The sequence below is a fragment of the Muscardinus avellanarius genome (assembly GCF_963383645.1).
Source record: "Muscardinus avellanarius genome assembly, chromosome: 1".
Classification (NCBI taxonomy): Eukaryota; Metazoa; Chordata; class Mammalia; order Rodentia; family Gliridae; genus Muscardinus; species Muscardinus avellanarius.
In genome coordinates, this window is record NC_137786.1 from 145,265,143 (window position 1) to 145,380,281 (window position 115,139).

The following is a 115,139-nucleotide window of genomic DNA, read 5'->3' on the forward strand; positions in this document are numbered from 1 at the left end:
TCTCAGGCCTTTATTTGAGTGTTGTTCTCCTTTTAATCTAACACTGATTTTGTCCCCATCACTGCCTTTGATCACAGGGAAGTAGCTGCTTCTTATTTTGACTTCTGCCCTTTGACTCTGGATGCTCAAGACCCTCAGATACTGGCAGTCTTTTTGGCCTTCACATCCATGTCCAGACCACTTTTCAAGCCACCTTTCTTCAGCATCCTCTTCTTCTAAGGTCCTCTCCTCAACATTCTCATTAGCATCCCATTCTGTGTCATCTGTAAAGCAGGGACTCACTTACAGAAAAAGTGGGTTGGGATTAGACCTTCCCCGAATCAAATATTTTCTGAGTTCTAACTTCAGTAATAATAGACATAAAATAAATCCAGAAAATACCAAGACGTGGGTAGGGTAACTAGGGAAGGAGAAATTGAAAGTGAAACATGTGTTCTTAGTAAAAATGTCTAGCCATTCCTTCCATTAGACATAGAAAAATGTTATTCAACTTCTTACCTTCAAAAATCAAAATTGACTACAATCAGAATATCTTGTCTGATATGGACCACTAGATACATCTCTTAATGTGTATTTACTTACAGATAATAGCCTGTTACGCTTCCCCAACATCATTCCAGAATCCCAGACATCTTTTCTCTCCCAATCTCTGAAATCTGCACTTGCTCCTCCTTGAAGCAGCCTTTCCTTCCTCTGGGTCAATCCATCAGGAAGCCATGCTGCTTATGGTTGTTAGATGGTGATTAGGAACTGTTCTCCACCCGCAGGTGGAGACCTACTTGTTGCAGCATTCAGAGTCCTGTGAAGCAAACAGGCCATCACAGAACAGTTTGTCTTGCAAATGTTTACAGCTCCTTTGGTTAAATGCCATCCTGCTGTGCTAAACCCAAGCTTCATGCACTGAGGTTAAATGTGGTAATCCCTAGAATACTGGGGTGAGAATGGGTAGGTTTACAATTTTATGAACAAGAACAAAAACAGTTAAGTATAATTTTTAAAATTTTTATTGGGATGATAGTCACATACATATAATTAATAATTTTATTATTTATTTATTTATTTATTTTGGTGGTACTGGGATTCCTGGAAACCCTTCTGCCTCCCAACTATACTCCCAGACCTATTTTATATTTTTATTTGGAAACAGGTTCTCTTAAGCCAGCAAGACTGGCTTCGAACCTGCGCGATCCTCCTATCTGCCTCCCAAGCACGGGGATTACAAGTGTGCACCACCATGCCCGGCTAGAATTAATCATTTTAAAGTGAAAATTTTAGTGACATTTTATTCACTCAAAATGTCACATAAGCCGGGTGTGGCGGTGCATGCTTGTAATCCCTGCACTTGGGAGACTGAGACAGGAGGATCACCTAGGTTCGAAGACAACCTCAGCTACTTAGTGAGGCTTTCAGCAACTTAATGAGACCCTGTTTCCCAATAAAATATAAAATAGGTCTGGGAGTATAGCCCAGAGGTAGAAAAACCCCTGGATTCCACCCCCAGTACCACCAAAAAAAAAAAAAAGTCATATAAATACCACCTCTATCTAGCCCTTGAACATTTTCAGTACCTTCAAAGGAAACACTATATTCTATACATAGAAGTTCACTTTTAAATGTCCTTTGTAATTTATATAGAGTTTACATAGTATTTACAGTAAGTTCTGGGATTCTATTTTTCTTTCTTGTACTACTGATCTCACATAACCCACTTGAAAATAAAGACAGCTTTATTGAAGTGTGAACCAGGAAGGACAGTGAGTTACACAGGAGAAAACCCTCTGGCCCAGGTAATTTGTATTTCTATAAAATTGCTAAGTAGCATAAATTTCTACAGAAGACACTCTTGAAAAAGAGAAGTATAGAAAATAAGAGCAAATAACTGGTTAAAACAATCAGGCTCCGGGCGTGGTGGCACACGCTTGTAATCCTTGCGCTTGGGAGGTAGAGACAGAATCGCGCAGGTTCGAAGCCAGCCTTGCTGGCTTAAGAGACCCTATTTCCAAATAAAAATATAAAAATAGGTCTGGGAGTGTAGCCAGGAGGTAGAAGGGTTTCCAGGAATCCCAGTACCACAAAATAAATAAATAAATAAATAAATAAATAAATAAATAGCAATCGGGGCAGGAAATTAAACTTAATAAATAATTAGAATTGAGAAGGAAAGAACAACCCTAAAATGGCCCCTGGCACATAGAAGGCACCCAAGAGATATTTGTTGAATGGAAGCATGAACAAAGATAACTAAGTAACCCCAAATTAAAGATGAACAGCTGCATTGAAAATGGATGTAGGATGCAAGGAATAGGGTTTCAGAGAGCCACCAGGGGTAACAGGTTAAATGGTTACTGAATCACTGCAGATGGACCACCCTTAAAAACAAACAGAGGAGAAATGGAAAGAATCTATCATTTCTGGGCTAGGGTAGCTCAGAGGTAGAGTACTGGCCTAGTGTGCCCAAGATCCGAGGTCAATCCCCAACACTGTGAAAAAAATTCATCATTTCATATTCAAATATTCATATCAAAGAAAAAAAAGATCAAAGTTTCCATAGATTTGCTATTTATCACAAGACTTCAGATTATAAAAATACAGCTTTCAAGAAAAAAAAAGTTAAATAAATAAATGTCAATATGTAAGCTTTTAACAAGAAAGCCGAAGGTAGAAGGGCTTCTGTTATCATAGATCTTGTTGTTTATAAGCTTGGATTATAGCTGGTGTGATTGTAAACTTATGTGACGATTTCTTAGTCAGTCTTGGGTATACTATTCCTCCTTTGTATTTCTTAATGTGTTGAGTGCATTTTCTCCCCAATGACTATTAGTTGAATTATGCTACTAATTTTAAAAGTTTGCCTATTTAGTCAGCCTCTGGACCAGAAGAATGTCTGGTATGATACATACCGTCATGTAACTATTGGTATTATAAGGTTAATTAAAGCGCTGGCATATTTTCATCAACCCAATAATTAGTTTAATAGTATCTAGCAAGACCTAGAAGTTACTCTATTCCAAGAGAGTAGTCATTTCTGCTTAATGACTTCTCAAACTAGGCGTTCTAACTTAGGGACAGCAACCATAGATGACATATTTTCCCCTTCAGCAGGAATATTCTATGCCTTCTGTTGAAAGCTCTTGCAGATCTACAGGCTCAGCTACAGGACTCAGCACGCTTGTCTGAGCACTGCAACTTTGTATGTTCTTCCAAGCACCCTGATGTAGAAGCTTATATATCATGATGAATGGCAATGGAGAACATCTTTTTTTTTTTTCATCAAATGACAATCAACTCCTAACCATGTTTAGCAACAAATATAACCAGGGAAAACACTCGTGTGCCAGAGAACAGATGATGGCTAGAACCCTGGTATTTGTGCTTCTCAATATGAAGCATGCTTGAGCCGGGTGTGGTGGCGCATGCTTGTAATCCCCGCGCTTGGGAGGCAGAGACAGGAGGATCGCGCAGGTTCGAAGCCAGCCGCGCGCGCTGGCTTAGGAGAACCTGTTTCCAAATAAAAATGTAAAAACAGGTCTGGGAGTGTAGCCTGGAGGTAGAAGGGCTTCCAGGAACCCCAGAACCACCAAAAAAAAAAAAAAAAAAAAAAAAAAAATGAAGCATGCCTCATATTGAGAGTAAAAGGAAAACTAAGGTCCAAAAAGGACCATACTTAGAATCAAGTTATAGGGTTTAATGGGGGGGGGCATTGATTAGTAAGTCCTGCATAAAGTCTTCAGACAAGACACCAGCTTGGTCCTGATTATGAATTTAGAAACAAGAAATAAAATTGTCAAATTCTATTTAATGGCAATTTTTTCCTTAAGCCACAAGTTTTGAAGAACTACAATTTAATGTCTTAGTCATATTAAAGAGATAAAAATCTTATCTAGTTTTAAAACCCAGGCTTTTGAATCATAATGAGGAAAAATTCACATACATTAATAAACTCTTCTTAAAAGGTACAAAGGGAGTAAAAACTTTCCAGTTTAGTCTGAGCCACCATTGGATTAGATATAAGTGGCACAGTAATTAATTAAAATGATCCAGATAATTAGAGGTTGCAAAGAAGCTGCTGCGCATCAGCGTTAAGGCGGTGGACGGGGAAAGGAAAACGTAACTTTCGGTCTCACTTCTATTCTGAGTGTTTCTTTGATGCATGGGAGAAGCTGAGCTCAGTCGCTGATATCAGAATTTTCTGTCACTCCTGTCCACTTTCCTCCACCTCTCCATGCAATATTGAATATTTTTCACATATTTATTGGCCAATTATATGTCTTCTTTTGAGAAGTGTCTGTTCAGTTCAATTGCCCATTTTTGAGGGGTCTATTTGTTTTTTAGAGTTAAGTGGGGTTTTTTTGTTGTTTGTTTGTTTGGGGTGTGTGTGTGTGTGTGTGTGTGTGTGTGTGTGTGCGTGTGATACTGGAGATTGGACCCAGAGGCATTCTACCTCCAAGCTACAACCCCAGTCCTATTTTATGCTTTATTTTGAAACAAGGTCTCACTAAGTTTCAGAGGGCCTCAAAGTTGCTGAAGCTGGCCATGAACTTGTGATCCTCCTATTTCAACCTCCCAAGTACTAGGATTACAAGTGTGTGCCACCAGGCCTGGTTAGAGTTAAGTTTTGTTTTTTTGTTTTTGTTTTTGGTGGTACTGGGGTTCCTGGGAGCCCTTCTACCTCTGGGCTATACTCCCAGACCTATTTTATATTTTTTTGGGGGGGAAACATGGTCTCTTAAGCCAGTGAGGCTGGCTCTGAATGAGCGCGATCCTCCTGTCTCCACCTCCCAAGCGTGGGGATTACATGTGTACGCCACCACACCCCGCTAGAGTTAAGTTTTTTTTTTTAGTTCTTCATGTATTCTAGTTGATTAATTACAATATTGGTTTCGTCTGGGACAGACTATTCTTTATCATGCCAAGGAAATCTCCTTCTAATTCTAGTTTACTAAGGATGTTAAATTTACTTTTCTATAGTTTAGTACTAACACAAAGACATGATGGATTTTATTAGAGAAGCTTTTTTCTTTTTGGTACTGGAGATTGAACCCAGGGGCATTCTACTGCCAAGTTTTATCCCTCACCCTTTTCAGTTTTTATTTGATACAAGATCTTGCTAAGTTGCCATGGGTCATACTGAATTGCTGAAGCTGGCCTTGAACCTGCAATCCCTCTGTCTCAACCTCTCAAGTGCTAGGATTACAAGCAGATGCCACCATGCCTGACTATATCAAAGAACTCTTGATCATATGATTTTCCTCCTTTCACCTCCTAAGAAAGTACTGCTATAAGGACAGCAATAGAGTCATATGACACCTGGAAATGGTTTCCTTTTCTCTGAGTTTTGAACAGTCTTGGGCATTTGTAAAAATTGGAGTCTCCTGCCTACCTTCATTCTTTAAGTGGAAGGAGAACATTGACAACCCAGTGCAGTGGAGCATGCCTGTAATCCCAGTACTTGGGAGACTGAGACAGAAGGACTTCAGGTTCAAGGTCAGACTCACAATTTAGTAAGACCCTCCTTCAAAACTTAAAAGTAAGGGGAGAGCATGGACTGGGAGTACAGTTTATATGTAGAATGCCCCTGAGTGTAACCCCTAGTACAAAAAAAAAAAAAAAAACCTCCCATTATACTGAGGATGTGGGAGTCAGTAGAATTGAATGTTTAGCACTATGATGAGTAATAAGTGTACGCTAAATAGTGTTGAGTTTTGTCAGATTTTTGTTTATGTGTGTGTGCATGAGTGTGCGTGGTGTGTGTGTGTGTGTGTGTGTGTGTGTGTGTGTGTGTGTGAGGTAGGTCTTGAGATCTAGACATCAGATTTGTTGGATTGCAACATGGAAGAGCAAGAGGTCCTGGTGTCTGTGTCTCTTCTGATACTGGAGGTTTCAGAGTCATACACTCTGTTGCCTACCACGCAGGGCTCCGTGTCCCGCTGAAACGCTCCAGAAGCCTTCATGAATCTGGCATAATGTTCCTGTCACTCAAGAGTCCATGATGCTTCATTACCCTGAGGAAATCTATGCAGCCACATAAAGGGATATTATAGAAGACTCTTTAATAGACTGCCATTGCTATTTTTAATTAAATAAATATATATGGAAATAGACATGGACATAAACAAAATATAAACTAATAAAACACCAATAATTCACAATACATTAGTGCATAAACAATAGGGCTATTAAATAAGTAAAATATTAGTAGTTTCTGTTATTTTTCATATTCGTGTATGTGTGTGTGTGTGTGTGTGTGTGTGTGTGTGTGTGTGTTACTAGGGATTAAACCCAGAGGCATTCTACCTCTGAGCTATCCCCCCAGCCCTATTTTATTTTCATTTATTTTGTTTTTAAGGTCTCACTAAGTTGCTGAGGGCCCAGCTAAATTGCTGAGGCTGTTCTTGAACCTACCGTTCTCCTGTCTTAACCTCCCATTACAGGGGTGATAGGCATGCACCACCATGCCTGGCTTCTTTTGCATATTCTTACAGTTATATGTGATGAATATTATTAGGGGGAATAACCATTTCTTCACTTTTCTGAGGGAACTTCTTCAACTGGAGAAACTTCCAGCCTTTCTTCCTGACCCTTACTTACTTCTTCTTAGAATAGGTGGAGGTGTATATCACCTGACTGGAGGGTGGTAAGGGTATAAAGTTCCTTGAGCTAGGCATTTTGAAAGAGTGATACTAATCCACTAGAAAGCTTCTCTGCGCGGCCTGCCTATCACAGATAATGTCTCTTCCCCAAATCCAAGTCTCCCTCTAGTGCTCTGCCTCAGGGCTAGATTTGGAAGGGCCGGCACTATTGAGCCCACTTAGCTGCAGAACTAAGCCACATTCTTCCATTAAAGTTTTGCCAGTAATAAACCTGAGATTTTGGTCTCCATCAGTCTGATTCATAAGTTATATTTTTCTAATTTTCCTCAACCCAATAAATAGGTATTACTTTCTGGGTGAAAAATAATAATAATAACTTAACAATTATAGGCTGTTCCATGCGCAAATAATTTTACTAATAGGTGACATTTATTGATCGCTGACTGTGATAAACCTATTAAAGGCTTTATTTCCTTCATTTCATTCAATTTTTACAATAATCTTATAAGGCTGGTTGGTTCATTTTTGGTTTAGATGCTAAAAACAAAACAAAAACCTAAGGTTCAGGAATTTTTGAGCCGCTATTTTTATGGGATCTTTATTCCATAATTGTGGCGTAACGGACTGAAGCATAAGGGGAACTAAAAAGTTAGTTTTATATCTATATTCGCAAAGCTATCAGTTGAAGAGTTAGAAAAGCAAAAACTGAAATGAACAAAGGTGCAAACTTCCTTCTCAAAGTTTTACATCTTTTGTTTACTAATAAAAGGCCTGTTACCATGCCGTAACTTGTACTCACTTGTTTAACTAAAAGCTACCACCAAACACACCCCGTGACCCACTATCAGAGGATAAGACATTTGGATTGCCCAGGGAGAAAAGTCAAAATATTGCCAGAAAGATACTTCTATATTTAAAAAAAAAAAAAACAAAAAAAAAAAAACAAAAAACTATTCCTAATCTCTACAGAGTTCTTCCTATTAGCCTGCTGTGGTCAGGGGTGGCTTCAGATGGCAAAAGTTCATTGTTGGCTGGTTATAAGAGAAGAAAACATAAGCAAAAACCCAAGCCCTCTGCTGGGGATTTGGCCAACAACAGACCAGAGATGACAGGTCTATGGGAGATTGCTGAAGATTGCTTTCTATCCAGCTGCAGTTATTAAAAACCAAACTGAAGCTGAGCGAGATGGCGTGTGCTTGTAATCACAATCATTGGGAAGCTGAATCAGGAGGATTATAGGTTTGCAGCCAGCCCTAGCAATTTAGTGAGACCCGGTTTCAAAGTAAAGAATAAAATAGGGCTAGAGGAATAAGCTGAGAGGTAGAAGGCCCCTGGGTTCAATGCCCAGTACTGAAATAAATAAACAAATATCAGACTGATAAGTTCTCTTTAGCTGAGAGCCTGAGCAAAAGGTTGTCAGGGTTTCCAGATACTAAGATTGAAAATGGCTGCTTGCGGTTGGCTGAATAAGCCCCATAAAACACACCTTCGAGAATTATTTTTACTTTAACAGCACTGTGTTTATAACCCCAATGAAACTATTCCGTATGGTTTCCAGGGCAACCCCAATGCCTTGTAAATTTCTCGGTATAAAACACCAGTATAAAAGTGTCTCAACTGCATGCCGCATTGTGCCATAACCCAGGCGGAGGCATGACTCAGCGCTGATAGCTGATGGGTTGGTCCTTCAAAGTTCTGACCTCATGCTCCCTGGTCACCCTCTGCAGCACCATCCTATCTAGTCTCAGCGTTCTGGCAATCATATTTAAACAGATGACTTCCAAATCTCCTTCTCCATGCCCACTTCAAGAATTCTAGTCGCCTCTTAGAACTTTTGCTGGGTATCGCCAGGAGAATTAATTACAGGCACCCCAAATTCCTTATTCTAAAACCGAACACCTGATCTTTGCCCAAACTTTATGTTTCTAGTACCATCAAGTCAACTAGTCTCGTTTTGGACACTTCTCATGAAATCTCACATCATCTTTAGAATCTTTCTTAACCCCTCACATCAAATGAGTTACCAAGTCTAGTTTATCTCTTTGTAAAATATTTCTCTTACAAGGTCCCACAAAGTCATAAAATGAAGCTGCAGGACAAACAGAAGGGCAAGTGTGAGCGTATGAAAGTTTTATTTTAAGTCAAGGAAAACAGAGAAGAGAAAAAGAAAATAGTTCCCATACCAGCAGAGAGGGCTCCTGAGTAAGTAGCCAATGCTAGTTACCATTTGAGGGCTAAGATCCTCTTTTGTGACTCCTGCATTTGTTCCCCATGATTGGTCATTTTTCCCTCTCCCCTGGCTCCCTCCTTCCCAGGATCTCTCCCCATTCCCCTCTTTCCCTCCTTGCTGGTGTGTCTTGAGAAGAGCCCATAGCTGCACTGTTCAAGGTCAGTCTCAGGAGCCATGACTGTAATCTGTACCACACCACACCATTCACGTTACTCAGGGCCGGTCTGATTCTCCTCTCTTGCTCTCATTCTTATTAACCCTGTGTCTCCTGGGGTCCTCAGTTCCTCAGCAGCTCCTCACTTGGGCTCCGGCCCTCCTTCCCGCTCTTGCCTCCATTTCCTCTCACTGGTGCATTGTAGCCTCATATCATAAGAATTCAGAGTAATCATGATTGTACATGTACACAGCACTTGACGAGCTCCCGCCCTATACATGATACTGAGATTGGCATTGATCATTTGACATAAGTACCTAACATCAATAGAAGTGTTTCCTTAATTAACATCCCCCAACACACACACCATCCTCCCCTACATCATAGGAGAGAAAACACATGGCCCTTCACTTTCTGTGCCTGGATACTTTCACTTAACATAATGTTCTCCAGGTCCATCCATTTTTCTGCAAATGACATAATTTTGTTCTTCTTTACTGCTGAGCAGAATTCCACTGTGTGCATATCTCATAATTTTGTAATCCATTCATCTGTTGGTGAACACCTAGGTTAGTCCCATAATTGGGCTGTTGTGAGTTGAGCTGCTATGAACATGGGTCTGTCAGGAGGTGACTGGCCCATTCCTCACCTCAGGAACTCAAGACCTTGGAAGGCTAAAATTCTTTTCTGCCTTCCATGGCAGAAAAGAATTTCAGCACATCTCAGTCAAAGACAAAGACAAAGACAGAGGTTTATTTGGAAAAGTGAGAAATACACATTCAAGGATGAATGGCGGGCCATCGGAAGAGGGAAAGAGCGACTTTGAGGTCTTTACAGTTGTTTTTATAGGAGATCCCATGAGTAGTGGGTGGGTAGGGGTGTGTGGCAGGGATGGGGGGGGTTTGGTTCCTTTTTTTTTTATCCTCAGGTTCTCGCCATTTTATTGGTGGATGCTGGGTGATGCCTAGACTCGATTAATGGTCACACTTTTTTTTGAGGGGGGATCCTTGGTTTATCAAGCATCTCAGGAATTTCAGGTGGGACATTTTCAGGTGGGACATTATGATTAAAAAGTGTAGGCCTGTTGAGAACCTTATGATTGGACCTTATGAGGATCTTATGAGGCCATATGATTAAAAGTATGGCCTATTGCCAGATGTGGTGGCGCATGCTTGTAATACCTGTGGTTGGGAGGCGAGACAGGAGGATCACGCAGGTCCGAAGCCAGCCGTGCTGGCATAAGAGACCCTGTTTAAAAAAAAAAAAGTATAAAATAGGTCTGGGAGTGTAGCCCAGAGGTAGAAGGGCTTCCAGGAACCCCAGTACCACACACACACACACACACACACACACACACACACACACACACACAAAAGCATGGCCTATTAAGGGATTTTGCCTAAGAAAGAGCAGATTCTGTAGGGTAAAGATAATGAAGTTTCTAGATTTTAAAACTATATTTGTTTCTCCTTCTTTTCCAATTTAACTCCTTTTTACCTACTATTTATATTCTTCCTATCCTGTTTCAGGTATACCTGTGTCACTACAATATTCTAATTTCAGTCCCATTGGAAAAATACCCAACTGTGGTATATTGGATCAAATGGTGGATCTATTCCCAATTTTCTGAGGAATCTCCACACTGATCTCCTTAGCAGCTTCACTAATTTGCAATCCCACCAACATTGGAGAAGAGTTTCTATTTCCCTACATCCTTGTCAGCATTTATTATTCTTCGATTTATTGATGATTGGGGTTCTAACTGGGGTTAAATGGAATCTCAGTGTATTTTTTATTTGCATCTCTGTGATTGCTAATGATACTGAGCATTTCTCATGTATTTATTGGCCATTTGTATATCTTCTTTTGTGAAGCGTCTGTTTAGTTCAAGTGCCCATTTCTTTATTTTTTAAAGTGTTATGTCTGTTATTTGTAAATTCTAGATATTAGACCTCTAACAGAGCAGAATCTAGCAAATATCTTCCATTCTGTAGGCTCTCTCTTTAGACTCTTAATAGTTTCCTTTGCTGAACAGAAACTTTTTAGTTTAATGCTATCCCTTTTATTATTTCTTGTTTTAATTTCATGATCTTTGGGGATCTTATTGAGGAAGTTTCTACCTTTGCCTCTTGGAACTATGCCCTCCTCAGTAGCTTCAAAGTCTCTGGTCTTTGATCCATCTTGAGTTGACTCTTGTACAAGATGAGAGGTTACCATTTTTTCTACAAATGGATAACCAGTTTTCCCAACACCATTGGTTGAAAAGACTGTCTTTTCTCTAATGTAAGTTTTTGGCCCCTTTGTCAAAAATCAATTGGTTATAAGTGTGTGGCTTTTTTTTTTAATCTTCTATTCTGTTCCATTGGTCAATATGTCTGTTTTTATGCCAATATCATGCTGTTTTTATTACTGTAGCTCTGTAGTATAATTTAAAGTCAGGTATGATGCCTCCTGCATGGTTCTTATTGCTGAGAATTGCTTTGGCTATTCTGGGCCTTTGGTTTTCCATATAAAATTTAGGACTGATTGCGTGTGTGTGTGTGTGTGTGTGTGTGTGTGTGTGTGTGTGTGTTACTGGTATTGAATCTGAGGGCATTTTACCTCTGAGCTACATCTCCAGCCCTATTTTATTTTTATTTTGAAACAAGGTCTTACTATATTGATGAGAGTTTCACTGTTTTCTGAGGCTGTCCTCAAATGTACAATCCATCTATTCTCAGCCTCCCACGTACTAGGATTACAGGCATGCATCACCATGCCCAGCTCTGATTTTTCCAGCTCTGAAAAATTACATTGGTATAGTAATAGGAATAGCATTGATTCTGTAGATCACTTTTGATAAAATGACTATTTTGATAATATTTATTCTGTCTATCCAAGAGCATGGGAGAGCTTCTTCTAGGATCTTCAATCTCTTTCTTTAATGTTTTAAAATTTTCACTATAGAGATCTTTTACCTCCTTGGTTAGATTTACTCCTAGGTATTTTATTGTTTTTGAAGTTACTGGAAATGGAATTGTCTTCCAGACTTCTTTTTTATGAATTCATGGTTGGCTTACAGAAAGGCTACTGGTTTTTATAGATTGATTCTGTCCTGCTAGTTTGCTGAGTTTGTTAATCAGCTCTAGAAGACTTTTGGTCAAGGTTTTTTGGTGTTCTAAGTATGGGATTATGTCATCTGCAAACAGAGATAATTTCAGTTTGTTTCCTATTTATATTCCATTAATTTCCTTTTTTTTTTTGCCTTATTGCTCTGGCAAAAGCCTCGAGTACTATATTGAAAAGGAGTGGTGATAGTAGGCATCCTTGTTTTGTTCCTAATTTTAATGGGAATTCTCTCAGTTTTTCTCCATTTGATATGATATTGGCTTTGAGTTTATCACATAGTGCTTTTATGATGTTGAGATAAACTCTCAAGGATCCTTCTTAAATGTTTTACATTAGCCAGGTGTAGTGGTGCATGCTTGTAATCCCAGCATTTGGGAGGCTGAGACTGGAGGATTGCGGTTCGCGAACAGCCTCAGCTACTTAGTGAGGTCCTCTGCAACTCAGTGAGACCTGGTTTCAAAATAAAGAATAAAAAATAGTGCAGGGGGTGTAGCTCGGATGTTGAATGACCCTGGGTTCCATCCCCAGACCTGGGAAAAAAATGTTTTACGTGAAATGTTAATGCCACAAATATACTATGTATCTGTCTGGCATTATATGTGTATCTGTGATTTATATATAAAATTTTGCCCCTATTGAGAATGTATACTCTAACCAAAACAGATCACTTACCAATCCCTCAAATTTGTGTTCACTCTGGCCCTTAATCAGAGGAGCTGAAGGAGTAGGAGAAAGATTCCTAGACTGAATCCAGTACATCATCTCACTTGCCTAGAATAAACTCACACATCTCCTCCCACCACCCTCTATTTTCTCCTGTTGGAATCTGGTCCTTCATGTTGCAACCTAACTACCAGATCCTCTCCCCTGACCCACTTAGCTGGAATTCATTTCCTTTCTATACTCTTATGGAATTTTCCTTATTAGGTAGTGATTTTTATGTTCATGTGGTCTTCACCCCTGGCTACAAGCTTCCTAAAGACAAGGACTATGTTGTTCATAGTGTAGAATGCCTTTTTCATATAACAGGCACTAGAATATACATATATACATTATGCATACATATATATATACATATATATACATATATATGTGTATATATATATATATATATATATATATATATATATATATAATCAGCACTGATATACTGGGAAAGGGATAAAACCCCACCAGTTCCCACATTAAAAGGTTCCATGTAAGGAGGGCTTGGTGGTGCACACTTGTAACCCCAGCATTTGGGAGGCTGAGACAGGAGGATCGCGATTCGTGGACAGCCTCAGCTACTTAGTGAGACCCTTTGCAACTCAGTGAGACCCTGTTTCAAATAAAGAATAAAAAATAGGGCCGGGGTATAGCTCGGAGGTAGAATGCCCCTGGATTCCATTCCCAGTAGCACAAAAAAAGGTCCCATGTTATGCCCAATAAATGAGCAAACTAGAAAAAATGCACACTATGTATGCTCCCAAACCACCACCATAAATACAGACAAAATTTATAAGGAAATTCTGGTCATTTTGACCAGAATTGGTTCCTACTCATCCAGAAAACAGATACCCATAGAAAGTCATTTGAAAGGCTAGATACCAGACATGTCTTAAATAATAATCAAGGTGAGTAGAAGGCCTAGGAACCAAAACATCGTGTGTGTGTGTGTGTGTGTGTGTGTGTGTGTGTGTGTGTGTGTTACTGGGGGTGGAACCCAGGGCCCAGGGGCTTTTCTACCTCCAGGCTATCCTCCCAGACCTATTTTATACTTTATTTGGAAACAGGGTTTCACGAAGTTGCTGAGAGCCTCACTAAGCAGCCGAGGCTGGCTTTCAGCCTGTGTGATCCTCCTGTCTCAGCCTCCCAAGCCCTGGGATTACAAGTGTGCACCACCACGCCCGGCTAAACATCACGTTTTTGATGTTCATGTTTTTGTTAAATATACAAAATCATTTTTTATCCTTCTGTGAAAGTGTGTGTGCTGGCGGGGGGGCGGGGGGTGGTACTAGGGATTGAACCCAAGGCTGCCCTACCACTGCACTGCATTCCCAAACCTTTTTATTTTTTATTTTGAGGCAAGGTCTTGCCTAAGTTGCCCAGGCCAGCCTCAAACCTGCAATCCTCCTGCTTCAGCCTCTCTAGGTGTGCACGGCCATGCCTGGCTCCTATAAAAATCTTTATTGAGTTTATTTACCGTGAAAAGGAATGATGCATGTGGAAATATATTTTAAGTGTTAGTGATCATCACCACCACTTGCAAAGTGACCAAATTAGGCTACGGGGGAGGAAAGTCCATCTGCTAATGTTATTTTTGTGTATAAAGTGTAGCCAAGAGAAAGACAGGTTTTCTGAAAAACCCTTGCTGGCTTTTCAAATTTATATACTTTTATGTCTTTGAAAATCTCCATCATTTTCATTACATCAGAATAATTGACTTTCTAGGAAAAGCTTTTTCTGTGACTTCATATGATTGTATTTTGCTTTAGTCAGAGATTTCTGATCCTTTGCCCCAGGGCTGTCTTCTAAAATACCATAAAGTGGGGTGATTTGTTGTTGTTGTTGTTGTTGTTTTTGCTTTTTGTCTTTTGCAGGACAGTGAAGTGGCAGCGTGGGGTATGAGAGATGGGAAGTCTAGCAAATCATTCATTTCCAAGGATACATTTAATTTCAGCCCTTCTGCCAGGCCTGTCCACAAACGGCTGTGTAATGAGTTTGGCCCTTCCTGGTCTTTCAAATTAGGGTAACCTTTCCACGGGCTCTGAAGCTCCTGGCTGCAGTTTTATTTCCTCTGCGTTCTTAATTATTGAAAGAGAGGATTAGTTATGAATCTCCTTCCTTTTCACTCCGTCCACTAGTCAAGCTCAAGTTCTTAGAGCAAACAGCAACCGCCAAAGCAAATACTTTGGGGCCAGCACTTAAGCCCGGGCCTCACTTCGAGGCAGAATTATGTAGGGTTGTTTGTTTAACAAGTCAGATAGGAGGTGGGGAGGGGGAAGGGCGGGAAGAGGCCGGGCCCGCCCGCCCGCCTCCACCTGGGATTGGTCCCTTCTCTCCCTTTAGACGTTTCTTTTGCATCTGGGTTGGACAGGTTGAGAGAAACATGTCATTAAGGTGTTGTCAAAATGAGCCCCTGTTTGTGTAGGCCGTTCCCAAGTTTGTGGTTTTAGATTTTCAAAGGGACGGGCTTATTATTGGCTGTGGGCTCACGTTCAGGAAACTAGTCTTCTGTATCCTGAAAAAAAAAAAAAAATGCCATCGTAACAGGAGGCGCCAGGGAGCTTAAGTGCATTATTCACACTTAGTAGCGAAAAATGACGAAAGTTCCTCGGGGGTTCGATGTCAGTTTCTTAAACGAGGAAGAAGCCAGGAAGATCCTTCAGGTGCTGGAAAGAAATGAGGAACTTCGGAGGGCAGAGAAGGACAGGATCAGGTACGCAGCAGGCTCCTTCCTCCTCTCCGGGGAGCAGGGCTGGGGAGCCGGGTTGCAGGGCACCTGCGGGGCCGGGCGAGGGGGCGGCTGAGGGCCCCCGCCTGTCCCCGAAGGGCTCCGGGGAGCCGGGCTGGCCGCGCCCGGGGTCCCGCGGGGCGCGTGGGCCCGGGCACGAGTGTCTCCTCGCCCTCCGGGGAGGAGGCTCCTTCCCGGCAGGTGCGATGGGCGCGGCCCCCCCACAGCTGGGTCCTGGGCGCTGCGGGGCGACGGCGGGGCCGCGGCCTCCCCCTGGGCGGTCTGCAGCGGGGGGTCTCCCTGTGTGTGGTGTTGCAGGCTGGGAGTTTGTACGAATTTCACCACTGACCTTACCACAGTTCTGCAGGTGAGGGATTAGTACCGGCGGCGAATGAAAACCCAAGCGCGATTACTTGGGATGGAAATTAACCAGTGTTTTTTTTTTTTTTTTTTTTCCTCTTCTTTTTTCTTTTTTTCTGCTGGAAGTGTGGGGTAAGTCCTGGAATGAGTTAAAGCCCGCGCAGGCGAGCTCTGCTCACCCAGGAATAGACCCATCCAAGCCCTTCCCTAGGGGACGGCACAAGGGAATCCAGGGTGTGGCATCGATTGGAATTCAGAAAGCTGTTTTGTTTGTAACCAAGGGCTTGGTGACAAGAGTTCTGGAATCCCAGTTCTGTCTAGGCGTCCTAGCCTGCCTGTCGCTCCAAACCCCTCTTCCCACCCTCTCCACCCACTCTTTAATCTTTGTAGAAGGGATGAGAACATACTGAGCCCAAAGCCCTGTCTTCTCTCCACTGAACAGGACTCTTGAGGGAAGAATGAAATTTAAAGTTAGAGGATGTAGATTTCACACCACAATGCTCTGCCTTTAAAAAACGGCCTCATCAATTCCCCAGACAGTGTAAAAAGTGTGTCCTGCTGCCGGGGCGTGGTGGCACAGGCCTGTAATCCCAGCATTCCAGAGGCTGACACCTGAGGGTCGGAGGATCACCGTTCGCAGATGTCCTCAGCTACTTAGGCCCTCTGCAACTTAGTGAGACCCTGTTTCAAAATAAAGAATAAAAAATAGGGCAAAGGGTGTAGCTGGGAGGTCAAATGCCCCTGGGTTACATCCCCAGACCTGCAAAAAAAAAAAAAAAAAGTGTGTCCTACTGAGGACAGTGTGGCCACACCCATGTACACCTGCACTGCACACATGCGAAGTCTGGGAAGAACTTTAGAACTATGTAGACTTTAAGTTTAGCACCTATGTATTTCCAAAGCACCAAGAAACTGTGGCCGTACTCAAGAGGATGGGACTTCTTAAGTAACTCACAGTATATTTGGGGAAATGGAGGGGAGAGTAGGAAATCAGAGGGAGGGAAGATATCCTTTAAGATGTCATCAGCTTGGCTTCTCATAGTCTTAGAAGTAGTGATCTAATTTATTTTACTTCTCATTCAAGGGAATTTGACTTTTTATAGTTAACCCCATGCTTGCCTTGTGTTTTCTCTATAGCAGCTCATGGTGCCCACTTCAGTTGCCTTTAGAAGCAACTGGCTCTACACATAAATGGCAGAGGCCACTGGGATAGGTGTTAAAAGGAAGGCCGAGACAGGTTTTCTATTTCATGTTGTTTACGTCCTAAATGGAGCATTGATTGGAAAACCACTGTGCTCAAGGCAAAATCAGTATTGTAACTATTAAATTATTAAAATAGTTATTCTAATAGTTTGATAAATGTCACCATTAAAATACAAAAATAACAAAGAATGCAGATGGTTGGACCAAATGCCAGAAGCAATGATTTCTGATACTTTCTTTTCCCACAGTTTATCCTGGCTTCCATTATAAATTACACACATCTGGAGGCCATTCTCCAAGGGAATGGTCTACTTACCTGCTTCAGGCTCGCACGCATGGGCCCTAAGAGCAGATCCTGGCACGCACAAAGGGCCTGAGATAACATGTCAACTTGGCTGCCACCTCTGCTTGTTCTCTTGATAAATATGATCATCAGATTTTCCAAATCAGGACAGATGACTTATAATTCAAAAGTAAGTTGAGCTGGGTGTGGTGGTGCACGCCTATAATCCCAGTACTTAAGAGGCTGCGACAGGAGGTTCCCAGGTTTGGGGCCAGATTCAGCGATTTAGTGAGACTGTCCTCAACCTTTTGAGATTCTGTTTCAAACAAAATAAATCATTCACACTAGAAGATAGCCAAATAGTAAAAAAAAAAAAAAAAAAATTAATCCAGAAGGGGAAATGTTCATTCTCAACAGTAATAAATGATCTAGGTGTGGAGTCACTTGCCTGTAATCCAAGTTCTTTGGAGGCTAAGGCAGGAAGATCGGATTCAAGAACAGCCTCAGGAACTTAGTGAGGCCCTTAGCAATTTCACAAGACCCTGCTTCAAAGTAAATAAAATAGTACTGGGAGTATAGTTCAGAGGTAGAGCTCTCTGGAGTTCAATTCTCAGTAACACACACACACACACACACACACACACACACACACAAATAATCTTGAATTCTTGAGATACCATGGTATTTAAAAAATAACAGAAAAGACTGTTGGTGATAATTGGAGTGAAATTAATACATTCTGTATGTTGTCAAACATAAGTTGACTACAAGCCTTTTAATGAACAGTATAATATCATCTGGGCGTGATGGCATGCACACTTGTAATCCCAGCATTCCAGAGGCTGAGACCGGAGGATCGTGGTTCGTGGACAACCTCAGACACTTAGTGAGGCCCTCTGCAACTCAGTGAGACCTGGTTTCAAAATAAAGAATAAAAAATAAACCCGGGAGTGGTGGTGCACGCTTGTAATCTCCGAGCTTGGGAGGCAAGACAGGAGGATTGTACAGGTTCGAAGCCAGCCGCGCTGGCTTAAGAGACCCTGTTTCCAAAAAAAAAGTATAAAATAGGTCTGGGAGTGTAGCCCAGAGGTAGAAGGGTTTCCAGGAACCCAAGTATCACCAAAATAAATAAATAAATAAATAAATAAATAAATAAATAAATAGGACAGGGGGTGTAGCCCAGAGGTCAAATGCCCCTGGGTTCCATCCCCAGACCTGCAAAAAACAAACAAACAAACAAACTAGTATAATAAAGGTATGTATTGTCCGTGACCCAGTTGTCAAAATTTTGGATAGTTCTCCTTAGTAGGAGATTGAGGTAAAAGAGAGGCTGCTCTGAAATTTATTAAGTGCTGCCTTTTTGTATAATAATAGTAATTATTGTGGTAATAATAACAGCTAACATTTATTGGACCCTTACTGTATCCTGGGTACTATACTAAACATGTTATACAAATTTAATTAATCCTACCAATAAGCTTATTGGGTACACCCTTTAATTCCCATTTAGCAGAGAAGGGAACAGCTTACTTACAAAGATCCTGTCTTTTGTCAAGTTAAATAGTAGAACCAGAATTTTACCCATCAGCCTTGAAGAATACTGACAATCGTTTGTTGGCATGAGTATTATTAATGGATTTTTATGGAAGAGAGTGGTATTTCACACGACTAAGGAACTCGCCCAGAGTCACACAGTTCACAAATAGAGCCAGAATTTGAGCTGAAGTCTATCTGGCTCCAAAACCTGCATTTTCCCATATATACATGTGTGTATATGGAAATGCATATATATAATATATGCATTTATATAAATACATATATGTATATAAATACATATATGCACATCTTCATATAACACATATACATGTCATATATGATTACATATACATATGCATATATATATATATATATAATCTGAAAAGCACCTTACTCTTTTATTGGTACATTGTAATCATACATTTTTTAAAGCTTTTATTGGTGCATTGCAATTATACATCACAGTGAGGTTCAATGCAATACGAACATTCCTTCTACATCCCACCCTGTTTGCCCCTCCTCCCCATTAAATTGATAGTAATAAAGCCGGGCTTGGTGGTGCATACTTGTAATCCCAGTACTTGGGAGGCTGAAACAGGAGGATTGCAGGTTCATTGCCAGTCACAGATACTTAGTGAGGCCCTCTGTGACTTAGTGAGACCCTGTTTCAAAATAAAGAATAAAAATTAGGGCTGGAGATATAGTTCAGAGGTAAAATGCCCCTGGGTTCCATTGCCAGTATCACAAAAAAAATGATAGTAATAATGATTGTGTTTGTGAAATTGATAGTAATACCTTCATATATTGCCTTGGTATTATTTGAACTGATTCCTTCCTCAGAACTCTTTTTTAAATTTTATTATTGGTCACTGTAGTCATGCATCTTAATTGGGTACAAGATGGTGGAGGCATACGTGCACACATCACTCATTTAGCCCTTCCCCAATTCCCACCCCATTCCCTCCCTCTCCCTCCTTCTCATGTTTGGCTCAGTGATTGACTTTGGTATGTATGTACATCTTGTACATTGTGGAATTTCCCTCTCCCCTCCTTCCACCTCCCTCAGTTGAGTTGCCTTATTTGCCCATTTATAGTATCTCCTTCTTTGTCTAGAGTTCCTCCTATGCTTCCGCTTATTAGGGAAAGCATTTGATTTTTTACTTTTTGTGACTGACTAAACTCACTTAGCATAATGTTCTCCAATTCCATCCATTTCCCTGCAAGTGAAATAATTCTGTTCTTTATATTTGAGTAAAATTCCATTGTGTACCTATCCCATAGTTTTGTAGTCCATTCATCTGTTGATAGACGTCTTGGCTGGTTACATAGTTTGGCAATTGTGAATTGTGCGGCTATGAACATAAATAACCATGCATTAGTTTGGTACGTTTGGTTTTTATTCTTATGCGTAGATACCCAGAAGTGGTATTGCTGGATCATATGGGAGATTTGTTAGCATCTTACTTTTTGCAAGTCACTGAAAACCATAATTATATATCTCTCCTTCACACCTCCACCACTGGGTCTCATGAATGGAACTCTGAGAGTATCAAAAAAAGGTTGTATCACCTCATCAGCTCACAGAATAGATATCAATAAATAAAAAATATTTAGTTTTACTATTGCAGAAAACTTGTAAAAGTACAAATCATTACAGTGTCAGGTGTCATCAAGTTGAAAAATGGCATGTCTAGATTTAGATTATCTATCCTGGGTGATAAAATTACAGCCCAGGAACGTTTTCCAGAATGTATCCATTCAGTTTCCGATTGATTTAAATGAATGTCCTTGAGCCTAGGCACAGTTCTGAAGGGGGCCCGTGTACATGTAAATCCTAAAGTGGTCAGAGCCTGGGGAAGCCCCAGCATCCCGCAGAGATTAATAGCCTGGTGTGTATGCCTCCTGTCTCTCCCAGGCTTTCTGCCTGCCTTTTTTTCCCAGCCTGTGAAATGTACCTCTAAGAGACTGAGTTTCAGGAGACACTGGGTGTCTGTTTACCAGCATCTACTATTTGCAGGACTCTGTGTTGCCCTGAGAATAGAGCAGAGAATAAAACCAGATCCTGCTCTAAACAGTCTGCACGTTTTACATTGGTAATAGAACCTGTTGGATGATGTGTCTACATAAATGTCACCCATCCTTAAGCAGCCCTGTGTAGCATGGAAAAGGAACCCCAAGAACAGTGCCTGCAAGTCGTAGGTGTTCATGAAGGGCTTGAGTGTTCTGATACCAAATGAGGTATCAGATTAATACCACTGATTTCCAGGGTTTCTATACTTTCCAACCACATTCAAGTAGTTAACTCTTTTAAACTGCAGGGAGACGTTTCTCACAGATAGTTACTCCTGTGGATTGTTCTCTGTGGGTAATACACATAGAACTGCTACAATAACACAGTCTTACTCCAACATGAGGGAATAGTAGCCTTTTTAGGTTTAGTGAGATTATAATTCCTGTAGCTTTGTTTTTCTTTTTCTTCCTTTTTTTTTTTTTTTTTTTTTTTGATGCTGGGGATTACACCCATGGGCATTCTACCTCTAAGCTACGCCGCCAACCCTTTAACAATTTTTTTTTTTTCCCATTTGGAAACAGGGTCTCACTAGGTTGCTGAAAGCCTCACTAAATTGCCAAGGCTGGCTTCAAAGCTGCAATCCTCCTGTCTCAACCTCCCAAGTACTGATATTACAAGGGTGTGCCGCCATGCCTGGCGTCCTTTAGCTTTTATTTAATTATGTACTTATTTTGTTTCATTTATTTATTTATTTATTTTGCAGTACTGGGGATTGAACCCAGAAGCATTCTACCTCCAAGCTATACCCCCAGCCTTCTTTTTTCTTTTTTTTTTATTTTGAAACAGGGTCTCACTAAGTTGCAGAGGGCCTCACAAGTTGCTGAGACTGGCCATGCACCTGTGATCCTCTTGTCTCAGCCTCCCAAGTACTGGGATTACAAGCAAGCGCCACCACACCCAGCTTCCTTTAGTATTTATTTATTTATTTATTTATTTATTTATTTATTTATTTTTGTGGTACTGAGGGTGGAACCCAGGGGCTTTTCTACCTCCGGGCTATACTCTCATACCTATTTTTATACTTTATTTGGAAACAGGGTCTCATTAAGTTGCTAAGAGCCTCACTAAGTAGCTGAGGCTGGCTTCGAACCCATGCGATCTTCCTGTCTCAGCCTCCCAAGTGCAGGGATTATAAATGAGCGCCACCACGCCCGACTTCCTTTAGCTTTTAAAGTCTTTCAGAGCTGTTTGTTTTTATCCTCATCCTAAATCTGAGAAAACAAGAAAACTTTTCTCTTTTTCAGAAGGTAACGATAACTGTAACAAAGGCTAAGGCTGTGCTAGGTTCTTTGTGTGCATTATCTCATTTAATTCTCACAACCACCTACCAGTTAAGGGATGCCTGCTATCTCCATTCTGCAGAGGAAGCTTAGAGAGGACAGGCAGCTCGCTTGAGATGACACTAGCGTGCTAGGAAGTGTGGGCGCACAAGTGCACAGAGTTACTGCATCACTGCATAGCAGTGCCTCCTATGGCTCAGAGAAGTGGGAGTGACTTCCTTCATGTTGCCCATCTAGCTGGTAACAAGACTGTCACTGAAGTGGGGTTTTTTTTTTTTTTTTTTTGGTTGTGGGTTTTTTGTTTTGTTTTGTTTTGTTTGTTTTGTATTTTTTTTGCTTTAAAACTTGGTATTTCCTCCATCCATGAAAACAGAGAATACACAATTCTAGGTGGTCAGCGGGGCGAGGTGGCTCGTGCCTGGAATCCCAATACTGGCTGGTTCACAGGTTCCAGCCAGGGGGCAGAAATGTAGTGAGATCCTGTTTCAAAATAAATAGGGCTGGAGGTATAGCTCACAGGTAGAATTTCTCCAGGTTCAACCCTCCCATTACACCCCCAAAACAAACAACAATTTTGAGTCCTCATGTATTCAAATGCATTTGGAAATGTTATTACTAAAGAAAATAGCATAATTATATTAAGGAACAATTTCTAGTACCTGCCTATACAGGGGAAATTGTTGGCCATCATTAATATTTTAAAAATATATCAGCCAGGTATGATGGCACATGCTTGGAATCCCAGTACTTGGGAGGCTGAGACAGGAAGATCACAGGTTTGAGGACAGCCTCAGGGAGTAGTGAAACTCTCATCAACTTTGTGAGATCCTGTTTAAAAAAATAAAAATAAAATAGAACTGGAGGTGTAGCTCAGAGGTAAAATGCCCCTGGGGGCCAATCTTCAAACACACACACACACACACACACACACACACACACACACACACATTTTGTAAGGATGTCCCCCAAACTGTTAAAATGGTTATCTCTCTCATCCCCCCCCCTCCACCCCTTTGTGGTACTATGGATTGAAACCAGAGTATTCTAACACACCCAGCCCTATTTTATTTTTTATTTTGAAACAGGATCTCACTGGGTTGCAGAGGGCCTTTACGTTGCTGAAAAAAGTAGTGATGACTGTTTATTTTGATGATAAATAAGTGCAGAATGTTTGACCATCTTTACCTTCATAAATATGCCTTTTAAAAGAATTTCTTTGGCCGGGCGTGGTGGCGCACGCTTGCAATCCCTGCGCTTGGGAGGCAGAGACAGGAGGATCACGCAGGTTCGAAGCCAGCCATGCTGGCTTAAGAGACCCTGTTTCTAAATAAAAATATAAAATAGGTCTGGGAGTGTAGCCCGGAGGTAGAAGGGCTTCCAGGAACCCCAGTACCATTAAAAAAAAAAAAAAAGAATTTCTCTAAAAATATGTCTAAATGTTTTTCTGCCTTGTCTTTTCTTCATAACATTAATGTATACTTGGGAAAGTTGTGCAACCCCGATCCTCAGTGGCGAAGGCCCCTGTCAGGGGAGAGCCGCGCACACTTGGCAGGCGCTGCCGCCTGGGTCCAGGTGAGCCCCACTGACTCACTGCAAGCGACTACAGTAAGGGAAGGAGAGAGCTGGGGAAATCACGTGAAGGACAAAAGAAGGTCAGGTTGAGATTAGTCAGAGGATACTTTACTCCTTCATCAGCACAGATGGTCTTAAAACTCAGAACCACGTGAAGGTCAAAGGGAGGTCAGGTCAAGGTTAGTAGGAAAATATTTTCCTTCCCCAGTAGCACATGTGAGCTAAAGAGCAGGTGGCTGAGAGCACTTGGGTGAGCGCTCTGCTCCATTCTGGTCTATTCTTCTGCAGTTATGTACTGCAGTCAGCGGTGATATTTGAGAACTGGAAGCTCTCTTCCCTCTCCTCAGGAATGTTTCTTGATGGATACTGCCAATGGCCCTATTAAAAGGCTAGACTTCAAATATTAACTTGGCACACCACAGAACCCAGCTTCCTCATTGCACTGCGTGTTAACTTTCTACTGATGAAGGAAGGAGTTGGGGGTTGCAATGATCAAATGCCCCACCTCCAAGAAGAGGTTGTGAGTTTTTTACATTTTTTTTTTAGCACTTTGCCTTAGTTTCTGTTTTAAAACAACACACTTAACAGCAGTTAAAGGAAGAAGAGGTGTGGGAGAGAGTAATAGGGAGAGAGACCTACCCTGGTTACCATTATTTTGTTCTCCATCACTATAAGTTTTTTTTTTTTTTTTTTTTTTTTTTTTTGTGTGTGTGTGTGTGTGTGTGTGTGCATGTGTGTGTGATACTGGGGGTGAAACTCAGGGGGCATTCTACCTCCAAGCTACACCCCTAGCCCTATTTTTTATTCTTTATTTTATTATGATGATGATGATGATTATGGTTGTACTGGGGTACCTGGAAACCCTTCTACCTATGGGCTACACTCCCAGACCTATTTTATACTTTTTTATTTGGAAACAGGGTCTCTTAAGCCAGCGCGGCTGGCTTTGAGCCTGCGTGATCCTCCTGTCTCATCTCCCAAGTGCGGGGATTACAAGCGTGCGCCACCACGCCCAGCATTATTCTTTATTTTGAAGCAGGGCCTCACTTAGTTGCAAAGGGCCTAAGTACCTGAAGCTGTCTGTGAACTGAGATCCTCCTGTCTCAGCCTCCCAAATGCTGGGTTTACAAGCGTGCGCCACCACACCAGCTTAGTTTTAATTTTTAAAGCATGTTGTATAAATAGAAACTCAGAATACAGAACCTTGAGACTGACTTCCTTCGTTAGGCAAAGAACTCTTGAGATTTGCACAAGTTGTATGTATCACTAATTCATTCCTCTGTACTGCTGAGTAATAGTCCATTATGGGCCACATACCATTGTGTGTCCATTAATCCATCCCCTAAAGGACATTTGTATTGTCTCCAGGTTTGGGTGACATTCAATAGGGTGACTACAAACAGCTCTTTTTCTTCTTTAGTACTGGAGATTGAACCCAGGGTCTTGCACATGCTAAGTGTTCTGCCACTGAACTACATACCCATCACCCTTTTTATGTTTATTTTTTCATTTTGAGACAGGGTCATTCTGACTTGCCCAGCTGGCCTTCAACTTATGATTCTCCTTCCTCAGCTTCTTGAGTAGCTAAAATTATAGGTGTTTGTCACCACACCTGGCCATATTCTTGAATATATACATATACATATATATATATATATATATATATATATATATATATATATATGTGTGTGTGTGTGTGTGTATGTATGTATGTATTTGGTACTGGGAGTTGAACCCAGAAGTATTCTACTTCCAAGCCAAACCCCCAGTTCTTTTTATTTTTTTTATTTTTTAACAAAGCCTATAAAAGAACTGCCACACTATTTTCACTAATGGCCATAACATTTTGTATTCCTTCGAGCAGTATATGAGAGTTCCAGTCTTCCCCTTGGTTGTTTGGACTGGTATAATAAGATACCTTAGGCTGGGTGATTTTTAAACAATGGAAGTGTGTTGCTCACATCTGGAGCCTGGGAGGTCCAAGGTCAAGGTGCTGGAATATTTGGTGTCTGGGGAGGGCCGGTTCCTCATAGTTGGCACCTTCTGTTTGTCCCACATGATGGAAGGAGACAAAGGACTACCTCCGAGTAAAGGCATTCTCCCTCTGAGCTACACCCCCAACCCCATTTTATTATTTTTATTTTGAAACATGGTCTCGGGAAATTACCAGGTTCGTACTGGCCTCAAACCTGCAACCCTCCTGTCTCAGGAGGTAAACCTCCCAAGTACTGGGGTTATAGGCATGAGCCACTGTGCCCATCCGCTTATTTTTCTTTAGACTGTTAATATAGAGGTTTATGGTAACAATTTTAAAATTATCAATGTTTTCATGGCTTGAACTATGTTTTCTCTCTGCCCCCAATATGGTGGCATCCCAATCCCCAGTACTGCAGAATGTGACCTTATTAACAGTAGAGTTAAAATGAAATCATTAATGTCCTGTTCTAATATGACCCACATCCTTATTAAAGAAAAAAGGAGATAATTATTTATTATTATTATTATTATTATTATTATTATTATTATTATTAGTGGTGGTGGTGCTGGGGGTGGAACTAGAATCTTTCTACCTCTGGGCTATACTCCCAGGCCTATTTTATATTTTATTTGGAAACAGGGTCTCACTAAGTGGCTGAGGCTGGCTTCGAACCTGTGCCATCCTCCTGTCTCAGCCTCCCAAGTGTGGGGATTGCAAGGGTGTGACACCACACCTGGCCTAAAAAAGGAGATAATTTAGACAAAGAGACAAGACAGGCACAAGAGAGAAAGCCATGTACAGATTGGAGTCATGCCACCATGAGCCAAGGAACTACCAGGAGCTGGGAGAGGGGCCTGGCGCCTTCAGAGGGAGCAGGGCCACTTTGCTCTCCAGGCTCCAGACTGTGGGGCAGTTTGTTCAGTCACTTGACTATGATGCTTTCTTACCATCGTGGACCTACAAACAAATCCATTCACCGTCTCAGAATAAAGCCCACCTGATTGTGGTGCATTGCTACTGTAGCTTTGTACTCCATTGCTAATACTTTCTTGAGAATTTTTGTTTCTGGATTCATGAGGGATGCAGAGACACAGGTTGGAGGTTCTTTTATACTACTTTAGTCTGGTTTGGGTGTCAGGTATTGAAGCCTTGTTAAATGAGTTCTGAAGTGTTTTCGTATGCTTTCTGGGAGAGAGTGTGTAGCATTAGTGTTGCTTCTTCCTTCAACATTTGGTAAAATTCATTGGGAAATCATCTGAGACTGGAGGTGTCTTTTATTCTTCTTTTTTGAGATTTTTAACTATAAAATCAATTTCTTTGATCATACAGGGCTTCGGGCTTTTTCATTATGGAATGAATTTAGGAAATTTGGGTTTCTGGAAAATGTATCTATTATACCTATGTTTTCAAATTTATGTGCAGAAAGTTGTTATAGTGCATTTCTGGTAAGACTTCCAGGTCATTTTTTGCTTTTTAGTCATTCTGACAATTTCTACCTTTATACTACTGTGAGCATTTGTATTTAATGTAATTACTCATATATTTGAAGTTATCTACCATTTTGTTTTCTGTTTGTTCCCTCTTTTTTCATTCCTCTGCTTCTCTCTGGCCTTTTTTTTTTTTTTTGGTGCACTGTATTCATACATCATAGTGGGATACAAACTTTTGTAGACATACATGCACACATCGCCCAGTCAGCCCCCACCCGATCCCCACCCCATTCTCTCCCCATCCCTCCCTCCCATCCTTGGCTTAGTGGTTGACATCTAGTATTATAGCAATTTATCCAAAATTAAAAATGATAATTCACATAACAGTTTCATTTGTCTGATACCAAGCTTTTGATGACTTAAAGATAACATTTCAATATTTCTTTTTACTTTCTTTCTTACCAGAGAATATTTTTTTTCTATTTTTTTAGGTGAAACTATCATATATTTATATATTTATTTTTCAGAAAAAAAAATCTATCCTAATATGGAAAATGGACTCTAGATACCCAAAACGATCTTGAAAAAGAACAAAGCTAGAAGATATATATTTTCTGATTTCAAACCATATAAAGCTACAATAATTGAAACAGTGTAGTATTGTTCTAAATGCAGATATATAAACCATTGGAGTTAAATACAAGCCTAGAGCTAAATTCTTCCCTATATTGTCAAGTTATTTTTGACAAGGTTTCCACGAACATTTGGTGGTGGAAATAATAATCTTTTAACTAAATATTGTTGAAACATAATAATTACATGGAAAAGAATAAAGTTGGACCCTTACCTAATCCCATATACAAGTATTAACTCAAAATAGATAAAAGACCTAAATATAAATCTTAAGACTATAAACTTTTAGGAGAAAATCTGGGTCATAAAACCTCACAACATTGAACTTGGCAGTGATTTCTTGGATATGATTTCAATGGCACAGGCAACAGAGGAGTATACAAACTCCCTAAAAAAAAAATATTGTATATCCAAAGACAATGTAAACATAGTTAACAGTTACTAATAGAATGGGATAAAATATTTCTAAATGCTATATCTGAAGGTATATTAATATTCCAACTAGAAATCCTAAAAATTAACAACAATAAAGGCAAACAATACCATTTAGAGATAGGTATAAGACTAACATAAATAATGAATCTCCACAGATAACCAATCTTAGTTGTCTGTTGGATGGAGAATCTTGTTTCTCTAGTTCTGGTGTGTGTTACCTATTTCTTCTTTGTAGTTAATCTCTTTGAGTATTTTCTCTAGTGCTAGTTTTGAAGACATAAATTCCTTCAGTTTCTGTTTGTCATGGAAGCTTCTTATTTCTCCATCTAATTTGATAGAAAGTTTTGCTGGGTAGGATATTTTTGGCTGGAAGTTGTTTTCTTTCAGAATTGGGAATATGTTACTCCAAGCCCTTCTGGCTCTCATGACTTGGTTTGGGAAGTCTGGAGTGATTCTAATTGGTTTGCCTCTGAATGTCACTTGGCCCTTTGTTTTTGTTGCCTTTAAGATTCTCTGCTTGGCTTCCACATTGGTCATTTTGACAATTATGTGGTGTGGGGATCCTCTTCTCCAATCCTGTCTAAAGGGAGTTCTATAAGTTTCCTGGATCTGTGTATCAACCTCTTGCTCTATGTTTGGAAAATTTTCTGCTATTACTTCCTTGAAGAGATTGTTGATCCCTTTGGTTTCACTTTCTTTTCCCTCCTCTATTCCAATTATTCTTAGGTTAGCTCTCTTAAAATGGGCCCATATTTCTTCAATATCAGATTCCTGCTGTCGGATATTTTTTCCTAGATTAGAAACTATGCGTCCATTTTTGGAATGATCATCTTCTAAGAGCGAGATTCTGTTCTCTATGTGGTCTAATCGGTTGTTTGTGCTTTGAATTGAGGCCTTTACTTCATTAATTGCATCCTTTATCTCTTTTTGGCTCTCTCTGAGTTCTTTTTGAAGCACCTCTATTATTTCTACAGTTATTTTCCTGATTTGATCTTCTAGAAATCTCTGATTTTCTGTTTTATTGGGTTCTGATGTTGTGGGGTTGTAGGCATTCATTGCTCCAGTGTTATTCCTCTTTCCCATGATTACGGAAGTTTGTGCCTTCTCTGGGTTCTTCCCTTGGGTCACTATGACTTCACTTAAGGTGTTCTGGATCTCGAGTCTGTAGTATCTCAGACCCCACTACTCCTTTACTGGGTTGTATCACAGAGTCTCAGACCCAGAGAGTCGATAGAGGCTGCTTTAGACTGTGGGGGGGTGCCAGGTTGCACGTTCTCCTATGGTGTGATATCTCTGCCACCGCCCCTCCCCCACTGGGTCAAGTCCCAGGGAGTACAGTACTGGGATTTCTCCTCTGTGGCCCGCAATTTGACTCACTGTTCTTGAGTACGCAGATGTAGCTGTACTGGATTCGGTGAATTCTCTGCTGCTGCCGCCGGTGGCAATATGGCGCCGCTGCTATGCCCTCAGCCGTGAGGCTGGCATATTTCTTCTTGGTTTTGATTTCCACTCTGAATCCCTGCAGCGTGTGCTGAGCTCAGCCACTGGGAGCTTTAGGTTTTACCTGCGGCGAGAAATCCTGCCTGGCTGTTCCGCAGCGGCTCACCTCGGCTTGCTGTAGCCGTCCGGTGAAGTCGCTGCTGCCGCCGGCAGTATGGTGCTGCTGCCGCGTCCTCGGGCGTGAGGCCGGTGTATCTCCTCTGTGGCTCTAAGCTCTGTTCTCAGTCTGCTTTCTCTCTGGAGCCTGGTGATTTTTTTGTTTCTCTGGTGATGGTGTTTTCTGGCTATGAAAGGCGCTGAATTTGTGGTAATGGAGATTAGTTGTTAGCGGGGCTCTTAAGCCCCGTTTTTCTCGGTCGCCATCTTCCCGGAAGTCTCTCCGGCTTTTTTTTTTTTTTAATTTGCAACATTTTAAACATTTCTTTTTAATTTGTTGATTGTAATTTTTACTATATATCTTTTTGTGAGCATGTAGTGCTGGGAATTGAACTCCTGGAGATTCTCCCTCTCAGCTACATCCTCAGCCCTTTTTATTTTTGGTTTTGAAGCAGGATCTTGTTTTGTTGCTTAGGCTGGTCTTAAGCCTGTGACCTTCCTGTCTCAGCCTCCCAAAGTACTGGGAATATGGGCGTGTGCCACCACACCTGGCAATTTTTGCTCTATGCTTATCTTTGTATAATTGTTTAGTGGTAATATAGGTATACTCTGAGTATACCTATGTAATTTTTCACAGTCTACTTAGAATCACTATTTTACCATTTTCAGTGAAATATAGAAAGAAACCTTACCTCATGTAGGTTGCTTAAGTCCCTCCTGCTTTATGTTGAAGTTGTTTGTTGAAAATCCCATCAAATAATGTTACATATACATATGTATTATATGTATTTGCAGATTAATCTATATATTGGTACTGGGGATTGAAGCTAGGGGCATTTCTAGCTCTAAGCTAGGCCTAGTTGCCTCTGAGCCCTATTTTATCTTTTTTTTTTTCTTTTTTTCTTTTTTTTTTTTTTGCTCCTAGAAGCCCTTCTACCTCCGGGCTACACTCCCAGACCTATTTTTATATTTTTATTTGGAAACAGGGTCTCTTAAGCCAGTGCGGCCGGCTTCGAACCTGCGTGATCCTCCTGTCTCCGCTTCCCAAGCATGGGGATTACAAGTGTGCGCCACCACACCTGGCTATTTTATCTTTTAATTTGAAACAGAATCTTGCTAAGTTGCTGATGCTGGTTTTTTGTTTTTGTGTGTGTTTTGGGTTTGGGGTGTGTGTGTGTGTGTGTGTGTGTGTGTGTGTGTGTATGGTGCTGGGGATGAAATCCAGAGGCTTTCTACCTCCAGGCTATACTCCCAGATATCTTTTATATTTTATTTGGAACAGGTTCTCACTAAGTTTCTGAGAACCTCACTAAGTAGCTGAGGCTGGCTTCGAACCTGTGTGATCCTCCTGTCTCAGCTTCCCAAGCGCGGGGATTACAAGTGTGAGCCACCACGCCCAGCTTGCTGATGCTGGTTTTGAACCTGCAAGCCTCCTGTCTCATCCTCCCAAGTTCTGGAGTTACAGGCATGTGCCACCCACCTGGCTAACCATCAACTATATTTTAAAGAACTGAATAGGAGAAGATTCTATCACTTAGTCTCTAGATCTGTGATTTCTACATCCGTGGATTCAACAAACATAGGATCAAACACATATATGAATCAAATATATATAGTATTTATTTGGATTTTTATGAATATATATGTTTTCCAGTGCTAGGTATTTAACCCATGAATATACATGTTAGTAGGGACACAGTCTATCTCTGAGCTACACCCCCAGCCCATGGATCAAAAATATTTGAAAAAAAATCGCATGTGTACTGAACATGTACAGACTTTTTGCCAAGATTCCATAAAAAATATAGCATAAACCCTATTTATTTATATTTTTCATTGTATTGGGTATTATAAGTAATCTAAAGATGATTTAAAGTATGAGAGGATTGTGTAAGTTATATGCCAATACTATGCCATTTTGTAGAAAGACTTGAGCACCTACAGATTTTGGTATTCCAAGGGACCCAGGAACCATCCCCTCCAACACCCCCCCACACACACCACCTTGGCTACAAAGGACACTATGTTTAGGATACTGTTTCCATAGCTCTTCCAAGTCTCCTTCTGGTACATTTGCCTTCCATCTGAAGAGCTTCCTTTAGCAACTCCTTTACATCCTCAATTCTGAAGGATAGTTTCGCTGGCTATAGAATTGAGGGCGGATGGCTGACTTCCCTTGGCACTTTATGGGGTGGCTTTCATGGGTTTCTCTCTCTCTCTCTCTCTCTCTCTCTCTCTCTTTCTCTCTCTCTCTCTCCACCATCTTTGTAGTACCTTCTAGTTCCCTGGGACACCCTTTTCAGTCCTCTGCCTCTAGAGGGGATACAGAAAGAGAAAAAAAGCAAAGGATGTTTGTCACCTCCTCTTGGGGCCACACCCAGCTCCTTTCATGTTAAACAATCTTCCCTCAGAGTTAGCGCTGGGGCCCCTGTAGCCACAGCCCTGGGGTCAGGAGACCCTTTTTCTACTCCTCCAGCCCAAAGAAGGGGCCTGGCCCTGGACTACCTGCCTTCACACCACAGCCGCCCCAGAAGTGGGAGAGAGGAAGATGTAACTCATTCTGGTTCTGAGGCACTTGTACACTTTTAGTTTGCATATTGCTTTTCAGTTAGAGCCTTCAGCTAACTGCTGTGTGTCTTCTGTCCTGGTTTTATGGTCTTATTCAACAGGAAAGACGGGATGAAAAGCGTTTTTCTCTACCTGGCCTGGAACCAGAACTTTCCACCTTTAGTGTTTTTTGCTTTGTTTGGAGATTTTTTTGCTTGTTGTTTGTGGTACTGGGGATTGAACCCAGGGGCACTCTACCACAGAGCAACATCTCTAAACCCTTTTATTTTATTTTGAGAAAGGATCTCACCAATTTATCCAAGCTGGCCTCAAACTTGAAATCCTCCTGCCTCAGCCTCCTGGGTAGGTGAGATTACAGGTGGGCACCACCCAGCTCTCATTTGATTGTTTTGGTTTTGGGTGGTACTAGGGATTGAACCCAGGGGACTTCTATCACTGAGCTACACTCCCAGCCCTATTTAATATTTTGTTTTGGAACAAGGTCTTGCTAAGTTGATGAGGGTCTTGCTAAATTGCTGGTGATGGCCTTGAACCTGTGAGCTTCTTATTTCAACCTTCCAAGTACTAAGATTACACATAAAGCCGGGCGTGGTGGCACACGCTTGTATTCCCTGCGCTTGGGAGGCTGAGACAGGAGGATCGCACAAGTTCGAAGCCAGCCTCAGTTACTGAGTGAGGCTCTTAGCACCTTAGTGAGACCCTATTTCCAAATAAAATATAAAATAGGTCTGGGAGTATAGCCCGGAAGTAGAAGGCCTCTGGGTTCCACCCCCAGTACCACCAAAAATAAATAAATAAAAAATAAAAAAAATAAGATTGCACATAACCAGCTCACATTTCTTTCTTTCTTTCTTTACTTATTTACTAGGGATGGAACCCAGGGACATTCTACCTACAAGCTACACCCCCAGCCCTCTTTTTTTTTTTTTTTTTTTTTTTTTTGGTGGTGGTACTAGGGTTCCTGGAAACCCTTCTACCTCCGCGCTACATTTCCAGACCCATGTTTTTGAAACAGGGTCTCTTAAACCAGCACGGCTGGCTTCGAACCTGCACGATCCTCCTGTCTCCACCTCCCAAGCGCAGGGATTACAAGCGTGCGCCACCACACCCGGCTATTCTTTATTTTGAAATAGGGTCTCACTGAGTTGCAAAAGGCCTCACTAAGTAGCTGAGGCTGTCTTCGAATCATGATCCTCCTGTCTCATAATCCCAAAGGCTGGGATTACAAGCATGTGCCACCACACCCGGCTTTACATTTAGTTTTAAATTTTTTATTTTGTATTAACATAAAATCCATAGAACACAAAATTATTCATTTAGAGTAAACAACTCATTAGCATTTAGTACAATCACAATGTTTTGCAATCACCAATTCTGATACCAAAGCCTTTTAGTTACCCCCAAATAGAACCCATTGCGTATTCACTCTCCTAGCCCACTCCTCCCCGCTGCGGGCAGTCACCGGTCTCCTCTGTCTCTGTGTACTTTCTAGTATTTCATATGAATGAAACCATAGGAACGGTGATCTTTTGTATCTGGCTTAGTTAGCTTGTTTTTAAAGTTCCTCCATCTTCTGGCACAGATCAGTACTTTGTTCCTTTTACAGCTGAGTAATATTTTATGTACATATCACAGTTTTTAATCCAATCATTCACTGATTTATTTGGGCTGCTCACTTTTGGGTTAATCATGTGGTAGGAACATTTGTCTGTAAGTGTTAGAGAACCTGTTCTTAGTTCTTTTGGGAATATGCCCAAAAAGAGAATTCCTGGGACATATGCTCACACTGTGTTAACTGTGTGTTTTTATAGAAACTGTGAAATTGTTTTACCTACATTCACATCCAGACAGTTGTGTTTATACAGTGTGTATGTTTGTTTGTTGTTTATATAACATTGTAACATAAAAATAGCCCCTTCAAATTACACTCTTAGTCAACATTACTTTTATGGTGGCATAGCTTTCTACTGTAAATATTTTTATAATTTAGTTAACTATTCCAGGATTTTAGCCACTTTGACTTTTTTCTTACTCTTTGTTTCTTGTTGCTACGTTAAAGAACCCTGTAGCAAACATTTGTGCTTCCATCCTTAGTTCAATGTAAATTGTCTCCTTAAACTTTAACATGTAGAACATTACTTTAAATAATAGAAAAATATTTTCTAAATCCCGTTACATGTTACCAGATTGCTTTCCCAAATGTTCTACCAAATTGTACCTTGACTGGCAGTGTCCATAGACCCCTGTTTTACCATACCATCCCCAGCACTGGATGGTATTATTATTTTTTAAATATCTTTGTTAATTTTATAGAAAACAATTTCCTATGCTTCACTTAATTCTAATGTCGTAGTTAGAGTGAACTTGAACATTTTTGATATGTTTACTACTCATTCACATTTTTATTTATTAATTATTACTCATATTTCTGCCTATTTAATGTGTCCAGGTCTGTATCTAGAATGCTTCTAGTCACAATTAGCAGAAAAACCTAGCTATAGCTCTAACAAATTGGGGTAAATTTTTTTTTTTTTTTTTTTTTTTTTTGTACTGGGGTTGGAACCCAGAAGCTTTCTACTTCCGGGCTATACTCCCAGACCTACTTTCTATTTTATTTAGAAACAGGGTCTCACTAAGTTGCTGAGAGCCTCACCAAGTAGCTGAGGCTGGCTTCGAACCTGTGCAATCCTCCTGTCTCAGCCTCCCAAGCGCGGGGATTACAAGCGTGCGCCACCACGCCCGGCTGAGGTAAATTTTTTTGACATACCAAAATATATGGCATGAAGTAGGCAGCTGTAGCTGGCCTAGTGGCTCAAGGATGACAGGATGGTGTCTGCAATCCAGAACGGCAACAGCTGCTCCAGACACTGCACGCATGCTCAGAGAAGGAGGGTGTCGTGATGCAACTGCACCTTCTGGGTTCAGACCCAGAAGTGGACGTGTTCCTTTTATCATGGAAATAAGAGCTTTTCCAGATACTCTCCCAGCAGATTTTTCCCTTTCTGCCTCACTGACCAGAATCGGGCCATATGCTCAAATTTTGCCATAAAGGAATTGAGAAAGCAAGGAACAGGAATGAAATACTGTAGTCGGTTTAGCCCAGTCATGATCCATCCGCCGGCAGGGAACACTTGCAGCTCACAAACCAAAGAACTGAAAGACATTCTAGAAGGCAACCAGCATTGTCTGAGACAGACAGGTGTATGTGTGTGTGTGTGTGTGTGTGTGTGTGTGTGTGTGTGTGTGTGTGTGTGTGACTGGGATTGAACCCAGGGGTAATCTACCTCTGAGCTATACCCCAGCTCGTTTGAATTTTTGTTGTGAAACAGGGTCTCACTAGGTTACTGAGAGTCCAGCTACACTGCTGAGACCGGAGGCTGTAATCCCACCTTGGGAGGCTGTGATCCAGGCTGAGCGATCACAACCGCAGATGGCTCATCTTGAAGTCTCCATCAAGTAAACCCCATTGTCATTTACATCTGATTCGTGTGTGCGCATGTGTGTGTGTGTGTGTTTACTGAGGACTGAGCCCAAGGGTCTTCTACCTCTGAGCAACATCCTCAGCCTTTTGATTTTGTATTTTCAAATAGGATCTTGCGAAGTTACTGTGTGCTGGCCTTGAACCTGCGAGCCTCCTGTCTCAGCCTCCTAAATTCTGGGATTACAGGCATGTGCCACTGCACCTGGCTTTACATCTGGTTCCTTTGCTTGAGCAAAACCAATGCTCTAATAGGACAGTGTGATACACGCACATTTGTAGTTTGCTTCCATCCATAGTTCCTGGCTCATAATCCCCTCCCCAAGGCAGCCCGTAGAAAGAATTTCTCTTCCTCAAGGCAGGTCACAGGAACCCTAGTCCAGGCCCCCCCCCCTCCTCCCTGCCCTGGAGCTGCTGACCGTCAAAGAGATTCTCTTTGCCTGATACTAGATGAAGAAGTGGTCCTGCCCTGCACCCACAGGGAGAGATGCTGAAGAATCTGAACAGACAGGCCTTGCTGGGTGTCCCTGCCCAGCCCACTAGCATGAGATCAGATCCTTCCTGACCAATTGTGTGTCAGTGCGGTTGTCCTGCTTTGATCAAGCCTGGACAACAAAGTCTCCATAAAAACCCAGAGGACGGGGGTCAGAGCTCCAGATAGCTGAGCCCCGGGAGGATTCTGGAGAGTGGCGCCCTTCCTACGCTCGTCCTCTGTGTCTTTCCATCCATACCCTTGGCCCTTTAGAATAAAGGAGTAAACGTAAGTAGGCATTTTCTCTGGGTCCAGTGAGCCGCCGGAGCAAATTAATCAAACACAAGAATGAGTTTGTAGGAGCCCTGACGAATAGCTAGTAGGGCTAAAGCAAATGAAACAACTTGGGACTTGCAACTGGCATCATTAGTGCCAGGGCTGGGGGGATTACAGAAGGCTGAGACAGGAGGGTGTAGGTTTGAGGCGAGCCTCGGCAACATAGTAAGACCTGTATCTATCTATTTATCTATTTATTTATTTATGTATTTATGTATTTATAGCAGTACTGGGGATTGAATCCATAGGCATTCTAGCTACACCCCCAAGCTACACCCCCAGCCCGATTTTTTATTCTTTATTTTGAAACAGAGTCTCACTAAGTTGTGGAGGGCCTCACTAAGTAGCTGCAGCTGGCCGTGAACCTGGATCCTCCTGTCTCAGCCTCCCAAGTACTGGGATTACAAGTGTGCACCACCACACCCGGCTTAGACCCTGTTTTTAAATTAAAAAAAAAAAAAACATAGGGCTGTAGCTCAGTGGTAAAACACCCCAGAGTTCTATCCCCTAGTTAAAAAAAATAATAAATAAATAAGGAGGAGGAGGAGGAGGAGGAGGAGATTGAGAAGGAAATAAAGTGGAAGGAGGCCAGGCATGATGACATATGGCTGTAACCTCAGTACTTGGAGGCTGAGATAAAAGGATTGAGGGTTCAAGACAGCCTCTACAATTTAACTAACTCTCAGTAACTTAGCAAGACCCTATTTCAAAAATAAAAATAATAAACCGGGCATGGTGGCGCATGCTTGTAATCCCAGTTGGTGAATGCTTGTAATGCTGAGATAAGAGAATCACAGGTTCACAGCTAGCCTCAGCTACTTAGCAAGGCCCTCTGCAGCTTTTTTAGATCCCGTTTCAAAATAAAGAATAAAAAATAGGGCTGGGGGTGTGGTTCAGGGGTAGATTGCCTATGGGTTTAAAACCCAGTACAATAAATAAATAAATAAATAAATAAATAAATAAATAAATAAGGCTGGGAAGAGCCTAGCTCAGAAGTAGAATGCCCCTAAGTTCAATCTCTAGTACCAAAAATAAAATAGAGTTTTAGCAAGGGAAGTCTTGGAATGACATAATTTTATTCCTTCTGGCTAAGTAGAATTCCATCGTGAATATAGACCATATATTTGTTAGCCATTCATCTGTCGACAGACACTTTAGTCAGTTCCATAATTTGGCTGTTGTGAATTGTGCTTGTTATGAGTATGGATATGCATGCATCATTATAGATTCTGACTTTCATTCTTTAGGAAAGATGCCCAGGAGGGGTATATCTGAATCATATGGAAGTCTCCGCACAATTTCTGATCACAGAAGTTCTATGTAGGTGGCTGGGGTGTGAGAGCAGAGGGAAAGTAGTTTCTCTTTCCAACAGAAATAGAAGAAATGTTTAGCTCATAACAAATTTAATCATAAGCTAGGCAGTGGTGCACTCCTGTAATTCCAGACTTGGGAGGTTGAGACAGGAGGATCACAGGTTCAATGCCAAAGCATAGTAACTTAGCAAGACCCTGTTCTAAAATAAAGAATAGCCAGGCGTGGTGGCGCACGCTTGTAATCCCAGCATTTGGGAGGCTGAGACCGGAGGATCGTGGTTCGCGGACAGCCTCAGCTACTTAGGCCCTCTGCAACTTAGTGAGACCCAGTTTCAAAATAAAGAATAAAAAAATAGGGCAGGAGGTGTAGCTTGGAGGTTGAATGCCCCTGGATTCCATCCCCAGACCCACAAAATATAATAAAATAAAATAAAGGATAAAGTAGGCCTGGGGGTGCAGCTCAGAGATAGAATGCCCCTGGATTTGATTCCTAGAACCACAAAACGAAAACAAAAAACTACTTAATCATAAAGATAAGCAATGGCTGGGCATGATGGCACACATTTGTAATCCCAGTATTTGGGAGGCTGAGACAGGAGGATTGCAGGTTCGTGGCCAACCTCAGCTACTTAGTGAGGCCCTTCACAACTTAGTGAAACCATGTTTCAAAATAGAAAATAAATAGGGCTGGGGGTGTAACTCAAAGGTAGAATGTCCCTGAGTTCCATTCCTAGTACGGCAAATAAATAAGTAAATAAATACCATTCCTAGTACTATAAATAAATAAATAAATAAATAAATAAATAAATAATAAATACAAGTAGTGGATAGGATGGCTACACAAGCAGGCAAACAAAGACTGCACATGGTGTAGATTTAATGCTTCCTGCTCGCAAAGAGCTGGGAAATCTCTTTAGAAGATCCCTGCTGGCGGCACACACCTGTAATCCCAGTACTTAGGAGGCTGAATCGGGAGGATCACAGGCTCGATGCCAGCCTCGGCAATTCAGCGAGAGTCTCAGCAACTTAGCAAGACTCCATTTCAAAATAAATAAAAAATAACAAGCTGGACATGGTTGCACATCCTTGTGATCTCAGTACCTGGAAGACTGAGGCAAGAGGATCACACAGCAACTTAGTGAGGCCCTCTGCAGCTTAGACCCTGTTTCAAAATAAAAGAACAAAATGGGGCTGAGGGAGTATCTCAAAGGTAAAATACCCCTGGGTTCAGTACAAGAAAGAAGAGAGAGAGAGAGAGAGAGAGAGAGAGAGAGAGAGAGAGAGAAGAAAGAAAGAAAGAAAGAAAGAAAGAAAGAAAGAAAAAGAAAGAAAGAAAGAGAAAGAAAGAAAGAAAGAAAGAAAGAAAGAAAGAAAGAAAGAAAGAAAGAAAGATGATGTAGCTTGAAGGAATAATGCATCTGAGAGAGAGGGAAGGGGACGGGGAGGAGGAGGAGGAGGAGGAGGAGGGATCTGGATATATCAGTTAGGGTCTAACCAGGAAAACAGAAACTGCCCTGTATTTCAAATGGAATGTAGTGAAGTTAATTGGCTCCATGTTGACAAAAAGAAGCAGAGGAAAAAAAAAAAAAAATCGGGACTCTGAGGCCAAGCAGAAACTGGCAGCAGCAGGATCCTGTGCCACTTCTAGTCCGGGAGCAGTGTCCTGCTGGTAACTGGCTCTCCTCTGGGAGGAGAAGCCTGATTTATTGCTGCCCAGTTTCAAAACTAGCAAGTTCAATAACCAACTTGCAAAAGTCCTGACTATTTACCAAGTACTGCTACCCTTTGTGGGCCAGTACTAGCCAGTTTCAGCACAGCACCGCTGGAGGGACAGGCGGTGTTATTAAAGCCCCCTGGCTAGAGTACCCAAGAGAACCCAGGACCACGCAGATGTGAGGGGCCTTGGAGGTGTGGGAGCGAGAGTCACTTCCAGAAGTTTTGCGTGAGGCGGAGGAGGAGGATAAACAGGGCGTTCCCCTCTCACTCTCATCTCCAGCTAGTTCCTGGCAGAATGGGAGCCTCGGAAGCAGAGGAGCAGGTGGAGAGTCTGGAGCATAAGGCCCGCAGGGGTCAAAGCGGAGCAGGAGGAGGACATCTTGCGTTCCCTCTCCATCTCCCTTGTTCTCTTCCGTCCTCCTTTGGAATCTGCATTTTCTCATGCCCATTCATAGTGGCTTCCTGGTCTGAAGATCCCTTCCCGCTATCCCAGTGCCCACGCCCATTCTTCGCTCCTTTGCAGGTTCTCTCCGGCTTCGGCACCTTCAGGAGTTGTCCTGTTCTGCTCTGGCTTCTCTGTGTTGCTGCTTCTCCCTGCTTTGCTCTCTGCCTGATGTTCTTCTGAGAAAGGCGCCGTGATCAGGCTCCATCACGCATGTGGGAGTCAAGGTCTTTGCGTGGAGAGGAAGAAAGTCTTATTGGGGCTTTGCAGATAGGCTACACCTGGCCTGAAACTGGAATTTGAAGGACTTGGGGAACCAAGACACCTCCAGGAACAGCCGCGAGCTCTGCTGGCCTCTTGAGGGCCCTCCTCCCAGGATGCCCTCCTCACAGGTGTCTTGGATTCCTTTGCATGGTGCCGCTGCAACCTGCAGTCAGCTGGCTCTCCCTGCTCCAGCCCCAGATGGCCTCGTGCCAGGTCACTTGCTGCATGTCTAGCCAGCCTGTGGATGGGCGCCCCAGCCCCATGTGTCCAGTCTGCAAGCCCTGCTGGGGTGGCTGAGGGGAGCGCTGAGCTTTCTGAGCAGGGGCTGTAGTCTGTTCAGTTCTCCCACAGTGCAATGCTGGTGTGGCAGGTGCCCGGATACAGCTGTAGGGAGGGAGTGGTGCACGCACTCTCTCTGTGTACCCACCTGTGCACTCAGGGTACTGGCACATCTGATGTGTCTGCCTGGTCCGAGGCCCTGGAAGACTGACTCTCAAGCTTGGCTGAAATTACAACCACCTGGGGAACTCTCGAAGCTACGAATGGGCCAGACATGGTGCCGCGTGCCCATAATCTCAGTGTTTGGGAGGCTGAGACAGGAGGATGGCAGTTTTGAGGCCAGCTTCAGCAACTTAGGGCAGCACTGTTTCTAAACATAAAGAAACTCCCAGTACTTGAGAAGCTGAGACAGGAAGAACACAGGTTTGAAGCCAGCCTCCACAACTTAGTGAGGCTATCGGCAACTGAGTGAGACCCTGACTCCAAATAAAAAATAAAATAGGGCTGGGGCTGCAGCTAGGTGGTAGAATGGACCTGGGTTCAATCCCCAGAAAAACACACACACACACACACACACACACACACACACATAGAGTTAGGGGTATAGCTCAGAGGTAGAATACCACTGGATTCAATCCCCAGTACCATACATGCACACCACACACACCACACACACACACACACACACACACACACACACACACACCGCACACACACACACACAGCTACCAGTGCCAGCCTCCCACTTCTGTCTTAGTTGCTCTGGGACCAGGCTGGTATGATATTTTTAAAGCTTTCCAGATGACTCGACTGTGCACTAAGGTATCCCAGCCCTGCTACCTGGGCCCTTGGGTCACGGACCTCACCTGTTCTCTCTCTCCTACATCCATTCCTTTTGCGTGAGTTGCTGATCTTTCAGGAAACCCTGCTGCCGGGGAGGGGAAAGCCTAGGGTCCTAGAAAGCCCAGTCAACAGGGCCGCAGCACTTTCCCATTTTAAAAGCACTTGCCAGCCTCGAAGGACCTCCTGCTCCTGGAGCTGTTTAGTCTGGAAGCTGGAAGGATCGCTTTTTATTTTTGCTGTTTTTGTTTTCTTTTCCATCCTACTGGCTGTGTGGGGGGTTATGGTAAACTCAAATGCTGCAATGGCCGCCAGCATTTAAATTCGCTCTCAGCCTTCTGAACCTGCTTCCTTGAATCTCCCTGGAGTCTGAGATTCTCCGCGTTGGCTGTGGGTATGTTCGATGCCTATTTTTAAAATTGCTGTCGGAATTGTACGTGAGGTTCTCTTCCCTCAGAAGCCATAAGGGCACGCAGGAATGAATGGCGGACGAGTGTGCCTGTCTGAGGGTCGCTCCAACTTGCTGGCAAATGACAGCCCTTGCACTTGAGCACTTTGAAGCTCCCTGTGCGATCGCCAGAGGCCAAGTAAGAGCTCTGCTCACCCAAAGTTGTCCACTACATAGTGGCTGTAGGTGTTTCACTCCTCGGTGTAGAAAAAGTACTATTCAGCCGGGCGTGGTGGCGCACGCTTGTAATCCCCGCGCTTGGGAGGCAGAGACAGGAGGATCGCGCCGGTTCGAAGCCAGCCGCGCGCTGGCTTAGGAGACCCTGTTTCCAAGTAAAAATGTAAAAATAGGTCTGGGAGTGTAGCCCGGAGGTAGAAGGGCTTCCAGGAACCCCAGTACCAGCAAAAAAAAAAAAAAAGAAAGAAAGAAAAAAGAAAAGAAAAAGTACTATTCAGAAGATTCTGACGATGGCCTCTACTTCTCTGGGGAGAAGTAAGGGAGAGTAGGGCCCCCTCCACTCTGGTACCTCTCCCTCCTTAAGGGCGTCAGCTCTCCCTCTCCGTGGCAATCCCCCTTCCCACCCACCAAAGCTCATCTTACCTGTAGGTCTCAGAACAGTACTGACTCCAGAGAAGGCAACTGCAAAGGCCAATAAATTAGGTCATGTCTATCCACGGCTGTTTAATTGCTTTGCCACTGCCCATCCAGGCAAAAGTCTTAAAAGAGGTTTACGAGTAACGTACTCCCTGCAGGGTATCTGCCTGCACCTTCAAAGCCGCGCCAGACCCCACCCTCGTTCAGTTCCACTCCCTGGCTTGCCTTCCTCCACCTCCCTCACAGGTCAGCTTTTAACACTTCATTGTGGGCCTCTCAGAGCCTTAAGGAGCGTTTGCAGGAATAAAACAATCTGTGCATGTAAATTCTTGGTAAAAAAAAAAAAAAAAACTACTTGCATATGTCTAAAAATCAACTCAAACAGGCAGATGCCATAATTTCCAAACATTGCCCCCAAACAACAGCGCTGGCTTTATCATTCTAGTGCTACAAAGGCTTCTGCATTCAGGGCTTACTGGAGCTCCTTCTGGGGCAGCGCAGGCGCTCACAGATGGAAGAGGCCGCACCACTGGGGATGGAGTCATTTTAGAAGATGAGCCAGATCTGACCTTCCTTCCTGGAAGACAAGTAGCCATCAGGCATTTTCTTTGTTTGGCACTGGACACTGAACCCAGAGACAGTCTACCTCTGAACTACACCTCCAGCCCTTTCTATTTTTGTTTTGAAACAGGGTCTCACTAAGTTGCTCAGGGTCTTGGTAAGTTGCTGAGGCTGGCCTCGAAACTGTGATCCTCCTGTCTCAGCTTCCAAATACTGGGATTACAAGCATGTCACCACACCTAGCTTATCAGATGTTTTTGACTCTGAGTCTGCCAACCATCAAAATTAGGTTGCACGCCGGGCGTGGCGGCGCACACTTGTAATCTCCGCACTTGGGAGGCGGAGACAGGAGGATTGCGCAGGTCTGAAGCCAGCCGCGCTGGCGTAAGAGACCCTGTTTCAAAAATATAAAAAAAATATATAGGTCTGGGAGTGTAGCCAGGAGGTAGAAGGGCTTCCAGGAACAGAGATCGAGCACCCCCGTGTTCCTCTTTACAATGAGACCACTGTTAGGTAGACTTTATTTTTCCTGTATCAGTGATTCAATGACACTTCCGTTTAGCAGCCAACACTCATTTATTTAGCAGATATTTTTGAGCTAAGTATATTTGAATGCCTACTGCGCACCTTATACTATTACAATCTTTCAATGTAGTGAAGGAGAGAGACTTAAAAATAGTACAGTTTATCCTGCAGTGTCCATAGGGGATTGGGTCCAGGATGCCTCTCAGGTACCAGAATCTTCAGATGCTCAGGTTCCTTTTATAAGACAACATAGTATTTGTAGATGACATATGCACATCCTCCCATACAGTGTGTGTGTGTGTGTGTGTGTGTGTGTGTGTGTGTGTGTGTGTGTTACTGGGGATTGAGCCCAGGGATATTTTACTTCTGAGCCACACAAAAAGATCTTTATTTTGGAACAGGATCTCACTAAGTTGCTGGGGTTCTCACTAAGGTGCTGAGGCTGGCCCCAAATCTGCAGCCCTCCTGTCACAGCCTCCCAAGTGCTGGGATTACAGACATAAACTACCACACCCAACCCCTGCCATGTATACTAAGTCATCCTTAGATCACTTACACTACTTAATACAGCATAAACACTATGTAAATAGTTGTTATACCGTACTGTTTAGAGAATGACGAGAAAAAGTGAACATATTGCGTACAGATGTATTTTTCTTCTAGTATTTTCATCTGTGGTAGGTTGAGTCCACAAAGGAGGGACCTGGGAATACGGAGGACTAACTGGATATTCGCTGCAATGTGCTGAATGTTAAGATAGTGTCCAGCAGCACAGAGGAGGTCGTTTAGGCCCCAGCTGGAGGAGAGGATGCCTGAACTTAGACTTGAGGGAGGGAGAATCCAGGCGGGAAGGGCCCCCATGAGCAGCTGCGACGTTGGGCGAGGCACAGAGGTGTGACTGATGGGGTGAGACGCAGACACCATCCTCAGCAGGCACCTCTAGGCAGAGCGGGAGGCGGTGATAGAGAGGAGCGTGAACCAGTGGGTGTGGAGGTGGGCTGGTGGAAGGGCCGTGCACCGTGCCGAGCACTTCACCTTCACAACGCTGGGGGCGAGAAGAGCCCTGGAAATACTTGGAGCAGCCGAGTGACAGTCAAGTTTTCTTCCCAGGTGGGCGGCTGTAAATGAATCTGGATTACTCTGGAGGAAACTTACCCCAGTGCAACAGTGTCGGGAGGTGGGGCCTACAAAGGGCTGACTTGGTCATGAGGGCTCTGCCCCCATGAGCGGATTGATGTCATCACAGGAGTGGGCCTGTCACAAAAGCGTGTTTAAGCCCTTGCCTTTCCTGCTTGCTCTCGCATGCCCTCCTGCCCGTCTGCCCTCGGCCATGGGGCGACACAGCACCTCCAGATTGTTGACACCAGGCTCTTGGACTTCCCAGTCTCCAAAGCCATGAGAAATACATTTTTTTCTTTATAAATGATCCATCCTGTGGTATTCTGTTATAGCAACACAAAGTAGACTAATACAGGAGCCTTGACTAGGGATGAGAAGACAAGAGATTCGATAAAAATTTTGGAAAGTGGAATGACCAGAATTGGCTGGGGGAGGGGGGGAGAAAGGAGACTTCGTATGAACTGAGGTTTCTGGCTTTGATGAGCTTTGGGTATTTCACTTACTGTTTACACGGAAGCTACAGGATCCAAATGGACTCTAGACTTTGGGAGCCCAGGGTGAGGCAATATATCTGAATATCAAAAGATACCGATGCCTCTGTCATCTTTGAAATATTCCGAGACCTTCTCTCTTGATGTGCATTATCTCTTGGCAATTTAGGTCAGGATTTGGGCCTGCGACCAGGACTGGGGGCGAGGGAGGAAGTGGGCAGATTCCAAAGCAGAATTCTGGCAGGGGCTCCTGGAATCCTTCCTCAGCACCAGATGGCCTGCTGCAGGACTTCTGAGGGAGGGGTTGAAAGCAGCCACCTGACCGCACAGGAGGGCACTGATTGGCCCCTGAAACCACCACACGGGCAAAGGCGGGGAAGGCCTGCCAGGCAGCAGGTGTTCAGCCAGCCAGAGGGAGCGCAGGCATTTTTATTTTCTCCCCTCTCAGCCCTGGGCATCGCTCCGGAGCTTTTTCTCTCATCTCTTCTGAGTGAAAATAATCAAGGCCAACTAATCATGGAGACACCCCCCTCCAAAATAAAAAAAATCGGGACACTTCACTTTACGTGGCTGTGTCTCGTCCCCATCAGCAACAGGCAACAAGCTGGCTTTTCTGCAGCGCCCTCCCCTTCGGTACAGAGTCATCTGCAGTGAGTGGCGGGTCCCCTCACTCCAAGGCGCCTTGCCCACCGGCCTAGGGCACCGGGGATCTTGGTCTTGAAGTTTATCCAGAGCAGCCACTGGGGAAAGAGGCAAAGCCGTCATTCTACTTAACGCTCGCCAGGTAGGTTGCTGTGTGCCAGCATGAGGGCCCTGCAAGGTCATTTGGCCCAGAATTTGCTTAAATATGTTGAACAGACCCTTCTGGGGTCAAAGCAGCGAGGGTAAGAATGGCATCTTCAGCAGGCAGCAGGACAGAGGAAAGAGCTAGCCCTCTCCAAGCTCATCACTAAGTAAGTTTACTTGAATAAATTATAGCATTTGGGGGGATGGAGATGGGTGGTGGGATTTTTTTGCTTTGGGTACTGGAAATTAAACCCAAAAGCATTCTACCTCCGAGTTATACCCGACCCCCAGACCAATTTGATTTATTTAAAAACAGAGTCTCACTAAGTTGCAGAGGGCCTAAGTATCTGAGGCTGGCCTTGAACCTGCGATCCTCCTGCCTCAGCCTCCCAAGTACTGGGATTACAAGCATGGGCCAACACATCTGATGAGTGGCATTTTATTTGTGTTAAAAAACAAGCCTGGCATGGTGGCACACACATGTAATCCCAGTACTTAAGAAACCGAGACAAGAGGATCACAGGTTCAAGGCCAACCTTAGCAATTTAGTGAGAATCTTAGCAATCTGGTGAGACCCTGTTTCAAAATAAAAAGGTCTGGGATGTAGCTCAGAAGTAGAACACCTCTGGGTTCAATCCTCAGTACAAAAAAAAAAAAAAAAGAAGTACTTGACAAATACTTTGAGGACCCACTATTTGTATGAAACATTCAATCTGCTATGATGAATGTGACGTGTGGGGCCTGGGCAATTACAGTCTGTTTGGAGGACAGGACGTGAGAATTTAAATAAGATTACGGGGCTACACCTGACTAAGGGTGTAGTGGGTGGCACAGACAGTAGCAAAGTAAGGATCTGGAGTGAGAGAAAGATGGACGGGAGCTGAACGCTGCAGGACAGGCTTGGGGAGCAGCACCATGTGGATAGGTGGAAGGTGAGTGGGGAGAATGACTCCCAGAGATGGCTTGTTGACACTTGCATTGGATCTTTTCTACACAGCACACTTCTGAAATTAAGTTCAGAGCTGTAATATGTAAGTCTTCAATTCAGGAAAAAACAAGACAAAACAAAACCCTTCACGTCAGTGAAGGCCTAAGAAAGGGTTGGTGTCTCTCTATCATGGTTAATGCCTGGCTCGTCTTGGAACCTTCTGTCCTGCCTGACTTCCTGCGCTGTCCCTGCCCGGCAATCTGTTCACCCTTAGTAACTTTTGCTAAATGTTCACTAATTTTTAACCACCTGGCACATAGAGAATGGACTTTAGGTTAACTGTTTTCATTGCGCTTTTAAATCCTGTAAAATTTAAACAGAAAAGAGGGATCATGAGACGAAGAATGTGTAGAAGGGACAACGCAAGCCAAAGAGAAACTTGGAAAGTGACCTGGGAGCCTGCGAAGATTTGGGATGATTGACACTTAGGGGTTAAAGGAGGGAGCGAGCTAGAGAGACGTGGGGAAATGCAGTGGACTTCAGATAAATGAGAGCTGACAACAGAATAGTGTAAGGGGGTTAGAGCAGAGGAGAGAAAAGAGCCTGTGAATCAAAGAGTTGAGATAATGCTATGTCCATCTATGAAGTTACCAAGACCTGCGGGAGCAGGGTGGGATCCAGAGGCGAGCACACTGAGCGCTGTGCACATGTGTCTATCACTCTGAACCTCATTATGATATAAAATGGCAATGCATCGATAAAAGTGTGTTAAAAAAATAAAAGGAGAGAGCCATGGAAAGCAAATCCAATGAGGTAAGCAAGGGGCTGGTCCTGAAGAGTCGGGCTCCAGAGGTGGGAAAATGAGACACGGGTCTTATTCGATCAGCCCAGGTAACAAAGGCACAGACCCCATCACCCACAGCCCAGGGCAGGCGCCCACAGCGCAGACAGTGGCTCCCAGCTCCCACGCCAGGCTAGGGCAATTAGCTGGGAGAGATGAGGCCACTGATAAAGAGTGACTACGACTTTCTTGTCTGGAGAGTTGGGCCACATTATACCTCCCTCTGTACTTATAGTGCAGCCTAAACCGAGGCCAGAGCAAGAAGAGACAAGACACCGAGAGGATTAGGTGTGCTCGAGGTCACATTCAGCCCTGGTCTGTGGCGTAGTCCCTGGTTGGTGGTGTTTAGAGGTGAGCTCCACACTGAAGTGACTATCAAGATTTGCCAACCTCCCCATTCTTTGGGTGTTTTATCTTGAACATAAGGAAACCAATATTTTCAGTGCTGCCTGGGTTAAAATAATAAGCAAAGGTTCTGAGCAGATAAGTCATAAAAACTACTCATATCCATTGAATGTATGAAATAATGCTCAACTCTCTAAAAGTCAGAGATAACACAAAAGAAAGAAAAACTTTTCTGTGACCTATCAGATTAGCAAAAATTAAAAAGAATTGTAAAGCCATGGGATATGGCACATGCTTGTAATCTCTGTATTTGGGAAGCTGAGACAGGAGGCTCACAGGTTCATAGCCAAACTCAGTTACTTAGTGAGACCCTGTTTCAAAATAAAGAATAAAAATAGGGCTGGGAGTGTAGTTCAAGGTAGAATACCCCAGGGTTCAATTCCAGTACAAAAAAAGTAATAACTAATGGCCAAAGGCTTAGGAATATTGGCCCTTATATAAAGAATAACTTGATACAACCTTTCTCCAGAGTAGTTTGGGAGTATATTTTATAAATTATTAAAACATATTTTATCTTTTGACATGGTGATTCTACTTAAAAGAAATTTATTCTACAGAATTAATCAGAAGCCAGGTATGATGGTGCACACCTGTAATCCCAGCACTTGTGAGGCTGTGACAAAAAGATGGCAGGTTTGAGGACAACACACAGTAATTCAGCAAGACCCTGTTTCAAAATTTAAAAATTAAAATTAAAAAAATTAAAATGAAGTAGTACAACCCTAGGTTCGATCCCCAATACTACACATACACACACACAAAAGAAAATCAAAGATGTATACAGTACCATGTGTTCATTTCAACATTATGACTGGAAAGTTAGAACTAAGATATCCAGCAATAGGAACATATGTACACACACACACACACACACACACACACACACACACACACACACATTTTTTGTGTGTGGTACTAGGAGTGGAGCCCAGGAGCATTCTACCTCAGAGCCAAATCCCAGGACTATTTTTTTATTCTTTATTTTGAAACAAAGTCTCACTAAGTTGCAGAGGGCCTCACTAAGTAGCTGAGGCTGTACTCAAACCCATGATCCTCCTATCTCACCTCCCAAGTACTGGGATTGCAAGCCTGTGCGGCCAATCCTGGCTGTATATACATATATTATAATAATGGAGGTACATCAGTAGAATATTAGTGTAGTTCAGCATTCATACTATAAAGCTGAGTGAGAGATATATGCTGTACCACAGTGTATATAGTGGAGAGAGATACTGCAATTGAACCCAGGGGCACTCACCTCCAAGCTATACCCCAACCCTTTTTATTTTTTATTTTTTATTTTTTATTTTCAACAAAGCATCTTGCAAAATTGCTGAGGCTGGCCTTCAATCTTCAATCCTCCTGTTTCCACCTCCCAAGTACTGGGATTACAGTAAGAACATTTTTAAAAAAATACAAACTTGGGTGGCACACACTTGTAATCCCAGCAATTTCAAAGGCTGGGGTAGACGCATCTCAAATTCAAGGCCAGCCCCATTTCAACAGACAAAGAATTACATTAAAAATGCATATAAACCAGGGCGTGATGGCACCATGCTTGTAATCTCAGCATTTGGGAGGCTGAGACAGGAGAATCTGGGTTCACAAACAGCCTCAGCTACTTATTGAGGCCCTTTGCAACTCAGTGTGACCCTGTTTCAAAATAAAGAATAAATAATAGGGCTGGGGGTGTAGTTTAGAGGTAGAATGCCCCTCGGTTCCATCCCCAGTACCAAAAAAAAAAAAAAAAAAAAATGCATACAATACTTGGGAGGCTGAGGCAAGAATTCTCAGCTTCAAGTCCAGCCTCAGCAACACAAAAAGACCCTGTTTCAAAATAAAATATAAAAAGTGTTGGGGGTTGTAGCTTAGAGATAGAATGCCCCTAAATTCAATTCAGTGCAAAAAATAATGTATATATGTAACCCAGAGTTGGTAGCATGCATCTGTGATCCCAGTCATTGGTAGGTTGAGACAGGAGAATCACAGGTCCAAAGACAACTTCAACAACTTACCAACACTTCTAGCAACTTATTGGGTCTTCCAAGACCCTATTTCCAAAAATAAATAAATAAATAAAAGAAAGAAGGAAAGAAGGAAAGAAAGAAAGAAAGAAAGAAAGAGAAAAAGAAAAGAAAAGAAAATCACTGGGATATACCTCAGAGATAGAATTTCTCTGAATTACTCCCCAGTAACCCGCCAAAAAATCTATATATGTATAACTGGCATGTTGAGTAAGTAAGAAGCATTGAACAGAATGAGAAAGCATCTTTACCTCCTACTGTCCATTTATTTATTTATTTATTTATTTATTTATCTATTATTTTTGCAGTACTGGGGGTGGAACCCAGGAGCATTCTACCTCCCAGCTACACCACCAGCCCTATTTTTTTATTCTTTACAAGACCTTTTGGTCTTTGATTATGTAAGAAGCCAGATGTGGGGTCACCTGTCTGTAATCCCAGTGCTTGGGTAGCTGAGACAGGAAGATTGCAGGTCCAAGGACAGCCTCAGAAACTTGAAGAGACTCTCAGTGACCTAAGTGAGACCCTGTTTCAGAACAAAATATATCTCTGAGTGTAGCTCAGAGATAGAATTTCTCTGGGTTTAATCCCCAGTACCCTGCCAACACACACACACACACACACACACACACACACACACGCACGTCCTTTGGTTACTTTAAGACACAAAACACAAAACACAGCCTCACTTCCATAAGATAAAAGAATATCAGGTCTCAGATTATTGTAGCTTTATCACAGGAGCAGCGGATTCTCTTGGCACACGCAGCCCTTGCTGCAGAGACCTCTCTCAGTGAGGAGGGACTTGATCCTTCCCTCTTCCCTGTCAGCCTCTCCCTCTCTCCCCCTCCATGGTCAGTTCTGACCTCTTCAAGGTCGAAATGGGTGGTGGTCACTGGGTAGAGGTCTTGGATGAGAGGCATATGCTGCAAATCTTGCACTTGGCTGGAACAGTTTGGGGGTGGCTCACAGTGCCCCCAGTTGAGCTGGTGTTTCAACCTGCTGTTTTTCGTGTGTGTGTTCACGTGGGGTTTTCAGAGATGCCCCATCACCAGTCATTATTGTCCTGCAGCTCTTTCAGCACAGATGATAACCCGTCCCCTGCTCTCTGCTTGGAGTGACTCAGCCACAACCTCTTTCTACTAAGTCTGTTCGCCCTGGGAGCCAGCTCTGGAGGACATGAGGGCGAGGACCCGTGTCTCCTCAGCCTCTCTGGTGGCCCATGTCTTGTCCATGGGGAACACCATTTTGGGCCGAGAAACCTAGAAATAAAAGCTGACCACCAGTGAGCTACTGCACATCACCCTGCAGGCAAAGCAGCTGGCCAGCCTCAGTTTCTCCAAGTGAGACTTCTCAGCCAGAAATCTGACACCAGTCTGCCTTCCCCCAAGCTGTAGGGACACAGTTCTTACAGCAGCAGTGCTGACCCCCCTTCTCTCTAGAGAAAACCTGCTCAGGTCCTCCCTCCGTCTCTACTCTCCTGACCCTGTAATTCTAACAAGAGAGTTTTGGCCTCTGTCTGTTTATGTGAATTCCACAAGGCAAGTTCTACTGACTGGTCTTCTTATGAGCTCTCTTAGATTTCTGGAATGTCTTGACTCATACCTCAGTTAAAAGTAGAATGGGCAGAGTCCTAGTCCTGATTTCACACACACACACACACACACACACACACACACACACACACAGAGAGAGAGAGAGAGAGAGAGAGAGAGAGAGAGAGAGAGAGAGAGAGAGAGAGAGAGAGGTCTTTTCCAGGGATTATGATTAATTTCTTTTTCCTTCAAACTTTTCTGTAATTTTCAAGTCTTCTTCAGTAAGTGTAATTAATGGTACTTTAATAATTTGAAAATCAACTTAGGTGGGATGTGGTGTCACACAGGTTCGTGGCCAGCCCTGGCTACTTAGTGAGGCCCTCCACAACTTATTGAGACCCTGTTTCAAAATAAAGAACAAAAGATAGGCTGGTGGTGTAGCTCGGAGTTAAAATTCCCCTGGGCTCAATTCCCAGCACTGAAAAAAAAAAAAAAAAAAAATAGAGTTGGGGATGGAGCTCAGAGGTCGAATGCCTCTGGGTTCAAACCCCTCACCGCAAAACAAACATACATACATACATACATACATACATACATACATACAAAAACTCGCTGGGCGTGGTGTCGCACGCTTGTAATCCCCGCGCTGGGGAGGTGGAGACCGGAGGATGGCGCAGGTTTGAAGCCAGCCGCTCTGGCTTAGGAGACCCTGTTTCCAAAAATAAAATTTAAAAAGTATAAAATAGGTCTGGAAGTATAGCCCAGAGGCAGAAGGGCTTCCAGGAACCTCAGTACCACCAAAAATAAAAAATAAAAAAATAATAAAATTCAACTTCAGGAAACTTCATACTAACTAAACGGAGTCAGTTTAGGAGCTGGAACATGCGGACGCCATCCCCGCGGCTCCGCTCCTCTGCGCAGCTTCTCGTTCTGGGCCATAGCCCTGGCTGATTTTCTCCTGTAGCTTTCCACTCTGTCCCTGGCTGCCGCCTCTCTCGACGGCTGCTGCGTGGCTTCTCTGCGCCCTGCCCAGTGCCTTCCCCTGTGTGTTCCGCAGCCTCTGCGCCACTTCAGTTTGTCTTGCTTGTCATCGTGATTTCCAGACACACCAAGAGGAAAGACATGATTCAGTCGTTAATCACTCCCCAAAGTAGAGCACATTGGCTGAGCGGCATTTTTGCGCGTGTTTGGTTTTTGGGTCAAGGATGAATCTCTAGCTCAGCTGGATAGGACCAGCAATGCAAAGATATTGGGATCCTATGACCCAAAGCACAACAATTACCTATGACCACTTTTCTTTCAGTGAAAAAGGCTATTCATATATCTTGGGCTGCTTATATACCAAGTAGTCCGTTCTCAGGTCTACTGCCATGCTTAATTTATTACTTCTGTTGGCTGAATTCTTTTTTTTTGGGGGGGGGGCTGGGGGGGGAGGATGTTGGCAAAGAGAATAGAAGTACCAAAATAATCGTATTTATTTAGTTAGTTAGTGATACTGGGGATTGAACCCAGGGCATTCTACCTCCAGACTACACCCGCAGCCTTATTGTGTATTGTGTGTTTTTTGAAACAGGGTCTTGCTAGGTTCTGAGAGTCTCACTACATTGTTGAGGCTGCCCTCAAGCCTGCCATCCTCCTGTCTCAGGCTCCCGAGCACTGGGATTATACCTTGCCCAGCTCTAGAATGATGCTAAACAAAACAAACAGGTGGGGAGAATCAGATATCCAGCTTTCTTTTTCTAGGCCAGACATTTCTTTATGCTACCTAAAAGAAAACAAACCTTTTGCTAACAAGCCCAAAGTGACTCAAAGCTAAAGAGATACTGACTTATAAAATATTAAATCATTGTTAATAAAGAACAGACTCCACCCATATACAGATGCCAAGTAAACCATTGTTTTCATTTGTATTTTTCTTTTATGAAACACAGCTGGCATTGTGCTTCCTTGCACTAACATTTCTTTCCATTTTTGAGAAATGGGTTGATTGTTGACAGACTATGACTACTCTATCCAATCAATGCACAGAGACATATTTATTTAAAGTAAAAGCATCCTCCAGTGTTACAGTATTATTTGTATTGTGTAACAAAGCTTCTTTTAGGCCTTTTCTCCAAAACCAGATGAGATATTATAACAAAGTGTTTAGTACATTGGAAAGAATGATCACAGATTTTGTTTGTTCTCCAGTCTGAGAAACAAATCTAGAATCAGAAAGTTAAAATGATGCCAAACAATAACATACAGCATTGACAGTACCAGAAAATATCTTTTATACAAAGTTTCCATCAGTAAATTTCATAATTTGGAATAGACACATACATTTGTCCAGCTAGAATTACTTTATTCCATCCCACGTAGAGTTTGTTATAGAATCATTCTAGGAGTGCTTCATGGAAATATATTTTGGTAAATAAATGTAATGACATGTGATTGCATCTAAAGACATGATGTAGTAAGGTCTTCCAGGTGCAAGAATAACATATGAGAACAGTGTGTGTGTGTGTGTGTGTGTGTGTGTGTGTGTGTGTGTTTAGAATAAGTCATTGGCAGTGTAATAATTCTAATGATCACATTTAGTACCGGATCTAAGGTTAAGTGTTCAAAGTAAATCCCTTTGGAATGTGATTCTGCATTATTTCTAAGAAAATGACTTTTCAGGTTATTTGGTTTGTCAGGTGACGGAAAAAAGAAGTGTAAACACAGTAGTGATCTTTGCAAGGCAGGTTAGCTAGAGAAAACTTGGAAGAGACAGTAACCACTTGAACAAAGGTTAGTTCAAGGGTTAAGTCTTTTTGGAAATAAGTTGCTTACTATAATCCAAACTAATGAGCTCTAGCAAATGTGACCCACTGTGTGAATCCTGCAGTGGATAAGGGTTTGCAAATCACAGACTGTCCTAAGCTCCGCTATCCCTGATAGGAACCCAGGAAGAGAACGCTCAGCGTGAGGACATAATGAAATCCCAGGCCATTCATTCCCCAGCATTCTGTGGCCTAAAACAAAGACTGAGTTGCTGTTTGAGATCTTTCTTTATCTTTCTTTCCTCCTGGCCCGTACATTTGATCAGTGTGTGAGAATGGGGTGGGAGAGGAGGGAAATCTCACATTGCAACATTAATCTCCTTAAAATTGAAGCTAATTCCACACTTGAGTTTGTTCTGTAACACCTTTAACATTGCATAATACAGTGTGAACTACATTGAATATGCTAATTGTGAGTCTCAGTTACGAAATGAAAGCCAAATGTAACCTTGTAACCCTTCTGTAGGGACCCAAGGTGAATCCAAACTGGGTGTAATGGCTTACAGTTGTAATCCCAGTACTTCAGAGGCTGAGACAGGAGGATCGCTCTTGGCCAGCCTCAGCAATTTAGGGAGCTCCTCGGCAACTTAGTGAGACCCTGTTTCAAAAATAAAAAAATAAAATAGGGCTGGGGGTGTAGTTCGGAGGTAGACTGTCCCTGGGTTCAATCCCCAGTACACACACACACACACACACACACACACACACACCTATGGGAGCTCTATTTTCTCTAACTGTATAAAGTTGCCTAGGTGCCTTTTTCTGTCTTCTTCTTTTCCTGGCAGGACATATTCTAAGAATAAGCATTAAGCTGAGATTGACGGCACATACCTGTAATCCCAGACTTGGGAGGCTTGGACAGGAGGATCATAGATCTGAGGCTAGCTTCTACAATTTAACAGGACCCTCAGCAACTTAGGCATACCTCATTTCAAAGTTTAAAAAAATAAAAAGGGCTGGAAGGATGTAGATCAGTGGTAGAATGTGCCTGGTTTCAACTCCCAGTACAAAAAAAAATAAGCATAAATTTCTCTTAATGTGAGGGAGAGAAACATGTTCATTCTTATTAACGAGGATGAAGGGATACAATAGATATCCATGAAAACAGTTGTGTCTTGTTACCTAACTGCATAACTAGCAGCACAGAGGATGTGGTCAGAGTTTAGGATGTAGTTGTCTTTGGAAAAAAGCCATGAATAATACAATAAACAAGTCCAGGGTGTTGAGCTCACGCACTTTATCTGTGGATCAGAATTTTATTAGCACTAACCTGTTACCAGCCTTACCAGACTCTTTCCTGTCCTGCTCAGCCACTCTGAGCAGTTTCCCGGTGCTGGCAGAATCCTAACGCTCAACTTGCAGCTTTCAGTGGACGATGTCTGAGGACCTGTGGAAAAGGGAAAAAGACAGAGGGGTGCAAAAGTTAAACCCTATTTTTTTAAATTCTCTTGTAATTTTTTGTTGGATTGTTCAACACGGATTCATTCACTATTTGTGGGGTGTTCAGGAATTCCAGTGCTTATTTTAGGAAACTGACAATCTAAAGATAAGCATGAAAAGGTCTAGGGACTCAAGAGGGGAGGCTTAACCCAGGCACCTAATATAACACACTGGAAATCATTATTTCCACTCGACAAGTGATGCCCCACTTTACAACTCCTGCAAACCTTTTCCTCTTTTGTGATTTCAAATCCTCCTACTGTAAAAGAAGTGCCATTTTCCCTTGGTATCTGCAAAGGGTTAGTTTCAGGACCTCCCTCGGATGGATACCAAAATCTATAGATGTTCAAGTCCTGTATAGAAAGTGTCATAGTATTTGCCTATAACCCACACAAATTCAGTTCATTCTAACTAATGCAAGTGAAGAAGAGGTACACTAGCTGTGTCTTTTTACCTAACTCTGCATCACTACCAGCGCAGAGGAGGTGGCCAGAATTTAGGATGCATTCTTCCGTGTTATTATCATTATTATTTATTTATTGGTACTGGGGATTGAATCCAGGGGCATTCTACCTCAGAGCTATGACTCCAGCCCTATTTTATTTTATTTTTTTTGTTTTGAAACAGGGTGTTGCTAAGTTGCTGAGGACCTCCCTAAGTTGTTGATGCTGTCCTAGAACCTGCAATCTTCCTGTCTCAGCCTCCTAAGAACTGGAATTATAGGCATGTGCTAACATGCCCAGCTTATTGAATGACTGACTGATTAATGTTTTCCTGCTCCTGGGCTCAAGAAATTCTACACCAGCCTCCCTAGGGCCTGTACTACCACACCCAGCTCTGTACCATCTTTAAGTTATTTACAATACCTAATACAATGTACATGCTATTCAAATAGTTGTTAGGCTATATTGTTTTAGAGATAATGGCAAGACAAAAATTAAAAAAAAAAAACCCTGCACATGTTCAGTACTTCTGGTTCTAAAGTTTCGATGAGCATTTGGTTGACTCTGTGGCTCTGGACCCCAGGGACAGAAGAACTGGCTGCACAGAACACCCACTTCACGGGGAGCATTCGTGAGGCAGCACCTGTGTGGCAGGTGTCATGTCACTCGTGCTCGGCATTAACTCTAGGCCCACTTTCCTCTCCAGGAGGGAACAAGGTGCCACCATAGGCATAAGTTCCCTTAGTGCTCCGCAGCACCACAAAGGTGTTAGGGACAGTACGAAAGAGGATCTTCAATCAAGTTCTTTTTTTTTTTTTTTTTTTTTTTTTGGTGGTACTGGGGTTCCTGGAAGCCTTTCTACCTCTGGGCTACACTCCCAGACCTATTTTATATTTTTATTTGGAAACAGGGTCTCAAGCCAGCAAGGCTGGCTCCGAACCAGCGCGATCCTCCTGTCTCCGCCTCCCAAGCACGGGGATTATAAGCATGCGCCACCACACCCGGCCAATCAAGTTCTTATATCAGCTTGAACCAGAGACATATTGTCCTCTTTGGTTTCTTTAGTGGATCCAGAGAAAATCAGCAAAAAGAAAGGGCAAGGAGACGGAAGAAGAGCGGACACGAAAGAACGGACACGAAAGAACGCTGTGGCCATGGTGGATAGCGATGCACTTCCAAACACCAGCTGCTCAGGAGGCTGAGGCAGGACAGTACAAGTTTGAAGCCAGGTCTGGGCAACTTAGAGATACTTTGTCTCAAAATCTTTTGTTTTGTTTTGTTTTTTGTGGGTCTGGAGATGGAACCCAGGGAGATTTGACCTCCAAGCTACATCCCCTACCCTATATTTTATTCTTTATTTTGAGACAGGGTCTCACTGAGTTGCAGAGGGCCTCACTAAGTAGCTGAGGCCGTCCGTGAACCACGATTCTCCAGTCTTAGCCTCCCGAATGCTGGGATTACAAGCGTGTGCCACCACACCTGGCTTGTCTCAAAATTTAAAAAAAAAATTTTTTAAAGGCCAGGATATAACTCAATGGTAGAGTGTGCCTGCGTTCCAGAGCACCTGGGTTCAAAATACAAAACACAACCACACATACACACAAAAACCCAGTGTGAAAGATTGAGATGCCCAGGCTGGAATATAGAGGCCGAGGGGAGACACCTGGAATCCAGGAGACCTCAGACAGAGCTAAAGATGGACTTATTAGGCACATTGTTAAATACAAAGTTCTACCCTTTGAGACCTCTGCAGAAGTGTGCTTAGACTCATACTTGAAAAGATGCTTATGAAGTGTCTACTTCAGTCACCCTTCCCCAGCCCTGGGCCCTGGGGGTTGAGCCCAGGGGCCTTCTGCCTCTGAGCTCACCCCCAAGTTGTGAGGGCCTCACTAAGTGGTAGTGAGCCAGCAATCCTCCTGTCTCAGCCTCTGAAGTTTTGGGATCGCAGGCATGTGCCATCACACCCGGCTGCCCCCTCTTTTTTTTTTTTTTTTTTTTTGTAGTACTGGAGATAATACCCGGGGGTATTGTACCTCTAAGCTACACCCCCAGCACTATTTTTTGGTCTTTTTTATTTTTTGAAACAGGGTTTCACTGAATTGTGAAGGGCCTTGCTAAGTAGCTGAGGCTGTCTGTGAACCGCGGTCCTCCCGTCTCTGCTTCCCAATTTCCCTTCTTTTTATAGATGAAGAAATGCAGGTTCAGAGGAAAGACTTTCACAATTTCATATCAATTACTTTGTTCCTTTATTCACCAAGGGCTTACTGAGTCCCTGTCCCATGTCAGACATCACTCTAAAAAACAAGACAGGCAAGGTCCTCTTAGTATAGATTATGTTTTAGTGGGACAAAGAACGACAATTAAAAAAGTAAAAAGATAAATTTTTAAAAAGATGAATGAGAGCAAGCAAAGTACACCCAGTAATATGATAGGAAGTGAGTGTAGTTGGGAGAACGGCTAATTTGTTTTGAAAAGCCTGGGAAGGCCTCTGTAAGAATGTGGCACTTCAGCTCAGGCCTAGGTGGGACAAAGGACAAAACAAGGGTGGGCATTCCAGGTGGAGGGAATGGGACGGCAGGGGCAGGGGAACCCCTGGCCTGTTAGAGAACAGCAAGAGCTGAGCCCAGAGGAAGAGGCATGCTTAAAAGTGGCCAAAAAGGAGCCGGGCGTGGTAGCACACACTTGTAATCCCAGCGCTTGGGAGGCTGAGACAGGAGGATTGCACAGGTTCCAAGCCAGCTAGTGAGGCTCTCAGCAACTTAGTGAAACCCTGTTTCCAAATAAATTATAAAATAGGTTGGAGCTTTAGCCTGAAGGTAGAAAGCCCTTGGGTTCCATCCCTAGTACAACAACAACAAAAAAAAAAAGGTCAATAAGGCAGAAGGCCAGAGGCTCCGTATCCGTGAAGACTGTGGAGTTAGAAATGGTATTCTAAGCATGATGAGAAGCTACTTAAGTAGAGGAGTGATGTGCGATAGCTTATGTGTACACAAGACTTGCACTAGAAAGTTTGGCCAGGCATAGTGGTGCATGTTTGTAATCCCAGTACTTGGAATGCTGAGACAGGAGGATGACAGAATCGCAGCCAGCTTTGCGAGGTTCTCGGTGACCTAGTGAGACCCTGTTTCCTCTGGATTCAATCCCCAATAACAAATTGAAAGAAATAAAGAAGGAAGGAAGGAAGGAAGGAAGGAAGGAAGGAAGGAAGGAAGGAAGGAAGGACAAGCTCATGGTTGGCCTCGAGCCCCAGAAGACTATACCAAAATGGAATCAACTGTGTTATCTCTTAATCAAACTAAAACTTAAACAGGCCAGCCATGGTGGCTCACAGCTGTAATCCCAGTGCTTGGGAGGCTGAGACAGGAGGATTGTAGATTCAAGGCTATCTTCAACATCTTAGGCTCTCAGCAACTTAGTGAGACCCTGTTTTAAAATAAAGAATATAGGCGGGCGTGGTGGCGCACGCTTGTAATCCCCGCGCTTGGGAGGCAGAGACAGGAGGATCGCGCTGGTTCGGAGCCAGCCTCGCTGGCTTAAGAGACCCTGTTTCCACATAAAGTTAAAAAACAGGTCTGGGAGTATAGCCCGTGGGAGTGTAGCCCGGAGGTAGAAGGGCTTCCAGGAACCCCAGTACCACCAAAAAAAAAAAAAAAGAATATAAAAATAGTAATGAGAGTACGGCTCAGAGGTAGAATGCCCCTGGGTGCTGCAAAAACAAAATAAACAAACAAGAAAATACCCCAAAAGGCTAGGTTAGGAAAAAAAAAAAAAAAGAGCCAGGCATGGTGGCGCACACTTGTAATCTCTGCACTTGGGAGGCAGAGACAGGAGGATTGCGCTGGTTCGAAGCCAGCCATGCTGGCTTAAGAAACCCTGTTTTCAAATAAAATATAAAATAGGTCTGGGAGTGTAGCCTAGAGGTAGAAGGGTTTCCAAGAACCCCAGTACCACAAAAAAAAAAAAAAGGGGGGCTGGGGCTATATCTTGGAGGCAGAATGTCCCTGGGTTCCATTCCCAATACCACAAAAATTAAAAAAAAAAAAGAGATTCACAAAAACCAATCAAAATGGTGCCAGTTGACCTGAGGCATCAGGATAGGCAAGACTCCTCGAAATGAGAGTGACTTCAAGTAACTTGATGTTAATCCATTTAATTTTGTATTAAGTTTGGTCCTCCTCAAGCTACCTTGCAAAGCCCGGCTATCCTGACAGACCCAGTGGAGCTCTCTGTTTTGTAGATGGGATGCTGCCCACTTGTGGCTTGATACTAAAAGCTAATTCAAGCTCTAAGACTGACGATAATAAGTGCTCAATAATAATAGTTAAATTAAAGAATGGCTACTTTCAGAAATTCATCAGGAATCCAGGTTTATGAGCAACAAAAGTGTAAGCTCTCCCTAGTCCAAGCGCGTTTACCTTATATGCGTTCCGAATAGCATGTGTTTTTAGACCTTGTATTAAAGAGGTGCATTATTCCTAGCAGTGGTGCCACCTCAGCCTTGGCCTCGGCCGGCGTGTTCAGTGCCCTGTGAAGATGTGACAGTGTGGGGTGCCTTCTAGCAGGCCACGAGTATACCATGTGCGTGTGCCTGTCACTGTCTACACTGCAGACTTTGGTCTTCACCAAAGCATGTTGTTGAGTTAAATACAATGTGGAGATCCTGGAGGGCATTCATTGGACCTCATCCAAACGGTCGATGCTCTTTTGGGCGGTATTGGGGATAGAATCCAGGGGTATTCTACCTCCAAGCTCCACCCCCAGCCCTAGTTTTTATTCTTTATTTTGAGACAGGGTCTCACTGAGTTGCAAAGGGCCTCACTAAGTAGCTGGGCGATCCTCCTGTCTCAGCCTCCCAAATGCTAGGATTACCAGTAATTCACCACGCCCAGCTGATGCTTTTGGTTTTCTTTATAGGCAAAAGAAAAGCCTAAAGGTCATGCCCTTGCTGCCATTGACCTCTGTTGTGTTGGGGTTGGGAATACACAATTTCCACCCTCCTCTCTCCCTCCACCAACTGCAGGTTCCAGAGGTTACCGGGACTCGGCACTGCATCTGCTCAAGGTCTGGGCCTCTCGTGCATTGACTCAGTGCTCACAGACTCCCAGGAGAGAGCACCTCTCTCATTCCCACCATAGGGATGGGAACACTAAGGCATTCAGAGGTTGAAATCATACAGGTAGTAGAGGTCAGGGTCAGTATTGACCCAATCAGTCTGAATTTAATTTAGTGTCTTAGTATTTTAATGTCCTCATTGGCAATATGGGGACTAACATGACCTACATTCACAAGGGTGCTTGTGAAGATTAGCCGAGCCGTACATGTAACCACGCCTGAAAGCACGGTGTGAATGTGAGCTGTGATTAGCTCTGTCAGTTATTCCTGTGGGGAAAGTGCTTGCTACATACATGATGTTCTTTTGTGTGTGAAATTGTAATTCTCGCTGAGGCCAAATATTGACTGAGTTGCCTCACAAGGATGCATAAGAAGCTTATAGAACTCATTCATTACCCCCCAAAATTGAGCAAATTTATATTGATTGATCATAAATTAGGGACCCTGCTAGGCCCAGGGATACCAAAAGCGTGAGACGCAGTTCCTGTCCTCCAGAGCTGATAGCCTGGTGAGGCCGCCAGAGAGGTACATGGCAAGTATTCAATGTAATTTAGTCACGGAGGTGATGCTGGTTGCTTTCTGTGGCAATTTGGATAAAAGACAAATAAAAAGAGATGGGAGGGAATAGGATGGGAATTAGGGAGAGGCTAAAGGAATGATGTGTGCATGTATGCCTCTACCATCTTGTACCCCATTAAGATGAATGACTACAGAGAGTCGGCCATGGTGGCGCACGCATGTAATCCCAGCATTGGGGAGGCAGAGGCCGGAGGATGATGGTTCGCAGACAGCCTCAGCTACTTAGCAAGGCCATTTGCAAACTCAGTGAGACCCTGTTTCAAAAATAAAAAAAGATTTTAAAAAATAGGGCTGGGATGTAGCTTGGAGGTACAATGTCCCTGGGTTCCATCTCCAGTACGGCACACACACAAAAAAAATGACTACGATACACTAGTATAAATAAATAAATAGATAAATAAATAAATAAATAAATACGTGTGGCACATGCCTCTAATCTCAACACTTAGGAGGCTGATACAAGAGAATCGCAGGGTCGAAGCCAGCCTCAGTAATTTAGTGAGACCTTCAGGAGTCTAGCAAGACCCTGTTTCAAAGTAAAATAAATAAATAAAAGGGGCTTGAGGTATAGCTCAGAGGTAGAATGTTCTTGGGTTCAATCACCTGTACAAAGAGAAGGGGATGGAGAGAGAGAAAGAGGGAGGGAGGGAGGAGAGAAGAGAGGAGGAGGAGGAGGAGGAGGAGGAGGAGGAGGAGGAGGAGGAGGAGGAGGAGAAGGAGAAGGAGAAGGAGAAAGGAGGAGAGAGGAGAAAGGAAGAAGAGAGGAAGAAAGAAAGATGAATGAAAATAAACCTAGGAAGACAAGAGCCCCAGTGGCCACAAGAGGAACTGACAGTTAACTCAAAGACTGACCTCCGGGTGGAAAGCTCCTATTTTGTTATAGCCCGTTCTTTATTTAGGGTGCCTTTTGGAAAGGATTCACTGAGTGCAAGCTGAACCAATATGGCAGTTACACATTCTTATTTTTACTTACATCATTTCTATTTTTCTTCTATTGTGATTTTGTGTTATGTGAAAACAAACATCCAGGAAGGTTATATTGATTGACTCTAAAAACATAGAGAAGCCTGTCTCTGAGGCAGGTGGGCAGGTGGGCGGGCTCCAGCACAGCCACTCTATTCTCCAGCTCAGCCTGAATGCTGTTGCCTTTGTTTCTGTCTTACTGCCCTGTAAGTTCTAAAGCTTCCTGCTTTGCTTTGCCCTTTTGCCCTTTGCCTTTTGCCTGAGCTTTCTTTCCTGCAGACTTTTCTCTGTGGCTTCACTTTGCCATTATTAAAAGAATGCATTCTTATTTCTACACACCTGCTTGCTTGTGCTCATCCCAGCCCTTCCCTGTGTCTTGGCTGTGGGCTGAGCCAGATGAGGCTCTGATGTCAGGGGCAAAGACTCTCAAATAACAATCTTTTCAGAGCAGGAGAGGTCAGGCACTGGGTTGCAGGGCTGCTGGAGAAGCCACTGAACCCCGGGGCTTTTCTTGTTGATGACCGTGCTGCCGCACTGTAATTATGCATCAGAGCATGAGGCCACGGGGCTTTGGCTGCCTGAACGCTGCTTCTTCCTGGCTGAGGGCTCACCTTGTCCTAAAGCTTTCCCTTGGCCGTGAGCACAGGCACTGTGATAAGAAATCTGTACCTGGAAGTATCGCGTTTCTGGAGCAAGAAAACAAAGGGTAACACTTCCCTAAGCTGGTGAGTCTGCTGTGGGGATTCAGCATTTTGAAAATTCTCGGACATACCGACCCATTGGTCCATTTTGGCATTAACCCTATATTTAAGCTGTGACTCAGGATACAATCCTTCCCCCATGACTTCCCCTATTTGTGCTTTTCTGTGTGTTGTGTCAATATGAAACACGATGCGTTTACATTCCTGTGTGGAGGGAAACTTTTGCGCTGCTTTGATCACCCATGAATAAAAGACAAATCGACGTGTACAGGATTCCGTGTAATTGAAACATTCATTCTGAGGCTCACTGGTCACTGAACCTGCAAGACAAGGATAGGGCGGAGGAGTCTGGGAATATTTGGCAAGAGGTCCTTAAAGCCTGGAGCAGAGGGTTGATAGGGATCAGGATGCTTGGCTGCCTGGAAGACAGACCATGCTGTAGTGGGAAGGTCAGCTTCATGTGCAGGAAGGCCAGCCGTGGGGAATAACAGTGTGTGTACAGAAGTCCAGGAAGTGAGGGAAGCGAGGAGGATCCCTGTGTCACTGGAGAAGGCAGGTTCTGTGAAGGGGCCGGACCGCAAGCCAGGCAGAGACAGAGGGATTTGTTTAGGAAAGCAAGAAACACACCATTCAAGGGAAAATGGGGGCCCTTTCAGAGTGAGAGCGAGGCATTTGGGATTCGTGACCTTTTCTTTACAGAAAATTCATGAGGAGTAAGTAGGAGGGGGTACGTGAGGATGACATCAGTTGGTAGTCATCTATGACTACCAAGGATGACTTGGTCATCTGCAGGGTCCTGATGGGGCCTTCACTATCTTCTTAATCTCTGTTTCTCTTTCTCTATCTCTCTTTCTCTTGCTCTCTCGCTCTCTCTCGCTCTCTCTCGCTCTCTCTCTCTTTCTCGCTCGCTCTCTCGCTCTCTCTCTCTCGCTCTCTCGCTCTCTCGCTCTCTCTCGCTCTCTCTCGCTCTCTCGCTCTCTCTCGCTCTCTCGCTCTCGCTCTCTCGCTCTCTCTCGCTCTCTCGCTCTCTCTCACTCTCTCACTCTCTCACTCTCTCTCCTATTCAGGGATGGCCAACAGTACCTAAGGAGATTACTCTTGTGTAACCTCTCTTCTCTGCCCAACAGGTATCTCTCCTACTTAACTATTCCTAGGTTGGATCATTAGCAGGTCAGGATATTTTGTGAGTGGGTGAATTCCTACTATGGTGTCCAGGCTACCTTTCCAGATATTCTGTGTGGTCTCTGTTGTCTGATCAACACTTCTCTGAGGATAGTTAAGAGTGCGCAGGGAAATTAGTGAAGATTTATAAATCCCTCAGACATTTGGGACTAACAAACTTAACTGAGGAGTCAGGGCGTTGGGGAATTTTGGCTTCCATTTTAAAGTTATATTTTCCTTGTTTTCCCTTTATGTCTCTTTTCTACCTATTTCTTTAATTTTATTCTGTCCTATCTCAAATGGGAAACACAAAGAGGTGAGAAAAATAAAAAAGAAAGTGATGCTGTTGGCAAGAGGACCTGGTAAGGGGAACTATTTTTTTTAATATTTTAAATCATGCTGACAAGAACATAGAAGCTATATAATTTCTCTCTTCTGGCTTAAGGGCCTTGTTCACTTTCAAATTTGGCTAACTGCTCTCTAACTGTCTTTGAATTACCAATGCTGCATGTGTAGTTGGAAAATGTCAGTATAAGCCTATAGCAATCGTATTGTTTATTAGTGTTTCTTATACAGACACAGTAAGATATATGGATAAAAGAAGACAGGCTTTCAAATCAGAAGCATGACTTCACAACCCAGTGCAATGACTCCAGCCTGCCTGTTCTGCCCCGCGTCAGCGTCCTTTCTATAAATGTGGACCTGCAGCATTTCATGAGGGTTAGCAATAATGATTGCAAGATCCTGGAGATGGGAGGGGCTCAACACACAGCATCTGCCATTGCTATTTTTGTTATTAGCCCACCTGAAGAGGAGATTGAATAGCTTCTATCTTGAGGATCTCACCGGCTTTATTCAGATTTCTTATTTAAATGTGATATACCAGCTGGGTGTGGTGACACACACTTATAATCCCAGTACTTGGGAGGCTGAGACAGAAGGATCATGGGTTCATAGCCAGTGAGTCCTTCTGCACTTAGTTGAGACCACGTTTCAAAATAAAAATAGGACTGGGGGTGTGGTTCAGAGGTAGAATGCCCCTGGGTTCACTCCTCAGTAACACACACACACACACACACACACACACACACACACTCAAAATGACATATCAATGCTGAGTAGTTTTGACTGAAACCAGACTCTTAAGATAATTCTATAATTTCATTTGTATCCAATTTTTTTTTTTTTTAGTACTGGGGATTGAACCCAAGGGCCTTCTATCTCCAAGCTACACTCCCGGCCCTATTTTATTTTATTTTTTTTATTTTGAAGCAGCATCTTGCTGAGTTGCTGAGTATCTTGCTAAGTTGCTAAGACTGACCTCAAATCTGCAATCCTCTTGTTTCAGCCTCCTAAGTACTAAGATTACAGGTGTCTACCACCATGCCCGGCTTCATTTCTTTTATTGTATACAACAGACCACACCCAAATAGTTTCTGTTTATTAGTTTACAATTCTGTGGGACAGCGATTCGAGCTGGGCTCAGCTGGCCAGTTCATTCGTGTTCACTCATTTGGCTCCAGTATTATGGGGTTCGTCTGGGTCTGGAGAGTCTAAAGTGCATTGCTCATTCGTCCTGCAGTTGGTGATGGCTCTCATTTCAGCTGCTGTGTGTGATTGCACCCTCACAGTGGTAGCCTGAGGCTTTATTGCACAAGTTGTCTCAAGATTCCAAGAGGGAGAAGGCAGAAGCTGCAGGATTCCTTCAGGCTGGACTCAGATGTCTCAAAGTCTCATGTCCGCCATGTTCTAAGCAAGTGCAAGGCCAGCCTAGACTCAAGGGGACAGTGAAAGAGACCCTACATATTGATAGAAGGAGTGTCAAAGCCACTTACAGGAAAGAGAGGAATCTGGAAGCCTTCTTTGCAATCAACCTCATTATCTAGCTCTCTTTTTACAAATGAGGAAAATAAAGCCAAGAAGGTAATATATTTGGCGAGTATTATCCAGCTAGAACCTAACCCTAACCCCATGCTCTGCCATATGATGGTTACATTCAAGAATGGACCCAAGTTGCAGAGTGTGTGGTAGTGCACACCTTTAATCCCAGTAGGTGGGAGACAGAGAAGGATCAGAGGTTTAAGGCCAACCTTAGCAATTCAGCAAGATGCTATTTCAAAATAAAAATTTAGAAGAGCTGGGAGTATATCTTGGAGGTAGAATACCCCTGGGTTCAATCCTCAGTACAGAAGAGGAAGAGAAAGGAGGAGGAGGAGGAGGTGGAGGAGGAGGAGGAGGAGGAGGAGGAGGAGGAGGAACAGGAGGAGGAGGGGGAGGAACAGGAGGAGGAGGAGGAGGAACAGGAGGAGGAGGAGGAGTTTGATTAATAGGGAGCAGAAAAGTAGAGACACAAAATGGGAGATAAAGAGACAATTATCACTGAGTGTATCCTTAATGGTTAGCACATAATTAATTAGTCATGGAAATAAAAGTGAGGACAAAGACCTGCTTTGAGTAAAGACAAAGAAAAGTAATTAGTAAAGGACAGCTAGAACACAATTGGGGAAGAGGAAGATCAAGAAAAGGAGGAAGAGAAGGAGGTGGAGGAAGAGGAGGAGGAAGAGGAGGAGGGGGAGGAGGAGAAGGAGAGAGGAGATTCATAGCTCCAGGCAGAAAAATAAATAAATAAATGTAACTAAAGAAGAGGAACTTAAGAGGAATGGCGTGTTCAGGAGGTGCCTGGATGGAATCCTCAGCAGCATACAGAAAAGAAGGATTCAGGCAAATAGAGAAAGGGCATTTGGACCTGGAACTGAGGTCTGGCCCCAGCAAGGAATGACCCGATTAATTTAGTCAGGTTGGTCAGCCTGAGGGTAAAACAAATTAGAAGGGTAGACAACAGTCTCTTGTGATATGTTGAGTCAAGCTGGAATAATTAAGCAGACAAGCTGTGTACCAGTAATTTACCTATATATACATGTCATTTGTAACCCCAACATCCTTCTCATTGGCTGAAGTGGTCTGTACACTCTAATTGGATGGCTGCACATAGAATAAACAACACAGGTGAGGAAGAGTCTCGTGCAAGCTGGTTAGGAACTTGGTTCAGTTCCATTGACAAACACATGCTCTCTGAAGTGGAGGCCAGCTGAGATATAAAATACCATCTATCAACTTCACCTGTCACCATGCCCTTGCTTTTATGTTCAGAGTTTTTTCTTACTTGCTGATGTTGAACTTGCATGGTATTTTATGTTTTAAGTAAATGAAGGAGTCAAGACCACACTGATTTTATAACTGTATTCTTTGTAGTATAAGAAATTAACTCAGCAGGGCGTGGTGGCACATGCTTGTAACCCCAGCATCTGGGAGGCTGAGACAGGAGGATCGTGGTTTGCGGACAGCCTCAGCTATTTAGTGAGGCCCTCTGCAACTCAGTGAGACCCTGTTTCAAAATAAAGAATGAAAAGTAGGGCTGGGAATGTAGCTCGGAGGTAGAATTCCCTGGGCTCCATCCCTAGTACAGATTTAAAAAAAAAAAAAAGAAATTAAATCAAGCATCACAAATGTGCAAAATAAACTTTATTGTACGCAGACTCTTGAGTATAGAAGGCTAAGAAGGCATATTCAGGTTTCTAACAATTTCAGACTTTTATGACATTCATAGTTCTTCCTTCTGGGTCAACTCTCACTTGAAAAGCTAGAGCTGTTCCCATTTTGCTTCCTTGGCAGTCACAGACCCAATGCCATCTTTGACGGTCTAAACCTGAGTTCCCTGATTCTTGACTGTACATGTTCGCCCACTGTCCTAACAACCATCCCTAGGCTCATCCTTGAAATATTTGTGCTTTCATAGCATCTGAATTTCTTTAAAATCTTGCCCTGTTCATGAATCTACATGCCATCACTGTCTGAGTTGTTGTTTTTTTTTTTTTTTATCATTGCCTTTAGGAAACAACTACTACCGTAAACATATTTACAGATTATATTTTTCCTGCTAGAACCCTAGCTAGAATGAGATTTCTGTGGTCCAGCATTCAAAGATTAACCAAAATAAAAGTTAATAAAACTGGATGAAATATGTAAAATAGATAAGAAGAATATGAAGGTACCATATTTTTTTATTAAATATGTCTCATTTTGTCTTAGCCAAGTGGCAGATACCTATAATCCTAGTACTTGGGAGGCTGAGACAGAAAGATTGCAGGTTCAAGGCCAGCCTCAGTAAATTAGGGAGACCCTCATCAATTTAGCAACACCCTGTTTCAAAATAAAAAATAACAGAGGGTGGGGCTATAGCTCAGAGGTACTATACCTTTCTGGTTCAACCTCCAGTACCCCCTCAAAAAAAGTCTCATTTCAATGAAAACTTCTAAGGCACTGATTCATGAACTAACAAAACATACCATTGCCAAAATACAAAATATAATGATTCAACAGACAGGGGAAAGTGTTCAGACCTCACTACTTATCAAAGAAGCGCAGTGTATTTTATTAAACAAAGAAAACAGTTATAAACACAGTATCATTAAAATATTAAGTTAGGAAAATAAAACTCTTTTTTTTTTGTGGTGGTACTGGGGTTCCTGGAAGCCCTTCTGCCTCCGGGCTACACTCCCAGACCTATTTTTACATTTTCATTTTGGAAACAGGGTCTCCTAAGCCAGCGCGCGGCTGGCTTCAAACCTGCGCGATCCTCCTGTCTCTGCCTCCCAAGCGCGGGGATTGCAAGCGTGCGCCACCACGCCCGGCGGAAAATAAAACTCTTTGAAATACTAAATTCCCTAGCTTTCCAAGGCAGCTTCACTGTGGTGTTGCACCTGGCAAGCATGAGTAACATTGGCACTCATGCTTAACTCTCTTAAAAAGCATTTCGCTAGTATGCATGAAAAAAATCACAAGAATATTTTGACTCTTTGACCCAGTCATTCTATTTCTGTAGGTCAGAGACACCATAAAAAAAGAAAATGGCCGTGCATAGGGCCACATGCCTGTAATCCCAGTATTTGGGAGGCTGAGACTGAAAGATTGCAGTTCCGAAACCAGCCTCAGCAACTTAGTGAGGCTCTCAGCAATTTAGCAAGACCCTGTTTCAAAATAAAAACTAAGCCGGGCGTGGTGGCGCATGCTTGTAATCCCCGCGCTTGGGAGGCTGAGACAGGAGGATCGCACGGGTTCAAAGCCAGCCTCGGCTACTTAGTGAGGCTCTCAGCAACTTAGTGAGACCCTGTTTCCAAATAAAATATAAAAAAGGTCTGGGAGTATAGCCCGGAGGTAGAAAGCCTCTGGGTTCCACCCCCAGTACCACCAAAAAATAAAATAAAATAAAAATAAAAACTAAAATAGAGCTGGGGGTGTAAGTCAGAGGTAGGATTCCCCCAGGTTCAATCCCCAGTACCACACACACACACACACACACACACACACACACACACAAGGAAAATGCACAATGATGTTCATTAGAGCAAAATTTATATGAAGAATCTCGATGTCCTTCACCAGGAGAATAGTAAATAAATTATGGAAAACATAATGTCTTAAATATTTAATGATTGTTCAGAAGATGAGCAACATTAGAGGTATTTTGGTAAAATGTTATTTTTTAAAGATTATACATATATATAAGCTTTATGAATGACGTCTTCTATAAATCAGAAATCTAGACATCTTCCTTGACATGTCTCTGCCCTTAACACTCCCCAGCCGCCCATCACTACGGGCACTCAGGGGTCAAGTTTCCCCTGTGTCGCTCTGCTCTCTTCATAAGTACACCAACATCATCCCGGTCCAGGCAAATGCCACCCTTACAAGGAACCACGACTGGTCGCCTTTCCCCACTAGAATCTACCTCCACCTGTAGCTAGGACGGTCTTTTAAGAATGCAAATCTGCAAGCCGGGCGTGGTAGCACACATTTGCAATCCCTGCACTTGGGAGGCTGAGACAGGAGGATCGCACGGGTTCAAAGCCAGCCTCAGCTACTGAGTGAGGCTCTCAGCAACATAGTGAGACCCTGTTTCCAAAATAAAATATAAAACAGGTCTGGGAGGATAGCCTGGAGGTAGAAAGCACCTGGGTTCCACCCCCAGTACCACACACACACACACACACAAAACAAATCTGCAGGAAAATGGATGGATCTAGAGTATGTATTATGCTAAGTGATATTATCCAGTCACAAAAAGAGAAAGATTATCTGTTTTCTCTCACATGTGGAAGTGAGAGAGAAATTGGGAAACAAAAGAAGCTTCAGATAGAGGAGGAAAGACTGCAGGGGCGATGGAGGGGTATGGGGCGCAGGGGAAGACTTGATAAAGGAAACACTTCAGATAATGCTATGTACATGTACAACATTATCAGTGCCAACCTCAGTAACACATGAAAAGAGGAGGGAGAGAGATGGGATGGGGAGAAACTGCCGCCCCACGCTATGGGCATGCCTGTTTCTGTCACTCTGAATCTCCTTATGATGCACATTAAAACGTACCAATAAACGCCTAATAAAATAAAGAGGACAGTAAAGATAAAAAAAAAAAAGGTTAAAAATGCAAATCGGATGTGTCACACCTGAAATGCCCACTCAGTGCTTTAGGACCAAATGCCAAACCCCTTAACCTGCCCCCAACGCCACAGCAGGAGCAGATGCCCCCTCCTCTCCCTTGGGCTGCGTCTCCATCACCACTACCAAGGCCATCCTCTCAATCCCCAAGTCGTGGCTCTGGGGCAATGACTTCCCAAGACCCCTGCCCACCCGCTTCAGCTCATCCCCCATCCTCCCAGCCCTGCCATCTTCTCAACCAGGCCCCTGTAACACGCTCTCCTAGCACCTGATTTTTTTTTCATTGCTTATTGTTTGACTCTCCCCCCCCCACCCACCCACACACACACTCCCACCCCAGCAAATTTTAAATTCCATCCAGGAAGGGACTTGACTTATTCACTGCTCTTTAACCAAGGTTCAAACATGTATTGAATGAACGGATCACGTTCACCCCTCTTTGCAACCTTCACTCGCATCCTCGCTGGACCAGTGCCGCTTTCTCCTGCTATTTGGAAGCCCCTAACGCGGAGCGGTGTGTTCTTTGCTCACTGCATCCCAGCCTCTGTGACACCCGAGGCCTCCCACAGCCGCGAACTGAACAAGTTTTATCAGAACCATAGAAGAAACTCAGAGGAAAACGCGCAACAAAAAGGCAATAGTGGATGTGTAGAATGGAATAAAGACAAACAATATAGAGTGGAAGAGTTACAATATCAATGAAAACTCACAACGAAAAGAAACAGCTCCAAGTACTGCACTTCCAGAATTAACATATAAGCTGGGCATGGTGCCGCACGCTTGTAATCCCCCCGCTTGGAAGGCTGAGACAAGAGGATGGCGCAGGTTCAAAGCCACCCTCTGCTCGCTTAAGAGACCCTGTTTCAGAAAAAAAAAAAAAAAAAAAAAAAAATATATATATATATATATATATATATATATATATATATATTTTTTTTTTTTAGGTAGATCTGGGAGTGTAGCCTGGAGGTAGAAGGCCCCTGGGTTCCATCCCCAGTACCACCAAAAAAAAAAAAAAAAGAAAGAATTAGCATATAAAAGATGTAAACTTAGAAATGATACCTAGAATTACCCTACTGGAAAAGCTCAGATGTTTTCCTTCATGTATCCAAATGGTGACATCATTTTTATATTTTTACACAGCTGCTCTCAGAGATAAAATGCTGCATTTTGTTTTCCCTGTTTTGTGTTATTTCCTACACATCTCCCCAGGAATCTACATAATTCTGCTTAATTATGGTTAGCAACTACAAGATGTTCATTTAAACTTGTGTCCTTGGGAGTGGTTACGGCTTTAGGATGTATTTTCTGCAATAGAATTCAAAGGGAAGGCATATTCCCAGGGAAACACCGGTTTCTGATTTCACTGGTCACGAGATGAAAAAGAAACAGGCAGTGCCGGGTACGTGGGCAAGCGCGGGCTGAGCACTTGAAGTGGCAGAAAGGGAAGGGATGGTTTTTCAGAGTCGGTGTGGGGAGGTCGTGTTAGTCCCTGAGTCAGGTGGCTTGACCACCTTCTGAAGTAAGATGGGGATGTCGGCACGTGGCGCACAGTGGCGCTGACCTTGGAGAACCAACAGTTAGCGAGGAAGGTTGTGTGTAAATGTGGAGCGCTAGCAAGGTGCTAACAAGGCAGAGGTGGCTCAGATGAATTAGCAGCTCTATGAATAGCATCTCCCATGCTCTTGCGTAAATCACAAACCTAGGAAATCTTCCTTGTCCCTAGGAACATGTGTCTCTGTCCCTAGCCCTCCATCACAGTAGACACCTACCTCGAAGCCTATTTTTTGCCCTCAACAGTTTTTTTGTTGTTGTTGGTTGGTTGGTTAGTTTGGTTTGGGTTTTTTGTTTTTTGTGGGGTTTTTGTTTTGTTTTGGGGGTTTTTTTTGGTGGTACTGGGGTTTCTGGAAACCCTTCTACCTCCAGGCTACACTCCCAGACCTATTTTATATTTTTATTTGGAAACAGGATCTCTTAAACCAGCGAGGTTGGCTTCAAACCTGCGCGATCCTCCTGTCTCTGCCTCCCAAGAGCGGGAATTACAAGCGTGCGCCTGGCAACAGTTCTAAACACTTCCTGTTTCTCCTCAGCTTCATGACCATCAGCCTAGAACCAGCAAATACCCTTCTCTTCTAGACCCTACAAGTAACCCTGGGTTTGTTGTTGTTGTTGTTGTTGTTGTTGTTGTTGTTGTTGTTGTTGTTGTTGTTTGGTTGGTTTGTTATGTTTTGTTTTGATTTAGTTTGGTTTTTGTTTTGTTTTTTGGGTACTGGGAAGTGAACTCAGGGTACATTCTGCCTCCAAGCTACACCCCCAGACCTTTTTAAATTTTATTTTATATTTGGAAACAAGGTCTCACTAAGTTACTGGTCTTCTGTCCCCCACTGGAATCTAAACAACAGATCACTTACAGAATTGTGATCCATGATATCTACATATTGAAAGACGCTATGTGTGAGGGCTTTCTCTCAGCAGAACCAGCATGGGCACAGACTCTGAGGTGGCGCTGACTCCCCTTCCTTCAGCCTTGGTTAGAAGCTCACACCGGGAGCCTCTTAGTCTATTCTGTTAGTAAGGGAAGTAGCAATATGCAGGAGTGGCCATGTGTCAGAGTGGGGCAGTGGCAAAAGAGGAGGCGCCCGGAACAGAGTCTGTGGGCTGAACATAATGATTGCTGCCTAATGCTTTTCAGGATGCAAGTCTGGGCAGGATGACCTCTGGCTTCCTTCTTGAATCTTTTTGTAAAACGGCAGTATCATCGCCCCAAGCAGGAGCATGAGTTGCAGCCATCCCAGTTAATTGCCTTTAACCCCAAGCTGCCCATTTTGCAGACATCCTGCTCACTGTCCTTTTAGCAATACAGAAACCTTAATGCCTGAATAAAGGATTACAACAGAATGGTCCAAGCTTGGGGTCCAGCCACAAGCCTAACTTTTTCATTGATGCTATGCGAAAGCAACTACTGTATGTATGTATGTATGTATGTATGTATGTATGTATATGTATGTATGTATATGGGGGTATTTATTTATATGTATGTATGTGGGGGGTACTGGGGATTGAACCCCTGGGCATTCTACTTCAACCTACATTCTCAGACCTGTTTTATTTTTTATTTTGAAACAGGGCCTCACTCAGTTGCTGAGGGGCTAATTAAGTTGCTGAGGTTGACCAGAAACCTGCAATCCTCCTGTCTCAGCCTCCCAAGTATTGGGTTACAGATGTGCACCACCACACCTGGCCTCTTTCTGCTCTTTTTGCCTCTGCCCAGGGAGATCTCTCTCTCTGGGTTAAGTCTATTTCATTTCCAGTTCTGGGGTCCCCCTGAAATAGAGTAAAACTATCTACTTTGAAAAAAATTCAAAACTGGTGATTTAATTAAGAATTACCACAGCCCTTTCTCTTTCTTTCTTTCTTTCTTTCTTTCTTTCTTTCTTCTTTCTTCCTTTTGTGGCACTGGGGATTGAGCCCAGGTACATTCTACCTCTGAGCTATACCCCCAGTCCTATTTTATTTTAATTTGGAAACAGGATCCTGATAGACTGATACAAGTCTCACTACTTGCTGAGGCTGTCCTTCAACCGGCAGTCCTCCTGTCTCAGCTTCCCAAGTACTAGGATTACAAGCATGCATCACAACACCTAGCTGAAGCAGCATTTTCATTTGAATGAGAATTAAGTATGAAAGGGCAGTAGAGAAAGAAAAGGTAGTCAGGATAGAACTTCCTGACCTGGTACTCTCAAGGTACAGGGAAACACATTTGTGTTGCCATCAGCCCTCTGCTCAACTGTGAGTTTTTGTGTCTTTGTGCTTAAAGAATCCTCTTATCTAAAACCATTACACGCAACCACTTTTTTCTTTTCTGCATATTAGATTTTATCATTGACCACAAGTCAAAGACAAGTAAGGATCCTATTATGTTCACCATTGAATCCCCACTGACTCCATGCAGCCTCAATAGGCATTTAATTGATTAACATTACTCAATAAAAATTAATGGATTAATGAATGAATGAGTAATCAGAACTAGAAGATTCTGGTTTCTGCATGTCACCGGAACATCTGTCGTTTAGTTGCATTACTAGGTCAGCTTTTAGCACATTACTCAGCTCAGTTTTTCATCATTGACTCGATTATTTGAACTACTGGCAAAAACCTTTAGGTCATCATCCTCTACAGAGTACACCTAAAATATATATGCACTTACCAAAAGGAAATTCTGACTAGAGCTGGATTTTCCTCTGGATTTACAGTTTATGCTGCTCCCCCATGAGATGAAGTTGAGCTCATCACGTGAGTTTAACGAGATGCGAATGAATTTGAAGAACGCATTGATGTTTTTGTTTTATTTCAGTAAGCTTCAGAAGACAAAGAGGGATAGCAGATGGCTTCAAGGAGTGACTGGTGAATGGTTTGAAGAAATCCAAAGAAAAAAGTTTTGCAATGAAACAGATGTCAGCCAAATGTTAAAACAACCACTTACGTACAGGCTAAGGAAGGGGATGGCAAAAAATGGTGAGAAGAATTAGATTTAAATTATCCGTTCTTTTCCTTGTGGCATAATATTGTAATAATGGCTTCGTGGATGTCCAGTGTAACCAGCCCATGGTTTAAGGCAACTATAAGGCACAAAAGTCTCACAATACAACGTACACAAATAATATGGAGCTGAAATTTCACTGTAATAATATCTTAATAGCACGGTGATTAGGAATGCAAACATGGATGCCAAAAAAAAAAGGCCTGGATTCAAATCTCCACCCTATCCATGTGAATCTGTTCAAGTTATTTGTTCTCTGTAAACCTCAATTTTCTCTCTTTTTTTTTAAATGGGTATAATGCCTACCTTATACGTGGTTAGGTGGTTATGAGAATGAAATAAAATTATGTGTATAAGAATTAACCTGGAGCCAGGCGTGGTGGCGCACGCTTGTAATCCCCGCACTTGGGAGGCAGAGACAGGAGGATAGCGCTGGTTCGAAGCCAGCCCTGCTGGCTTAAGAGACCCTGTTTAAAAAAAAAAAAAAAAAAGTATAAAAACTATAGGTCTGGGAGTGTAGTCCGGAGGTAGAAGGGCTTCCAGGAACCCCAGTACCACCAAAAAAAGAATTAACCTGGAACATAATAAGCATTTAAATAAATGGAACTATGAAGGAGGAAAAGGAGGTGGAAGAGGAGGTAGAGGAGGATGAGAAAGAGGAGGAGGAGGAAGAAGAGGAGAAAAGGAAAAGGGCTGGGGAAAGGGAGGAGCCGCCATCACTCTGGAACTTTGGAAAACTTCATGAATGAGTTCTAATACATTTAATGGATATTCTTTTTTTTTTTTTTTTTTTTTTTGCGGGTCTGGGGATGGAACCCAGGGGCATTCGACCTCCGGGCTACACCCCCTGCCCTATTTTTTATTCTTTTTATTTTGAAACCGTGTCTCACTGAGTTGCGGAGGGCCTCACTAAGTAGCTGAGGCTGTCCGCGAACCGCGATCCTCCAGTCTCAGCCTCCCGAATGCTGGGATTACAAGCGTGCGCCACCACGCCCGGCAATTGATGGATATTCTAACTATGTGACTACCAGCATGTCACTTTGTCACTTAACTACAATTATTTTTTAATCTATAAATGAGAGTAGTAAAACCTGCTTTCATACAACTATTGTAAGAATAGCAAAAGTATGTTAGAAATGACAAACTATGCTGGGCGTGGTGGCGCACACTTGTAATCACAGCATTTGGAAGACTGAGACAGGAGGATCGTGGTTCGCGGACAGCCTCAGCTACTTAGTGAGGCCCTTTGCAACTCAGTGAGACCCTGTTTCAAAATAAAGAATAAAAATAAGGCTGGGGGTGTAGCTCAAAGGTAGAATGCCCCTGGGTTCAGTCCCCAGTACCAAAAAAAAAAGAAGAAGAAATGAGAAATTATGAAAACAGAATAAAGTAACTTTTTAAAATTTCATTGGTACAGAATGATTATTCAGCACAGTGAGATTCAAAGCGATACATTTACATAGGCACATCACATCTCTTAGTGTATTTCCCTCCTAACCCTGTCCCACTACCGCCCTCATGCCTCCCCACACAAGTTAGTAAGGTTGTTAGTGATACATTCACAGATAGATATAATATTATTTGGTCTGTGTTTCAGTCATCACTCCCACTGCTGTGATCCAAAAAGCCTGGCCACAGAACTTAGAGGAAGGAAGACTTATTTGTTCACATTCTGGAGATTTCAGAGTTACAGTCCAAGTCAGGCCAGATCTGTGAAGCTCAGGGCAGGGTAGTAGGAAGCAAAGGGGAAGAGCAAGGCTCCGCTCTCACATCATGGAGGACGGAGCAGGGAGAGAGGAGCCACATATAATCCCCAAGGCCACACTCCCACCCAGGGACCCCTATTCAACCAAGCCCTGCCTCCGACATGGCTCCCTACTCTCTACGAGGTCTTGGGGGACATTATGAATCCAAACTATTACAGTCTGTTTCCTTCTTCACGTCTCCCTTTTCCCCATCTCTTACTCCCTCCTCTGATCCCCTTCCACTGTTCTACTGGTCTCACTATTATTATGAAGTTCCTTTTCTCTCTTATTTTCTTTCAAGCCCCTACATATGAGAAAAACCATAATCTTTGACTGGATGATTCTACTTAGCATAATAAAGTGAAATTGTTCCTGCTATGGAATCTCATTGTCTTCTATTATATATACTATCAAATATACTATGAAACATGCAGCAATATTTCCAGATTTGTATATTGACAATATCTTCCAACTCCTATAATATACCAATCAACCTGAAAAGACTCACAGTTCAGATATTTAAGATTAAACCCATATTTGCCATGGTGACTTTGCCCTTATCTTATTCAAACTTATTATGATATTATGGTCTTTGTATCTATCAGTTTGCCTTCAAAATTGAATACTTTTATTTAAAACTATGTATTAGCTACACATGCATATACTATATATGTTGCAAATACGTACACCTTGAGATAAATTTGGGAAAGAAACAAGGAATACTCGAAATGGTTTAGTTTCCTTTCTCTTTACTTTTTTTGGTATAAAAAAAACCTAGCACCTATACTCCTGGTTTTATTTTATTTATTTATTTTTTGTGGTACTGGGCATGGAACCCAGGGGCATTCTACCTTTGGGCTACCCTCCCAGACCTATTTTTATATTTTATTAGAAACAGGGTCTCATTAAGTTGCCAAGAGCCTCACTACGTAGCTGAGGCTGGCTTCGAACCTGTGCGATTCTCCTGTCTCAGCCTCCCAAGCGCTGGGATTATAAGCGTGCGCCACCACGCCCGGGTATACTCCTGGTTTTAAAGTACTAAAAATGACAATTTCTAAAAGTAGAGTGGCTCCAAGTCAGGCATGGTAGCACATGCCTATTACTCCAGTACTTGAGAGGCAGAGACAGGAGGGTTGCAGGTTTGAGGCTAATCTCAACAACTTAGTGAAACTCTGTTTTGAAATTTAAAAGGCTGGGGCTGTAGCTGGGGGTAGAATGCCCCCGGGTTCAATCCTCAGTACCACAAAAAATAAATATAAATTAATTAATTAATTAATAATGCAGTGGTTTAGCACTGTGCAAATTGGATGTGTTTCTTGACTTCCTGGCTTAGATGGAGTATTGGACATCCATGGGGAAAATATGACCAGAAGGAACACTGCTGGTGTGAAGAAAGGGATCATCTACTGAATTGTGATCCAGGCTATATGTTAAAAGATGACCCGCTATCTTGTTCTTTCAAACACACTTATCAGAAAATATTTTAATGATGTGAAATATTTTTTACATTTTTTTTAGATCCTGTGGAATTACAAACATCAAGATGTAAAAATATAACTAATGAAAAAAACCCCACATCTGTCCCTTCTCGGCCAAGCTTCAGATCATCATTTGCTTCCCTGTTCTCATTCAGAAAATCGGGGAAGGAAACTTTGAAGCTTCAGTCGCTGGGACAGAAAGGGTGAGTTAACCTCAGATCCTGGGACAGCCCCTGAGTGGTCAGACATCAGAGGCCAGTCCCCCATTTTGTGTTCCGAGTGTTTCATGTTTATTCTTAGAATTCAGTTCAGGTATCAACGAAGGAAATTCACATCGTGACAAAGTTCTTAGGAAACTGTGAAACTTGACTAACCTGAAATCCAGTTCCTAAACTGCAGACATCCCTGGTGGTGGTCTTCTTGATTAAAGAGCGTTAAGTGTTGGAGAATGGTTATTGACAGTTGTTCCCCTGCTCTGAGAATGTAGTCTATGCTTTCGTTGAGAAAATATGCTCAAATCAAAGCTACGCACTTCTCTGAGGAGCTTGTGTCCCTGGTCATAAGGAGAGTTGTAGTGTGAAGACTAGTTGAATCTGGGTGTGGTGGTGCATACCTATGATCCTAGTACTTGGGAGGCTGAGACAGTAGTATCACAGGTTCAAGACCAAGTTCAGCAACTTAGTGAGACCCTGTTTCAAAATAAAATAGGGCTGGGGATAAGGCTCAGAGGTAGAATGCCCCTGAGTTCAATCCCCAATACAACCTCACCCCTTAAAAAAAAAAAAAAAAAAAAAAAAAAAAAACTAGAGAGAGTAAATACAAAATAAAAGAGTAGAGGTAAACAATTCTAAAACAGAGGGGAAAAAAACACAAGCATGATGGTTACGAGAAATATTTCACTTATGGCAGTCATTCCTATGTGGTTCCCCAGAATTTGAATATAAGTTGAGGGAGAGGAAGACTAGTGGAAGCATAGTTTCAAATGGTTCCTGGTTTAGAATCACGTAAGTCAGTTTATCTTGACTCACTGTGTCGTTGGATTGTTTTGTGAAAAACAAGCAACGCTGTGCCGCTGTGCCTTTGAGCTGACTGCTAAATATTTTCAGCACGGTCTTCCTGGTTGCAAAGCTTCCCTCCCCCTTAAGGTGTTGGCCTGGCACGTGATGCGTCCCGTGTGCCGTCAAACCATTAAGACTGCTTGGCTTCGCAGTGCTAAATAAAAGGTGTTGGAGGTCACTGGCAGCTGGTGGGGCATGTGATAAGGATCCAGAGCCCAGCAGAGAACTGTCCTTCCCTCCCCGGTGGATGGAAGGTTTTTTACTTTCAGCTTTCACCAGCGGCTCCTTTTTTTTTTTTTTTTTTCTGATGAAATAATGAGGAGCTGAGCAAAATGTAGGCTTATGTGGCTGTCCCTACCAGAGTAACTTGCCAGGAAATAGTCTTCGCATAGGTGAGTTGCTTTGCTTTAAAAAAAAAAAAAAAATGTTTGTGACACTAGTAATTCTGTCATTGGGAGGAATTATGGAGGAGTATTTTTCTGGATAGGAAATATTTCTTTTAAGGAGTAAAATGTTGCCAGTGTGCGAGGTACCTGGGATTTGGAATGTGACGTGCATTTCGGGTGACTTTCTGGAGGCAGTGTTTTATATAGCTAAAAGATCTAACATTAGTGAATGAAAAGTTGAGAAACCTGTTGACTGTATGGGCAAGTTATTTCCAAGTTCACATTGCAAGAGACTACAAAAGTGGATCAAAGAAGATAAAAGATCTATAATCTTCATTCCCGGAGCCATGTGTTTTGGCTATAGGCCAAAGAGAGAGAAAAAAAACCTTAAAATTTGCAAAATTCTGTTTAGCAAATGTCCTTCTGAGGTAGGCTTGTACCTCCTTTAGCCAAAGTGAAGAACATAACACGCACTCAGACATGAAACAAATTTAATTATTTAATTAAATGAAAACATAATTTATCACCTTTGAACATATTTTACTTTCAAAACCTAAGTGTGGGCATGTAACATCTTAACATTATCATTAATATCGATACATATTTATTAATTCTACTAGTGTAAAATATAATGAAAGCACTGGTGTTTGCTCCTAAGAAGTTTTCGGAAAGTAAAATGTGAGACCCCATACTTTTTATTTTTAATTTGAATATGACCTAAGTATCTGGATACTAATCCTAAGTGTGGGAAGAAAATGCTTATGAATGTGATGTTGTAGATCAATTGTGCACCCTCCGTCTCCAGGGATTCTGTAATCCCAGACAGGGCTTCACTTTTTTTTGACAGTTATACTAAACCAACCGACCTTCAAAATACAGACTGATTCTCTAAGCCAGGCGTGGTGGCGCACGCTTGTAATCCCAACTTTTGGGAGGCTAAGACCGAGGATCGTGGTTTGCAGGCAGCCTCAGCTACTTAGTGAGGCCCTCTGCAACTCAGTGAGACCCTGTTTCAAAATAAATAATAAAATAAAAATGGGCAGGGGTATAGCTCGGAGGTCAAATGCCTCTGGGTTCCATCCCCAGACCCCCCCCCCCCAAAAAAAAAGTACCGACTGATTCTGGAGCTCCTCCTGGCCTGTGAGCACATGGGAGGGGCTGGCACAGAGCCCAGAGCAGCACGGCCGCCCTGCGCGGGCGGGGCCAGGTTTCTACTTGCCGAAACCATCCATGGCTGGACTCTGTCACACTTGGTGCTCTAGAGAACAAGTCAGCCGAGCAGTGAAGAGGATCTTTTGCAAATTAGAGAAAAAGAACCAACCCCTATGTGCAAAAGCCAACTTTCTGTGCAATCCTAAAAAACTCAATTAGCCACAACATTTCTTTTCCTATTTTAAGCTTTTTTTTTTTTTAACTGACACTGGAGAGTGAATAATCCTTCTCAGAAAAAAAAAGTAGTCTTCTTCATTTCACCAATTATACACTAAGACCCGGCCCATAAAAGTACAGCAACACACAGCCAGACACAGTTCAAAACTACAGGATAGTAAAATAAGATATTGAAAGACAGATGAGGAGAGAGAGAGAAAGAGAGAGAAAGAGAGAGAGAGAGAGAGAGAGAGAGAGACTGCAGTCACTAACTGCAATATATGTAATGTATTACAACAGTATATTGTTGTAATTGTTCTAGTTGTTGTTAATCTTACTATACCCAATTTATGAGTGAAACTTTATCCTAGGAATGTATGTATAATAAAAATATTATTTTCCTATTTCTGTGCTATCCACAGTTGTAGGCATCTGCTGGGGGGATCTTGAAACATATCTGCCCTTGAGGATGAGGGGAGGGCTGTATGTGGCATCTTGGAGCTTCGTTTTCCTACAACTGGGGGATAAAAAGACATGGGAACACAGTGACTTCATAAACTTATAAAAAGAAGAAATGATTTACCATTTCTGTTTTAAGTCTGACTTATCCCTCCTCCCAAACTTATGCCACTCCCAAATTCTCCTGCTATAATTTAATGCTATTTGCCAATGATTGACCTGACCCAAACCAGGAAAAAAGAAAAGATGTTCATCAACATTTATATTTATTGCTAGCCAATAAATTCAAGAAAAAGAACATACATGACAGTGTTGCCTTCCGCCAACATTCTGTTGGAGGTCGTACTTGCTTATATCCTGTTATGGGGTGTCTGGTGTGTGTGATATAGGGTGCTCAGCGCCCCCACAGAATTTCAATATCTGTTGTCTCCTAGACTCCGTCCAGTGAGTGTCCAGTAATTCAAGGCATGAGCTGCGTGCCCAGAGCGTTGATGGGTGTTCCTTTTTGTGTGTGTGCATGGTATCAGGGATGGAACCCAGGGGCATTCTACCTCCGAGCTACACCCCCAACCCTATTTTCAATTCTTTATTTTGAAACAGGGTCTCACTGAGTTGCAAAGGGCATCACTAATAGTAGCTGCGGCTGTCCGTGAACCGCCTGTCTCAGCTTCCTAAACGCTGGGATTACAAGCGTGCACCACCATGCCCGGCTTGGGTGTTCCTTTCTCGGACCAGACCCCCAGATGTCCCCAGTGGCACCCATGGGGAGGTGATGCGCTTTTCCGCTCTCAGCGCCGTGCCCACCGGGAAGTCACTCCTTCATATGCACACACCTTCACAGAGCTGTACAACCATCTGCTGCCGCTTGGCGATGGCCATTTTAGGGGTGTGGATGGTTTTCTCTTTCACTTGTGGTTGTCCCAAGGTCTAGGACAAAGTGAAAGTACAAGGGCTGGTTGATACGGCTCATAAAGAGCATATACCAGTTACACCTGAAGTTCTCTTTCCTTTGAGGATTATCACGGTGTTTAACATACGGTGACTCCTCTCTACACTTGTGATTTGAGTGGCAACCATGACCTTGAAGGGACAGTGTGCATGTCCCTACTCTGTTGCTGTCGGGTGCTTTTCTTCCTTCAGATGCAGAGCTTTGGTGGATCTACCCAGCTTCTCTTCAGACATGCCCAAATCTGCCTGACCCATAGGGCGTGTGCAGCTCAGACTCGCCAGTGGCAACCTCCCTCAGGAAGCGTGAGGTTAAATAGCATTTTGCAAAGTTAAAAGGCAGATTATGTTTTGAATATTCATTCATATTTTCTTCTCTTCTCCCTATTTCCCTTCCTCCCTTTGTCTTCTTCTTTCCTAGTTAAGTGTCTATGAGAAGGAAGATAAAGGGATCTGAGACTTTTAGACTGGAAAGAAGTCAGAGTACACAAGCTCCTGCAACTCTAGGCGTGGCGTCCACAGAGGCGCAGCAGGCTTGTGGTGACAGGTGGCAGGAGCGAGGCCGGGAGTGGTTTTCAGTGCCATCCTGGGTGGCCAGTGCTTCGTAGTTGATCTAGTTGGTCATACCTAGAATTTCATCAGTGATTTAAAAATAATGACAGGTAACCAGACTGATCTAGGGATTCTAATTCAGAAGGTCTGAAGTAGGACATAGAGAACTTTTGTGTGTGTGTGTGTGTGTGTGTGTGTATGTGTGTGTGTGTGTGTGTGTGTGTTACTGAGAATGGAACCCAAGGGGCATTGCACCTCTGAGCTACACCCCCAGCCCTATTTTTTTAGTCCTTTTATTTTTGAAACAGGGTATCACTGAGATGCAAAGTGACTCGCTAAGTAGCTGAGGCTGTCCTCGAACCATGATCCTCCATTCTCCACCTCCCAAATGCTGGGATTTCAAGCTTGCGCCACCACACCCGGTGACACAGAGGATTTTTTTCTTTTTTTTTTCGGTGGTACTAGGGGTGGAACCCAGGGGCTTTCTACCAGGCTATACTCCCAGACCTATTTTATATTTTACTTGGAAACAGGGTCTCACTAAGTTGCTCAGAGCCTCACTAAGTAGCTGAGGCTGGCTTCGAACCTGTGTGATCCTCCTGTCTCAGCCTCCCAAGTGTGGGGATTACAAGAGTGAGCCACCACGCCCAGCCCAGAGAAGTTTTTTCAAAATTTTTAATTGTCCAAGATACCTGGATGCTCATTCAGGTTCTGAGACCACTACATCTTAGCTTATTGCCCTATGGTAAGGGATATCAAAATTTTGGGCATAGGTCAAAGCAAATGCTTCCATTTCATGTATTTAACAAGCTTTTATCAAAATCCTACCTAGGATCAGACATTGTGTTTAGTGCTGGAGATAAAATAGTGAAAATAAAGCAAAATTCTTGCCTATAAGATTTTATAGTCTGGTAAAAAAAGAAAAACTCAATTCCTGCATGTGGTTGGGCATGAGGGACGCCACAGAACTTTTAAGAAGTGCCCATTGAGCCAGGCATGATGGCGCATGCTTGTAATCCCAGTACGCGGGAGGTTGAGACAGGAGGATCGCAGGTTCAGAGCCAGCCTCAGGTAGTGAGTGAGGCTCTCAACAACTTAGTGAGACCCTGTTTCCACATAAAAATATAAAATAGGTCTGAGGTTACAGCTTGGAGGTAGAAGACCCCTGGGTTCCATCCTCAGTAACACACACGCGTGCGTGCGCGCACACACACACACGCACACGTGTGGACTTGCATATTATGACAAATTCCAATAAATGCTAGTAAGGGGTCTTGTGTAAGGGGAGCTCTTTAGCATTCATATAGGGAGGCTGAGCTATAGCCTGGGTACAGCCAGGCACACTGATGATCACAGTGCCTTGTGAATGGTGTATGATATTCTTGTCAGGAAAACAAAGAGGAGAGGCATTTACCTCAGACTAAAGGGTGAAGAAGGCTTCCTGGAAGAGGGCAGCCAATTTTTGGAGGACAAGTAGAACTAAGCTTAGGCAATTAAGAGTCCAGTGGCTATACCAAGCAAAACAAACGACCTAAGCAAAGACGCAGAAACTAGAGAAAACACGCTTCATCCAGGTCAGTGAGGCTCAGCGAGTCAGTTTAAGGTGAGGACTGGTAAGAGGCAGGTGCAGGGGACCGGCAGAGGCCAGAACCTTACGCATGAATGCAGTACTAAGGAGCATGGGCTTGATCCCATACACAACAGGGCCGTTAATCACATAATATTCTTTTCCATATACATATATGTCGGTATATATGAGGATGAGGATGAACACATTCATTCATTCGTTCATTCATTCATTTCTTCAGTAAAAACTGTATAAGAATACCATGTGCAGTACAAGGGCAAAACAGTCCCTGCCTACTCAGGCTTCAGTCTTATGGAAATAACAAAAAGGAACTCGAGAAAAACACAAGAATGATGCTACCATGGAGATGGGAATATGGATGGGATCTTGGACTAAGACATAGTAAGTCCCTTGGAGAAAAAGACATTTATAATGACTCTTTAAGTGTGAGATCCATAGCCAGGCAAAGAGCTGGTAGAAAAGTGTTTGAGGCAAAGGAATACTATGTGCAGAGGCTCTGAGTGTTCAAGTCGGGAACCTGGGCGGCCTCCTGACTGCACATTCCCAGAAGAGACATAGGAAGGGAGTTAAGAGGCTGGAAAATGTGCAGGGACTAGATCAATAAGGCCTTCTGACTGCAGAAAAGAATTTCCTCTTTTGTGTAAGAGCAAAGGGAAGCCTGCAAGGGAAGTGGCATGATTTAATTTGTGCTGATCTCTCTAGTATAAAGAATAGGTTTGGTTGGGACAAAATCTAGAGACAGGACAGTTAAGGGGCTATTGAAATAATAAAGGCAAGAGATGATAAATGTCTTAAAAAGGGCAAAGATGGAGATGTGGAGATGAGGATGCATTTGTGAAGGACTTAGGAGTTTGGATGAACAGGATTTGTTGATTGGTTGGATAGGATGGCGTGAGATAGAAGGAGGACGGGGAGCCTAGTTTGGACTTGTAGGGTCTGAACTGCCTGTGGCCATCCAAGTGGAGCTCGTCCAATACCTGGAGGATAAATCAGCCATTATTTTAGTTAGAAAAGAATATCCCTGAGCCCTGCCCTGCTCTATTGAGGGAGAATTTCAGAATACTATCTACAAGGGTATGAAAAGTAGAGAGGACAACAGAGGTGGAATTAAATTGACAAGTCTCTAGTACAGAGACCTAGGAGGAACGGCGCACGCAGAGATGAGGGTGGACAGGTGAGGGGTGAGCCAGGTGATTCACCAGGTAAAAGAAACGCTTTGTGTCCTGTTAAGATTTTGGATAATATCTTGCAAGATTTTTAGACAGGGGACTGAAAATATCTAGATTGCGTTTTAGACAGACCTTTCTGTTGGTGAAGGATAGACGGGAGTAAAGAAGAAAAACTGTGGAAGGTTAATATCGGGCAGAATGACTGGAGATGGAGAAGTGGGGATATTTGTGAGATCTCTAAGACATGGCATCAGTAGCACTTGAGAGTAAATGCAGATGAGGTATCCATGTATCTCCTGACATGGCCAGGTGTGGAGGGCTTTTACCAGCATAGTCCCTTAATGGAAATTGTCCTCTATAAATGGAAACTGTGTTAATCAGAAACACATACTAGCTGGTGGACAGCCTGCTGTGGGTGCAAAGACATTGGGTCTCCAGGCAGCTGAGTCCTGGTCCCTCCTACCGAAGGCCACAGTGGCACACACAACCACACACCTCCAATGCCTGTGCGTCCTTCCACTCACCACACACACACTTGCACTTGGTGATGCTTGGTCCCAACTGTGGTCCAGGCATCCTCTGGTCCTCTGGCATCTTCCACCCACCTGCCTTGCTCAGAAACTTGCCTCTTGTTGCCTGGCCAGGCCAGCTGGTGAGAGCTGGGCTGCGGGATGTGCTGCGAGGGCTGCAGCCTAGCGGGGGTCTGAGGAGAACCTGCACACTCCGTATGTACTCTTGGCTCCAGGCAAACTGAATTACTTGCTGGTTCCCAACCCCCCTTTCAAGGGCTGTTCATGTCTTTCTTTAGCCTCTCTGTACCTGTTCCCTCCACCTTCTCCCCCTCACTACCTCTTTACCCCCACGAAGTGGTTACGAGCTCCTCTGACTTTTTAGTGCATTTCACTTATATGTCTGTCTTGTCCTTATCAAATCTTGGCTTATATTTTGGCTCTTTATGTATCTAGTCTTTTCCACTGTTAAAAACCCTGACAGAACAGTTCCCTGTATCAGTCATATTTGTTTCTTCAAAAGAGCTCAAAATAGTACATAGCATGTAGGCGGAATGCAGGCTCGATAAATGTTTACGGAGAAGAATAAAAATACAAGCATCCCGAACCCAGAATTTCAAAATGTTCCAAAATATGGGACACTTAGTATATGTTCTGCTGAAGCGAGCACAAAAATATGAGACTTTTGAGAGGTGACATGACACCACAAATGGAAAATTCCACACCTAACCTCATGTAATAGGTCACAAAATGCAGGTGCACTCAAAATACTGTATAGAATTACTTTCAGGCTATGTGTACATGGTATATATGAAACATAAATGAATTTCAGGCTTAGATTTAGGTCCCATCCCCAAGATATCTTATAGCTATATTCAAATCTTCCCAAATTCAAAAAAAGAAGGAAGAAAATAAAAAAGAACACTTGAAATCCAAAATACTTCTGGTCCTAAGCTTTTCAGATAAAGAATACTCAATCTGTATTTAACCTTAGTAGAGGTAGTAGTATTTCTGAATAATATAAAAATGTTCACAATATTGATTTAAATTTCTGTTTAAACTCTGAGCTAAGCTGTAAAATATATGTGGATCTCTTTAACATATAAAATTATTTGACTTTCCGGATTTTCTGCTCAAATTTCCTGAGCCACAAAGAAGCTAGGAATTTGAAAGAAAGAAAGCTGTGCCTTCCCACTTTGGACTCTTCCAACTTAGAGTCCCAATTTGTTTAACTCAGTATTTTCCTTGCTGTTCTTTTGGTGGTGGAAATGGCCTAATTTCAAAAGGCGCTCTGAGACGGGCGTGGTGGCGCACGCTTGTAATCCCAGCGCTTGGGAGGCTGAGACAGGAGGATCGCACAGGTTCGAAGCCAGCCTCAGCTACTTAGTGAGGCTCTCAGCAACTTAGTGAGACTCTGTTTCCATATAAAGTATAAAAAAATAGGTTTTGGAGTATAGCCCAGAGGTAGAAAAGGCCCTGTGTTCCACCCGCAGCACCCCCCCACAATAATAATAATAATAATAATAATAATAATAATAATAATAAAGAATAATAATAAAGAATAAAAAATAGGGCTGGGGGTATAGCTTGGAGATAGAATGCCACTGAGTTCCATCCCCAGTACTGCAAATAAACAAATAAATAAAATAAAAGAGCTCTGAGTCAGTACAGTATATTAGACCTTGAATTCAGAACCAGGTGTGGTGGTGCATGCTTATGAGCTCAGTACTTGGGAGGCTGAGACAGGAGAAGTGCAGGTTTGTGGACAGACTCAGTAACTTAGCAAGGCCCTCTGCAACCTAGCAAGACCCTGTTTCAAAATGAAAAATAAAATAAGGCTGGGGTTGTGACTCAGAGGTAGAATGCCTCTGAGTACAACCTCTAGTATCAAAATAATAAATAGCCGGACGTGATGGCGCACACTTGTAATCCCCGCGCTTGGAAAGCTGAGACAGGAGGATCGCGCAGGTTCAAAGCCAGCCTCAGCTACTTAGTGAGGCTTTCAGCAACTTAGTGAGACCCTGTTTCAAAATAAAATATAAAATAGGGCTGGGAGTATAGCCTGGAGGTAGAAAGCCTCTGGGTTCCACCCCCAGTACCACCAAATAATAATAATAACAATAATAATAATAATAATAATAATGACAATACTACTACTAATAATAATGGTATAATACTTTTTCAAGATACCAACATTCAATGGTAAATGTGCTATTGATTTTCCTCCTGGTGAAAGTTAGGCTCCTCAGAGAAATTATTTTCTTACTTCTTTCCACAGATGTAATGGCCATGTAGGATCACCCATGTCTGTGAGGGGACCAACTGTGGTAAGTAGTCAAAGAACTATAGGTCACACTAAAAAATTCAGAGTTCCTGTAGTCCCAGGTTGGCTTCCCTTGGCTCAGCTTCAGATTTACTTTAGAAGCTCAGATTTCTCCTTGAGAGCTCCAATCTCTCAAGGATGGTTGATTTCCAGTTGGCTCTGGACCTGGAAGGGTCCAGTGCACGCTGCATGAGGCTCCACCAGGAAGGGGTGTCACCTGGTGTTCCCACCCAGGCCACAACCGCATTCCTGACATTCACCAGGTGTTGCTACCGTACAGCCCTAAAGAGTCAGATGGAGGGAGAGGCAAGAGGAGGCCACAGGCAGCTTTGTAGGCTGGTGTGGTCTGGACTGGACCCTCTGTAAGTGTGATCATCATTTATATTCCAAGAGGAAACCACTGAGAAGTGAGAGGTACCTTGGCCGGAACAGATTTATAGGAGGTGACTGACCTAGCATGACCCTCGCTCCACCAAAGGCTCATTAACTTCAAACACAACCCTGTCTTCACACACTCAAGAGATTTAGGAGCTTTAAGTTTTCTGTTTCTGCTTTCTGTTTTGTTTTGTTTGGTTTGGTTTGGTTCTGAAGTCTAGACCAAGGGGCATTCTACCTCTTTAGCTATACCCTAAGTTGATGAGGCTGGCCTGCACCATCACACCTGGCTTGTTTTTCCTTTTTTTTAAAGGGTCTCACTAAGTTGCTAGGGTGAGCCTTGAACATACGATCCTCGTGTCTCAGCCTCCCAAGTACCGGGGTTACAGGCATGCACCAACACACCCAGCTTCAGCTTTGCTTTCTAAGGAGACAGAGCCCCATTTCAGGATGCTTCTATACCCCCAACTTTCCTGGATGCACTCAAACTAACTATCCTCTGCTGCTTGAGAAGCAGAGGTTACTAAAAAAAAATTAGATGAAAAATGTATATAAAAAATAAATGTGAATGCCTAGAACTTATAAAATGGAAAGAGCTAATTTAGCATTCTTAGGATATGAAAATCCAGCTTGACGATCAATAGATATCTTTCCCACTTTCGTTTCACTGTTTCACGGCTCAGAGTACACAGATCTAAGAAGGAAGAGCTGGCAAAACAAGGGACTCCAGCCAGGGGCTGCGGCTCCCAGTTAATAGGCATCATAAAAAGCAGAAGCTGTAGTGGTGCACACCTGTAATCCCAGTATCTGGAAAGCTGGGACAGGAGGATCACAGGTTCGCGGCCAGCCTCAGCATCTTAGTGAGGCCCTCAGCAACTTAGTGAGATCCTGTTTCAAAACAAAAAATAAATTAGGGCCGGGGGTATAGCTTGGGGATAGAATGCTCCTGGGTTCAATCCCCACTCCAAAAAAAAAAAAAAAAAAAAAAATTATAGCCCGGGCCACTTAGCCACTTCTTATCTTTGAACAAACTCTGGTTGTGCCTACTCTTGGGCGATACTGCCATCTCCATGGCCCTGGGGCCACCGTGGCACTTAGCACACTGAGTTGTGTGATGCCCAGACACAGATACGTGTCACAGCTGCCTGTATCTTCCCTGCCTGGCACAGCCTGAGCGTTCAGTAACTGAAAGAAAACATGAATAAGTGGCTTTAAGCCAGAAATGACATCCCTAGAGATGACCTATGGGGAAAGCAGACACAACACACTGAGGGTTATCTTGAGAAATCAATCCCTTGACTTTACCAAGGCCTTTGATAGCATCACTGCACTTGTGTTTCAGCTCTGACAGCTGTTCTGCAGGTTTGGCTGCCCCAGGAAGTTCTCAGATGTTCTAAGGTTACTTGCTGACAGAAGGCTTGTTGCTTTAACCACGTCAGAACTGCAGGCAGTCCAGTCCAGTGGATTTCAGTGATAGAAAGGCCTTGTTTTACTCAGCCTCTTTTATGGACCGAATTTGAGAATGTGACTGAGATCCTGAAACCCAGCATTCTGGAACTCTGGCCTCTAGTCCTGTGGGACACAGTTTCCAGCTCATTGAGCTTTAAATACCAGCAGAAGTCTTTCAGAAAATTACCTGTAACTCCCGAGAATAGTAATAGCCACCAGTAAAGAATTACTAAGTGGGATACACTGTTCTAAGAGTTTGTTGTTGTGTTGTTTGGTTTGATACTGGGGATTGAACCCAGGGGCATTTTACCTCGGAGCTACACCCCTAGCTGTTGTTTTGTTTTGTTTTGTTTTGTTTTGCCGTACTGGGGATGGAACCAGGGGCATTCTACTTCCAAACTATACCCCCAGCCGTATTTTTTATTCTATATTTTGAAACAGGGTCTCACTGAGTTGCAGAGGGCCTCACTAAGTAGCTGAGGCTGTCTGCAAACCTGGATCCTCCTGTCTCAGCCTCCCAAATGCTGGGATTACAAGCGTGCGCCACCATGCCTGGCACCCTCGCTGTTTTTATTTTTATTTATTTTGCTCTGTGTGTGTGCGTGTGCGTGTGTGTGTGTGTGTGTGTGTGTTACTGAATATTGGACCCAGGGGAATTCTATCTCTAAGCTATACCCCTAGACCCCTAGTCCTATTTTTATTTTTAATTCTATGTGTGTGGTGTGTGTGTGTGTGTGTGTGTGTGTGTGTGTGTGTGTGTGTCACCTGGGATGGAACCCAGGGGCATTCTACCTCTGAGCTGCACCCCAGCCCTATTCTTTATTCTTTATTTTGAAACAGGGTCTCACTGAGTTTCAAAGGGCTTCACTAAGTAGCTGAGACTGTCCTCAAACTGCAAACCTTCTGACTCAGCCTCCCAAATGCTGGGATTACAAGCGTGTGCCACCACACTGGGCTGTATTTTTTAATTCTGAAACAGAATCTCACTAAGTTGCAGAGGGTCTTGCTACGTTGCTGACGCTGGCCGCGAGCCTGTGATCCTCTTCTCTCAGCCTCCCAAGTACTGACTGGGATTGCAGGCATGCATGACCACACTTGGCTTTATTTTTATTTTGAAACAGGGTCTCGCTAAGTTGCTGAGGATGTCACTATACTGCTGAGGCTGAACACAAATCTGTGATCCTCCTGTCTCAGCCTCCTCCCAAGTACTGAGATTACAGGTGTACACCGCTACACTCGGCTCTAACACTCCCTCGGATTTTATAGCTATTCGTTCATTTACTCCTTATGGTAACCCTATAAGCTTGATGTTGTTCTTCTTGTTGTTATTTCTACTTTACCAAAAAAGAAACTAAGGTACAGAGTGGCTAGATAATTCCATTTTCTCAAATGAAGGATAGTAGCACTACCAACCTCATAGCTTTATTCAAATAGTGAAATAAAGTCACCCATACAAAGCCCTTAACATACTGTCTACCATAATCAATGTTTAATTGCTGATATATATTATTAATTATTAATAATATATATTCTATATATATATATTCTATATGTATTATTATTAATATCTCTCTGGATGTGGTAGTGCACGCCTGTAATCCCAGTACTTGGAAGGCGGAGACAGGAGGGAGGATCACAGGTTCAAGGCCAGCCTCAGGAACTTAGTGAGACCCTCAACAACTTAATGAAACACTGTTAAAATAATAAACATTTTAAAAGGGCTGGCGGTATACCTCAGAGGTAGAATGTCCCTGCATTTAACCCCCAATATCAAATTAATAATAATACCTCACACATTACTCAGATAAAAGTTAGGGGTAGATAAAGCAGCAATAATGTGAAATCTTCTTTATGTCGGATACCAACCTTTAACTAGCAGTTATGTTTTGGCGAGAGTTTTATTACTAAAAAAATAAAACAAAATCCTTGCTGTGTTAAGGCCAAGTGTGAATAAAACTCGATATATCCTCTTGGCTGTGTGATGTACGTCTCTGTGTGTTGGAAGCATCCTGAACATGTTCGGTGAATAGGGTTGGTCATGAAGCGGAGGATCCGGTCAGAAATATGACCAAAGGAAGTGATGGCAGGGTCTCAGCTGAGCAACCCTCCCCAGGCTCGGGAGGCTCTTCCTTCCATCCCCAGCCCATGCATCTTCCATTTCACTGCAAACTTTCACTGAACAACGTGATCCCAGAAGCTGCCAGGAAGGCACTGTGGTCTACAGCAAAGTTTGGTAGTCTCTGGAGCAGACATATCTATTCTGCCCCAACTGCAGATGTGGGAAGGAGAGATTTATAAGATCCACGATTAATTGTTGTCACAAATAAAAAGTGGCCAGGCTTGTAATCCCAGTGCTTGGGAAGCTACGACAGGAGGATCACAGGTTTGCAGCCAGATTCAGCAACTTAGCAAGACCCTGTTTCAAAATAAAAATAAAATCGGGCCAGGGATATAACTGGGAGGAACACCAAAAAAAAAAAAAAAAAAAAAAATTTTTTTTTGAGAGATATTAGGCAGGGAACAAAATAGAACATTTTAAATAAACTTTGTTCTGAATTCTCAAATGAGTAACTCAAGGTTTTTTCAAGGTTTTATTATAGCTAATTGATATCTCACTATAATTATGTTTGGATTCTAACGTCTGTTCAATTCTTTTTTTTTTTTTTTTTTTTTTTGGCGGGTCTGGGGATAGAACCCACAGGCATTCAACCACCAAGCTACACCCCCTGCCCTGTTTTTTATTCTTTATTTTGAAACAGGGTCTCAACAAGTTGCAGAGGGCCTCACTAAGTAGCTGAGGCTGTTTGCGAAACACCATCCTTCCGTCTCAGCCTCCTGAATGCTAGGATTACAAGAGTATGCCACCACGCCCGGCTTTTTTTTAATTACTTAATTTTATATTTGTGTGTTGAATGATACCCAATGACCAATAAGTTATGAGAGCCTTTCATCCTTATTCTTAAATCACCTGAGACTAGTCACTTGTGGCCTGCCTGTGGACCAGAAAACAAGTCAATGAAATCTGGGCAGTCATCTATAAGAATAAACTAACCTAGACCTTAAGAAATAAAAAATAGGCAAGAGTGAAAACTCTAGACTGTGAGGAAGGTAGGGTTAAAAAGATCTGGATTTAAAAAAAAAAAAAACTTTGAAAACATTAAAAAGTCAAAGCTTTGGAAAGCTCAGACATCTGGTCTTAGACATTAAAGGTGAGAAGAAATTAGAGTGGAACTCTTGGGCAGGAGAGGGATTCAGGAGACCAAGGGTGGGTGGCAGAATTAAGAGGAAGGGTGAACTGGAATTAAGAAACTAGAAAGGGAAGCTTAGCAGGCCCAGCTGAGGATCACTGCAGGAGGAGCCGAGGCGGAGTTCGGGATGATGGGTGACTGAGCCAGTTTAACAGAGGAAATGCAAATGGAGTTTTGGCAAAGAGAGTGAAAATGTGGGTGTGGATAATTATTCTAAGGTTATGAAAACAATTCAGGCTTGAAAGTAGGGCAGTGGTTGGACGGGATGAAATCAAGATAAACATTTTCTAGTAAAAAGAAAACAACTACTTTAGCTATTTATCCGTCTCCTAAATCTTTTTAAATTAGCAATAATTTAAAAATTTATAAGCCTGGCACGGTGGCATATGCCTATAATCCCAGTATTAGGGAGGCTCTGACAGGAGGATCACAGGCTTAAGGCCAGACTCAACAATTTAGCGAGACCTTGGGAACTTAGCAAGACCCTATTTCAAAATGAAGAAAAAAATAGGGATAGGGGTATAACTGGGAGGTAGAATGCTCCTGGGTTCAATCCCCAGTACCAACACACATGTGTGCATGTGCACACGCATGCCCACGCACACACATACACAGATGATGCTTTTAAGCGCTTTTGTTCCAGACCTACTAAATCAGACATCTTTTGTTTCAGTTGGGAAGCTGAGACAGGAGGATTCGAGGCCAGCCTAGGCAACTTAATGAGACCCTGTTTCAAATAGTTCAATGGTAGAGAGCCCCTAGGGTCAATCACCTGTACCACCACCCAAAAAAAAAAAAAAAAAAAAAGTAAAGAAAGAGCGATCTCTTTCAGAACTAATTCCTCATGGTTGTCTGGGTTGGGGTGGGCTTGATCATTCTAGATTTCCTCTGGATAGAAACACCATTTTTTTCCTAAATCCTCCAATTTCATAAATCCTAAAGTCCACAATGAACTTCAACTAACATGTCCTTGACATACTAAGCACAGTGTTGGGAAATCTAAAATTTCAGCCATTAGGGGCCAGAAGACAATACTCTCAACTGGAAAGAGTAATTTCTTTATGGATTGCCAGAAACCACCCTCCCCCATAAAATATGTGCAATTCTATTTAAGTTTGTAGGAAAACTTGACAGAGAGAGGCTCTGTATATTGATTAAACATTCATAATTAATAAAAATGATTAACATGGGTACAGAGAAGTTTATTATCGGTTGCAAATGGCAGAAGATTGATTTGTAGTCCTTGGACTAGGTATTTCTGTGTTTGTTTGTTTGTTTGTCTGTTTGTTCGTTTGTTTGTTTGTTTTGATACTGGGAATTGAACCCAGGAACATTCTAACTACAAGCTATATCATTTTATTTTTTTTATTTTGAAACTAGGTCTTACTAAATTGCTGAGGCTGGCCTCCAACCCGCAATCCTTCTGTCTTAGCCTCTCAAGTATGCGGATTAGAGGTGTGCAGCACCATGCCCACCTGGTGACATTTTGAGCATGTGACATTTTTGTAGGAACATGTGAACATTTTGGCTAAAGAAGGTCCAGAAATAATATTATGTTTTTACTTGAAAATTAGCAGGCGAAATTATATAACTCACCTCTGGATAATCAACCGGTGGACAGCGCGTTTGTCCCCAAGCCCGCCATCATGAGGGAGGGAAGCGGCCTGGAGCCTCCATGGGATGCTTCCGTTCTGGAGAGTGAGTTTTTCCAAGGTAAGTTCATGTGTTAAATCACTTTTGGAACTCCTAGTACTAAAGGGAAGGAAATAAGAATTACAAACTGGGCAGAGTAGCGCATGCTTGTAAACCCAGCACTTGGGAGGCTGAGACGAGAGGATCACAGTTCACAGTCTCAGCTACTTAGTGAGGCCCTTTGCAACTTAGTGAGACCCTGTTTCAAAATAAAGAATAAAAAATAGGGCTGGGGGTGTAGTTTAGAGATAGAATGCCCCTGGGTTCCATCCCCAGTACCGCAAAAAAGGAAGAATAAGAAGAATAAGAAATAAGAATAAGAATAAGAAGCTGGGCGTGGTGGCACACGCTTGTAATCCCCGCGCTTGGGAGGCAGAGACAGGAGGATTGCGCTGGTTTGCTGGTTTGATGCCAGCCGTGCTGGCTTAAGAGACCCTGTTTCCAAATAAAAATATAAAAATAGGTCTGGGAGTGTAGCCGGAGGTAAAAGGGCTTCCAGGAACCCCAGTACCACCAAAAAAAAAAAAAAAGAATAAAAATAAGGGGAAGGGGAAGAAAAAGAAGGAGAAGGAGGAGGAGGAGGAAGGAGGGAGAAGGAAGAGGAAGAGGAGGAGGAGGAGGAGGAGGAGGAGGAGGAGGAGGAGGAGGAGGAGGAGGAGGAGGAGGAGGAAAATGAGAAGAAGGAGAAGAATTACAGTTAGAATCCAAGTGCTCAAAACATATCAAACTTTAGACTTTATTTTCCAAGCTCTTGTTTATCTTATCCAAAGAGGTTACTGATATAGGCTATTGACACAAATATTGGAGATCCTTATGGTTTAATATAATCTAAGCAAATAATCACAGATCAACGACTGATAAATATATGGAATAGTAATAATGTTTAATAATTAACTTCAGGTAAAAGCAAAATAGATCTATAAAGTCCACTATTCTTTTCTTTATTGTTTTTTTTTTTTCCTACGCAGTACTGGGGATGGAACCCAGGGGCATTCTACCTCTGAACGACACCCCCAGCCCTATTTTTTTATTCTTTATTATTATTTTTTTATTGGTGCATTGTAGTCATACATTTTAAATGGGGTACAAGATGGTAGAGGCATACATGCACACATCACGTCATTTATCCCTCCCCAGTTCCCACCCCATTCCCTCCCCCTCCCTCCTTCTCATGTTTCACTTAGTGATTGGCTTTGATATGTTTGTGAATGTACATCATGTAGAGAATTTTCCTCTTAGAGTTAGAGCAGTTTGTTTTTCTAATTGCTTTTTTTTTTTTTTTTTTTTTTTTTTTGGTGGTACAGGGGATGGAACCCAGGGGCTGTTCTACCTTCAAGCTACACCCCCAGCCCTATTTTTTAGTCATTTATTTATTTATTGCCATTTGATTATTTTATTTTTTGGTTCTGGAGATTGAACCCAGGAGTGCTCTACCACTGAAATGCATCCCCAGTTCTTTTTTTTTTTTTTTTTTTTTTTGCTGAAACTTGTTTCTTTTTTAAATTTTTAATATTATTGCAATTTATTCAGAATTAACAATGATAATCTCACATAACTGATTCATTTGTCTGATATCAAACTTTTGATCACTTAGAGATAATATTTCTTTCTTGTTTTCTTTCTTACCAGAGGATATTTCTTTTTTTTTTTTTAAGGTGAAACTGTCATACTTTTTTTTTTTCAGAAAAAATCTAACCTAACATGAAATATAAACTCTAAATACCCAAAATGATCTCAAAAAAGAACACAGCTAGAAGATGTACATTTTCTGATTTCAAACCGTATAAAGCTACAATATTTGAAACAGTGAAATACTGCTATAAAAGCAGATATATAAACCAGTGGAGTAAAATAAAAAGCCTAGAAATAAATTCTTCCATATATGGTCCAGTTATTTTTGACAAGGTTTCCAAGAACATTTGGTGAAGGAAATAATAATCTTTTCACTAAATATTGTTGAATAATGATTACATGAAAAAGAATAAAATTGGACCCTTACCTAATACCATATACAAATATGAACTCAAAATAAATAAAAGACCTAAATGTAAATCTTAAAACTATAAACTTTTAGAAGGAAACCTGGGTCATAAAACTTCACAACACTGAAATTGGCAGGGATTTCCTGGGCACAGGCAACAAAAGAATAAACAAACTTCATAAAAAAATTCAAAAAAAATTGTACATCCAAAGACAATGTAAACCAAATTAAAAGTTACTGATAAAATGGGATAAAATATTTTCAAATACTATATCTGAAGGTATATTAATATTCCAAATAGAAATCCTAAAAATTTTCAACAATAAAAGCAAACAATACAATTTAGAAATAGGTAAAAGACTAAAATAGGTAATGAATCTCCAAAGATTTTTATATGGCCAATAAACACATGAATATTGCTCATCATTATCATAATATAACTAATTATTAAGGAAATACAAATAAAAACTATAGTGAAATGCTACTTTACATTTGTTAGGATGGCTACTTAACATGAATTACCTTGCTCCAGCTCTTTACCTTGAGTTTGTTCCTATCTTTACTTGTAAAGTGTGTTTCTTGTAAGCAACAGATGGATGGATTCTGGTTTTTAATCCATTTTGCCACTTTATGTCTTTTTATTGGGGAAATGAGGCCATTTACATTCAGTGTGATTATTGAAAGAACTTTTAATTCCTAACATGTTAAGATTTTATTTCTGTTTGAAATACTGTTTATTCTTCTTTGCTTAGTTGTCTGCTGAATGGAAAATCTTGTTTCTCTGTTTCTGGTGTGTATTACCTATTTCTTCTTTGTAGTTAATCTCTTTGAGTATTTTCTCTAGCACTGTTTTTTTTGTTGTTTGTTTTTGTGTGTGTGTGTGGTACTGGGGTTCTTGGAAGCCCTTCTACCTCCGGGCTACACTCCCAGACCTATTTTATATAATTTTTAAATTTGGAAATAGGGTCTCCTAAGCCAGCGTGGCTGGCTTCGAACCTGCGCGATCCTCCTCTCTCCGCCTACCAAGCGCGGGGATTACAAGCATGCACCACCATGCCTGTCTAGCACTGGTTTTGAAGACATAAATTCCTTCAGTTTCTGTTTGTCATAGAAGCTTCTTATTTCCCCATCTAATTTAATAGACAGTTTTGCTGGGTAGAAAATTTTTGGCTGGAAGTTGTTTTCTTTCAGAGTTTGGAATATGTTACTCCAAGCCCTTCTGGCTCTCATGACTTGGTTTGTGAAGTCTGGAGTGATTCTAATTGGTTGCCTCTGAATGTCACTTAGCCTTTTGTTTTTGTTGCCTTTAAGACTCTCTGCTTGGCTTCCACATTGGTCATTTTGACAATTATGTGGCATGGGGAACCTTTCCTCTGACCCAGTCTAAAGGGAGTTCTATAAGTTTCCTGGACCTGTGTATCGACCTCTTGCTCTATGTTTGGAAAATTTTCTGCTATTATTTCTTTGAAGAGATTATTGATCCCTTTGGTTTCACCTTCTTTTCCCTCCTCTATTCTGATTATTCTTAGGTTAGCTCTCTTAAAATGGGCCCATATTTCTTCAATGTCAGATTCCTGCTGTCTGATTTTTTTTCTAAGTTATAAATTATGCATTCATTTTTGGAGTGATCATCTTCTAGGAGAGAGATTCTATTCTCCATGTGCTCTAATCGATTGTTTATAGCATCCTTTCTTTTAAACTCTCTCTAAATTCTTTTTGAAGGTCCTGTATTATTTCTACAGTTATATTTCTGATTTGATCTTCTGGAGATCTCTGAATTTCTGTTTTATCAGGTTCTGTTATTATGGGATTGTGAGCGTTCATTGCTCTATTGTTGTTCCTCTTTCCCATGATTTCAGAAATTTGTGCCTTCTCCGGGTTCTTCCCTGGGTCACCACGACTTCACTTAGGGTGCTCTGGATCTCAAGTTTGTCATAATCTCAACCACTGCTACTCCTTTACTGGGTTGTATTGCAAAGTCTCAGACCCAAGGAGTTAATTGAGGCTGCGCGAGACCATGGCGGTGCCGGGCTGGGTGTTTTCCCACGGGGACCTCCAACTAGGGTGTGGTATCTCTGCCACCACTACTCCTTCATTGGGTTGGACTGAAAAATCTCAGACCCAGGGATATTATCAAAGCTGCGCAAGTCCCTGGGGTGCAGTGCTGGGATTTCTCCTGTAGGGGCCGCAATTTCATTTACGGTTATTGTGCGTGCTGATCTGGAACTGTCACAGGCATGGTGAACTCACCACCACTGCTGGCAATATGGCACCACTGCCATGCCTTCAGCAGGCATGAGGCTGGCATATTTCTTTTCTGGTTTTGAGCTCTGTTCTGAGTCCCTGGAAGGCGTGATGAGCTTGGCCCCTGGGAGTTTTAGACATTCTGCGCACTGAAAGAACTGCTGAATTGCACCTGAATGATCTGCAGCTACTCACTTCAGCTCCTTGTTTACCTTTCTTTTCTGGAGCCTGGTGCTGTGAGGGAAGATGGCGCCGGCGTGGCTCCACCGCTGAAATGCAGGCTGGTTTCTTTTCTGGTCTCTGGTTGTTCTTCTAGTCTTCTTTTTCTCTGTCCCTTGTGTTTATGTTTTTTATTTCTCTGCTGATAGTGTTTTCTGGCTATGAAAAGCACTGATTTTGTGGCAATAGGGATCGAGTGTTAGCAGGACTCATAAACGCTGCTTTTCTTGGTCGCCATCTTCCTGGAAGTCCAAGTTGACTATTTTTAAATAGACTTTTTTTTTTTTTTTTTTTTTGGTGGTACTGGGGTTCCTGGAAGCCCTTCTACCTCCGGGATACACTCCCACGGACTACACTCCCAGACCTATTTTTTTACTTTTTATGTGGAAACAGGGTCTCTTAAGCCAGCAAGGCTGGCTCCGAACCAGCACTATCCTCCTGTCTCCACCTCCCAAGCACGGGGATTACAAGTGTGCTCCACCACACCCGGCTTAAATAGACTTTTTTTGCTTCTGATTAGTACATAAGTGTACTGTGATGAAATCTAATTTTCAATGAACAATTTGTAGTAGATAATGATGAAAAGTGAAAGATATTCTAAAAGTTCCACATGTATATGGATATTATTATTACATAGTTACTGTTCACCTTTACATAAATTTCTGTGTCAAATAAGCCTGACCAAGCCAGGCGTGGTGGCGCACACTTGTAACCCCAGCATTTGGGAGGCTGAGACAGGAGGATCGTGGTTCACAGCCTCAGGTACTTAGTGAGGCCCTCTGCAACTTAGTGAGACCCTGTTTCAAAATAAAGAATTAAAAAAATAGGAATGGGGGTGTAGCTCGAAGGTAGAATGGGTTCCATCCCCAGTACCGCAAAAACAAAAACAACAACAACAACAACAAAAAAGCCTGACCACTGGAAAACTTAACTCTAAAGTTATGCACCTGCTTTACCTGGAGGAACTAAATGCAGTTTTCAAAGGTGATGACATTACTTCAGCCCTGCGGAGTGGGGACAGGTGGGTAGTCAGTGAAAGACATCCATTAAGACCATTGATCTAATAGCTGGGCGTGGTGGTCCACGCTTGTCATCCCAGTACTTGGAAGGCTGAAACAGGAGGATTCAGGTTCACAGCCAGCCTCAGCTACTTAGTGAGGCCCTCCACAACTTAGTAAGAGCCTGTTTGTTTCAAAATAAAGAACAGAAAAAAATTGGGCTTAGGGTGTAGCTCTGAGGTAAAATGTCCCTAGGTTCAATCCCCAGCATCACAAAAACCAGCGACCTAGGGATGTCCTAAGTAAGATGGTCCCTGACAGAGTCCCAGAGGAACATTTCTGCATAAAGATACGAGTTTTGAAGAGGAAAGCTATTGTTCACAAAATGAAAAAGGAAAGAAGAAGAGGGAGAAGGAGAAGGAGAAGAAAATGGCCTGGCCTCTGAAAATATAAGAAGAGAAGTAGAATGAGAATTTTGCCAACCTGAAGAGTAGTGAGCAAGACAGCATTGCTAATTTAGGATTCTAAGCAACTTTCAATAATTTAAAATCCTGTTACCAGGAAGTTGAGTGGTTACTTCTAGATAGGATTTCTGGTGATTTTGTTATACTTTTCTGTATTTTTTATTCTAACTATATTTTGCTTTTATAGCCAACAAAAGTTTTTAAGGCGAGCTGGGCCTGGTAATCCCAGTACTAGGGGGAATGAGACAGGAGGATTTCAGGTTCGTGGCCAGCCTCAGCTAATTAATGATGCCCTCTGAAACTTAGTGAGACCCTGTATCAAAATCAAGAATAAAAATTAAGGCTGGGGGTATAGCTCAGAAGCAGGATGCCCCTAGGCTCAATCCCCAGTTCCACAAAAATAAATAAATAAATAAGTCTTTAAGGCACGGTGGTGCACATCTGTAATCCTAGGACTTGTGAAGTTGAGACAGGAGGATCACAGGTTGGAATTCAGTGGAACATAACTTAGCATGACACTGTTTCAAAAGAAAAAACATTTAAAAGGCTGGGGGTATTGCTTGAAAATAGAATGCCTCTGGGTCCAATACCCAGACTAAAAAATTTAATTAAAAAAAATAGTAATTGTGAGGATCTAATCAGTGCCTAAAATAGTGGGAGTGCAATATTATAAGTGGGCCTTGATTTCTACACGAAAATAATCTATTAGTATATCATTTAATGTTATCATAAAGAATTTTAATTATATTACTCAAATCCATTCAACTAATCATGCTTATAAATTAGTTAATAATGCTAAACTTTTTGGCAGTAATGCTATTTTTTTTTTCTTTTTCTTTTTTTTTTTTTTTTTTGCGGGACTAGGGATGGAACCCAGAGGCATCGTACCTCCGAGCCACAACTCCAGCCCTATTTTTTAGTCATTTTAGTTTTGAAACAGGGTCTCACTGAGTTGCGAAGGGCCTCACTAAGTAGCTGAAGCTGTCTGCGAACCGTGATCCTTCAGTCTCTACCTCCCGAATGCTGGAATTACAAGTGTACACCACCATGCCCAGCTATAATACTATTTTCTTTCTTTCTTTCTTTCTTTTTTTTTTTGGTGGTACTGGGATTCTTGGAAGCCCTTCTACCTCCGGGCTACACTCCCAGACCCAGTTTTACATTTTTATTTGGAAACAGGGTCTCCTAAGCCAGCACACGCGGCTGGCTTCGAACCTGCGCAATCCTCCTGTCTCTGCCTCCCAAGCGCGGGAATTACAAGCGTGCGCCACCACACCCGGCTGTAATGCTATTTTCTTAACAATACCAAAGATCATATGCAATTCCAATCTCATAAGGTAAACACAATTGAAATATCATAGCCACCTAGTGACATGAAAGAAATACAAAAACTTGGCTTAATAATACTCAGGTTAATCAGTGGTAGAATCAATACTGCACCTCGACATTATTCTCTTTCATTACCAGCCCATATCTTGCAGAAACTCAATAAACTTCAGATGCATGAGAAGAAACCAGAAATAAAATCTGTTGTTGGGAAAATATATAGCTTATGTCCTTAAGGCATTCGCTAAATTGCTGAGGCTAGCCACAAACCTGTGGTCTTCCTGTCTCAGACTCCCAAGTACTGGGATTATAGGTGCACCACCATGGTTGGCACAAAGCTTACTTTGAAAAGTTTTTTTTGTTTTTTTTTGGTTTTTTGTTTTGTTTTGTTTTTTGTGGTACTGGGGTTCCTGGAAACCCTTCTAACTCCGGACTACACTCCCAGACCCATTTTTGTATTATTTATTTGGAAACAGGCTCTCTTAGGCCAGCGAGACTGGCTTTGAACCTGTGCAATCCTCCTGTCTCTGCCTCCCAAGCGCGGGGATTACAAGCGTGCGCCACCACGCCCGGTTTACGTTGAAATGTTTAACTTGAGAAAATATGAAAATTAAACTTTCCTTACAGTCATATAAAAGATTACTTTGAAACAGAGTCTCATTACGTTGCTGAGTTTCTCGATTAGTTGCTGAGGCAGACCTCGAACCTGCCACCCTCCTGTTTCAGCCTCCCAAATTCTGGGATTAGTCAGCCCATCTTTAAAACAATCAAAATTAATGCCGTTACATTTATGAGATTATGATAAAATAAAATTATAGATTATTATGTTTCCCTGAAGAGGTTTGTACAACTCAAATCATTATTAAACCCTAAAATCATCAATAACTATTAATTCCTACTCTCCTTTAGTTTTAGATGACTTGGATAGCAAACTGGCTCAGGAGCAATGCGGGAGCTCAGGCATGCCCTTCACCTGTGGATCAAGAACACCACCCAGCCATTCCTACTTCAGTGGAAACAGACAGGGTAATATCACAGGAAGGCACAAACATCGCTACAATGAAACTTCCAATATGTCCATTTATGACATCCTGAGACCAGGAACTCCTAGAGAAGGTTTTAAAACCTTTTCTCCAAGGACAAGGACAATTTGTGATATGTACAGGACAAGGGAGCCCAGAATCTTAAAAGAAGATTACATCCAAAAGAATACCCTCGGTAGTACATCCTTGTGTTTTGACAGCAGGCAGCGGTTGGCCTCACCCGTCACGGGAAGCTTCACGGCAAGAAGCTTGCATTTTCCAGCCACAACTCAGGACAAGAGCAGGTTTACACCACCAAGCCGCCAGCAGAGCCCAAAGAGAACTCCGTTGTCATCTATCATATGGAATAGATCAGAGTCCTCTAGAGACAGGCAGAACCAGGGAGAGTTCCTGCAGTCACCATCACCAATGGAAATCGACCCTGCTGAGCAGTACACATATCCTAGGGGCTTTCGGGAGAAGAGGAGACATGAATTGTACCAGTCCCAGAACGTTTACCCAAGGCTTAGTTCACAGGCCCCTGTGGACACATTTGAGAACTCAGAGAATATGCCATTTTACCATCAAGACAACCCATTTGCTAGGTCTTTCTTCAGCAATACCTTTAGACAAGGCAGAGAACAGAGGTTTGGACAAAGTTCTTTTGGGGGCCAACAGAAAGAACATTCTTCCTGGTCTGACTTTCATCAAAGCCAGAAACCGTTCAGTTCTTCAGACAGAGACTTTGAAATGATTTCCTTTGGAGCAAATAGTGCAGCCTCAATTCATGGTCACAGTGTTCCTTCTCAACACTGGGGGGGACCATTTTCTCCTGGTTATGGAACAAATGTTTTCAGAGGCGAGCAAGAGCCCTATCACTGTCAGTCTGATTTCCAGGCATCCCCACTGGAGAGCATGGAGGTATCACACAGTCTTGAGAACCAGTCAGCTCTGCATTTTGGCAGCCCAGGTGTCTTCTACCACATCAAATCTAGTGGGCTGGAATATCAGCAGGACAGTTCTGCCACAGAAAGACACAGAAACAATTCTTACTCCTTTAGAATCGCTGAAACCCTAGCATCCTCATTCAAAACTTCCTTCCCCCAGACTCCTGATGTTCGAGGGAATTCCCAGAGTCCCGATTTTCAGAATTCCACAGTCACCTTGCAGAAAATGAATCCCAACAAGCCAGACTCCCTTCCAATAAGAAGCCATACAGACGTCACTGTAACCAACAGGGCCTCCACCAGTTCTCCGCCACCTGCTGAAAGTCAACCCAAGATCTCCGCCACAGAAGTGACTGCTGTGGCCAACTTGAGTGGGTCTATTTCAGAAGAAGGAACACAGCAAAACAAGATGGACCTGACAAACACAGCACATGAAATACCCCGATCTGCTTCACACAGAGCAATGTCTAATTCTTTACCTGGCTGTCAAAATTCTCTTTCCCAGGACGCAGCCAAGAGCAACAGGTTTGGTTTTAGTGCATCTACCAGAGTAAGTTCCAGAAGGTCACCCAGAGTCCCTTCCAGGAAAGACATCTCCCAAATTTATATATCGCCCAGAGAGAAAGCCAGTGAACCTAGAAAAGGAGAGAGCTGTCTTAAAACACCTGACTCAGCAACTGCCCTGTCTTTCACTCAGGAAAGCAGAGCACCACCACCCTTCCCGAGTCAAGGCTTTCACCAGGAATTAACAACAAGCAGTGAAGATACTTCCAACACTATTAAAAATAACCATGGGCACTCTGAACCTACTGATAACCCACACATACAGACCCCAGCGGAGCCTGTCATCTCAGATATCCAGGGACAACAAGGTCCCACCGCTGATTCTACCAACTGTAGCCAGCTGAATGCCAGACACAGTCTCTCGTGTGATTCTTTAGTTCATTCGTCAGGTGCACCACCAGAATCCTCAGCATCAAATAATTCCTTCCTTAATGCTCTCCTGGTTCCTTCTCCTACAGTGTTATCCAGGAAAAGCCCTTCAGACAAAGACCCATCTCTGGGAGAAAGAGAAGAAAAAGATGATACTAGCAAGAACCCAAACAAGGAGTTGGCTGTGAGCCTCTCAGAAGACCAAAAGCGTTCTGATGGTCCTCAGGCCACACAGGATGAAGTGGTGGCTGTGGTCAAATGCCATTCCTGCTCTCCTTTCCGAAATGGAAAAGGAAAAGGAAGGATACACCGCCGCATATCCTGTATTGAAAAGTTAAGCCAAATGGAAAGTAGCTCAATACCCACAAGCCAAGGCAGGGGCCTCACAGAGGAGAATCAAAGCAACTCCACAGCATCTGAGTTCAGCACCATTTATTGCACCTTGCCAAGAAAATCGGCCAGTTTTCTCATAAACAGCAGTCAGCCAGAAGGTAAGATAATGACTGCTTCCATTAGGAATGGACCACTTCCATTCCAAATAAGAAAGAATGTGGAAGAGCCTATCAGAAAGTACCTGTCAGTGCAACCCAGTCCTGGTTCTTCTGAGTCAATGAGTGAATGTCCCAAAGTTGTTTCAACCCCAGTTCCAGTGGCACCTGAAGCCACAGAGAGGAAGATGAATATAAAAGTCACTCGATCTGCATCTGTAAGAAAAGGGCCACTTCCATTCTTCACCAAAAGGGCTATGTCCTGTCCTTCAGGGGAGCCAGGCTCCTCAACTGGAAGAGATGAAAGAAAAAAATCATTAGTCTCAGAGGCAGATACTTCTGCCGTAACACTAACGCCCTGCGAGAGAATCATGAACACTCTGGAAAGTGACTCCCCTGTTGGAGATTGTCCTTTAACCAAAACATACCACCAAAAGGAATTCTACAAAGAATGTGCTGAAAAGGATGGTGAAATGTCTGCCTCCAGGAAAAATTCGCTTTCCTTTTCCAATAAAGACCCTTTATCCTTTCAAGAAGACATGGCAGAAAAAGAAAGTGGGAAAACTTTACATAAGTTTAAGACTACTAGTATGTTTTCTGTATCTGGTGATGATGATAACGTCAAATGTCTTGAGGTGGTTTCAGTATATTATACTCTACCAAGGAAACCCAGCAAAAAATTCTGTGACCTTCTTCAACGATACACACAAAATGCCAATTTGCTTACAGCATCATCTCAGACGGAAACTAAAACATTCCTGAATGCTTTAGAAGGAAGCAACCCAAATTACTCTCCACAAGAGCAGCCAGGAACACCGTCATCTGAAAATCTAAAGGTTCCCATCAACTCTGCCCAGGGCTGTCTTTCTCACACCGCTGAAAACATGACTGACTTAAAATTATCAAATAGGGGCCCCTCGGAGGCTATGTTACAGGCAATGGCTTCTGTTGGGACAGATGCTTCTCTTTGTAAAGAACTTAAGAGTAGAGAGATTTTTCCAAATAATTTAGCTAAAACACCTCTAGGTGATTCACAAAGCAAGAAAGAAAGAAGGGGGAAATTGCAAAGTAAAACCATGCATACTTCATTAATACTTCAGAGAAAAAATACTATGGAAGAAAAATCTGAAAATTGTCAACAGTCCATTAATGTAGGAAACAGTGTTCCCTCTGGCCTCCTAGCCCATTCAGAAGATAATGTTGACAATTCCCAAACCAGAATTAGTTCTGGGGAGTGGACAGATAGTGGTATCACATTTATATCTGCTGAAAATGGAAAGGGCCCGCAGGAAGATCATGCAGCCCTATCTGTAGATGATAGGTCCACGGAAGTCAGAGGGAAAGTTGGAACCAGTGGTCAAAATATGGCTGACAAAATGCTTTCTGACTCAGAAAGCCAAACCTTTGCTCTAACTCTAGCATTCCATAAACTGAAGCTTGTCGAGGAGATTCGTGCAGATGAATCAGGTTTAGAGAGTTTGCAGTCTGAACCCAGAGAATTACCTCAAGGGAGTCAAGGGATAAACACAGCAGAAGGCAGGAATGTTAGAGATGAAATACAGAAGTTGGCCTGGGATCAAACTTCACTTCCTGGAGGAAATAATAAAAATAAAGCCAGCTTGGATGACCTAGAAAAAGGAGAACACAGATCTTCAGCTAAACACAGATTAGCAGCCATGTCTAAAGCAAGCAGAAAATTTCCAGCTAAGGATGTAAGTCCTAGGAGACATGTAGCTACTATCTTCCCTAAAAATGGGAGCAAATCTGGCTTTGGTCGTTGGTCAGTTAGCAAACTGGACTGCGATCCACTGTCCCCTGAGCCTACTCCAAAGTTCACAGACTCTGCAGATAAAAGCAGCTTGAGTAAGAATGAGAAGACTGTGGAGAAATCTGAGATCCCCCTCCAGGGTACTGTAACATCCAACAGAGAATCTTCTAGACGCTCCTGCACTCAGAAGTCTAACATTTCACAACTACCCCAGAATGAGTTTCAAAACATCTCAGAATTGCCACCAAAGCATGACAATACTAAAGACGTAACAGTAGCTCAGATTTTGGAAAAAGATTCTGGGACCACCCAGCCCACATTCACCAACTTCAGGGAAGCCTACCTCTCTGACCACCAGAGGAGGCTGAGCCCTCCTTTCCTCTTGGAGTCTGCTCAGAAATCTCCAATAAGCCAACCACTGGCCAGCTGTAAGCGGCAACTATGGAGCACCTCATCTCCCCAGTGGGAGCCCGGGCCAGGCCTGTATCGTTCAAAGAGCCTAAAGAACATCAATGTCCAGGGTGATCTGCTTCGCCAGAGCCATCCTCCCAAAGTCAGGGGGCGCCATTTTTCTGAAAGTACTTCTATGGACAATGTCCTGAGTCCACTGCCCCTTGAGAATGAATTCCCTACCAACCCTCGGTATAGTCGAAGATTCAAGTCGTTTTCTGAACTTCCTTCCTCTGATGAAAATGAGAGTTGGGCTGTGTATAGCAGCAGGACAAAAACCGGTCCTAAGTCCGCATCATCTATATCCAGACCTATTGACTATGGGATTTTTGGGAAGGAACAACAGTTGGCTTTCTTGGAGAATGTAAAGAAGTCACTCACACAGGGAAGATTATGGAAACCCAGTTTTCTGAAGAACCCTGGCTTTCTGAAAGATGATGTAATTAGCCCTGCCATCCCAACAGAGTCATTAAACTCAACTTCTCCCAGTGGCCGGGTGGCAGAGGATGGCTTATTTCCAAGTGAGTCACTTAATATATATGAAGAGGACCCAGTCATGTCAGATTATGACACAGACACGACCACAGATGATGAATACTACCTGGATGAAAATGATAAAGAGTCTGAACTGTGAGGCTGTTCCTCAAAAATACATACTGTGTTGTAGTTTTGCATTTTGCCTTTCACCAAAAGCCTAAAATTGAAAATAGTGCAAATGTGTATGTCCACAGGAAGGCAGATTTAAAAGATCTTGTCTGGATAGTGGCTACCTGAAACTACTCAATTCCTTTATCCCTCCCCCTCCACAGTCTCTGTATACACATTTCCTGAATTCTAAGGATGATTTTTTTGTTTTGAGGTGTTCTCTGCTATTTTCTCTCTTTGTATTGCTTTTGGCCTGCCTCCTCTCACTTCTACAATGGTATCTCTAAGTCACTGTCCAATTTTAGCTCCCTGCTTTATTTTTTCCCTGACAATTTTATATCCTTCATTGTGATTTATGAATACCCCTAGTATCCCTGGCACATACAAACCTTGCTAAATACCCAGCACAGCTGCATAACTGCCTCGCCTCTTCCAGTCTGCAAACCTGGATTGGTGATTTTGAATAAAATGTAGGGACCGTGACAATTGGGTAAATCTGATGACCCTGTTTGATTCATTAACACTTAGGAAGATTAGTGATTTTTTTTCTCTCAAAGATAAAATTTCATAAGAGCATCCTGTGATATCCATAGCGAAAGCTGGAGCTACATTTTTTTTGTCTTCCTTTCCCTCTTTTCTCCTTTCTTTTTTCTTTCTTTCTTTTTCCTTCCTCCCTTTCTTTCTTTCTCCCCCTTCCTTCCTCCTTCCTTCCTTCCTTCTGTTTTCTCTCTCTCTCTCTCTCTCTCTCTCTCTCTCTCTCTCTCTCTCTCTCTCTCTCTCTCTTTCTCTCATTGTTGTGATACAAGGGAGTGAGCCCAGAGGCGTTCTACTTCTGAGCTATGGCCCCCAGTCCTTTTTAATGTTTGCTGCTCTTGTCATTGTTGCTCTAAAACTAGGTTTCTGGGAGTCTTTCTATGCAGCTGAGGCTGTCCTCGAACCAAGTACTGGGATTGCGGGCAAACGCCACCACTCCTGGCACCAGGACACATGTTAGGTTATAGATGGGAGGCTGAATCCCTTCTAGTACTCCTAGCAAATCTTCTGGAGCATTCTGTGGGGAATAACTGGAGTATTCAGGACAGAGTTTTAATCAAGCCAAGGACCTAGGCCAGGCAGTGTAGGCACGCCTACATTGTAGGCAGCAGCGTGGCTACACAATTTCTTGCCCTATTACGTTCCCTTCAGGTAACATCAACGATGGGAAGAGTTAGCAGATATCTCTTCATGGAGCCGACTTATCTTTGGTGCTGCTCTTTCAACCACTGGTTTTCCCCATTTCCCCAGTTCTATCCATTCTCTCACCTTTCATATTTACAGGATAGAACGCTCTAGATGGGGCATTTTAGTCACAAGTATCAAATGGGAACCTTGGCAAAATCCCTAAAATGTGAAGTTAGATCTGACATCCTGGGGTTCACATGTGGTTTTTACTTCTTCCTGAATCATTGATTAAAAACCCTCAGGAAATGCTAACACAGAGCTGGGGGGGGGGTCTGTCATAGTGTTTTATTTTGGAGGGTTTTTTCCCCAATAATTTAGAGTAAACCACTTCTGATTCCCAGGGATACTCTGGCTTTCCTAATTCTTCAGTTGCCAAGCAGAAAATCTGAGGATTTTTCTCCTTCTAATTCAGAATAAAGACCAATGTCTGTCAGTGAAGATAATTTGCTAAACCTACAGAAAACATGCAGTCCTGGGTCTCAATCCTATGACAGTCAGCAGAAGTGGGTTTTATATTTGGTTGGTATTTGCTTCCTGACTTAGTTTCATTTCATGTTTTTCTTATTGTGTTTCACTCATATAAACTAAAGATAATAACAGGTATTGGTGACATAAATAGATATATGGCACTGATACAAATGTAAGAAAGAACTATATTATTATTATTATTAATCCTAATCATTGTCTTGACTAGAAGCAAAATGCCAGAACTAGTTTACATTATTTCCATGAAACAAGACTTATGAAGATGGAGTAAATATCATAAAAGCGACCTTAAAAATCTGTAGCTCCTTTAAACTCCAAGCTCTGAACCATTTTGAACTCAAAGAGACTGATAATACAACTTTAAGTCAACTGTTCTGAACTTTTTAATTCAGATTTTTAAGGTAAAGTTTAAAAAATGGGCTGAGGGTCTAGCTCAGTAGTAGAACATTTAACCTAATATGTAGGAAGCTCTACACTCAATCCCCAGTACCACACACACACAGACACACAGAACAAATAAAATGTTATTCTTTGTTTAATGTCTGTTGTAAAGTGAGTGAAATGTTCATAAGCCATGACCTATGTTTTCCATGTAATTTTAAGATATTCAGAATTATTATTTTAATATTAAGATTCTCGATGTTTAAACAACCAGCATGCAAGTTCTTTTTTAGTGAATACTCTGAGTCTAGATGTTTTATACAAAAGGCGAAATGAAGCGAGCTTCTTTTTCAGTGAAGTAAGGACGAGCGACCGCTTTGGGGCCACTTTCTGCATACTGACCCTAAGGTATGAATTCAGACGTAAGTAGGGCCAATGCTCATTTGCACCATTTGTAATATTTGCTTGCTGGCCTGGCTCAAGAATCAAGAAATTAGAAAGATCATGAACATAGCACCTTGTACAGTTTTATACCTTTATAAAGCACTTCGTTAAAGAAGTGTAGCAAATTTCTATGTATTTTAACATATGAACCGCTGCTTCTTAATGTTCATTTTTGTTATAGCTACTGTAATTTATAAAAGCCTTTTATATTTGTAACATTTTCTAAGATAAAATTACTATTAAAATATTCATATAAATGGAGTAAGTCACTAGGGAATCAATGCTAATAAATACCTAGTCGATTATTAAAATTTTTAGCTACTAAACTACTATAACTATTAATTTTATACTGTTAAATCCATTTAAATAGAATTTAATAAGATTATTTTAATTTCAAGGAGTTTCCTCAAAATAATTTATCCTTACACTGTAAATACGTTGTTAGTAAAACTCCAACTGCTACTAGCAAGGGTTTGTTGATAAGCTAAAAAAAAAAAAAAACCTACTTTGTATGGAAGGTAAATATGTGCCCTGGAGGAGAAGAAATAAAGTCTACTTAAGTTATATGAAGATGAGAATCATGTTAAAATTCACACCTCTCTGAAATTAATATCCAGCGAATGCCAGAGGATTCCAGAGGCCCTATCGCTAAGCTAAGCATCTGTTGTTAATAATAATACTTCAGGATATGCCATTTAAATGTACAGTGTAAATATGTAAATATTTTACTTTCCAAGCCCAGTTGTGAATGTATTACCATTTAGTGACTTTGTGACTGGAAATTCTGTTTCTGAAACCAGTAAGACATAAGCACCTTTTGTTTTTGTTAAAGCTGTCACTCCTGTGTAGCTGTTCTCAGACCTGTTCTCTATGTGTTAACTATGTTAACAAGGCGCAAACTTAAAATAATGCTTATGTTGAAATAAACAGTTTAAACAGACACACTGTTTGCTTTGACTTTTATTCCCATCCTCAAATGATTATTTTTTTAAGTGTGCGTTTCCAGAAAGGGGTAGGCAAATGTATTCAAATCAGTCTTTCTGGTGAGTATTGAGATTTGCCACATAATTTTTTTTTAAGAAACATTGGATTTCTCCTCTCTCCTTTCATTTATAACAAAAACAAACAAAACAAAACAAAAAACCAACATCAGGAGATCAATGGGCCTGGATGAGTAATAGAAGAATGAAAAAGGCCTGACATTTCTTTCTGGGGATTTTCACATTTATGAAGGACAAGGGAGCTAACTGGAGAAAGATAAACAGGGTCTTTCTACTTGAATATGAGAGATGCTATGACCAGGCATGGTGACACATGCCTGTCATCTTAGTATTTGGGAGGCTGAAAGAGGAGGATCGCAGGCTTGAAGCCAGCCTCAGCTACTTTGCAGGGCCCTCAGCAACTTAATGAGAACCTATTTCCAAATAAAAATAAAATAGGACTGGGGATATAACTCAGAGGTAGAATGTCCCTGGCATTCATCAGAGGGAGAGGGGGAGGAGAGAGAGAGAGACAGAGAGAGACAGAGAGAGACAGAGAGACAGAGAGACAGAGAGAGAGAGAGAGGGAGGGAGGGAGAGGGAGAGAGATGGCGAGCAAATTAATTAATCAAATTTACTACTAAGAAAATGAATTAATTTGTACTTATAGTACTAACTAATCTTTTCTGGAAAAGCACCCCAAAGCTCTTTTTCTACCTAGGACAAAATTGTCATTATCCTGTGAATACAGATAACATTTTATTTAAAATATTTTACTGTCCTTTATTAAAATTTAAAATACATTGGATCAGCTAACATTTTTAGTGATACACAATAGAAAAAATACATTAAAAGGTATACTTTGCTCACAAACTGATTAGTAGGGATGAGGAGATAACTCAGAAATGCTTCTAGAAATGTTTTGATAATATGTAGTAGATGTCAATGTGCTTGGCTGCCCTGATCAACTCTTTGTCTTTTCTCTGGAGGGGGGACGCTACTGAATGAATGAAATTTAATAAAAATCTAATCAAAGTATTGGCTGATCTAAAGAGATTGCTCTTTAGAGATGAATTAAGAAGAGAAATAGGCTGAGGAGATAAGATAATTCAGTGGTAGAGTGCTTCTCTAGCATGTACAAGGCCTTGGGGATAATTCCGAGCCTTGCCAAAAAAAAAAAAAAAAAAGATGAGAAAGGAAACAGGTTGGTACAGACTCAATAAGGAGTTCATTTGTGTTTATTTATTTATTTACTTATTTATTTATTCATTGCAGTACTGGGGATGGAACCTAAAAGCATTCTACCTCCAAGCTACACCCCCAGCCTTATTTTACTATTTTATTCTTTTTTTTTTTTTTTTTTTTTTGGTGGTACTGGGGTTCCTGGAAGCCCTTCTACCTCCGGGCTACACTCCCAGACCTATTTTATATTTTTATTTGGAAACAGGGTCTCTTAAACCAGCACGGCTGGCTTCGAACCTGCGCAATCCTCCTGTCTCTGCCTCCCAAGCGCGGGGATTACAAGCGTGCGCCACCACGCCCAGCTATTTTATTCTTTATTTTGGAACAGGGTCTCACTAAGTTGTGGAGGGCCTCACTAAGTAGCTGAGTCTGGCCTCAAACCTGCTTTCCTCCTGTCTCAGCCTCCAAAGCACTGGGATTACAAGTGTGCACTACCACGCCTAGCTGAAGGTGTTCAT

At 42.5% G+C, this 115,139-nt stretch overlaps 1 protein-coding gene across 1 annotated transcript; it reads left to right on the forward strand.

Annotated features, from left to right (window-relative positions):
* Window positions 1–15,170: 15,170 nt before the first annotated feature.
* On the forward strand, window positions 15,171–109,916 carry EXPH5 (exophilin 5; the record flags this gene model as incomplete). Its single annotated transcript, XM_080717683.1, has 6 exons — window positions 15,171–15,500; window positions 75,913–76,073; window positions 79,362–79,524; window positions 89,634–89,682; window positions 96,325–96,463; window positions 104,584–109,916. Exons 1-6 carry the CDS (start codon window positions 15,382–15,384, stop codon window positions 109,914–109,916), a joined length of 5,964 nt encoding a protein of 1,987 aa, XP_080573809.1. The 5' UTR covers window positions 15,171–15,381.
* Between the last annotated feature and the right edge of the window lie 5,223 nt (window positions 109,917–115,139).